The sequence below is a fragment of the Cyrtonyx montezumae genome, unplaced genomic scaffold (assembly GCF_038088225.1).
Source record: "Cyrtonyx montezumae isolate F1298 unplaced genomic scaffold, pur_monq_1.0 scaffold_0, whole genome shotgun sequence".
In the NCBI taxonomy this organism is placed as follows: Eukaryota; Metazoa; Chordata; class Aves; order Galliformes; family Odontophoridae; genus Cyrtonyx; species Cyrtonyx montezumae.
This window is the reverse complement of record NW_027071824.1, coordinates 4,539,626-4,658,032: the sequence shown is the minus strand read 5'-3', so window position 1 is coordinate 4,658,032 and position 118,407 is coordinate 4,539,626. Positions and strand designations below refer to the sequence as shown.

The 118,407-nt window shown below is 41.4% G+C and overlaps 2 protein-coding genes and 1 long non-coding RNA gene across 3 annotated transcripts; all 3 read right to left on the bottom strand.

Moving 5' to 3' along the window:
- Positions 1 to 21,076: 21,076 nt before the first annotated feature.
- Positions 21,077 to 26,810, bottom strand: TLR5 (toll like receptor 5). Its single transcript, XM_065738497.1, has 2 exons — positions 26,710 to 26,810; positions 21,077 to 24,667 (listed from the first exon to the last, which is right to left on the bottom strand). The coding sequence occupies exon 2, from the start codon at positions 24,661 to 24,663 to the stop codon at positions 22,078 to 22,080; it is 2,586 nt and encodes an 861-aa protein (XP_065594569.1). The 5' UTR covers positions 24,664 to 24,667; positions 26,710 to 26,810; the 3' UTR covers positions 21,077 to 22,077.
- An 8,754-nt stretch (positions 26,811 to 35,564) lies between these two features.
- Positions 35,565 to 39,307, bottom strand: LOC136048484 (uncharacterized). Its single transcript, XR_010622183.1, has 3 exons — positions 39,220 to 39,307; positions 37,994 to 38,080; positions 35,565 to 35,946 (listed from the first exon to the last, which is right to left on the bottom strand). It is a non-coding gene; the product is annotated as an uncharacterized LOC136048484 (long non-coding RNA).
- Positions 39,308 to 46,865: 7,558 nt separating this feature from the next.
- Positions 46,866 to 116,118, bottom strand: SUSD4 (sushi domain containing 4). Its single transcript, XM_065732745.1, has 8 exons — positions 115,515 to 116,118; positions 76,991 to 77,203; positions 68,817 to 68,996; positions 65,569 to 65,757; positions 52,067 to 52,258; positions 51,423 to 51,567; positions 48,869 to 49,251; positions 46,866 to 47,985 (listed from the first exon to the last, which is right to left on the bottom strand). Exons 1-8 carry the CDS (start codon positions 116,116 to 116,118, stop codon positions 47,957 to 47,959), a joined length of 1,935 nt encoding a protein of 644 aa, XP_065588817.1. The 3' UTR covers positions 46,866 to 47,956.
- Between the last annotated feature and the right edge of the window lie 2,289 nt (positions 116,119 to 118,407).

The following is a 118,407-nucleotide window of genomic DNA, read 5'->3' as shown; positions in this document are numbered from 1 at the left end:
CTCTGCTGCTTTCTCCATTCTGTAAGGACCTCACTTAATACATCCCATATGAACAGCATGCTGCTGTAGAATGAGAATTCAAGAAACTCTCCTTCAACATCTCTTGATGGTATCGCGTGCCAGAGAAGTTTGATGATCTGTAATAATTTTAACAGCACTGGGGAAAGATACCTTCCCAAAAGAAAATGTCTTAATGGAGACTATCATTCAGATGTTGCTCTATCTGGGATTGTCATCATTTGCAGCTGAAAAGCAACATGGAACTTGAATTAATAGATTTTAAATGAGAGATGCATAAGAATTCGAGACAGCTCAGTAGGTGCACTAAATAACTTAGATCTATAGACTTCAACTAGTCCAGCTAAGGTGAGGCGGGGAAAGATTGATACCCAAATCTTTATTTCCATTGGAATACACAATACAGAGGGACTATGTATCTTGAAAAAGTGTGGAAACCACATTATTTGGAACTAAATACTTATGATCTCAGAGTCATTAGGATTAAACTCAGTAGCAAACAATGGTATGTATAAGGTGGTTGATGTTTATTTAGGGAACTGTAAATTTCTATGCATTTAATATTAGGGCTGTTTTAAAAGAGCAAATTTCAGGAACCTGCAATAAATGTTGATGCTTATTCAAGAAGACTTGTAACTCAGTGCCTCCAGATAGTTTCTAGCGCTATAACTTTGATATAGTCCACTTGGCATCTATTATACAGGTCCACAGGCATCTCAGTGCAGCAGATTCAGCCGTCACTAGTCAGGACCTCGAATGGAGCCTGAACTGCCTCGTGAATGATCACCTCAAAACTGGGACCAACCAAAGAGCAAAATGTGAGTCTGCCTGTCTGTCTTCTGCCAGATGCTAACTTGTTACGAGCAACAGAGGAGGGAGGTTGAAATCTGTACTTGTGTATTTCCCCTGAACTAAGAAGCTGACTAGCGCAGATGTTTCGAAAGTCAGAAGGCAGATAAAGTCATTTTATGAAGTCCTTGTGAGGTTGAGTAGAGTTAACTGAAGCTTTCTGAAGGTGCTTGGATTTTTGGTGTGCCAGATACGTGCGTGGATTTTCATAGCTGTTACTGACTTCCAAACTGATGGTCCAACTTTTCATTTCACCCACATCATATGTAAAAAGGGACCTGATCTGTTTCTGTTTTGGCACTCCCACAGAAATACTATGCTCTTATGTTTAAGTTCATGTTTATTTTATATATCTAAAATCTAGAATAATATTCTCCAGTCTTAAACTTCTGTTATTATAAACTGATGTTTAATGTTGTTGTCATTGCTTTAGCATTTTTATAAATAGTCCAACACTGCGGGGACATATAAACTCTGTTTTCATTTGCCATTTTTAGTACTTCATGATTGTATTTCATGATGCCTTTAAAGTAAAAAAGTGTAAATGCTGGCCCTGCACAGATGATTCAAGGTATCTATAGCTAGCTTTAAAACTGCTCGAAACAACTGGAAGAAGAATAACAACTCGATCTGTAACGATAAAACAAAAGTGTAATATGCTTCATTTCTGGTGTACACAGCCCTGTGCCGAGCTTGCACCTTTCTAGCTCACTTCTCAGGGCTACTTCCACCTTCCTTCTCTTTCAGTTCTTCCCAACTCAGCCCTGTTTCTTGCAAAGTCTGAGCGTCCTAAAGGATGACAGCTGGTTGTCATCCTGCAAGGGACCACCAAGTTTGGAGAGGCTGCAATTATGCTGTTGTGTGCCTGCTTTTTGAGTATAGGTTCCCAGACACAGACCTTGAATGAGACCCGCTATTATATCTCTCTTCATTCTCTGACCATGAGAGTGATTGATCAGCAGCAGAGCAGGTGTGATGGACTACGCAGCAGGGGACCGTGGGCTGTGCAAAATCCTCAAGGATTAGTCCCCAGTCCTGAAAACTCTCAACCATTTATCTTTCTGATATTAGGTCTACATTTGCCTTTTGTGTGTTGTCATTGTGCTGCTCTGCAAGTTACCCCCCCTCCTCTGGGCATCGGAGAGCAGCTCCCTCCTGGTGCTTGCGTCCTGAAATCCTTGTGTGCCCAAAGGCCTTGCTGCAGGAGGAGCCCCCCTTGCTCACATATGACCTTGTTGGAGCCCCTTGTCAGCAGAGGAGAGCTTGAAGGACTCATTTATTTAAGTAGCCTTGCCCCAGAGATAGCCATTGATTGCACTGTAACCTCTGCCACTTGGGGAGTGGGAATGTGGCAGGGCAGCATGAGCTTCTGAGGGGACTGTAAATCTCAAGGCCATGGATTTCAATCTGTTTTGTCTTCTGGCTATGCAAAAGCTCAGGAATTGTCCTGACATCTAACATTTGTTGTCTTGCTCCTGGTTTTCTATACACTTTAGCCTGAAAAGTCTGATTGGTGCAAAGCCCTGCTGGAGTCTTTGGTTTTCACACTTGCTCTGGTTGCACGTTGTGTTTTAAGATAAGAAGAGCGAAGATTTGGGTCAGATGTTGTTGCTGTGTCTTCCCCCTTCCCTCCACCCAAGTCCACACTGTCTGGAAATGGGTCCACCCTTCCTTAGGAAGCGCAGACAGCAAGGAAGCCACAGCCTCTTTGTATTTTTGCATTTAGATGTGCCTGAATGCATGTGGGTTTCCTCAGAGCTATCACAGCTCTCAGATTGGTTTGTTTTCTTCTTTAGAGGATCTGAAGTCTTGCCTACGGTGTATCCAGCTACACACAGATCATTTGTAATCTCTCCTACAGTGGAGGGGAAATGTGGAAGACAAACTGGAGCTGTGCCAAAAGACTACTGTTCTCAACCTCTGACATCCCTTCTCCACAGGATACCAGCTGGTCTGTGATTGATTATCTGAACTGAGATTTGTCTCCCAGCTTGGAAGCTTAGCCATATACTGAAATGGTTCAGGAAGTGAAATCAGAGAGCTCCTGACTGCTTGAGTAGGGGTGCAGGAGACAGTAAGTATGCCAGCATCTAGAGCTCATTGCTGCCACTGAGAAAGTGGTGTGCATCCTGGGCTGTGGGGTCATGTCTGAAATTCTTCTGTTGTCTTTGTTAAAAAAAACCAAAAAACAAAATAAAAAGGAAAGTGGAATAGGAAGCTACTTACTGTAGGAGCAATCTCAGGTGTACTCCCACTGTCTTCTTCAGATGTCTGGGTGCAAACTTCTGGAAGCTCTTTTATCTTTTCCCAGTCACAATCCAAGAAGCCCAGGATCCTAATTTAGGAGCAGTGAATTGTACCTAATATGGAGCATCTCCCTCAGGTTTCCAAGAACAGCAGTGTCTTTCTGGCTAATGGTGCAGTGTAGTGTAGTCTTTTTCTTTCTTGTTAACTAACCCATCAATGGGTTGAACCTGGATGGGAAATAACATGGAAAAAGTGGAAAAGCAGTGGAAGAAGTGAAGTATTTTCTTCCCTCATTGAGGTAGCAGTCTTGGTAAATGGGCTATCTAGTTTCCATAAACGTTTTCACTTGACCAGGCAAAGGAAGGGATAGAGATCCTGTGGTACTCATCCTCTTCCTCCTTGCCACTGTGAGGCATCAAATGTCAATGCTGTATTGTGTTTGAGGCCATTTTATACAATATTATTGAGTAATCACCTTTTAGGGACAGAGGAACGTCTCTTCTTGGTAACTGGTAACCTATATCATGGTAGGGTAGAATCATTGCTTACAGTACTCCCTGGGCACAAGTGCTGTTAGCCCAGCTCTTGTCGTATCTTCCCTGTGCTGATACTTTAAACTCAGTATATGTTGCAGCAGTGTGCTGGCTTGGGAATGTTTAATTCAGTTGACTAATCTATTGTTCCCATTTGTTTGTTTTGCATAGGTTTTAAAAGGAAAAGGTGTGGAGTTTAGTCTATGGCAGCAGACAGCAATCACTCAGTGCACCTGGCAATGCTTCTTTGTGTGCACTATTCATATTAATCAAGAAGTTTTAAATCTTACGTGCTTTTTTTTTCGTTTCATGCTAAAATGATGTATTTCCAATCTAGTACACAAATGTGGAAGCTAGGTAGCTTGCCAGCAAACCTCTGTGCTTACACACAGGAACCGTCATTGAATTTAGGTTTTGAACAAACCTTCCTTTTTTACAGTCATCCTTTCTTTTAACAGAGAATGAAGAGAAGCAAGTAATTTCCACTGGGAAACAATTCTTGAAAAGTTCTGGCTTTGTATATGTAGAATTAGATGTGTGTATAAAAACAGAAAATAAATAAGCGAGCAGAAACTCCACTTTTCTAAAGGTTAGATGTGGTCATAAAGGTGATGCTGTTCCAAAAAAATAATAATAATCCTGTTCTTAGAGTATTTACTTCGTGTTTATGTAGTCAAGCTTTGAAACACATCAGCTTACTTTGCTTGAGGAAGCTTGGGTTTGCATTAGTTTCTAAAAATGTCATCTTTCATATTCAGCTTTCTATGAGAGTTTGGCCTTTCTTCCCATATACAGATCCGTCCACAGTATGCCATTCATTCCTTACGTCCAGAGAGGCTGCCCTTCTTTGTTATACCTAGAGCTGGATTTCAGGCTGATACACAGGTATCAGTGGAGACAGTGCATGGCTGCCTTCCCCACTTCCCCAGGCTTCACCCATTGTGGGAACCTGAAGCCTGTTCTCTGCTTCTTCCCATTGAACTTCAATGCCAATTCAAGGTACTGATCTAGTTAGAGAATCAATAAATGGATCAAGCTTCAGAACAGTAGAATTTGAATATTAATCTGTGTGTGGCTGTAGCTGCTGCACTCTTCTAGGACCATGCCAAGCACACAGCCTTGGCATGCCCATTCTCTTGACGACTGATAAGGAAAGCCTCTTAGAAGTTATCAGATGAATCCAAAATCAGAACACCCTGAGGATACATTTCAGAGCTTCCCTAGAAAGCCATTTCATACTTGAGTACTTCAGTTATGAACTTCATTCGCATATCTCTCAATCTCCCATTTGTCCTTCCTCTACTAACATGTTTACCCCAAGCACTGAAGAATGTTGATGCCCAGAAGGGAAGACTGCCAGGATACCATGGATTCATGGTATCTGCTTGATTTCTGTAATCTTATCGATAGGGCAACAGTGGAAAAAAAAGTGCAAAGTAAGGCAGGTAGTTTTGTTCTCCAGCATTTTCAGTTCTGCATTGCTTCTGCAGCTCTTTGTGGGTGTTCTGGATTTTACACATAAGATCAACTCTGGAAGGCAAGGGTATTAGCAGAGAGGCACAGATACGAGAAGTAAGGAGAGCCAGGTAATTAATGTACGTATCAATGACTCCAGATTCAGAATTTACACAGCTCCAGGGGAAGGCACAGTCTCATAAATTACATCTTCACTGTGTTTTCTTGACTATTCTTATTAAAAATTATGTATGAAATAGAAATATAAGCCCAATTCTTAGATGATGGGTTAAATCTACATTGGTGTCAGCTGAATAAATCTTTCTTCTGAGTGGTAAATAAAGCAAAGACAGAGCTTGCTACTCCAAGTTTTTTTTAATATTGATGGAACTGGAATAAAAGGGATGTATGTAGAGGCAGATGAGCTGAGCCTGAGTCATGTATGTGCCTCTGAGAGAGCATAATACCGTCGTGTTGAGTACTAGACTTCAGTGCTTTAGGAAGTCAGACTAAAAAGGCAGTTTGACCTTACAGGACATGCAATTAGAACAATCAGAATTAAACACAGTACAGAAAATGATTGGAACTCTATTATGGGTCCTTGGTGGATACACAGACAATATACTGGGAAGTAACTAGTACCTTAACAGACAGTCATTAAAGCATTGGTATGAATTATAGAACACATCCATATGTGGCTCATCTACCAGTACTTAAAGAGGAAAGCCATTGTTATTTTTTTTTACTTTGTTTTGGGTTGCTACTCTCTACTCCTTGTACTGCTATAAGAATTTTCCTGCTGTCTTTCCAGTGCACCCAGTTGGGTGCCTCAGAAAAGGTTTAAATCCTCATTGTGTTTCCTCTGTAATTGTGCTGAAGTGTTGAGGGATGAGGGTGGGGAAGCTATGTTTTCTTGATGTCAGCTGGCAGTCGGTTTATCCTCTTGAAGTACAACAGCTGGTATCTTTGATCATTTTTCATTAGCTGGTGTAGTGTCAGATATTATTCATACAAATATCTAATCCAGCTTTTGTTCTCTGAGCTGGTTCTGCTGGAGGATATCCTAGCTGGAGTAAAACAAACAAGGAAAGTGGTGTACTGATGCAGTGTGACTGGTGTTACAGGCAGTACGTAACAGTGATGGCAGGTTTTTTCTGCCCTCATTTCTTCTTTCTGTTGGTCCTAAAGTTAATCGAGATTTGAAAAAATTATTCACTGTTGTCTTTGAATAATAATTATTGATATCATGAACAGTGACATTTTTAAACATGCAACATAATGACATTTCATTGGGAAATTATAAGCACTGTTGCTGTAGGGGATTATATTAAATACAGTGCAAATAGTATTTCTTCAAGTGAGGCAGGAAGTCAAAACCCTCCTCAAGCCTTTATAGTACAAGAATTTCTTCTAAATATTGCCAAGAAAGCAACATGTCTATAAAAACAGTTTCTGGAGTAAATCAAAATCCTTGTTGCCCTTAGGGCCTCACTGAGATGTTCTTCTCAGATATCAGCTGCATGAGAGATGAAAATAAGTGTGTCTTTCTGACTGATTGCTCTTCTGCCTTGTCTTTCCACCAGCCTGGAGAGAATTAGCGGAGTCAGAGTTCTGGAATGCACGTGGAGTTGTCAGGAATCTTGATATTTGGGAGGCCTGAGCCTTAAGTGAAAGAACACTGAAGAACAGTGGCTGTACTAGCAAACTTTTTAAGAAAGCATAAATATAATAAATTTATCCATTTAAAGAAAGAAACTCTATTAATCAGCCCTAGAAATTACCGTCTTTAGCTGTAACTAGCAGTAGATTGACAGTAGCAAGTGCTAGTTTTGTTCTGATTGCCATTCAGCGTGAGATACTGGGCAAGAGTAAGAAGCGCAAGTCCTGTGCTCCTATAAATGCTGTCTTTATAGAAAGAAGCTGGAGAGTGAACAAGAAACTATCAGTCTTACCCACTTGGTCTTCAAACTGAGGGCTGAATGATAGCCAGCTTCAGAAACTCAGACCTCCTGGATTGTTGAAACTGTTATGGCCATAATTTTATTCAAATACAGTTTGGAAAATCTTGGAATGTTTTGTAACACTCTGAGTGTTATTTCAGTGCTTATGAAGCAGGGAAGTAATGATAGGGGAAAAACAAAAAACATGGTTTGGAAGATCTTTGAAAACAGCATAAGCACTTCATTAATGAATTCAAAATATTTCACCAGTGTCTTTACAGAAGATGTCAAGGTTACTTTGTGGCTGTTTGGCATTTTCTTTTTGTCTCTTCCTGAGCCTTTTCTATTTTACCACTGAAAAAGTGAAAGAAGAAAAAAAAAAAAGATTAACAAATACCAACTAGACAAAAAAAACAACCAAACAAACTAACAAAAAAAAAGATGTGAAAGCTAAAGCGTGTTTTGTTTCATAGGAAGATGATCTGATAATCAGAGTTCTGCTGGAAATTAATGTTTTACGAGTTTCCTGAAATGAAAAAAAAAAAAAAAGAAAGAAAGAAAAAAAACCCCAAACACCTCAATCTGATAAGGTTAGCTTGTTCTGCCTAAGAACTTTGATCTCCTTCCTGCCCCTGGCCTTTGTGCAGCTTTGTCTCCCTTTGTATAAATCACAGCCTGGTCTTTTCACTCCAATTTGAGAAGAATGTCAGGTATGTCTGCCTGTGTCAAATTGCCTGCATAGCCTTCACTGCTTTAAGGCACACACTGACAGTAGTCTCTGTGTGACAGAGCCTATGGTATCCGGTTTATCTCTGTCACTTCTAGGTAGAGACACCTTCTACAATGACCTTCTCAGCATACGTGACTGAAATTAGTATCTGCCCGGAATTTCAGTTAAGTTATTTGGGAATTTTTGATTCTCCTCATGATTCAGATGTATTCTTTAACTTCTATTTGCAATTACCTTATTTTCTAATCTCAAGACTATCCAAGTAATATTTGTTTCTACTTTGTTTTTGTTTTTCTTTGCTGACTTCTATTTTTCACACAAAAACAGTTTATGTTATTTTGCTTAGCAAAAACTGTGCTGTGAATGACGACTTCTTTCTAAGCAAACCTCCTTTCTGGTGAAGCAAAAGCTTTTAGAACTTATAAAGAGGCAGGTCACCAAGTCCACGCAGTGAAAATGCTGTCAGAGAAAATTGGATTTCCCACTGATCTGTTTGATGTGTCCACCCAATCCTTGGCAAAAACTGATTTCAATGACTATGTTGTGCAAAATGTAAGCTCGGATTATTCTTTCAGAAGTCTTTTTGTTTAGATGGCCCAAGAGGTGGCTAAAGCAAGAAGCAGAAGGACTGTGATTCTGGCCTTTGCTTCTACAGTGACTCGTACTATTAAGTCTCCCTGCGTGCCTCACCTCTCGAGACTGAGCAGTGGGAGAAACCATGCTGACAGTTCAGAGTACTGAGGAGAGTTTAAACAGTTCTCAGAAACTACAGGATGTCATATAGCACAGATTATCATTCAGATCTCCCAGCCTGCTCCTGAAAGGGGCTAGTTACTGAATGCAACCTCACAAAAATCTCGTTGTCTTATCACTGAGGCAGACTGCAAACGAATGGAGAGGAAACATGGAGATGTGAGCAGGACTTCATCTTGTCATAGCAAAGTTCTGGTTCCAGAGACATCTGGACTAAGCCTGGTTTTTGGATTTGTCTTCCATTCGAGAATAGATTCAAACCAATATCATTTGGTTGATTTAAGTAGTTTGGGTTTTGCTCTGTTGGTTTCCAGTGCAATTTCTTTAATTATTCCCTCAAAAAATATAGTTATTTGCATTTCATACACTGTACCTTGTAGCCACTTATAATCTTCAAGATCTCTATCCAGTGTTGTCATGCTTGGAGGCACAGATTAGCTCAGATTCATCTGGTATTTCAGATATGGCTTGGAAATGAGACAGAAACCACTACGTTAAGAGTCAGCTTCTTCCACGTGATACTAATACTACATAAAAAGAAATTACAGATGCTGAAACACTTCCATGACTTAATTGTTTTCTTCAGATACTTGCACTTAACCATCCTGAATCTACTTTATTCTAGGTCAATTGCATATGTGTTTGGCTATCGGAAATAGTTTAGTCCTGTAGCATGTGCAAATGGAGTGAAAGTCACAGAAATCATTCATGTATAATCCAGAGCTGAATACAGTATTCAAAGCTAAAAGAATTTTACCTTTAAAGTGTTCTTGATGGATTACCTGATTCTTCCTGTTCCAATAGTAGCTTATCTGATCCTTTCTCTGAAAAATGAATTCACATTATTAAAAATGAAATCACGTTATTAAATTACATTAGTGTGCATTGAGAGAGTACCAGTATCTGTTCTGACATTTTATATATTGACTGAAACTCTGAGAGGCAAGAATGTCATGATTAATAACAGTAATGTGGAAACTGAGAAACTGATAAGGTGAGGTTACAAAACATGAACAGTAAATGGCACAGGCCTAACAGAGCTGCTCTGTGATCGTGTGGGATGTGGGAAGGAAGGACATGAGGAGTTATTGTTCCCTGAAGTAAGTTTGGTTCACTTGGCTGTTTAATTTTTCTATCTAGTTTTACCAACCTACGTGGAGCAAAAACTACTGATAGTAAGAATTTATAATAATACCTAACCCAGAATTTCTTATTTATAGGTCTCAAAAATGCTTCAGAAAGGTAAATCAACAAGGATGCCCAAGTGTAGGCAACCCAGCAGGTTGGCAGGGCGGCCAGGATAGCCTGCAGCACTCACAAGGCTCAATCCAGAGGCCTGTCCTTTGGGCTGTGCGGCCTCTAACCACAAGAGCAAGGAAGGGTGATGTCAAGAGCGTGTTCCCGTCCACAGTCTGAAATAGCACGTCAAGTTGCATATAACTTAAACTGTTTTGTGTGGCATGTTTGGTTTTGTCAGCCTGCCAACGTTGGCCACTAAGAAAGAGCACAGAGTATCTTTTAGTGGAGGGTTTTTTAAAACAAGTTTTTTTTGTTTTGTTTTGTTTTAATTGCTATTTACACGTTCCACCCTTTGCCCTTTTTCAGCTGCAGGGAGATCTTGTTCTATTTTAAAAGCTAGGGCAGGAACTTGAGGCTAGAGACTGCGGCCAAATCAAACAGGAATCTCACCAACCTAATAGAAGGCTGGCTGATAATAAAGGCTGTCTTCCTAAGCCTTTAAAGTTCTGTTCTTCCAAATACATTCACTTATCTGAAGCCTCTGGCTTCCCATGAGAGGGTATAAACATCTCCCTATGCAGCAGGGTACCCTTTGACATTAAGAGGAAAATACAACTCATGATAAGTTGAAGAGTCTTTTATGTCTAATCTCAGTAAGCATTCAGAGGCTGTGAATGTGTTTTTATCCTGAGTTGCTGGGGTTTGTTTTGTTGTTGGTTTTGTTTTTTTTTTTTGGCTGGGAACACATTTTGCATGGAGTTTTATTGCATCCCTCTGTCAGTGCAGTACTTGTTTGGTCAGGACTTGTGTGTTTACTTGGCATCTTCAATATGTATGGCTTCAATCATTTTTCATCTTCGATTGTATGGCTTCCATGCAGCCAATTTGCTAATATTTTAAGGCCCTGACTAATGAGGCTTGAGAGTGAATGTTTTCATATTTTAACATTGTACCTTACTCACAAGAGCAAGGTTTGTTGTTTAATTTTTTTCACTGTCAGTAGTTTCAATTTTGTCAATTCACTGCTATTCCTAACTAGAGTGATTTAAATAAGTGGAAAACTTTTAAATCTTTTCATAGGTGTTAAGAGGCTGCCAGTGAGCAGCTCATAGGAAGCCCAGCTCACTCTCATAAAAGTGCACGAGCTCATCCATGTGATTGCTGAGTCCTTGCACTCCTGCTGCAGTAATGATTGACTCCTCCAGGAGTGCTGGGCTTTGGTGTGCACTCCTGGACCTGTTCACAGCTCCTTGCACCTTCCCAGCAGAACCAGAGCTAGTGGGGTGCTGGTTTGGGAGGTAACAAGGACATTTCAGCATCACATTTACTCCTGTGACGGAGCAGAACTGGAAGATTCTTGAAAACTCTCCTTTAGGACAAGGAGTAGTGGCCTCACATTGTGCCAAGGGAGGTTCAGGTTGGATATCTTCTCAGAAGCAGTGATGCACTGGCTCAGGCTGCCCAGGGAGGTGGTGGAGTTACCATCTTTGGAGAGGTTCAAGAAACATGTGAGTGTGGCACTGAGGGACATGGTCAGTGGGGATAGGTTGTTGGTTGAATGTGATGATATTGGAGGTCTTAATGATTCTGATTCTGTCATGAAGTGTAAGAGTCCCCCGCTACCTCCCTTCCACACCAGGCATTCCCCGTGTTCCAGTTACCTTACAGCTACATTTACTTTCTTCAAAAGAAAGAATTCCCTTGAGGCTCGTGACACAAACTTGTTTTTAGATAAAGAGCATGTATTCAACCACTGTAATTAACCTCCAGTTTTAAAACCTCTGTTTTCGGATCAGCTCCCTGCAGGCTCATTTTTCTGTTTGCAGGAATGCAGGAGTGATGCGCAGATGGTCTGTCAGGATACTTCACCTATTCATTAAGTTTGATTAGGTAGCATTTGCACTTTGCCATTTACAAATGTGACACTTTCTGATATAATTAGTGTTACTCCAATCAGAATAAATGGCTATTTCATTACTTTTAAGAGGGTCATTAAAGTGCCATTCCTGTCTTATGCCTCTGAAGCTGACAATGGTACCTGCACTCTCCCTTTTGCAAAGTCAGATCTAGTTTCAGGAGGCAAATGGAGAATGTATTGCATCAGGGCAGATGTTGCTCATGGCTCCTGCTGAGAGTGGTTCCTGGGCAGTTGATTTTCCCATGTGCTTGATGCTCTGGTTTACTGACAGAACTATTTGCTAAGGCACCTTTTGAAGAAATTCCCAAAGGCATTAAAAACCTGGGAAGTATTTAAAATACATATGGATAATCTTCTGTTACTGTATTATCTTCTGTTCCTGTTAGAACTGTGAAAGTGTGTGGTTGTTACAAGGAAAACACACAGACTGTAACTTATCAGGAGCAGTCCTCAGTTCTTTGTTTTCCCCACATTTATCCACAAGGATAAATATCCCTCTCTCCAGGGGTCATGCTGCTTGCTTGTAACCTGGGTGTAGCAGCTTTTTGTATTTCTCAAAAACGCCTTGCAATTCCTGAATGATTTGATAGTGCAATGCTATAAACACCATTTTCTGAGAATAAAGAGCAGATTTCTGGCCCACATCAGAAAAACTGTGATTCTAATTTTGGGAAGGGACAGGGATTTTTTTGAGAGGGAGAGCCCTGAGTCACTGTTGTGGACACTTTCTGGTAAATTCTCCTTTTGGATGTGGAATTCTTGGACAGCTGCATGCTTAAAAAATGCTTAAGGCCACATCTGCAGGAGAGTCATCCTGATAAGTTTGGATATTGTAAGTAAGAAGCAGTACTGAGGTTGAGATCATCTAGTTGTCCTCATGAAGATCTAATGTTATTTTTAAATTTCTCAAGAAGGGCAAAGATTTAAGAAAACAAAGTTCATACTACTTTATATCTTGCTGTGGGATTAATCTACTCAAGATGTAGTAGAAATGGCTTTTCCTGAAACGAAAAGATTAATGGAACTCCCAGGGTAGCTTTCTATTGATGAAAGTATGTCAAATCTTAGATTGCTAAAAATGTGTAAAAACACACATACCCAACAGCAAATAAGCCACTGCCAACAAAAATTCACACATTTATTTCTCTCTACATCTTTTTGTGTTTCACTAGATTTCTTCAATTTTCAAGTTTTTTCTTTTCTTTTTTATCTGCCTTATCGTCTCTGGTTTTCATTTTACCACAACTTCTCCTCCCCACTTCATCCAGGTTATAACCATCAAGATATTTCTCTGGCTCTCATCTCAAATGACTCATCAAAGCCAAAGCAGCCATTAATCAATCACCATCTTACTGATAGCTTTATTTCTAGTAGCATCTTTGTACTGAGGAAAAGTTATCTAAAGATGTTCTTCCCATCCTCTTCAAAGTCAGTGGATAATCGTGGAGGTGAGCTGCAACTGATATCCCCTGCGACCTCTATCCAGTGAGTAGATCAAAATATACAGAATAGTGAAAGAATACAAGTGGGAGACAGATAGGAGGGGTTTGTCCTTTTAGGTACGTTGTGTTAATTCAACAAGTGTTATTAATGCTTGTATATTGGAGCTGTAAAGGTGAGGGTCTGGCCAAAGGTTCACAGGTTCAGACAGGATGTACTGTTTTGTCATGCCATGCCAGTGAAATACAGTCAACAGGATATGGAAGGGACTCCAACCTGAGTGTAAGAGCTACCAAAGGGTCACTGGAAGTTCCTTACATTCACGAAGTACAGATTCCTCTAGAGAAGCACTTCTTCAACTTCTTCCTTCAATCTCAGGCAAAGGGGTAAAGCAAAGGTCAGAGAGCAGTATGTTATTTAATTGAGAAAGTCAGTGTTCTGAGGTCATCTGAGTAGCAACAGAACCTGTAGCATGGCAGAAGGAAGAGGGAGGCTTTGCAAGGAGAGTGACTGCAGTGCTTCTGCAAAATGTAGGGCTTTTTGGTGGCTTTCATCCCTACTATTTTATCTCATGCATGTTAAGTATGGGCCAGTTTCTTGATGAAGAAACTCCCAGTATGGAGAACAGACACAAGGAATACTCCCTTCCTCTGGAAGTTGAGAACAACCCAGCTGTAGTGGGTATCTTCTAATATCAGAACTGTATCACAGATGCTGGCATAGTGGAGCTGTGCAGAGGAAGTGTGAATAGGCTTTGTATCTACGTACTTTATAGAGCTGCCGTGTGAGTGGGACAGTCCCCTGATGTGCCAACAGTGCAGTGTGCACCTCATGGTTGGCTGCTGCAGCCTGGCTCCTGTCTCTCTGCAGGGATGAGCTGGTGGATGACTGGATCAGTCTTCCCAAAATGATTTTCTACAGCCACTCTCAAGCATTTTATAGGCCTTCTTCATCTCATAGCTCACAGGTAGCTCACTCCTCTCCTTCAAAGTCTATGGTACATGTTCAGACTGCACACGTGTCCTGGTGTGGAAAGAGTCACGCTGCCAAATCCTCTAAATGTTGTAAAATTCCAAGACCCAGTCCAAGTCTCTTAAAATAGCACATGTCTGAGCAAACTTCCTGGGGCTTTTTAAACAGCCTTCTGATGTGTGTGTTGGGGTATGAATGGAACTGCGGATTGCTGGAGTGTCAAGGGGGTAAATGTGTATATACCCAAATGGGAATATTATGAATGAGTCTCTTCAGAGAAGAACACTGATGAAAAGGACACTGTTAGCAAAAACGACCACAGAAGTACGAGCAAATACTCGGAAGGAAGAACACCCAGGGGGAAGCGGGTTCCCACTTTCTGGTGAACTACATTATTTTCTTTTCAGCAGTCATACTAAATAGGAGAGATTTTCCAGTTTTAGCAAAAAAAAAAAAAACACCCTGAAATAATGTCTGTCCTCAGTGAAGGGCCTTCAGGGCATGATGGTAAGTGCCAGAGAAATGTACTTCCATGGCAGTAGGACGGCAGAGCTCTCTTAATAGGAAGTAAATTTTTAAAAAGTTATGCTTTCATCTGTCATTATGGGATTGAAAAGCCACACCATTTTAGACGTTTTTACCATTTCAGTCCTCTGAAAATAGGTGGCTGTGCTAGACTCCCCCTGGAAAAGATGAGTAAATATGGCAATGAAGACAGATTCATTCAAAATTTAATTGGTCACCTTCATTTCAGGTTATCAGCTTCTCATACTGTTCCCTACCTTTCATTTAGTCCTTGTATCTGCAGTGTGAACAGATGGGGAGTTGTGCTCTCTGTAGTAACGTAGCTGCCACGAGCTTCAGTTCCAGTTTTCTTGTAGGTGTTGGTAGTTTCTTTGCTTTTACTTAGCTAGCTTCAGCTTTCAGATCAGATCTTTTGCAACCTGTCTTTTCTTTCGTGAGGTATCGTTTCCATTTTCATCCAGGATCCAGGCAAGGAGAACTGCATAAAAATGGGAAACAGGGCAGAAAGCTAACCAGGCTTTTCTAAAGCCTGCATCAGGTTTCAGAAGGGAAAAAAAAAAAAGAATAATAAATTATTTTGCTTTTCACATTCTGTCTTTCCCAGCTAGAATCTGTTCCATCAAGTTAGTGGGCATGGTGATAATGGGTTGACGACTGGAATAGATGATCTTAGTGGTCTCTTCCAACCTTAATGATTCTATGTAATCAGATTCCTTGCTGCTCTTGATAAAGAACTGTAAAGCCAGAAATGAGTGAAATTCAGCTTGCTTTTTTTTTTTTTTAATTTAAACCAACATAATTTGGTTGATTACAGTAGTTTGGTTTTTGTTCTTTTTGTTGGTTTCCAGTGTGATTTCTTTAATTATTCCCCCAAAAAGTGTAGTTATTTACATTTCATACATTGTACCTTGCAGCCACTTATAATTTTCAAGATCTCTATCCAGTGTTGTCATGCTTGGAGGTACAGATTAGCTCAAATTCATCTGGTGTTTCAGATATGGCTTGGAAATGAGTTGCTGCCTACTCCTTGTTCTTGGTGGAGTGTCCTTGAAGAGTACCAAGGGATCTTGGTAAAGGCACCATGTGTTTTGGAGTTCTCTTTACTCCACAGGAGCTTCTATTTCTCCTTGTGGCATGGGTTGTGCTAGAGGCAGCACTGGCTGCTACAGCTACAGCTAGATGTTGGGCTGGCATCTTCTTACCAAGTCAGGCCTCTGGCAGGACAGACATATTCCAGGCTTCAGAGAAAGGGCTTTGATGACTCTGTGAGCTTTCTCAGAACTCTGGGTAATCAGTGTGGCGGATGTATCTGGGTAAATGTTTTGTAGATCTTTTGTAGTTCTTATTCATGGCACACCCATTCCTGCCATGCAGTGTGCGTGACTCGCAGCACAGGATGGTCCTTTCCTGGGTGGGTGCAAATCCATTTGCAACAAAAAATAGTCCAGGAATTCTTGTCAACATAGAACTAGGGAGATAACAAAAAAGAGTCACAAAGCCCTCAAAGTTTGGAATTAAAGAAGCTAATGCTGAGACCTGCTTCCAATAAGAGCAATTGGAATGTGCTCACTGTGCAGTTTGTTGTTTTGTATGAGGATTCTCTGCTTGCTCCACTGCTCTCCACGCAGGCTTGAAGCAGTATGATAACACTGTTATGCTCTGGAAGCTTGCAAAAAGCAAGTATACAGGTGATCGACCAAGTGCAGTGACTGCTCATTAATCTCTTACTGCAAGAGGCTGGTGAACTGGTAAAGATTAAGATACTCTAAACAGCAGTGTAGCATTTGAGGCACATGAAATAGAATTAAGACTTTGTGATAATTACTGATATATACATACTATGTAATTATTATTATCATTGAAAGTCCTGACTTCCTTTCTTTGAACATCATGTCTAAACAGGAAAAAGCTAACCTTCCTGTTTGGAGAATTGTTAGTTTCAGAAGGAATATATTTTTCTCCCTTACTTGCAGTTTTCAAAGATTTTATTTTTAATACAAATGGAAAAGACAAACAATAGGCTATCTGAAAGGAAGGAAAACCGCACGTCTGGAGCAAACATAGTCTGCTATGAATAGATAGTCTTTGCTCTATGAAATAATTCATGACATCTATATTCTGAATTTTGCGTATTGGGAAAGGAAATGTAGACTTATTTTCGGCAGTAGCTGAAATGTATGCACACAGCACAGAAAGCACAAGGGTAAGGTTAGAAAGGAAAGAGATCCCCATTTCAATCTCTGTGCAAGAGAGAATCACTCAGGAGTTGGGTTGGCCCAATTGTAGTGCCTAGATACGATACCAGACTGAATAGGAAGTCTGAATTTAACATTTCTGCTATGTCCTTGGCATGCAGTGTCTCTGTGGTTGGTGTCTGTGTTTGCAGTTGCCTTCTGGGCAAACCTCAGCTCCTAAACTTTGCTCTTCTATGTTCTGTTGAAGGAAATACCAGTGCAGCAGCATCTGCAGTTCTGTTCCACTCTATGGAATCTTGATGGCTGCCAGAAGCAGCACAGTGAAACTGAAGACCAGGATGCTCAGCTCATCTTTACAGAAGATGAAATAGAATACAGATAACTAAAAGCTGTTTATGAAAAAGTACTTGTACCCCAAAGCAGAACATGATCTTTGTCATCACAAAAGTGTCTGTACCTTCCTGGAGACTGCCATGCAGTCTAATGGATGTGTCACCAACAGAGGCTTTGTAAGAACTACTGATGTAAATTAGTCTGTGTGGGAAGTCTTCATATTGTTATTTCTCCTTCAGGTTATTTCATTTCAGTCAGGGCCATATTTTTGTTTAGCTTATTTATCAGTGACAACTACAAAACTTTGAACAGTTGAATTACATATGTGGTGCAAGGCCACCACCCAAATAGGGCTGGAAAGACAGTCTGTGTTGTCTTCACCATCTTACTAAAGTTGTTCCTTCCTTACTCAAGGCCTGACTAATTTACTCACATTTCCTATTTAAGTGGAAGTGTTGAAATACTCGGATTATTTCTTAAAGCATTGGCTCTTGTATCCATGGCTGCATGAATTTCCACCTCATGGTCACAGAGAAAGTGTAAAGATGTGGTCTTACAGTGTCAAATAACAAACACTTATCATTGTTTTGTAATCTGTTTTTTTTTTTGTTTTTTTTTTTTTGTATGTTTGTTTGTTTGTTAATATACCAGTCTTCTGATTTTGAATGACTTACTTAACACAACTGCAGGCTTGCTGTTGGCAACATTATATAGTACAATGAAACTTTACAAGTATTTGCTAGTGCTAGTCCTCCTTAATCTGCTTGATTAATGAGAGAATTCTGTTTGATCTTGTTTGCAGACTCAGACATTAGATCTTGTTCCTTCTCTTGTCTTTGCTTGCTTCCAATTTCCACTTGGAATGGAATGGGAGTCCCCTCTTGAAGACAAGATGCTTAGGCTGCCTTGTTTGCCCTTCCTAACTTTGGTGATCAACCAGAGATCCATATGTGCTGCTCCTGCTTCATTTGCAGTGTTTTCACCACTCATTCCTGCCACTCAGTTGTGTATCATTCTTCATCTGTAAGTACTTTGCCAGGTATGGGTCTTGCTTTGTGATTTAACTGGACTGCTGAAATTCACAGTTCTAGCAAGAAGAGAACACATTAAAAGCCATTGTAAAATAATCAGTACCATATGAAATTGAGAAGGTGGGATACAATAATCTGAAACCCAGATGGTCTCTGGCAGTGAGAAGTAGAAGAGCTGTCATGCTGAGGAAGGCCCAAAGTCGGCAAATGAGCTGGGATAATGATGTAGCATAAGAAAGGCTACGTGATTCTGAGTAACACATGCATAAGTGTCCCACTTGAGAGAGTGAACTCTGTAGTCTTACCTGTGCTACCAGAGAGATTATATAGTTGCTGGATTTAGATCAATGACAGTTAATAAGTGTAAATTAAGAAGGTGATAGCTCTAGCAGCATGATGAACCATCTCCCCTGAGGAGGGTTAGCACAGGGAATAGCAAATGTTAACTGGACAATGCTTTGATGAGCCCACTCCGTGTAGATGGGAAGGGGAGCAGAACCCTGTCTTAACGTATGTGACATAATTATCGTGCAAAATGTGAAATCGTAAGTTGGTCGTGTTATAGGTGGGTTTTGTTATCCTATGTAGAAATATGTTTGTGGAACTTGGGTTCTGGTGCTGAGTGCACGTAGACTTTGGACTCTGGCAGCTTTGCTAGCTGTAGCTCTTGAACCACAGCGGCTGCTTGACCTGTTAATGTTTATAATAGACATTGCAGTGGTGGAAGCAAGGTATTAATATAAAGTATCTCAGCTGATACCATGTGGCACTGAGTCACTGTCCTCTGAATATTTGCCATGGTGCTGCTGCAAATACATTCACCAGCTTCCATCCTAATAGCTTGTTTTAGAGACAGTGTCACACTTCACACCCTATTCTGGACACTCTCCAACAAGTTAATGTCTTCTACTGAGGAAGGTGAGTAAAACTGATGAGAGTATCCTTAACTGAAGAACCATAAAATTCTAATAGAGCAGTAATGTTCCCAGTGAGCCTAAAGGAAATCTGATCAATAGTTACGAGGTTGGGGCTCAATTTATGGCCCTAATTCATCAAGCATAGTCGTTCTCCATTTTTGTACAGGATGCTTTTGCAATTTCTGCTGAGCAGAGCAGTATAAAGTCTGCATAAGCCCTTTCTCAACAGTTCCCCTGGCTTCGTTATTTAGGAAGAGATGACTCCATGGCGGTGGTGATCAGAGTCCTGTGATCTATTTGAAGTCAATTTTTTAGTCTATAGGACAAAAAAATTGGAAGACTGCACTTGTTCTCAGTCTCAGGCTTGGAGTAGTTTCACAATGAATAAAAAAGAAAGTTATTTCAGATTTCCTTGAAGTTTCACAGTGGAGTTATGCCTACAAACCGCTCCACAATCAGGAATGGTTCAGTAACATTTTCTCCAAAAATCCCTCGGCTGCAATTGCCAGCCCCTTGGAGCAGAATTTGCAGAGCAGACAGGGGCTGGGCTACCTCTGTTTTTATGACACCTCTGTGGTATAAGGATGTTTTTTCAGCTGCTCCTTACAGTTGTGATCCCCTTACACTTCCAAAATGGTATATAAGGGTGGAGGCACGCAATGAAATTTCATCCAAAGTCTTCATTACCTTTATGTAAAAAAAAGTCAGACCTGTTCAAAGTCTGAAGCACATGCAAGTTTTATCTAGCTGCCTCCCACCCGTGGCAAAGGCAGTATAGAGGATTTCAAACAGTGGCAAAGTCTTTGATTAAAGCCATCTCAGCAATGTTGATATCTACTTGCATTCGATAGTTCTTGCATATGTTAGCTGAATTAAGTTTTAAGTATCTGAAATTAGAGGAGTGTCTTGTAAGTATAGAGTAAGGACCAAACAGGAGAGGGCTTTCTTTTAGTATGATGAAAAATGTTATGTGACAGCCATTGAGATGTAATTTAAGTATGCTTTCAGAATTGTCATGTCTTACACCATGTGCAGATGCCTCAGCTAACAGCCTAGACCTGCTATGATCTTGATTGTACCCTCATTCCTGCTTTGGCTGCCTGTCAGCAATGCTTCATGATGTTAAATACTCTCTGACATAACCTCTGACTTAAAAGAATGCCTTTAAATATTTGCGCTGGCCGGGGGAAAAAAAATAGTTTGACATTTTTAGAGACCTGAAAGAAAGGCACAGAGATGGCTTCACTAACAGCCTGCAAGGTCTCTGGGAAACGGGGGCTGCCGCTTCTCTTTCTGACCTTCTGCAGCGGCCCTTTGCCCGTAATGTCAGTGGCTGCAGTGGACAGAGGCAGGAAAGCCCTCGCTGTTCCTTGAGCCAACAGCGACACCCAGGGCTTCCTGAGCACAGCCCGGTCCCTCTGTCAATTCCTCTGCCCCATGCAAACTTTACTTTTCTGCTCATTCTGTTCTGAAGTGGATTGTATCTTCTTATTTCTATGAAAATAGTTAAGATTGTTGTTTTTGTTTGCAGCTCAGGTCAAGACAGCCAGTTTATAAACCCATCTGTTCCTGCATTTTCACTACAGAGAAGAACTCACCCAGCCCATCCTGGAATTACTTTGGTAAGCTTTTGTTGAATACATGTATAAAACCACTTCAACAATACACTCAAGGAATACATGGCATTCAAAATAAAGGGTGCAGGTTTTATTACAGTTCATGACTGTCACGATTGAGATAGAGTTAATTTTCTTTGTAGAGGTTCATACATTGTTGTGTTTTGTTGAAAATAGCAGTGATAACACTCTGATGTTTTGCTTTTGCTTAGCAGTGCTTGCATGGAGCCAAGGATGTTTCATTGCCTTGTGTTGTCCTGCCTGCAGAGGACAGCACCAGGACAGCTGAAGGAGTCTGGCCTCAGGGATGTCCCCTACCACATGGCGTCAGGCTCAGCAAGGAAGCCTGAGGTAAAGCAGGGGAAGGAGAGGATGTTCAGAACGTATTTGTCTTCCCAATACATCAGTACATGTGATGAGCCCTTCTTTCCTGGAAGTGGGTGAACATCTGCTTAGCCGACAGGAAGTAGTAAATTCATTTCTTGTTTTGCTTTGCTTGCACATGCGGTTTCTGTTCGACCCAGTAACCTGTCTCTATCTGTCTCAACCCATGAGTTCTCACACGTCTTTTACCTTTGATTCTTTCCCTCATCCTATGTGGTGAGGCTAAGCAAGCAGCTGCACGGTGCTGAATGCAGTAAAGTAATCCGTATGTTCCACCCACAGAATGTGAAAGCTGCCTGGCAGTGCCTTGATGGCTGTGGAGGTAGTTTCTTGTTTGGCTTTCAGGCTTGCTTCAGATCTGAGGGGGATTCCTCTTTCTCTGTGAAGGTTGGAAAGCAGCTCAACTGAGTGACCAACTGAAACAGCAGCAAATGAAGCAGCCCAATGACTGTAGCTTCACCACCAAGCAGGAGAGCTGAAGAGGAGAAAGGAATGAAGTTCAAAGCTTGTGCATTGCAGTTGAGAATGTGAGCCTAGCTGGGTGGAGAACAAATGGAATTTATATAGCACCATTTTAAAGCATAAAGGTATAAGGCACTCCCACACAGTACAATGGACTCTTTCTGAAAAGAATTAAAAAAAAAAAAAAAGGGCATCCTCCTGTCACTGAAACAGAGACCTGAAAGTATGTAGCACTCTAAAAAGCAATAGTAAGTTGTGTGATGCAGAGCATCCAAAACATGATGCATTTGTCATTCATTTAATTCTTCTGAAAATGAGTGCCATTGTCCATAAAATAATTCCACTTTGATTCCAATTCTACTTGCTGCTTGCTTTCAAGTTGTTTCCAAGTTTAGTAGGAGTTAAAGTGAAAGTTATCTCTCTACCTGCTTTTTCAGGGAAAGATGAAGCAAATCTGCTTTGTCCTGCCACGGCACAGTTAAAACAGAAAGTACTGAGAAAGCTGGTGACCCATCAACTGTCAGTGTGAGACTGTTGCTATAGTCTGCAGCTCTATACTGCTGACATTCCTTTGCACTTTTTCTTCCTTCAGAATTTGGCAAGAAAGGTTATCTAAAAACCAGTCAATGTCTTGATAATCTTCAGGCCAACGTAGATACCGACTCCTTTGTAAAAATATTCGAATTGGTTTGTGTTTCATCAGTTGATATAGAGAAAGTGACCCAACTACTACCATAATGAGAACCTCTTTCAAATCACTGAAGTACCTGCTCTGGGCAAAATTAAAGGCTTCTACGCACCACCCGTCTTTGAGAAACTGCCTGGTCACGACACAAATTGTTTTCCTGCTCTTCCAAATAGCATCACGAATATTGTCGATATGTTCTTCCCCAGGCAAGAAATCACGTTCCTCAAAGCACAAGGTAAACCTGTTTTTATCAAAATATTGTGAATCCAGGTGCTTCAGCAAAGAATTCTGGACCCATTCGAAGTCATTCTTGCTGTAGCACAAATACGCATCATACATATATTCGTTTGTAGCTGCTGCTGGTGGACGGCTTCCTATCAAAGTTTTGGTGATGGTCTTATACCATACAAAACAAATGCCACGACAACGAGTAAAAATGATGGCTGACATCAGAAACGTGAGAAAAGTGACAGATGTGAAAATGAATACTGAGAACCTGAGTGTCTGCTGGAGTTCATCTTCATCGCAATCATCATATGTCAGAAGTGACACTGGTACACCTGCTAATGCAGGTGGGTGTACACAGTACCTGTCAGACTCTGAGCCAGCTAGGGTTACATTGGTTTCATTTAGCCACACTAGTAGGCTTTTTAAAGCACAATCACAGACATACTTGTTATGTGTTATATCCAGAATACTCAAAGTCATAAAGACTTCAGGCTCAGGGGAAAAAAGCTGGTTTCCAGACAAATTTAGGTTTATTAGACTTTGTGGAAAAACCCCAGGAGAGAGGTGAGACAACAGGTTGGAAGCTAGATTAAGTACTTTTAGAGAAGTCAGACCACTAAAAATCTCCTGTGGAAGAACACTAAGGTAGTTGTTGTTCAGGAGTAGAACCTGAAGTTTAGACAGTGTCCTGAACACATCCAAGCATAAACCTCTCTCCCATACAAGCTGTAACATGTTTTCTCCTAGATCCATATAAAGCAACTGGTTATTTTCTATAACATTAACATGTTTCACACAGTAAGAGAAACGATTCTGTTTTAAGAAGAGATACTGCATGTCTGGAACTTGGAAAAGAACATACAGGTCACCCAGATTTGCAAGCCAGTTTCTCTCTAAATCAATGTGTGTTGCTGCTATTGCTGTGTGAGCTACAGACATCAGCTTATTGTCAGCTAAAAAGGCAGAAGTCAGGTGTGGAAAGGAAGGGAGTTTCTTAATGGCATTGTCTCTGAGATCAATTATTTTCAGAGTTGCTAAGTTACTGAAAGATTTTTCACCAATCATCCCAATGTGATTTTGCTGTAAATCAATATACAGTACATTGTGTAGCCCCTCAAAAGTATAATCATACAACTCTCCTAAAAGGTTACTGGAGAGATTGAGAAGTTTTAGGTTTTCCAAGCCAAAAAATGCTTGTTTCTGGATTTGATTTACCTTGTTTTTGAAAAGGTTTAGAAATTCCAGATTACCGAGGTTTTTAAAGATTAAAGAATTGAGAGAGAAAATGAATCCTCTGGAAATATCAAGCAAATTAAGATCACTTCTTGCTAGTCCCACAAATGTATCCTTATCTGGATTTTTTAAGTTATCAAAGCCAAATCCTGAGCCCATTGTATGAGAGCGAAACGTTAAATAATTGATTTGAGTCCCCTTAATAGCTGAACAGAAATACTGCACTGTCTCTGTGCTCCAGCCATTCTCACTAACGTCCAGTGTATTAAATGTAATATTTCTGAAAGGATTTGGGCATTTGGCCCAGACCATTTTATCTGTCTTATACAAAGTGTTAGACCTGAGGCTAAAAAATGAAAAGCGTTTTCCTTGGAAACTGGTAAGATTACTTGCACACAGGTTGGATATCTTGTTGAATTTCAGGTCCACAGCTTTCAAGATGGTTAGATTATAAAATAAAGGGTGTGGATTAAGTTTCGTGATTTGATTTCCTGAAAGATCCAATTCTTCTAATGAGCTCAAATCTTGAAAGTAACGCTCCTCCAGAATGGAATCCCCAAGGTTGTTCTGAAACAGACGGAGTACGGTCAAACGTTGCAAACCTACGAAAGAATCCAGATCCAACAGAAGAATGCTATTGAATCCCAGGTCCAAGACACGAAGGTTTGGCAGGTTCCTGAAAGCTTCTTTTCCTATATAAAGAGGAAAGACATGTTGTGTTCCAATCTCCAGCAAGAACAAATCCTCCAGCAGTGGAAATGAAGTTGCAGTCACTTGTCTGATGTAGTTGTAAGTTAGAAAAAGTTTTGCAGTGTCCTTTGGCACAGGTGGAACACCTGTGAGGTTGCAGGAATTATACATGGAGACTTGGGCTTCTGAATAACAGCTTCTAGATGCACATGTATCTCCAGCTAGTGATATTCCAAAGACAATTATCAGCTGGTGATGTAACATCATGGATCTGCATGAAAGAAATTAAAATATTAATTGTTGTAGAATAAAAGACTAATGTCATGCTTAAAATGACATTAGGATAAATCTCCCAAATCCCTTTCTCAGGAGTCTTCAAGGTATCACCTCATTGTCTGACTGCTCAAAATACAGATCTCAAAGAGAGATGAATTCCCAAGACGTGAAAAGTAAGATGTATAGCAGTAGGGTTAAGATCAGCACCAGAACTCTACTGGTTAAGTATGAAAATCATGGTCTAGCTATCCAATCTGCATCACGGAAGTAACAACACTGGTATATTAGCTTTATTCCTTAACTGGTTATCCAAAAAAGTTTAAGCAGTATGGATTACCCAAGTACAACTGCAGTCACCCAGTGATCACAACAGTGCAGGCCAGTGCTGCTCTCTTCAGCTCTCTCCCCACGCTGGCTATGATGCTACTTGGAATTTAGATTGTTGTAGCACAGTAGTGCCTAACAGCCATGGATTTTTAAAAGGGAGACTTGACTGTGACTCTGACATTAGCCCCACAATGTGAAATAGTTCCTGAAAGAGTAGTCAAACCATTTTTATTATAGGCAGCAGCAATGCTAACAGTGAAGGAAAAGAGAAATGTGGTAGCCTGAAACAGTGCTGCAAGATATAAAAAACTACATCTGCTGAACTGGAAATTGCTAAGCTATAAAAAAAAGGTACACAGCATAATTTATGCACCTGACTGATTAATCCAATTTATTCCTACTCTGGATTTTGCATGCATTATGCCATCTGTCTGCCTGTCTCTCTCTCTGGCACAAACCTCTCCAAAACAAGGAAAGTCTTTTTTTACTGAGCACGATGTAGGGTATAGCAAATTATTAGCACCAAAGTAGTTGTTTCTGTACTGTAGGTAGAAAAAACATCACCACCAGAGTTAATTAAGACTGCAACCATCTGTCTCTCCTTTTTAAACAACATTCATTGAAATGATTGACTGACTGACAACTCAGTGTAAGGTTTTTGGTGACCTCCAGCAGTCTGCTTAAAAATTGCTAAGTGTAAATCCTGGTGGAACCAAACCCTCTGATGGCCACCTAACAGCTACAAGGTACATCTGTTTCAGAGAGGAAAAGAGTCGGGCTTTAAGCTGGTAATTAAAAAGAGGTAAATTCCATTAATTATTATGATTTAGGCACATGGCTCCTTTAAAGCACAAGAACAGAATTCTATGCAGAATTTAGGACTTGAACTAAAATCTTTTATGCTTGTTGCTGTCATATAAAGTGCACAGACTCTGGGGAAACTATAAAGTATGTCAGCAGAAAATAGTCTGATATTCACATTTCAAATACCAAACAAAAGACCAAGCATTGTTTTACAGACTGATAAGTAGAAATTACTACGTAGATTATTATAGTACGATCAAGTCTCATTAATTCTGACACAGTCTCACAGAACCTAACACTTCTGTCAAAGTTCTCAAAGTCATTATACTAAAATCCTAGCTTGCAAGCAACTAGTCATTGTGATTACTAAGATGAGTCTGCAAATTTCTACCCTAAGGGCTCAAAGATCAAGTAGGAAAAAAACACTCATTTTTAACCCTCTCACTTTTTATCGTCATTAAGGCACTTAAGAGATTTCATTGTTTGGGACAAGACCTGTGAATGTGACAGAGATTATGACTTCAGGATGGAGTGCTAAATACCAAAGTCCTGGCATTCGAATTTTATTCACATTTTGTCTCAGTAAGGAATTCAGGATTTGCTCCAAAGGAGAAAGGAACTGATAGTACCTGAGAGTAGATATTGCAGTGGTGTCTGTGTCTCAGCTCAGCACAACTTAGGACACCCACATATAATGCCTGAAGTACGGCTGAAGAGGGGTCCTAGACTGTGACCTTTTTATGTATATGAGCCAGGAAAGAAGTTAGGACAACAGCTGTCCCAAGAGAGTCACAAAGAAATTGTCGTTCCCCTTTCTATGCCCCCCCCAAAATGCTCTGCAGTACACAGAAGTAAATAATGGCTTATCTGCTCTATTTTTGCTGATGTCTGAGAATGTTCACTTACTTGCTTTTAAAGAGAGTGATACAAAAGGGAAATTTCCATTTCAGAAGTGGTATTGAGTCACAGTCATTAGCATCCTTACTCTCCTCAGCAGCTTCCTCTGCTTCCACCACACAGTCCTAGGTCAGAAATAAACCAGCACGTGAGTTCACCTGATGTGTACTTAGGAGAATGATCAGCTGACTTCAGTGCAATGGTTCTGAATTGTCAGCTTTGGAGAACGAAACAGCAGAGGTGCTGGCTACCTGGACAGGCTCTACAGGAGACCACTCATACAATTACCACAACATTTAGATAGTTAAAAGATTTTTATCAGTAACATATTGTAGTGACCATGATAGCCTCCTGTGAAGAGTTTCCTGAGATGATGACTCGCTAACTTTACCAAAACATCCAGGCCATTTTCTGTAGGTCAGGGAATCACAGGTGAGCAGTGTGCAATGGTACCAACATCTTTTGATATGTGCCTGAGAATCTCACCTGTGATTGCTGCAAGTCTGCAGAGGGAAAGAGGGAATAAACCTGAATCCTACTTCAACTGGGAAGGTATTTTTTACTTTCACTTCACGTCTAAAGGTCTTGCAATATGGAAAGCAGGATGTAAGATCTCCCTTGCTGTTATCCTGATGTCTTTCTGTGAAACACCACTAGCTGTCATAGACACCACAAAAGCTTGCAAGGGAAAGAGAAGAAAAATATAGGTTCAAACAATGTCAGCATGTATTTCTTGCCTGTAAACTTAATGCATAGAGGCTAGTCCTCTTCTTTCCCTTCCATACCCAAAAGAGACAAAGACTATTTAATCATCTGTTGAGATTTTTTCATCCATAATGAGATGGTTTGTATAAAAAAATTACACTGATTTAGCATAAAATTAATCTGTACACTGATTGCACCATCGGTCTACAGTTTTGCTTATGAATGTCTACAAAATACATTTAATCCAAGTTCTACACATACATATCCAGAGCCAGGCTAACTGAACAGAGACTGCTTTATACTCATTTAACCACAACTACCGAGTTTGCAACACATTCTATGAAGAAGTTTCTAGACAGACTGGAGCCATCCCTCTTCTTTCTGGCAAATTCTAAGACTTGATTTAATTCTCTGGTTTAAAATCTAATCAAGAGATGTTTCTGTGTAGATAATCATATCATTTCAAATGTTACATTTCTGATTTTTAGATACAATACATTCTTTTGAACTTCTGTCCTGCCAATGCTCTTGCATTGTTGTTTGCACAGTAGCCAAGCTTCATCAGGAGAGGTATAATATACTGTTACCTGATATACATACATGTTAATAGCCTTGTGGTTAAAGCAGTTCCTTTAGTAGATACAGCCTGAAGCTTCTCAGACTAAGGAAGGCTAAGAACCCAATTCCTCTGCTTTCTTAATCGTCTGCCTGACTGGGTCACAGTATCAGAGGTCTCTCCTTCCCATGGTCAACTTGAAATAGTCCATGAATAGTGCACACTGCTCTTGATTCATAGCTGCAGCTCTGTCAGAGATGCTCCATGAAGGTTCCCCAGAGGATTCCTACCTGCAGCTCTGATTAAAGCATGGCCTCCTTTTCACGCTGACTTCCAGAAGGTCTGCAATTGCTGTGCAGGGCTCCTCACCCTGGGCTGTTCTTGTGCAGTGGCCTGCACGCACTGGCAGCAGCAGAACGTGGTGGGGCTGTGTAGGTTGATGGCTGAAAGAAGGGCATATGGATCAGATTTTGAGGACTATTTAAATTCTATAGAAATTCACCTGAATAGACTAGTGTGTTTTTCTCAGTCATTCATCAATTCTTGGGTCCCTCACTGCCACAAAATTGAAGAAGCATCCCTTTCCTGTTATCCCTGTATGCCCATAACCACATCATGATTCTGTAGAGAATAGTGAGTCATTTTTACTTTTTGGAGAAAGTGCAGATCAAGGAAAGTACCCTTATCTCAAATGTCACATGTTTTTCTTCACTCATGGAATCACTTACTTATGGACATCCTTCTAAGGGGCTGGTTATACACACTGACTGAAGGGCTATCTGTATTAGGTATTTGGTAAAATTTGGAAAAAAAAAAAACAACAAAGACCTTCACAAAGCACTCTTGCCAGCTGACAAGGAGTGCGTTTATAGCATTTATCTAGGTCATAACAAGGATCTTAAAAGACACAGCACCAACAGTAAGCCTTTGTTCTCAGACTGGCCACATAAAGGGCAGCGAGAATATGCTGTTGTGAGAATATGTATCACTGCTGTTGTCCTATTAGATCAGATCTACTTTCGGAAACAAAAATAAGGCTCCACACTTTTCCCCTGGCTCTAAGCCATCGTAATATATGCACGTGGGCTTGTAAAAAGCTGTGCAGTGTAAACAAACTGCTCACGTGGGGCCCCTCTAGCCAATTACAATCTAAATTTTAAAAATAATAAAAATATCAGATGATTAATGAATGTGCCCTTCCAACCTCCTTAGCTTCTCCCTTAAGCTGCTAGGATGCTTAATCCAAATACAGCATTTTCCCACTTAAAATCAGAGAGAGTGCTATAAGACAAGTGAGTACTGAAGCAGCTCCTTTCATGGATGGGGACCTAAGGCAATAAGGCATTACGTCACCTGACAGAGCACAAGTGCCATGAAAAACAGCCACTGGCTTGGGTAACAAGAAACTACATATTGCATGTAATTATCTAGTTCCTGTTCATCACTTAGATTCATTTTTATATGCCCTTAGATCATACGATGAGATGCAGACATACACACTTCAAAAACCATGATTACTCTTCTGTTATTACAGCTCTTTTAAACAACGTGGGCTCCAGAAGGCTGGGGAAACAAATCTGAATGTATAGACAGAAAAGCAGGCTGGCACTGCTTGGGAGGGAGATACTCAAAGCAGGGCCAGGCACAGAGAAAGTGCTGTAGCCCCAGACTCCAGCCTCTGACACTGCTTGGAGTATGTCTCCAGCAGCAGCTGCAGGAGTGAACCACTCCTATGGTTGTTTCCCAGTGGGGACGCCTATTCAAAGCTGCACAAATCAGCTGCACTCAGGTGTTCTTGCCTCACACCCTGAATCCAGGAATGCTGGCTCCTTTTTCTCTGAAAATTAATACATGATGCCTACCTGGTCTAGGCTAGAAGACGCTCAAGGGAAATCAAGTAGCTTTTGTTTTGGACTGTTTTTTTTTTTATTTTATTTTCACAAAATGAATTTAGCCCAGGGACAAAAGGGCCTTTTTTTTTTCTTTTTGGTGCTTTCACAGCAATTAGAAGCAGACAAGTTTAAAACTCTCACCTGAGAAAGATCAAAGAGATCATAGGAAGTAAATATCAAGAATGATACCTCAGTTGGAGGTTGTTTTCTGACCTGGGAGAGACCAGCTCTCAGATATTTGACAGAAAATCCTGAGGAAGGAGGGGAGAAAGAAAAAACCACAGGGACAGGGGCTGATTGCAGGTAACAAAGAAATATTTGCTTTTGCAAGAATGTTTTCTGCACGTTTTTTAAAATAAGCTGCAAATATAGCAGAGAGACAGGCAACTTCAGTGAAATCAGAAACCTGCTCCACTCTTTCCTTCAAGCATTGAAATGCTACTTCCTGAATTCCTTTGCAACAGGATTAGAATAAACTTTAGGTTAGCTCTAACTTGCCGTTGGAGATGCAAATATGTGGGAACTGTATTTGTGAGCATAGATGAAAGAAGCCTGTACCGTAGAAGCCGTTGTGCACAGGAGGTGTAATCAAGTGATGAAGGCAGAAAAGCAGTTGGCCTGCCTGGAACAGTCACTGCACCAGGTGGCTGGTAAGCCTCCCGTAAATGCAGTGCCAAGCCCTCCTGTGTCTACAGATAGCCACTGAAGCACTGGATCTTTTGCACTCATGAAGCTCCTACAAGTTCTTGCGTGATAACAGTGCTTCAGAAAGAAGATGAAGAGTTGCAAAAAGCTCATCACCAATTAGGAGGAAGACATGTCTAACGTGCCCTCAGGCAGACAGCCGAGCTCTGCCATGACCTGGATGGATGCTCCCTGCAGTAAGTCATGGAATTAAAGGTGCATGGGAACGACAGATGGTTGTGCTTTGAAACAAAGCAGCAGACACTGCTGCATTTGGACACAGTCTTGGACACGGTCTGAGCTAGAAGTATGCTTACACCAAAACAGTCACGTGATGTAGCCACATTTACATGTGGACTAACCGGGCATACACAAAACAGGTACAAAAAAAAAGGAACAGAGAACTCCTCTGATATCCAGACAGGGCCTCATCAAGTCCTGCCTAGGATGCCTGCATATCTCTTAGGAATTTTACACCTTGAATACCTCATTTTTTCCCCCAAAAAATGACTGTAAGCATCACAGAATCATTCATGTTGGAAACGACCGCTAAGACCATCACGTACAACATCCTCCCCGTGTCCACTGACCACGTGCCTCAGTGCCACATCCACACAGTTCTTGAACACCTCCAGGGACAGTGCCTCCACCACCTCCCTGCGCAGCCCGTGCCGCTGCCTCACCTCCTTCTGAGAAGAAACGTTTCCTAATGTCCCACTTGAAGTTCCTCTGGTAGCTTTGTCAGCCGGGGGGGGGGGGGAGAAAAGTGCTTTAAAAACAGGTGAAGCGCAACCCAGGTGACAAAATCTCCCACAGGGTGGATATCAGTTTTCAGCTCAGAGGGGGGGAGGCTGAAGAGGGAAGGAGCAGCTCGGCACCTGAGCAAGCCCAGGCTGCAAAGGACCATGTGATTGCAAGAAAGCAAGCACCTGGGCAGCGGGTCAGGCGCGTGGCACCTGATCCTGATCCGACCGGTCGGACCTGCCCGGCCGCCCGGGAAGCAGAAGTTGAAGGACCACGGGAGCACCCGGCACTTCCACCCCGCATCGCTGCAGAACGAAGCCCACCACCGCGCCCAGAGAAGCGGAGCACAGAGGTAAGCACGCAACACGGGGAACACGCGCGCTCAGTTCCCCGCGGCGCCCGCACTCACCTCCCCGGCCCCGCGGCGGCACGGCCGGCTACGACGGCCCCGAGCGGTCACGGCGGGGGCCGCGCCTCTCGGGAACGCCCGTCGCCCGCCCCGTTTCTCCTCCCACACGCGGCGGAGAGCCGTGCGGGGCTCACGCGGGCTGCGGCTGCCGAGGGCTCTCCGGGGCGATCGGCACGGCAGCGGTTAGGCGGTGCCTCCAGGGGGCGGCCTTCCCGCTGCGCCCGGGATGTGGTGGAGCACCGCGCGGTGGCGGACGCGGCTGCAGTGGTAGTGCAGCCCCGGCGGATAAGCGAGCTCTGGGTGTGAAAATGCGTGGCTGACTTGCTGTTGTCGGCAGCTCGGGGTGCAGAGGGGGGGATCCGGCCGCCTCACAACGAGCAGGGTCATCCGTACGCGGTGACCCCGCCAATTCATCTCGGTCTAAACAATGTAGGAACGGTGTTTGCTGCTCGGTGCTTGAGTTTTCATACTGGTAGGGACGTCTCCGGAGGAGGCTGGGAAGGGGAACTGATAGCAGCCTCCCAGCGCATGCAGAAGGCCCACAGGAAAGCTGGGGAGGGACCTTTTATAGGGGCATGTAGTGACAAGACAAGGGGAAATGGCTTTGAACTGGAAGACGATTAATTTTAGACTAGATATCACTGTGAAAGTGGTGAGACACTGGAACAGGTTGCCCAGAGAGGCTGTGGATATCCCTTCCCTGGAGGCATTCAAGGCCAGGCTGGACAGGGCTGTGAGCAACCTGCTCTAGAGGGAGGTGTCCCTGCCTATAGCAGGGGGCTGGAACTAGGTGATCTTAAAGGTCCCTTCTCTGCCCCCTTCTCACCTTGGCCAGGGCCACACTGCCCTCTCAGTAAATAATTTCTTCCTAACATCTAACCTAAGTCTCCCCTCTGTTAGTTTATAGCCATTTACTCTTGTCCTTTCCCTATCAGATCATACAAAAACTTGATTCTTTTCATGCTCCCTTTAGGGCCACAATGAGGTCTCCTTGGAGCCTTCTCCAGTGTGAACAAGACCCACTCCTTCAGCATTTCTTTGCAAGTGGTGACAGTAACAGTCAGCAGTAGAATGGAGGCATGTTTCACCCCAGTTTGCACATATCTCACCTCGTGTCTTGTGCAGATACTTCACTTTCCGTTCCTTTATTGTAGTTTGTTGATACAAAGGGGTTTTTGTTTCTTTGTTTTTGTACCCTGTTCACACAGACATCTAATTGCTCATCCATGTACATAAAAGGCTGAGATATTTCATTCTAAGGTTACTGAAGCAAGCCTAGAACCCAGAGAGAGCTTAGGTGACGTGTTAGGTGGTATCAAATTGTGAATAAAAACTTTGTAAGCGTCTAAGGTAGCAGGGAAGCATGAATCCTTCCATAGCTTTAGTTTTTGAGCATCTTTCATGTAAAATAATTTGCACTTTTCAGCACAGAAGCTCTCTCAGGGTGACACAGCATTCTTGTTAACCACACCATTACAGGAATGGCTTTTGTGAAAGTTCTTGTCAAGTTCTGGTCAGAAGTTCAACCTATAACTTTCCTAGTTTGGTGCACTGAGTTTGATTTCTCTAAACTATGCTCACACATTGCTATTAAAAGTGAAATCTTGGTTCTGGATTGAATCCTTTCTGTTCAATTATTAAAAACCTCTGAGTTTAAAATGTGTAAATCACAGGGCTGTATCATAGATGCTGATATATTTGGCTCCTGGGCTCTTGTAACTGAAAGAAAAGAAACCACTACTCAGCAGCCTGTTTCTTCCTTATAGTCCCCGACACACGTACACCATATTTTCCACAGCACTGTGCTGACATCTTTAAATGCCTTCTTACACAGAGGAAGCAATACAATTCCAACTGATGCAGAGCATGTTGTGTTTTGATTACAAAAAGAACACCTACACAACCATCTCATGTTGTCTGCCGCTTGCAAGAAATGATGGAAACCAAAACAAAAGTTGTCTTCCTGCCACTGTGTTTATGCAAAGAGGTGAAGTACACATCTTATATGAAAGTTCAGTTCTAAAAGGCCAATATGAGAGTTAGTGGCTTTTGCAACAAACAGTCATTTGTTTCATATTTTGGTAAGGACTTCAACAGGTTAATAGGGTGTTTACTGTCACAGTTTATTACCAGCTATGATGTCTTCTATACTTGTGCTTGTAACGTTTCCAGTGCGTACCGCTCCATTTTCAACGTGCTCATAAAATATATTAATAATCTACAATCTTTATAAGCTCCCTTAAAATGCAACCAGGATATAATCTTCACTGAAATAAGATCCAAACACATGCTTTCCGTTGTATTTAATGGAGTGGATTTAATACTGAAAAAATGTGCTTGCAGCTAAAGAACAGGCCCTTGCGTGTGCTCCCTGCGCAAATGACGTTTGCCAGCCATAATGAACTCAAGCTATGAAATTCTAAGCCACAGAAGGTTATCTATGGCAAATGACTAATGCTTTCTAAATTGAGGCCTATAACTGCACTCTAGTGATTAATGCATTAACTTACTGCTTTCTTGTATGTAAGTCTCAAATCAAATGTATTTCTTATTGCACCTCCGGGCTCTCCAATAACGTACAATAAGCAGGTGAAATACATGATCATTGCTCCCAGTTTTCTGCTAAAGCACGTTTCTACCCACAAAAGATCAACACTATAATGAAGTCATTATTTCTGGAGACATGAGTTTACATGTCTTGCATAGCTAATGAGATCAGGCCTCTTTACCTTGAGTCTCAGTTAGAATTATCATGCTAAATATCAAGAATTATTTGGGATTTGTTTTTCCCACCTGGATTTCACAACAAACAGGCAAATCTGGGATCTTAATAAACAGCGAGCTTTAAAAAAAAATTAAATTAAAAAAAAAGGCCAAGCTCTGGGCTGTTTAGAGGATTCATGTCTTAGAAAGATTTTATCAAAGCAATGAACATAACAGTTTGGCCTCAGAACGGACAGAATAAGAGAAGATACATTTCTACATGTTGAATGATAATTATTCTCCCTTTGTGCATAAGAAGGATCTAAAATGGGCCTCTACAACTGATATTTTTCTGCAGTAGGTAGTGTCAGTTTTGAGCTAGATGTGTGTAGGTGAGCTCCATTCTTCCTGAGCTTGAAGGCTTCGGAGAGGCAGTCTTTGTGCTCCTGCCTTTATAGCCTTGGCTACCATCGAGTTCAATTAGAAGTGGGATTATGTTAATATGAGCAAAGAAAAGACAGATCAGCAAAGTTTGATCAATTTATGAAAGCACTCTACCAGTCTTGACGTTAGAATAACTCAACATACTACAGCTTAAAAAATCCAGTATTTTAACACTCGCTTCAAAATGGAAGATGGTTATCAGACTGAAGTTTCATCTATTGAAATTAGTGTGGTCAGATCTTGTTAAGGCAGCTTAGAGCTATACTTACCATACTTGGAATTCTGAAAGATAAGGCAAAAGTACACCAAAGGACAGAATTTTAGGTACAATTCTGGTACAGTTTAGGTACATATGGTTGGTTGTAACAGAAAAATGTGCTCCCATGCTCAAAGCTGCAGGTGTAGCCTGCAGACTATATAGCCCCAAACTGTCTTAATTCCATACCTATATGGAGCACGCTCCTGTTTTTGGTGTTGCTGCTGGGGCAGACAGAGCTGCAGTTTCCTTCACCTCCATGGCCATGCAGAGCATATCTTCATTCAGTCAACACCCACCAGCCAGGCATTATCCTATCTCCCCTATTCTGCTAAAAAAAGCTGACCTGAGCTTAAAGCTGGACTGTGGTATACTGGTCTGCACTGGCTTCTGTGTTGCTGAATTACCCAGCGTTCATATGTGAGTTTACACATGCACATAACCGTACAAACTCAGGTTTCTGCCCACAGAAATACCTCAGAAATCACACAGCGATATTGGGTAGGACAGCTGCTAAAGAGAGAGAGAGAGAGAGAGAAAGTAATTCCTGCAGCGTTAACAAAAAGGAGACATGAAGGTAAAACAAAATCCACTGGTAACACCAAAAGAAATGTCCCGTGAAATTGAAAACTGAACATGCTGACAATATGCCAAGATTCTGTGTGCAACTGGGATTCAAAAGTCAGCACCTCCAAGACAGCCTTGTGCCTCCTCTTGCATTCAAGACATCTGTCATTTAACGCTAGCATATTCAGTGGGGATGCCTCGTTGCTTCATTCTGACCACTTCTCCAAATGTGAAAATGACAGCGGAATTGCAACATGTCATGTTGTGCCATTCAAAAACACAAAGGCTGAGGAGAGCAAAAGAAAGAAAAAGCACAGCAAATCACTTCTTTGCACTTCCAGGAACGTTATTCTTTCCAGGATCTCCAGAGTGGTTTATTAGCAAAGCACATCATATCCTAGAGGAAAGGTCCAAAATTTTGTGGTTTTTTTTCCACATGGAATGATGTCTGCAAGCATCAGAATAATCATCTGAGGTCTTGATACTAGCTCACATTTCTACCAAGAATCAAGAACAAGTGATCTACCCAGATTCAAGGATGGATTCCTATGTGTTCGAGAATAAAACCCAGCACATGCTTACTTGCACGTGACCTTTCAGCATGTCACTTCACCTGCCTAACCTCGAGTGTGGCAAGACAAGCAATGCTTTTGCAACTGCTTGCTAACAGAGTTCCCTGGATGGGTGACAGTCCCAGTGGATACACAGCTCATAGAGTAGAATTATAGAATCATTTAAACCAAGATCATCATGTTCAACTGTCAACCCGTCCCCACCATGCCCACTAACTCATGTTCCTCAGTGCCACATCTCCATGGCTCTTGAACACCTTCAGGGACAGTGACTCCACCACCTCCCTGGGCATCCTGTGCCACTGCCTCACTAGTCTTTCTGAGAAGAAATGTTTCCTCCTAATGTCCAACCTGACCCTCCTCTGGTGCAACTTGTGGCCATTACCTCTCATCCTATTACTGTTATTTGGGGGAAGAGGCTGACCCCCACCTTGCCACAACCTCCTTTCAGGCAGTTGTAGAGCACAGTAAGGTCTCCCTTGAGCCTCCTCTTCTCCAGACTGAATAGTCCCAGTTCCTTCAGCTGCTCCCCTTAAGACTTGTGCTCCAGACCCCCCACTAGCTTCGTTGCCCTTCTCTGGACACACTCCAGAGCCTCAGTGTCTTTCTTACACTTTGAGGGGCCCAGAACAACACAGTACTTGAGGTGAGGCCTCAGCAGTGCTGGGTACAGGGTGCAGGACCTGCCATGGTGGCACCATAGCCCTCCCTGCAGAGTGACCTGCCACCACTGCCTGCTGTCCCACAACAGCTGATGTCCTTGGCTGGGGTCTTGTTACAGTCCTGTTTGCCCTCATTCCTCCTCACACAGGGCCCATTCTGACCAAGCTGCTTTCATGCTGACAGCAGGTTGTTGTCCAGGAGTATCTGGAGAAAGAGCTTAAAGCAGGAGGTGGCTCAGTAGATGTCCCATCGCTTCTGACTTCATCCACACCTGAGAGTCCAATCAGTCTGATAGGAAGCGTTTTTCACATTTGTATGACCTCTTCTTGGATTTTTCCTATCATCTGCTTTGATGTGACAGCAGTTTCTGCTCATTCTGTGCTATCGTCCAAAGCCCAAAAAGTCTGTTCTTATCTACACCTGTTCCTGCCATGGAAAGTGCTGCCTAAGGGAATGAGGGAACTAAGGAGGCTATGACTCACTGCATGCAAAGCAACCATCACCTCAGAAATCACAAAATGCCATGCCTGCTGTTTTAAGTTACCATAGATTTTGGAGTTTTTTTTCCTTTACTTCGTGTATTTGAGACAAATTTGTGTTTTAGGCTCGCAGTTACTGTTGGATTTCCAGCTGGCTTGCCCACAGTGCTGTCATGCTGTACAAGGCTGCTGCAAGGCCAGGCCAAGTGAGGAGAGGTAGCAGGTGGAAGGCTGGAGAGAATGGGGAGCAAGAAGAGCCTGGTTGTCATCACACTGTCACCTCACACCTCAACCCCATTCATTTTGAACCTGATAAAGATGATCCAAACTTTCCTGCTTTGGGCTCTTTGCACTGATGGAGCTATATGGGTCAAGGTCCAGTATGGATGTGCACAAAATTACTGCCTACAATTCTCCATGACCATGCTGATGGAGAAATCTCAAGTAGAGTATTTCCCAGTTACCACAGATTTGTGCTCTTTGCATTTCCAACTTTCTTCTTGGAATCACAGTTATGTTTGGCATCTCTATCTACATCTAAGTCCATCCACATTTAGAATTTTAAATCTGTCACTCTACTTGGCAGCAGTTCCCCCACACATTTTCAGCATATACTCACTGTTCTTCACAGACTTGTTCGTTGTTTCTTTCTCCATCTTAAGCCTTAGCTCATGCTCCTTTTAAAGTACAAACCACTCTCTTCACCCTGCAAAGCAGAAAAATACCAGTCAAACACCAAAGGTCTTCAAACGTTGTTTGCTTTTCAGTTTGTGTTATCACGTACAACTCTCTGATCAGCACCCTGGGGTGCATGCCTTTCTCATTCAGTAAACAAGTCTTTTCTACTGTGTTTAAATATGTACCTGTATGGCTGAGGCTGTTTCTTTCCAGCAAAAGGACTTCAAGATTTCAACACAATCAGAGGCTGATATGTTGTGGGTTTCTGTGCTGACTTTTCCTCCCAGGTTCCTAATTTTGAACATGAAATTTGGCTGCCATACTGTGGATTCCCTATTTCTCAAGGGCGTGATTAACTGAGGGGAAGAATGCATGTGCAGGGTCAACATGAGAACATGGCTAAACCTAAACTTCATTCTTTTTTGTTTATTTTCTTTTAATTGTTAGATTTGCTCAGTTTTCAGTGGCACTCCCTTTGGAACCAGTGTTGAAAATGCTCACTGCCTCATACAGCTGAGTAATATGTGGATACAGTGAGCTGATGGGCTGCTGCTGATTAAAAAAAATAACACAAGGAAACAGGGAAAAGAAATTGTAAAGCACTGATGCATGGGGAGGCCCATTCTGCCACAAACTGTGGCAGAAACATTTCATTTTTTGAGAAAGGATGGCCAAGACCTTCCCTGCCTAAGATATTTATCCTTTTAAAATCATTTTGTGGAAAAAAAGCAATTATGAGATGGAACAGAGTGTCAGGTTGTTGTTCTTGCCAGAACTGCAAACTGTGGCAATGCCCCTCATGCTGGAAATCAACACGAGGACTGTGAGTATGAAATCCCATTTTAAAACCAGGTCTGGAAGGCAGAAAATCTCAAGAAAAATCTGCCTGTGTTAACAGGTGGATGTCATTTTCTCTCGTTAGCTATTCTAGAGCAGGCAGATCTTTGATTTACAGCTGCTGTGCTGTAGTGACATAAAATATGGTTTGGTGACACAGTCTAAATGAAGAAACTGAAGGTCAGAGAACAATTAATCACCTTCACTCATAACTTCACACAAAGATATTAGGTATATTTGGGATAATTTGACATCTGAAGATGAAGACAATGCTTTGCTGAATTTAAAATGTGCCTCAGAGGGTAGTGGCTTTGTTTTCATTGAAATCACCTGTAGCCTCGGGGTCCTGCACGGTGTAATGAAACTGTCCTTCCCCAGTGAGCAGCTGTCAGCGCCTGGAGCTGCTGAGGACTACTGATGACCTGTTGCACAGCACTGCACTATGAAGGCTTACGTAAATGCAGAGTAGCCTCAGTTCAGCTAAGTGGAGAGGCAGCATCACAGGGGTGGCTTTAGGCTGAGCACTTGGCAAATCCTCCCACTTTTTCCCTAAAACAGAGAGAACATTATCATAGAATGGCTTAGGTTGGAAGGGACTTTACAGATCATCCAGTCCTAACCCCCACCAGTTGGCAGGGCTGCTCCCCACCAGCTCAGGCTGCCCCAGCCCCTGTCCAGCCTGGCTGTGGGCACCCACAGCTTCTCTTGGCAGCTGTGCCAGGACCTCACCGCCCTCTGAGTAAAGAATTTCTGCCTGACATCTAATCAAAATCTCCCATTTATTAGTTTAAAGCCATTCCAGCTTGTCCTATCACTATCAGACCATACAAAAAGTCAGTCCTCCTCCTGCTTGTAAGCTTGTTTCAAGTACTGGAAGGCCACAATGAGGTCTCTCCAGAGCCTTCTGTTCTCCAGGCTGAACAATTCCACTCCTTCAGCCTTAATCACCTAAACCTTTTAGTAGTTATATCTGTCTCCAGTAAGATGCATATGTGACTGATCTGCGCAGCACCATAAGCTCAACTAAAATGCTGGACTTTTTACAACTGCCACAACGTCCTGTTAGTGCCTGGCTGCAATACTGCTGGAGCTGTACTGGAGCTACACCAACTGCAATGCGAATGGATGCATAAGCAAACCCAGTGCAATGGTTGTTGTACAAAACACCAGGGGTATTTGGCTGTGGCACTGGGCTAACCATCCCGTTTGCAGCAGCACTCCAGGAAAAGCCAATGACACCAATCTTCAGTAACATCTATATCAGTGACAGACTGCAGACGTTTATAGTCTTCATCAATGAACAGGCTCAGCTAAGCTAAATTGTTCTGCAGAGCTTTATAGCAAGTAATTAACCCTGAATTATTGACAAGAGGCAGCTATGGTAATGGTTACAAAAGGAAGAACAACTGGTTGTGCAGTCATTAGCTCTAGAGCACCAAATGAGGCAAGCAGACAGCATGGGCTGTGGTGGAATTAACAGGAGGGATGGCAGCAGCAAGTGCCATCTCCCGCAGGGAGGGACAGTGGCAGGGGCTGAGGTCGCTGCTGGAAGACACTTGCTTTGGCAACAGCAGCCTGTACGCAGCAGTGGATAGATGGAAGTCAGATGCTGATGGTAATAAGGCGCATTAAAAATAAATCTAGCCTAATTAGGTATTTAAAAAAAAAAAACACAAAAAAGACGTGAACCTGACAGCTCAGCAACTGGCAGCTGTTTAGCTGTGGCAATTATCCCGAGGATAACAAATCCTTACTGGAGCACCAGGAAAGCGGGAAAATGAAGTGCCCTGCTGTGCACCCTGTGTTCCCTGGGAGACAGTGCCCATTTTCTGAAGGTATGGGCTCACCAGTTTTGGAAAAGGGTATTTTTAACATCCCTAACACTGAAACCCCTCCCCCCCCCCAAAAAAAAAAAAAAAATATATATATATATATATATATTTACTAATTCTTTGAATGTCTTTGGCTGTATGCTTCTGGAGGAGCATTTACCTGCACTTGTGAATTCAGAGCCAATGAAAGTGAGCTGACACACTCAGGACCTCAGCAGACAGATCCATCACACATGTAGTGATGCAGGCTTCTCTCAGCATCCCTCTCTAACGACCTCCACGCACCATTTGTCAGCAGAGTGAGGAGCGCCGTGTCCCTTCTTGTCCTTTCTGCTGAGAGTGTAAATGAGGAAGGCAAATATGAGCAACCTCTTTGGAGGGATCGGATGCTGCCTGCTGGGTACTACACTGCAATTAAGCAACTTGTTTCACATCCCAGCATGACTGAGATGGCAGGGTGAAATGGGAGCAATGCTAGTTAGAAAAAGAGAAGGACAGTCAAAAAATGAGTAGAGGGGAAACAGAAAGCTAACAGTAAAATGAAAAGCGTGGACCAAAACAAAAGAGCATATCATGCATGGGGAGCAGAGGAACATTTTGCAAGCGGAAGCTTGCAAAAGAGGCTGCTGACCCTCCTCAGACAAGGAAGCATGTCTTTCCTCTCTGCTGCTTGACCCTATTTTGAACCAGTTACATTAACCAAACAGCTCCCTCTATTCTTCCCAGAGAACCTGGGGAACTTGTTCACATACCACCTTGGACTTCATTAAAATGCAAGTGGCCTTTCCTCCTCCAAATTTCTGGTTGGGATTTGTTTTTGTTTTTTTTTTTCTGTTTGTTTTGTCTGTGTGTGTGTGTGTCTGCACATCCTAGCATGGGAAAGTGGCAGCAAGGCAGGACTTCTCCCCTCCATAGTGCAACCCCATAGAGAGCTGTAGGGGTTCTCATCAAAGGGATGAGAAAAGCCCTTAACTTGTTGCTGGGTTTGGGGCAGATGTTCACTTACTTTCTAGCTGTTCCTGCCCCCACGAATCCCTGGGAGTCCAAGGACAGGAGCTGGAGATGTGCATCTTTCATCCGTGCTGCTCATCACCTGACAGCCGATATGCTAAGCTGTGCCAACAGCTGCAGCACAGCGCAGACAGGAACAAGCAGCTTTTGTAGCATAGGAAGTTTTGCATAAACATGACAATGGCTTCTGCATTCCAGCACCTGAGCTGCTGTTTTCCCTTGAACTCAATAGCTGTCTTCTGATAATTGCTGAGAGGATTTACTTCACCTGATGCACAGGGAGTATTAAGAGGGGCTGCATTCATTTGGCTGCCTGAGATAGATCCAAAACCCAGAAAATCCCAGATTTGGATTTGTCACAGAACAAAGTTCTGAAATCAATGTCACTGTAATGCAACAGGGCCTTAACTCACAGGACTTCACCAGAGTTCAGCACATGCTACACGAAAGGCTTATTTTGGTGGAACAGGCAATATTTCTGGCTGATAAATGCTGACCGGTTTGCCCAGCACCATCAGTCTGGTATGCAGTCAGCCCCTGTTTATTTGAAATGCTCTTAAAAATCTCTCACAAGTTGCTTTATGGCAACTTTCTCAAACCATCCCTAAGGCTAGGTGTTTTTTCCTAACATATAACCTCAGTTTCTACTGCAACTAAGCCTATTATTTTTGTCTCATTTATGTGGATGCTTCCCTTCTTTGCAAAATATGCTTCTTGCAGAAAAGCCAAATTTCTCTGTCCCCTCTGGTCATCTGTTGTTTACACTCAGCACTACACGATCTCTAACATGACCTGTGAGCACAGGCTTTTCCAATAGTTGTTGATTCTCTGCTTGGCTTCCCTCCAACCACTTCACATTTTCCTAGAAGAAGGGAAAAAAAAAATTGCTCAACATTTGACACAGCAGTCTCGCTGAGGCCTGACTAGTGCCGAGTGGAGCTGAAGGATCTGCTTCACGCATTTTAAAAGTTACAGTTCTGTGTAAACATCCTCATATTGACATTTAACATTTTCACAGCAGCCAGGTCCTGTTGACTCACGCTCAGGTTGTGATTCACTCCCTGCAGAGCTGCTGCTAGACCTTGGATCCCCACCCTTCCCACAGTGCACTGCAGGTCAAGCCCTTGTTTGTAAGCTGGAGTTGAAGGCTGGCACATTGCTCACTTTTTCCTCCTCCCCCTTCTTCATTTTTTTAGAAACAGCATGCCGGAGCCAGTTCTTGTTTTCTTTCCTGGAGTTCTCAGTACATACCCTCTCCTCCCTCTGCTGACAGCACATGGGCTGTCTGTCTTCTCTAACGTTCCGCTTCTCCCCTCACCAACAAAGGTTTTCTCAGGTTTGTTTTTTATTCACATTCAGACAGCTCAAGTGAAAACAGCTCATGATCTGCATGAGATGCACTCCTCCTCCCATCTGGCTTTGTTTGCCCAGGGAACATACTGTCACGATCTTTGCAGCTCTCCAATCCCTACAGGACCCCAAAGCATCCACCTTCCAGAAGCTCTGGCTTGGAGCTCAAGGTGACCCAAGCTCTCTGGCCAGGGCTGGGGGACAGCTGGGGGCAGCCCTCAGCCCAGGGAAACAGCTCACAAGTTGGAGTGTTAGTGCAGATCCAGGGGCCAGCAGAACTTTTCCTGACAATTCCAGCCCAAAGCAAAAGAAGAACAGAAAGTTCTCCCCTGAATATTCAAGCGTGCAAAACCTCTGAACCCAAATCACGTGAGTATTCTCCATGTAATACCCTTTCAGGAAGCTCCTATAAGCAAAGAGTAAAAACCTCTTTTTCACCTTTGTGAGTTATATTTAGTACGTAGCTATCAGAGGTTTGTCAAGCAATATCAGTACATCAACACTTTCTAGTGGAAGTGCAATTCTGCACTTTTAAAAATAACAATGGTCTAATAAGCCATAAACTTAAATTTATTGAGCTACTCTGTGTGACCTCCTTAGCAAAACGACTGCAGTACAATGCACGCAGCAGTGTAATCCGTAGAGCTCCAGAAGCTTTCACAACAGAAATTAATGAATAAAAGTCCAAAAAATTTCATAAGGAATGCAATTTTGCTAACCATTAAAAGCCCAGCCAAGGCAGATTTCATCATATTTTGCAGAGCACCTATAGGAAGTTCAATACTTTTCAGTGACATTATGAAACAAAAATCATTTAACTGACCACGGGCTTGCGAGGTACTTCAAGGTTGGTGTTACAGCACTCTTAGGTTATCTGCTGGTGTGACAATGAGGAACTTCAGCTGATAGTGCAAATACTTCTGGAAAGCACAGGACCTAAAAAAAAAAGGAGGTGGCAAAGAAAGTACTAATACCTGACAGATGTGGTGACAATTGAGAAAATTTCCTCTGAAAAAATTGCAGGTCTTATATAGCAAGAATAGAAGATAACGTGCAATAGCATCTAGGTTAGAAAAGACCTTCAAAGATCACCAAGTCCAAGCACCAATCTGACCACACCCTTAGGTGCTGCAGCCACACATCTCTTAAATGCCTGCAGTGATGAGGACTCCACCACTGCCTGTGGCAGCCCAATCCAATGCTTGACCATCCTCTCCGTGAAGGAATTTTTCCCAGTATACAATCCAAACTCTCCTGGTACAACTTGAGGCCGTTTTCTCACATCCTGTCACTTTTCACCTGAGATCAGTGTCGGACACCCACCTCACGGCAGTCTCCTTTCAGGCAGTTTTAGAGAGCAATGAGTCCTTCCCACAACCTCCTCCTCTCCACTTCTGTCACCTGCTCCTCACGTTTTGTTTCCTCGTCCCTTCACCAGCTTCACTGCTCTTCTCTGTACACACTCGAGTACAGAGAAGAGCTGTACACACTAAATCAATATCCTCCTTGTAGTAAGGGGCCCAAAGCTGAACATAACATTTGAGATGTGGTCTCCCTAGGACTGAGAACAGGGGGAATATTAACTCTTCGCTTCTGCTGGCCACGCTATTTCTGATATGAGCTAGGATAGGATGCCATTGGCTTTCTTGGCCACCTGAGCTCACTGTTACCTTAAGTAGAGCCTGCTGTTAACCAGCACCCTCATGACCTTTTCGACCAGGCAACTTTCCCCAAGCCTGCACCAAGCGCAGCACCCAGCACTTAACTTTGTTCAATGCCGTACAATTGCACGGCTTCTCCATCCAGATCCCACTTCAAAACCTTCCTGCCAACAAGCAGACAAACAGTCCCACCTAACTTGATATCATCAGTGAACTTGCTAGGGAATGCATTCAATCCACATCACTGATAAATATATGAAAGCAGCCCCAGTACCAAGCCTTGGCAAGTGCCCCTGGTCACTGTCTGACAAGCAGACTGATCCCCATTCACAGTGACCCTTTGAGCCCACCCATCCAGCCAGTTCTTCACCCAGTGATCTCCATGCCTACCCAAGCCACAAGCAGCCAGTTTCTCCAGGAGAATACTCTGTGATGGTGCCAAATGCTTTACTAAAATCCAGGGAAACAAAATCCATAGCCTTTCCCCCTCATCAACTAAGGAGATCAGGTTAGTCAGGCAGAACGTGCTTTACATAAACCCATGCTGACTGCTTCTGATCATTTGACTGTCCCAATTGTATGGCATGATGACATTCAGGATGATCTGCTCCGCGACATTCCCTAGTACTGGAGATCAGACTGACCTGTAATACATATTCACTCACCTCCAATCAACGGGGGTCTCCTCAGTCAGCCAGGCCTGCTGGCAAATGTCAGTAAGTGGCTTGGTGTGCATTTTACCAGCTCAATCAGTACCATAAAACGAATCCTATATGTCCCCACAGACTTATGAATGTTCAAATAATGTAGTAGGTCAGTTTCCTGCTGGACTCCAGCTGCTTCATGTAACTCCCTTTCATCATCTTCCAATGCAGAGGGCTGGGTACCCTGAGAACAAGTGGCCTTACTGCTAAAGACCAAGGCAAAAAAGGCACTAAGTACCTCAGCCTTATCCTTACCTTTCATCACTGTGTTTCCTCTCACAACCAATAAAGGATGGAGATTATTCTGAATCCTCCTTTTGCTGTTGCTCTATTCACAAGAGCATTTCTTAAACTGTCTTCTACTGTACTAGCCAAACTGAGTTCCAGTTGGGCTTTGGTCCTTCTATTGTTTTGCCTGCACAGGTTGACAACAGCTCTATAGCCCTCCTGAGTTACCTGCTCCTTTTTCCAGAGTTTATAAACTCTCTTTCTTCCCAAGTTCCAGAATAAGCTCTCTGTTCATCCAGGCTGGTCTTCTCCCCCACCATGCTGGCTTTCAGTGCACTGGAATGTACTACTCCTGTGCCTTCAAGATTTTTTTCTTGATGAAGTTCCAATAAGAGATAAGAAAGTAATATAGCTCAAAATGATCTCATCAATGATACAGTGGAATAATTGAGATTATACTAAAAATTGCCTCTCTACTGCACACTGCTCTGTTGTTTTTGTGGGTGTTTTTTTGTTTGTTTGTTTCTTTTTTAGTTTTGTTTTTGTCTCCATTAGCTTTTTACTGTCATATAGCATTGCTGAGAGGATGCTTATAAAGGCTTTCTTGAATGTTAGCTGCAGGTCTATCATACCACTGCCCCGACTCATCAGTGGGCTCAGTAAATGCCACCACAATGCAAATAAATAATTAAACCATCATGAAAAAACAACAAAGCAACTCATAGTAGTCCTCTACTTAGAGCGATAGAGATATCATAGGCTTACTGTGAATATAAAATCAGAACTTGGTTTAATTTTTTCCTTTGCTTTAGATAAGTCCATGATGGCAGTCTCTGCCATTAACATATGGTGAGTTCTTCCTTTAAACACTGCCAGTTTAACATATGTTTCATTTGCGCAATACCATAAATAAAGTGGGAAATTTGCTTGGCTTTCATGAAGCACATGAAGCAGCCAGGAATTCTCCTGACAAATTACAAATAGCCCGTGATACCACAAGGGTGAACTATTCCTACAGTCTTTAGCACAATGCTCTGGGAGGAAAGCCAACACTAACATCTACATAAGCTGTACCACTACTGCACCCATTTCAGGTGCTCCACCTAAATAAAACCACTCTGTCCAATTGGAGCTAGATAATGGATATAAAATGCTATACAGCAGGGCTCTCCTGTCATGCTGCCTTTCGTGTGGGAACTGGTGAAAGAAGCGAAGGGAAAAAAAAGGCCAACTAGACACAGTCTGATAAGTCAAAATAACTGAAACTGAACTTTATTTTTTTTAAAGTATTCTACAATAATGGCTCAGAATACTACCGCAGCACACAGGGACAAGGCAGTGCTCTGGGCTATGACTGTAGATTACTCTAGTGTATGCATTTGTCACTGCTTAAGAAAGGTTGAAATTTGGCAGTTCAACATTTCTTAAGCAAGTATTTCATAATTTCAACACTTTGTAGGTCTTTCATATGATAGCAGGGTTTATCAAATGCAGTGTAGTCACAGAAGTCTTGCATAAATACAAATACTGATACTTTACCTTGAATATTGTATATTATATAAATTCTGCCTTACCTTAAAAAAAAATCTCCAGGCCATTGTGTGACCTGGAGTCTTTCCTTTTCTTTCTCTGTAAGAGTTTTTAAATATATATATTTATATTTATATATATTTGCTATCATACATCAAAGTACATATGAATCCCATCATTTCTGTTGTATTTTCTGCAGACATGGTATGAAACAAAATAACCAACAACCAAACCATAAGCTTTCTGATTAACATAGGAAAGTTAAAGAGGATCTTTCATTTTCTGTGTGTGTGTTTCAGGAGTATGGTTTTTTTTGTTTGTTTGTTTTAAGTTTGAAAGGACTCTTCATAAACTAGAGGTCCACAGATCATTTAAAGCAGTCTTTATAAGCAAATTTACATACTTAGACATGCTTTTGTGAGGCAGTTAGTATCAAAATCCAGCAGTATTTCTACAGAACCATATGACTTTCTGCGATGCAGATATACATTTCATTTCTAAAAAGCCACAGTTCTTTTTCTACATCTGCTCTCATCAAATCCCCAGGATTCATTCATAAAATTGCCGTTCCGAGTGCTGATGCTGTTATCTCCACTGTGGAATAAGATGTACACACAATCTGGTGACATCATTGTGTGGAAGATTGGTTAAGTACCCTCCCCAGATCCACAGATAGTCTTTTCTATCTCTAAGTGCTCAGGATTCATGTCACCCAACAGTGCAAGGTGATGATGACATGTCTCCATGCAGGCTAAGGGTCTTCTTCCATCAAAGGAATCTCTAGAGGAAAAAGAGAAAGGGTATTGATTACTGACTGGGACTTTCCTTCGGATTTTTTCAGAGTATTAACAACTTGGAAAAAATATAAATGCAAAAATCTGAACCATACATACAGCATCTCCAATTCTGTACCCTCTATGAAAATCACAGAATCATAGAATCACAGAATTGTTTGAGTTAGAAGAGACTCTTATAGGTCATTTGCCCCAAGTCCCCTGCAGCGAACACCCGCAGCTTGATCACGTTGCTCAAATTAACCTACTAAGACTATCCATGTTTTCTAAAACAAGTTAAGCCCACCAAACCTAAGTGCAAACATCCTTTCTACTGCATTTAACATGGAATTGGCATTCAGAGCAGGCAGAGCCTTACTGGCATCATCATCCTTCCTCCCACCTCCTTCCAGCTGTCCTCTCCCACTTGTGATGCCATTAAAAGTCAGACCCAACCCTGTGGTGCAGGAGCCTTTCTCCACCCCAGTCTTCACCCACACTTCTTATAAATGTCTCTAAGGAAAGCTATCTAGATTCTTTAACAAGCTGAGAAGATTCTTTTGGAACTAAATGAAATTGCATCAATGCATGTTCATGGTTTAAATGCAGACAATAATACATGATGATCTCCCTTCTAATACAGGGTCCTGTCCTGTATACTCTTACACTGTGACTCCCATGCCCATAAAGTGTATGTGAACACACATGCCTAACACTGACAAGTATGTCATGCATGCAGACACCGTGAGCTCATCACCACTGAAGGCTACTGACTCTGACTGGATATGAAATATATGGTGAAAGTAAAAAGCAGGTCAGCTGGCTTTATTGTTACTGTCTGTACAAGCAAATGTCTGCAGACTCGCACATGGCACCCACGTGAGACTCACCATCTGTAATATCAATCCGTGGGCTCGTGGACACAGCCTCCCCAGCAGTGCTCCGGGATGCATCAGTTCGATCTGAGCTGGGAAGTGCTGCTGCTTGGCAGGCTGGGGGCGAGTACAAGCTTTGGAGCAGTTCAGAGGAGCCTGATTGACTCTCACAGCTCTCAAATTCACCTGGCAGCATGTCTGTAATCCTGGGGCCAGGATAAGCAGGAGGACTTTGATCTTCTGTCTGCAAAATATGCCCCTGGTCTGCAGTGGCCGAATATCCGGGTGCCAGAGCATTCAGGCTGCTGCTTACAGCTTCATCATAGGAAGGCAGCATGACAGGAACACCGTCCACTACCACGAAGTCAGGGTCACCCACAGAGCCCTCCTGGTTGCCTCTAAGTCAAACACAGGGAAATAATCACAGAGCCAGAGTGTCATAGAATCATTTGAGTTGGAAGGGAACCTTAAAGGCCATCTAGTCCAACGCCCTGCAGTGAACAGGGACACCTGCAGATAGATCAGATTGCTCAGAGCCCCATCCAGCCTGACCTTGAATGTCAAGGGATGGAGCATTCACAAGTTCTGTGGGCAACCCGTGCCAGTGCCTCACCACCCTGACTGTAAAAACCTTCTTCCTTATATCCAGTCTAAATATCCCCTCTTTTAGTTTGAAATTATTTCCCCTTCTCCTGTCACAATAGACCCTGCTGAAGAGTTTGTCCTCTTCTTTCTTTCAGACCCCCTTCAGATACTGGGTTTCTAAAGCACCTTGGAGCAACTGCTGAACGTAAGGAAACACAACACTTCCTAATGGCACAAATTGATGCTACAGGACCATTAACATTTACAGAAATGTTTGCCTCACAGGTCTGCAAAAATCTGTTCAGATTGACAGGTGGAATCCGTTACAATCGGATAAATGAAAGAAGTAATGTGGAGAACAGTTTAGAGATGGGAAGGAAAACAGGTGCTTGGAGGAGATAAGGAGCACCATTTGCTGTGCCACACACAGTAGGTACTATGGATATGAGATCACAGATGTTGCTCAGCAGTCTCAAGTGTCTGAACCCCTGGAAAGATGTGGGCTAGAGCAAAGAAGTGTTTGCAGCATATGTAAACAGGCTGTTACTGGATGACAGGGTTTTGGTTGCCAAATATTGGTCTCCTTCAGTTCTTGCTTTCAAAAGACAAATGCATTTAACCAGCACTAGGATGGTTTCCTTTAAAAACAAAACATTTATAATTACGTTGGGATGGTATGGTAAACCCTGAAATATCTGTTTGCAGTCAATTAAATCACAACAGAGACTCAGCAGGAAGGAGTTAGTCCCAGGTTCCACTGGGACAGGAAAACATCTGGGAAGAAGAGGCTAGAAAGCCACTTCAGTAAGCTACACGAGAACAGGCTGTCAGTGGTGCAACCCTTTATCCTCAATTCTTCCTAGTTATTTAGGTAAGTGTACACTCCCTATATGCTGTACATAGGAATATGTCTGTTAATTTATACATTACTTCTATAGAATCGGTTTCCATTCTTAATGATTCTATAAGATCATTGTGTCCAACTGCCAACCCATCCCCGTCATGCCCACTGACCACGTCCCTCAGTGCCACATCTCCATGTCTCTTGAACTCCTCCAGGGACTGTGATTGCACCACCTCCCTGCACAGCCTCTGCCACTGCATTACTACTACTTCTAAGAAGAACTGTTTTCTGATGTTCAACCTGAACTTCCAGTGGTGAAACTTAAGGCTATTCCCTCTTGTCCTGTTGCTGTTACCTGGCAGAAGAGGACAACCTCCACCTCTCCAAATAAGCTGTATATTTTCATCTACTTAGACTTAATTAACAGCGAGATTGAAAAGTTCATCCTCCTGCATTAGCCTGGGGACATATTTAGTAATATACAGCTTTTTACCTCTCCCCTCTGTACATGGTAGAATAAAGACAGAAGAAAGAGGAGGAGTCACCCCATCAAGGCCCATAGCAAACTAAGCACAGTCTGAAACATCAGAGTGGATCTAAATGCATAGATAAAGCACTAGCTCTGCCACCTCCCTACCTGTCTCTTGATGAGTGCTGTGACAAATGCTTAATGACAAATGCTCATAGCATTTTATGGAAGTAAAGGAAGATGTAGGAGATGTTTATGAGGGGAAGGCAAACTTTAAATTTAATTTTGTCCTTAGGAAAACAAAACAAACAAACCAACCAACCATATTTCATAAAATTTACATTACCGTATCTACAGAACTTAGTCTCTCAGCACCCAAAATTGACTATTTCGAACTATTTTGGCCATTGATGACTTTTACATGACTGTCAACTATTTCTACAAGCAGAATCAGGAATTCTCAGTAGTTAGCAGAGCTATAATTGCTCCCAAAATGGAGTCTGGCAAACTTTGCCTTTTATCTTAGCTACAGAAGTTCTACAGTTCCAGGGGTTCCAGTCTCTGCACGTAGATCAGAGTGTGAAAAATGGAATCAATGGCTTCAATCTTAATAAAACAATACAATACAATAATAATAAAATAATTAGATAAATAAAGAAAACAGTGCAAACCTTGGAAGGAAATGTGTCTTAAATTTGGTCTGGAACATTCTGGCTAAAATGACCAATAGAAGTACTAATAAAACACTGGTAGCAGTAAATGCCACTATTTTCCATGTAGTCAGGAGGGTCTCCTGTGTATTTGGCCAGGTTTGTTCTGAAACAAAAAGACAGTAATACCAAAGTTAGGCTTGATCATTACTGTTGCTAGTTTATATTAATTCAACAATACTCAGAAGGGACAGTTAGGATGAGAGATTTCTTATATGTGTGCTTTATATGCACATACATATACATGAATAAAATTCACACCCATTAATCTAATCCCAGACACCAAAGCAGCCTTAACAGCAAGCTGTCACTGGGGCTGGACCTTGCTTTTTCCCCTTGATGTTATTTTTATGCATGCTATCATAATTTTAGCTTATCTATGTAATAAAATTTCAACATTCAAAAATACATTTGGAAAGCTAAGTATTGGAATGGTTTAGGATCATTCAGGAAATAAAATATGCCGCATTTAATGGCATCTTAAATCAGTGTTTGTCACTTAGGAATGAAACACTGAATTTCACCAGACGTTACCAGCCTCCTGATTTGCTCTGGAGGAGGTGGGCTACAGGAGGAGAGAGGCAATGCCATTACTGCTCCCTTACCTGTTTTGATGCAGTAGACTTGGTAGGAGGGGAACCACTCTCCGTACTGGCAGGTGATGTATTTGTAGTCATTGGTGAGGGTGTAGCCGGGGTCACAGTAGAACTCTACCACTGTCCCGTGGTTGTAGCGCTCGCAAGGCCGCGGGTGGCAGATGTAGTCTCCATGGCTGACCATTGGAGGTAGCGGACATACTTGGGCAAACGAACAGAGAGAAAAGGAGAAGTTAACCACAGCAACCGACCAGTGTGACTCAAAACCCTCTCCAGGTTCCCTGCTCTTGGGATGGGTACGTCTGCATGGTACCAATGGACAGAGGCACACACCTCCTGCAGCGACATGGGAGCTTTTGGCTTACGCTTACACCAGGAAGCTCTGCTGTTGCTTTGCTTAAAGACATGAAAGATGGCATTGGTGAAGCCCTCCAGCCTCTGAGTCAGGGGAAGAATAGAGAAAAGGACATGCATGCCTGTAGAACAGCTACATAGAGATGAGGGGGGATGGTCTGATTAAAGACAACCCCCTATCTTTATGAAGCATCTCAGATTCCACTATAAGATTTTGATTTTTGTTTTTTTTTTTCCATTAGCACAAATGACTGACTGCATGCACTAATTAAATTTTGAAATATTCACTGTTATAAAGACATTTGCCATCAGAAGTGCTGGAAGAGATGCTCAGGACATGATGCTGCTTAAGCAATTACAGTTGTGCCGCTGCAATTTTGTTTCACTGGGCTAAGCCCGCACTGGTGCTGTTTGTGTTTTGTTATTTCTGAGTGGCCCCAGTGATTCCAGCGGGATTGCTGCTGGGCTGAGGCACTGAATAGAATAGAGGCTGAGCCTGTGTTAATTAAGTACAGCGGTGTACATGAGGTTATGTAAATAAGACCAAATTACAACATAAATGTGTGAACTTTTAGTGCAGATCCTGAACCAAGAAGAAATGCTCTCTCACATTGCTGGGAGATTAATTCAACAGAGCTGAAGGAGAAGCTTCTAAGATGCTGCAGCTGTAAAGCAGCTGGCAGGCAGTGCTTTCATGAGAGAGGAAACTTATTTACTGAAAAAGTATTAGTTGATTATTATTTTCTTAAGTATTGTTCCTAACACAAAGGAAAGTAGGTGTAATGATGTCTAAAATGGGCACACGCTGATCGGAGAGGGCTTAATTCAGCTAACTGGATTGTTTTATTTCCCTTCTGAGGCACTAATGAATGGGATCGGGGCCCCATTTGCAGGCTGCCCACCCCTCTGCCTCATGCCTCCCTCACACAGCCCAGCCCTAATGCATTGATTTAAAGAATGAAAATGCCATCTCTCCGAAGAAGAATCTTCCCAGAAATTACAGTGCAGCTGCTTCTCTCCGTGAGCCCTGTTACATGAATAATGTATTTCATAAAAAAAATACACAAGATATTAAATGAATCTTCAAGAGAAGCTGATTACAATATGCAGCAGTGTCTGTTACCCATCCCCTGGAGACATGGTTTTGTTTGCATTTTCACTGGCAAGGCTCAGTAATAACTTGAAATCAGAGCAAGTAATTCACATAAAAATTCACATCCTCCATACTCTGCATACTTTTCAAAGTCTCCAGGTCCATGAGAAATAGGAAGGGTTTACAGAGAGGTCAACCTGAGACTGAAAACAATTTTCTTAAGAACAGGGCAAAGGTACATGTCTGAAATAGCAGAAAGGCACCTTTGCCCGTATCAGTGATCATTCCTTTATTACAAAGAAAGCAATCAATGAAAGCAACAATTTTGGCCTACTGTGAGGAAACCTCATATATTTTTATTATCTACATTTATAGCATGAGAACAAAGATGGTAATTTAAACTTCTTTGCAACTGGGTTTTAGTGAACTGTGACAGGCAGCAGGAGACATGTGGATGCACACAACGCTCTGAGCTACAGGGAAAGTAGAGCACGTCTTATCACAGGGGGCAACCACTCTGATAAACAAATTTCTGCTCTCCAGCCATGCACCTGCTGCCTTTCCTGACACACCAAACCCCCAAACCTATTAATGTCATTGAGGCCCAAAGCAGCCCTCTGAGTAAAATAAATAAATAAAAGCCTCAGTGCTGGTCTCCCAGCTCAGGAGTGACACATATTTTCCAGTCAGATTAAAAACAATGCACTGTGGGTACAGCCCATATGTGGAGCTGTCAGTCTGTTTACAAATGGAGTCATGCTTCAGAAAACCTGAGAATAAGAGCTTTGCTCTTAGTGTAGGATATGTCCCCAGTGCTAAAAATGGGTGCCACCCCTCCCACTCACACCCCCTCCATTTCAAGGGAAATGATCGTGTACTGACGCTGCCCAAAAATGTCTGTAAACATTTCTGTAAAGTGCTGTACTATTTTCGTTGTGAGTTGGAGTAAGGTTTTAAACAATTGTACATCCCAACAGCTCTTATGTTAAACACTCTTACAACTGGTTGCAATGGAACAGGTTTCAAAAAACCATAGCATAGAATCATTAAGGTTGGGAAAGACCACTAAAACCATCTAGTCCATCCACTGAAGAATTTAAGCTCAATGGAAGCAAGGCTTTGTTCTTATGACAGCTGGGATGTCAGAATCTGGCTTTTTCCCAGGTTGACTTTCCCACACAAGTTCTTCCTCATCACCTCCTGTGAATGTTATGTTCATCCAGCAGTTGCATGGGCACACCAGCCCCCACATGCATTTGCAATCAGGGTGATTAATAATTAGCAACGCTCAGGTTCAAAGTCTCTTTTTTCCAAATTAAATCAAACAAAATGAGTTAGATCACCAGCAACCAAAGATTATCTCATTTCTGTCTCTAGGCAGTCAGTCACACATCCAGTTCCTTTCTCAGCTCACTCCATTTTCATCATCATCCTGGCCCATGAACCTTTAGAGTCAATGGAAGGACACCATGAAGTGGCCTTAGCTCATTCTCTTACAGGGCCAGTTCCTCACTGCTGATATTTACATAGCATCATGCTAGATATCGGTGTATGGTACCAGTGACACAGATTAAAGTGGAGTACCAAATCAAATGTGAACTAAAACTCAGGTGGCAAACCTCAGCCCACTGAGGTTTTCTAGGAAAGTTAAAATTCTTACAACCTCAATGATCATTCCTTGGTTTATTTGGCAACTAAGAGGCCATAGATGTCAGGCAAATACATCTTCTGGGCACTGGATCCAGGATTTCTGGATCTGTCTTTATAGAGTAGTTGGCCATAAGTTATAAGGGACTCACAGAGAATTTACAGCAGTATTCTCAGTCAAAATGTGAAATCATTAAGTAAAAAGAAAGAATGAATGTGTTTATACTACAAACAAATCCCTTCTGGGAAGCTCAGGACTGCTGACGCTCAGAGAAGCTGTAGGGAGGAATTCTTGACTGGATCTGACAGCCAACCCCTCCTGCTCTGAGGAGCAGCTGGAGCTAAGGACTCTCCAGCTATGGGCTTTCTGCTCTGACCGGTTTTACTGAAAGATTTGCACTCTGATGAAGAGCTTAAAACCTGGGTTCCGAGCCTTACATTCCAAACACAGTCACATACTGCATCAGAGAAAGGGACCTCCTTCAGGCTTACAGGAGATAGTTATTAACGAAAGACAAGAATATGTCCTAGTGCTGATGTCCTGAAGGCAGAGGAAATATCTGTGTTGTTCTCTGCAAGGGGCAGCCCAACACGAGGCGAGGGTGACTCTGCTCCCCACCCACTGCCAGTGGGCACTGATGCATCAGAACAATGAATGGATCTCTCCTCATTTTTTCTACCCATCATGGTCAAGAAGCTTTTTAGGCTCTGCCCAGAGGATGCTGCAGTAAATCTGCACTGCTGACCCTGGGACCGTAGGAGGGAGAGAAAACGTTTGGCATTAGCAGTCTCAATTAACACTATTGGCACAGAATACAGGTGTCACATCACTTTCTCTACCACTGGCTTTGAAAAATGACAGTGAAGCTGCAGATACTTAAAGTGCTCAAAATCTATTTTTAGCCAATCAGCTCACTGGCGTTCTGGTTAGTAGTTTAGTTTTTGCTCAGTGTAAGCAGGATGCAAATTTTTCAGGTTTTGCCTAGTTTTTGTACAGGAGCCAAACAACAAATGCAACAATGTCTTGAAATACAGGCCACTAAAATGCCAGGAAGAAGCAAGAAGCCTGTTCTCCAGCTTTGATTTTTTGGTATAGTAGGGATTTTTCTCCTCCAGCCTTTCATGTATCATATTGGTTCCTACATTAGCTAGGTTAACAGAAAAACTCAGTGTAAGGCAAGCTGTTCTCTGCTTCACACAGGGATGGACAGTGCTAGAGGCATTTGCACCAAATCAAAAATAAAACTTCTTCCGAACACACCATGAATCCCTTCTTATTATGCAAAGAGTGAGAAAAGATTAAGATGAAACTGCCTGACGAAGAAGGCACTCGGGAACCCTCAGTCACCACTGCTGCTCTCCTGCCTTGCCAACTTAGCTCCGTGTGCCTGGCTGCATTTTACACAGTTGATGTAGATGTTGCCCACTGCAGCACACAGGGTATCCTCGGCTCCTCATACTTGTTAAGCAAGAGCAGGACACTCAGTAAAAACTCTCTATTCTCCCACAATCCATAATTCAGTTCCAGCATATTGAACATGTATAGTCAGCTCCATCTAAATCACTTCTTATGGCAAGAGAATGCAGCAGCAAACCCCATCTCCCATCTAAGCCTAGTAAGGGGCCTTTTCCCTATAATACCTTTGAACAACCACATCCTTGAGTATGTCAAATTTGAATTTTATTTTATTTTATTTTTTACAGTAACATACAAGATGAAGCCTGTTTGTTTCATACCTAGCCAAGAGGCCTTTCTCATAACTCAATAATTCCTGTCCTGTGAAGGGAGTTAGTGCTCATTATAGCTGTGGTGGAATAAGTGAGAAAAACTTTGTGACCACTAAATTGCATCTTGAAATTGTAAATACATGCTTTGAGGAATTTTCCTGATTATTCCCACTGTGAAACAACAACAGCACCAACATTGCTACCAGAATAGAAATAACAGTGGAAAAAACGAAGTGACCACCAGTATATGAAGAAACTCCTGCTACACCCAACAGCAGACACGACTTAAAGAAGCAAAGATACAGGATGATTGCTTTGAATTCTGAAGTTGCCAGCCAACTTATTTAATTATTCTACAGCAAGAATTATTAAAAATATCTTATTCTTATCCAATAATTTCCAAATTCTTCTCAGTCTCCAAGTACTTAACCTTCACAGTGCCACCCACATTATTTCCCTCTGAAAAGACAGTTCAGCAACTCCTCCTTGACCATTCAGCAAGTCAGTAGCAGTTGTACACTGAGTCTCGTGACTCCAGGCTACTTGCTCTCACCCCTGAACAACAACTTAGTACTCACTAAAATGACAAGGGAAATCTTTCAATGTGAGCACAGTGAGAAGCACTTTTCACCTTCCACAAAGCATGAAATGAATTGAATAATTAAGCTATTAATGAAAACCTACTTCTCTGGTCTAGCTCTGACCAATACCATCTTGTTGAAAATCACTATCTGATTTCAGCTGTATGAGCCTAAGTGAGACATTATAAAGCTGGCTTCAGGACAGTTTTAATGATAGTTTAACATTAACTGATTCCCAGAGGGAATAACAAGGTGGTTTACAACCACTTAGTGTACACAGAGTTTCCTTGGTCCTTGGAGTTACAGATTACAGAGCCTGTTTTGCAGTTCCAGTCAGTCAAGATCCTACAAGGAGCATAAGACCAACACCACAGTCACCCTCAACAATCCTTCCATCCACAGCACACAGCTGATGAAACACTGAGCTTAATGCCAAAACCTTCAGTTTCAAGTGCATTGCACAATATATATGAGCAGAAACACACTCCAAGTGAACTTTCACCAATAAATTATATGTTTAAAAGTGCAATTTTTATTTTTTTTAAACTACAAAAATTGATTATGAGTTTGTAGCAATGGAGAGCTAAGGGTTCTTTTAGCAAGATACCCACAGTTACCTTCAAGGAAATATTTATACTAATTACTCCCAGAGGAGTGCTTGAAGCATCGTGTTCTCGTTTGCAGCAGATCATTTTAGCTTCCTTCATCACTCAGTTCCAGTTTTGCTTCTTCCCATTCTCAAGAATGGCTGACTTTATGATCAGTAATGGTCTTTTTAAGACTTTGAGAAGCAGATACTGAATACTTGGCCTCATTTCTGAATGTGGAGCCAATTGCTTGCAATTATTTTCCTATAAAATCTATGCCATTATAGGATCTGATTGCCTGAGCTCCAGCTGCCATCAGGTACCATGCTCCAGTGACCAACTGCTAACAACTACTCTCAAAAAGAAATAGAGATAAATACTGAAGCTGGATGGCTGTTAAAGAAGTCATCAACAAGAAAAAAATTTGCTTGGGTAGTAGAAAGACCACTCCAGGATGCCTCTTCTTCCCAGTTAAGTGACATTTGCTATGAGCAATGGATATAATAAACTACACCTGTTCTATATTGACTTGTGATTGGGATGCTTATGGGCTGATTGCACTCATTTAGCTTATCTGGGGACTGCACCAATGCATAACAGGAAGGAATCAGAGAGATGCAAAGGAACCCAAAGCTTGGGCATAGGAAAGTGTTAAGAGGATAAACCTGAACCTGGAAACGGTTGGAGAGAAAAGTTCAGTGTGCTTAGAAGTAGAATGTAGGTGGAAGTGGGAGACAGTGCTGCTGGGAAGCTTTCTAAGAAGCCAAGACAGGTAAAAGCACTCAACAGGAATGTCTGAAGAAACCAGAGTTCAGCATGAGCTGGATGAACTAGAGTTATTACATTGTTACAGCCCTCTTTAATTGCTATTCCGCTCTATTGGTGAGAATCCCTTGAGCCTGTTTGGTGTTACCTACACCTGTCAGCAGAGCCTGATGGGGGAAAGAAATACCAAATCCAGCTGCACCTGCTAGGATAGAAGAGCTCTACCCCAGGGCCTAGCTGAAGGCTGAGGAAATCAGAATGTATCTTCTGGGAAAAGGAAAAACGCAGATCTACTCCCCGCAGAGTGATAGTAGGAAAAACAAAAAGGTAACGGTAGGGGAACAGGACTTGGTAATACCTCAAAACCTGCCTACAAAACTAGGAAGATGCAAAAGAGTATTTCTGTTCTTTGTGCATTGTTACCAAGAGCATGCCTATGATGTTTGGTGAAATTATCTCTATTTAAATGGTAGTTTTTATCTCTGAATGTGAACAAACCTTTACAACAGGTAGACCTTCTACTGTATAGAATCTGTAGCTACACTTCTTATCATCGATTGTGGAAAATGTCCTGTGACTGCACTGGGTAGCCAAATTTAATGAACCTGTCCATAAAGCGCAGACAAATTTGATTTCAAGCTAGACAATGTAGTATGCTTTTCCCTTCTGAGGAGCCCTGCCAGATTTAACTTAAAGATTAATACTATGAAACAGCCCTTAGGGAGAAATTCTGTCTGCTTTTCCCCACCTAATCCTCAGCATATTTAAAGCACTATGTATAAAATACTACATGCATCTGGCAGCTAACACAGAACCACAGGGCAGAAATTATGGCTCTATAAAAGAGTTTGGATGTCTGGCTGATTCAGGAAATGCTAAGGAGTTTCTGAAAGGTACACAGGTGACAGAGCAGGTGTAAAACAATGATTTACTTTGACAATCCCGTGCATCAGGCAGAAACAGAAGACATAAAAGAAACAGATTACACGTTGTTCTGCTTCTTTCTTGAAAAACTAGGAACAGTGCAGAATGTATCTACTTCAATCACAGCAAAGATCAAAGAAGATTTCTGCAATGCAAAAAGTGGAGTCACTTAGAAATATAATTGCATTTAGCATCTTCAAACAATGTATTCAACTTGGAGACCGTTCCCTTAAATCTCCATCTCTTCATCCCACCCCCGATGAGAGCTGTAAAATGTCCACTTTTGTCTGTCATCCTGTCCTGAGAGGTGTTCTGGTTTTCTTTCTACTTTACTTTGAAATACACCTGCTGCAATTGAGTGATCTGAGGATTATTAAGCAGTACATCCACAGAACAATATTTTGTGTCACTGTGCTCTCTCTGAATTCAATTCTTCCCCACACCTCTTCAGCTGTGGATAAAGGTCTACAGATGAAAGGCAGAATCCTCTGAGAGCCCAAAAAATTCAGACATTTCAAGTCATCTATGAGCAGCTCTGTAACATGTTCAGCCTCCACATTCGTATAAGGTGGCCAAACGCGTGCACCATTTCTACAGCTTTGGGTGATGAACAGGTAACTACTACGTGTGATCCAGAAACCCTGAGTAATATTGAAATACTTTTTTTTTTAAAAGAAAACTTTCACTGTAAATTCATCACATCTGTTTACTATGACTCAAACATCCTGAGGGCGAAAGACTATCAGCCCATTTTGTCCTTCAGTTATTGGTTTAAAAGAGTCACCAATGTAAAGGTGTTCCCCAACTGAAGGAGCTTACAGATGTTTATGGTTGCTGCTACTTGAGCATTTACTGTTAATTGTCAGTTCTAAGAAGTATCTCTCTAGGCACTGAGTACATTCTGAAATTTCACTGCAGTCAGTGCAGTTAAAACCAAGGCTGTTATGCGTTGTATGTTAATATTAATTCAGCTAACTTGGATAATCTGTATGGCAATGTTGACTGACTGCATTGCCCAAGTACCTCTTGAACGTTGACAGGGATGGGGCATCCACCACTTCACAAGGAAGCCAGTTCACTTCTCCCTAATTTTTCCAGGCACTGAGGTTAGACAGACAAGTCTGTAGTTGTTTGGGTCTTCTCTTGTGCTCTTTCTGTAGATGGCTGGCTAGCTCCACTCAGCAGGAACCTCTCCAGAATCCCACAAATTCGGTCAGTATTGAAAGTGGTCCAGCTGCAATATCTGCTAATTCCTTCAGTACTCTAGGGTGAATTCCCTCAGGCCACACGGACTTAGGAAAGCTGAGCTGATACCACAGCATTTCACAGCTTGCTCATATTGCCTACCTCTTCTCCCCCTGCAGGACTTTTATCTCTTGCAGATCTGCTGCACCAACATTATGATCCCTGAGAACATGCATCAGTATGTCATGTTGGAATTTATCTAAAGCCTTCTCAAAGTCAGCAAAGAAATGCAGACAGAAATCCTTTTGTGTTAATGTATAATATATCTTAGGCTTAGGATTGCTTACTTTATTCTGACTCTTGAATGTAAACTGATTATAGACTGACTTTTCTTCCCCCCCACAATGTATTGCTGTATGGTCCATGGAGATTTGAAAACGTTTTTAAGGATAAAGCTTATAAACATACAGCTCAGTCTTGATTATGGTACTTGGCATCAGTAATTGTTACGTAAGAATGAAGATTTTGAAGCTTTCTCTTAGAATATCCTATGTGCAATTGGTTATGGAGTTTAAGCTACTGTTTTGAACTGTTAAGTGGCTATGGTATTTCACCTGCAGTAACACTTTCCTCCAGTACACCTTTATGCTCCTTTTTGCCTAGGTTCCATGTCACAGCCATCAGATTCTCTCTGTTAGGATCTGTCTCATTGTATTATCTTCAGAATCTTCATGAGAAGTGTCATTTTAAAACTCAATCCTGTTTTCTTGCCTGTCTTGCCAGAATTATATAACTGCAAGCTTCATCACTCATATACCAACTCTCTTTTGTTCTTCAGCAATTTCCTCATGCTCATGTTTTTTGGGTTCCCTTCTTACTTTGCTGTTCAATTTCCTAATTCATTCTCCCATTTTTCTCTCTCAGTTTCTGTTAATTTCTGTAATCAGCAGTTGCACAGTGTTATAATTCTGCACTTCCACTCACAATGAAGTGGTTTTATGTACCAGTTTTGAATTTCCTTCAGTTTTCCTAGTCATTTGATCCTCCCTTTGAAGTCTGTTACTCACGTTTGTTTCATTTTTAGCCGAACCTACCTACAGGAACTTGTAATACTTTGTTTTACATACTTTCAAGCTTAACCTCAGCTCGAGAATCTGTTGGTTCTAGCATGCAGAATTAGCTTTAGAACTGTTCTGATCTCTCAGTGTATCTGATTTCTGGTTTTTGTGCTCAGTTCGACTCATGTTGAAACCATTTATTCCAGATAATAGAATCACATCTGCTGTTTGCTATCTCAATCAACTTGGTTTCCCTCATATTCTTAAATACAAAGCCAGGATTACTCGATTACACTATGCATACACTACTTTATATTCCAGCATCAGAATTACAAGCAAATTCCCTCTGCTTTTTCTTTCCTTGCCTGATTCCCTCCTCATTCTTTGTAACAGCTTTTCCTTACATCTCCTTGGAATTCTTCCAAAGGGAATAAGATTAAAATGAAGAGTCCAGATGGCAAGGTGTGTAATCATATGCAGATCATGTTCTCCCAGTACTAATGGCTAGACTTTTTTTTTTAATTTCTCCAAATCCTTTGTGATGTCTTTATTCACATCACAAACATTTTATATTTCTATTTAGCAGTTGGCTGTCCATTTCTTTTCACGGAGTTTCCCTACGCTTTCAAGTGTTTGCTCTCCTCCAGCATTTTGGAAACCATCTCATTTTACAGGAAATTTGAATACCACATATGGTAAAATCTTCAATTTATGTTTTCCTTTCCCCCATCTCTTGCATAATTGATTTTACAGAAGGCAATTGCTAACTCGTATTAATTTCCACAGATGGATAATTAACCCTGAACTGGTAATTTAAAAATCATATTAATAACTAAATTAACACTTTTCTTTGATTTTCATACATCTTTAGAACTGTCTAGGAAGTTTCAGTACAAAAGAAAGTTTCACAAACTTCTGTATAGTTATGGAGTACAAAAAAAAAAAAAGATATAAAGAAAGTTAGAGATGTAAATCAAGGAATAAAAGAAGAAAATTGAGTGTTAAGATGCTTCAGCTTACCCTCTAAATGACTGTAACAATTTTGAACACCGCCAAAACAACACAATTTCCTCTAGCACCATTTTCTCATATAGCTGAACCATTTCAACTGAAGCTTCCCAAACGATTCAGCTTGAGGCAGACACTCGAAAATCAATGTGAATGTTTTAAATTTGGCAGAGCTACAAGCATTTAAGAAGAGGATCTCATAACAGTAAATACTTGGCAATCTGTGCTAGCGGCGTCCTCATTTGCCTGAGCTATAACAACTTCCCAATCAGACCCAGCAGCTGCTTCTGAGAACCCACCACACACCACCACAGTCTTGACTGCACATCCCAGGTAACACAACCTTCAAGCAGAAAATATCTTTTTTCATAACCAGAAGATGTCCTAAGCATAATAAAGCCTTTCACGAGTTTGTGAAAGCTCTTCTCTTGCCATGTTGAGAACAAGACTGGGCTGAGCATAAGAAAGTATGAGGTAGGGTGGGACCGAGGGGTGGATTACACGAACTGATTGTTCCTTCCTATCTTCAGCTATTGTGATGCTATTGTGAAGTGCATAAATGCTACCAGATTGCAATGTACATTCGAAGCTCCAAATCCAATGCTGGAAAGTTAGCCAAGCGGTGCCTAGCAGAACCATGTAGTTAAACAGATCTGCAAACCCTTAGACTAGAATCATTCAGGCCTAAAAAGAGGCAAAATTTCACAAGATTGATAGATAGCATTTGTGAGATTGCACATGGATTTAAAACATTCTTTCCATAAAGGTTTCATGAATATACAACAAAATGAGAAGGAAAATTCTGCTTACAGCACAATGAAAGGTTCAAAATGGTTTACTACAGCTTTATAACTACCATTTGCTTTTAATCATTGCCATATTGAATTACTCAGTGGGAAATATTATTGGGATGAATTTTGAATTGATCATGGAAAGAAATAAATGGAAATAATTTGTTATTTGCAGATTTCCTCTGTGAAGAGCCCCTCTTGGTGAGATTATACATCATGCCTAAAAGGAATGCCAAGGAATGAGCTTGACCTTGGTATGCAAGGTGCAGAATAAAAAATAAGCAGGGAGGCAGTTCAGTTCACTGGAGTTGTAGATTGCAGCAAGATTCCTGGGGTCTGGCACTCCTTGCACGAAGCACTTAAACAAACACTTTCCAGTGAGAGCATCTAATGTTGATTTAATCTGTTTGGTTGGAGTTAACGTCCAGATTTGCTGAAGTGTTCCTACATCGCTCCCAGTTGGAGCTGTCCCTAGTGGCCTACAGTGATGGAAAGGACACTGGCACAGCATTCTCTGTTTCATTCATGGGGGGTATCTATATTTTCATTATCTTCCCAACTGAAGAATTCTCATTATTAAAACAGTTTGATTTCTTTGTTTAGGGCTAACAGGGCCCTTCTAATTTTTTCAAATTATTTATTTTCTGTGATGTAAAAAGCAACAACAAGCAAACCTCCCAAAAGATTTTACCTAGATCTAGTCTCCAATTAATTTTTTATGGTGTGCTGAATCAATATAAAAACAAGCAAACAAATAAAAAACAAAATTCACAAAATCCCACAAAAGACTCATGTCATCTCAAAACTACAAGGGGATTTTAAATTTTGGAAAAGAATCAATTCATTACTTTTGTGCATTATACCTCTTTGTTGACGCTGTTGGCAAATTTTTGTACTCCCAGAATGTTTAGTGCTTAGCTCTGTGACATAAGCATCACTCATAGATTCCTGTAACTGCTTTAAACTAAATTCTAAATAAAGGTATCTACCTTTAAACAGCAAAAATGCACTCCTTTTAGAGGATGTGTTTCAATTCTGGTAACTTCCTGGGATGCTTTTTATTTAGGATGCAATATGAAGATGACAGAAGGTGGTTCACAAGGTTTTGGTGGAGTATGGAGTATTCCATTCAGTGTCTTTGCCTTAAATGTATGGGATGCAAAAAGAAATACCCTAAAATATCCTCCATTCCAGCATTGCAGCTGCAGCCACAGACTATTCCTTTTGGATGGGTAAGATCCATCACACTCTGACCATAATTTTGTTCCTAATCAAGAAAGTCATTCACTTTGTTTGCAAATCTTTCCTTAAAAGTAACTACTATGAGAGACAACCAGTGTTGAAGTGTGCAGAAGCACGTGGCACTGAATAATGCTGGCAGCTGACACAGCCCAATCTAAGAGTTCGCATGGAGCATTTTTTGTTTAACGTGGAGATTGCATCAGTATCTATAGAAACACTGACCATCTGTATGTGAATGTGAGCTCCATAATTCCCTCCATCAGAAAAGCTGCAAATATTTACATTTTCAAGGCAAAGCAATCGTCCCTGTTAAGAACTTTCTCGCTTGCACTGAGGACAGCAGAGAGAAGCCATGAGCTGGATAACCCCAGCAGCTGACTGCAGTGAACTGGAGCTGGCTGCGTGCAATACAGACTGGGTACATGCTGCATGGCCTGCAGGAACATTACACATAGTAGAACTACAGATATAGCCCTGGGTTAAAATCATATTGAGCATGCCAATTTTGCAAAATTAAAAGCACGATAAATAAATAATAAGACATTTACCTTCCACATCAAGGCACCTAGGTGGGCTATCTGACCAGATAAGGTTATACATGCACTCAAGGAACTCTGCCCCTTCTAGTTTATATCCAGGAAAGCATTGATAATACACCACTGTTCCTACTGGGAAGGAGGACTCGAACTCAGATAAGTTAATGTAACTATGAGGAAGAACCAATGGCCTCAGGCAACCTGCAAATTAAGAAGAGGGAGGTATCTTATTACAAGGAGCTTATCTTAGTCATCTTAACATATCCCAATAAGAATTGCTAGATTGAAGATTGCAATATTTTTCACCTTCTCTACCGTGAAAGGCATGACTATATGTTCTCCCTCAGATATGTATGCATTGTTATTCTGTTTGAAACTCTTCTATTGTTTATCCCACATGCTTTGCTAGTATGAGATTCAGTCTCAGCAAACCCAAAGAAGGTTTACTAAAAATTCCAGTATTTTGTTGCACAGACATTCACTGCTTTAGCAGATGGCAATTCCTTTTTGAGGTAGAATCTTCAATAAAATAAGGACTGTCATGTATATAAACCACGAGTTTTACTTCTCCTCTGTCCTACAGCCAGGTAGACCTTCTTTAATATTCAAACTGCTCTTGTGATAAAGTGCACACGACTGTAAAAGATCTGCAGACAGAATTAATGATTTTGAGGTTCCAAACTGAGAAAGTCTAAAGGGATGTCATTTCCTATGAGCAGTCATGTGATAAACACTGAGCAAGGTCCCAGATCAGACTATCAAAGGTTTAAAATACCTGTTCTCGACAGAAACGTTAAATGTAGTCAGCAGCTCCATTCTACCTCTAGAATTACTCTCGAGGGATTTGTGACATGGGTGGTACTCAGCTGTGATGGTTAAGTGGTCACCAGCGGTGTCTGGTGCAGCAAAGAAGAGTAAACAGCAGTGAACTGAATAGATGGCATGACTTTCTGACAGGTTATTCACATATATTCAAGGCTTACTTTGAGATGGCATTTAGAGAAGATATTGTACTAGAGAAAAATATACAGAAAAAAATAAAGGCCTCGTGGCCTTAAAAATGACCCACTGGATAATAATTAATAGTGTTGATTCTTAAATTCACAATAATTTCAAGGAAAAATGATTACTAATCAGGGAATGACAAATATTACAAGGTTAGGAGACAAGCAGGAGTTTCATTATGGCAACCCAGAAACAGGTCTTTTGCTACTATGAGGAATTTGTGAAGGGTATTCATAAAGGCTTACATAATGTGTTAAGCTCGATGGAGAAACTAGATCCACTCTGAGAGCACCTCTTGTAAGGTGCTAGCACTGCTGTGGATGCCCTGCTACTATCTATAAAGGAAAAGACTCCTCCGCACTTGAAGTGATTATTTCCTTCCAATGGCCACTTGAGGAAGAGGGATGAAAACAAACACAAATAGAAAAAAGTTTGAAAGCTTTTTCCAGCATGCTTTACTACCACAGCAATGACTTTGACAGCTGCTTTACTAGTGGGTTATCTCCCTGCACAAATAAACCACAGGCATCCTTTCTCCTACTTACTGCTTGTGCCCCAATCAGTTATGCCCCTCACTTTAACAGCTCCTGCAAACCAGGCAGCCTGCAGAACAGGATGACATGTGCAGCCTCCAATGGTACAGAAGGAGGGCCAAGCAAGACCAAGCTTGCCAAGGTTTTGCCTTTCTGACTCAGAACTTTAATGCTCACCAAAGTCTTTGCAGTGCAGGATCAAGATTTAGTGGAATCTGTAAGAGTTGTAAGGGTTTGTGAAAGTCCCCAGTCTCCAAACACCTCCAGCTGCCTGGAAACTTCCTTTTGACATTTTTTGCCAAATAATTCACATCATTCCAGATCAGTAATTATCATGACTATTTCATGTCAAAAATAGTTTGAGTCTTGATTTTTATCTGCTCTACAATCCTTTCCCATTGCTCTGTCAGAAAAAGAAAAAAGACATCTCTGTGTCATGAGACTCCTGCCTGTTGTAATCAAAGGACCATATAAACGTAATTGACAGGCTCCCTACTGCAAGTATTTGGGGGCCTTTGACAGTATTAGTGCCTAACATGGTAAAAGCAAAATTCTGGATTTAATTCTATAGAAGCATTATAGAAATTGGCAAAATATGGAAGATACTGGAATCTGAGTTATCTATTCTGTCCATGTCTTGTTGTTACAGCACTTTGCTCTTGTGCAACTGACTTCATAACTTTGAATAAAATGGCCATTGAGTATTGAGTAGCAGCAACTTTTGGCCATTCATAGTATAAATACAGCAACTGAAGAAAGTAACAACCCAGGGGGTATTTTTACTTTCCCATTTAATACTGGCTGTCACAAAATCACAAAATTTCCACCAGGATCTTTAGTAAATACAGTACCTACAAATTCACCTTGTGAGAGTTCACCTCACCTATCAGCATATCCTAATATTCTGGTTTTAGATCTCTTTCTTAGGGATGGTGAGTAGGCATGGGTTAAACCATTCTTCTCCTAAGCACAGACAGATAAAATCTTTTGATGCTCTTGAGCTGGCCAAGTTTGAATTGGTTAAAAGGCAATGGTACTAACACATGCAAGTAAGAAAGGTGAAATAATAGCAGGCTGATAGTTAACTCCTATTAAATAAAGCTGACTTACCCCCAGCCACTTCTCACAGTTGAAGCAAAGCTGGGTTCTCAAACTACCAATACTGCAAGTTCTACTGACAATGGCTTTTCTGGCCAAAATCCAATCTTGAGTTTTCTGTCATTACCAGTCAGTTTAATGGACTGTGAACATGACTATCAATTCTGCTGGAAACTCAGAGAGGTGAACAGGTTCCAGCATCTTCTCTCCTCTACCTGTGCCCACGGCACGTGGCAAACAAAGGTAAATTGCTGTGAGAAGCTTAAACCTTTCCACACATTGGCACAAAAATGTAATTTGCCCATCAAATCTTTTGCTGTTATTTTGATTTAACCTTGACTTCTTTTAAAAATGTGATACATCTCTGTAAGATTATAAATTGTCAAATAAAAAGGAATACTTAAATTAATAATTCAAGTGTGGCTGTGTTCAGAAACTGGCATCATTTTTTTCTGCAGCAAGCAGTGGGGTGGAGAAATCAAAGTATCTCAGAAGAAGAGCTATTCAAATACTGTACAGTGGGACAGAGGAGACCACTGACAACCTTACAACTGCAGGAAGAAATATTGGCAGGCTATCACAAGGTGCATGAGCTATAAAACAGGATGTTCTGGTGTACTAAACCTTGACAAATGGGCAGATTATCCCAAGTTCCATCGTCTTGACAAATTGAAACCATGTTGTCTAAGTCAGGGTAACGGATCTGGAATCCTTCATGACAGCTGATTATTAACTTATCTCCAGTCCTGTAAGTCTTGTTATGAATCTCTGCATCTTCAACATGTGGAACAAGGCAATCTGTGACTTCATAAAGAAAAAAATTGACTTAATTAAAAATAGCACAGCTAGCTATTCAATAATCAAGCTCTTAAGCAAAAATTGTCAGTTCATGTAAGCGCCCTGCTTAAACCATTTGGACAAAATGCTGTTCAGCAAATAAATACTTTCCCTAATTAACCATAAGTTACAAAGTCTACAGCGTGCTACTACAATCTGATGTGTTACAGTAATGGATCGTTCCCCAAGACGTTTTTAAACAAACACAATTAAGAGAGCTTAGGAAGACTCTTTAATTTTCTCCTTCAATTCATCAAGTGCAAATTACACCACACAGTGAGACTACACGACGGCCCATGCGACGGCAGACTCTTTGACATCACCAAGGACAGGATGAAAGAGGAGATCAAGTACGGATATGAATGAGGAACAAAGAGAAACTGCAGTGTTAGCAGAGAGACAGAATGAAAATCAGGTGCAGCTACAAGGGCTTATCCAGCTTCATTACACAGAGTTCATTTTGAGAATATATTAATGCTAATCTCATTGATTCTGTTTTAAATCAGGTCATTTTATGTGCCTGAATTCATATGTCTTTAGAGAGAGTGAGATTTTAAGCAACTAAGTGCCACCTCAAGTAAAGACTCTCAAAAAGGGGAATGGCTATAAACCTCCAGTGATCTACAGGCATGGGCTCTCTTACCTGTCCGAGATGAATGTATCAGACACTATAATCATTAAAGGTATATGCTGGTGCCAAAAACACCAAATATAAAATAAAACCACATGACTATAAAATGAAAGATGTTTTGGATGGTGGAAGAAAAGTGTGAGGCACAGTTAAAAACATTCTACTAATACTGAACAATTAAGAGAGATGCCAAGAGGATATGAAGGAATAGTCCAGGTTACTCAAAGTTCATCCTCCACATAAATGCAAAGTGAGATTAAGCAGAAGAGAGGAAAATATCACATACTGGGAAAATATAATCAAAATTATCTGGTTTTCTGCCAGCAGTCAATGCATGACACAGATGGGGATAAAAAATTCCAGGCAGCAAAACCCACAAAGTGGTTCAAATAACAGCAAGCAAATAAAAATATTGTAAGCCTGTTTTATGCTGTTTTGTTTTTGTTTTTTTTTTTCAGACATTTCTAGCGAGGTAATTACCTTCATTTAGGAATGTGATATTTACTAAAAAAGAAGTTTCAGAAGTTCTCCTTTGAGACTTGCATAAAAAATGAAAGTTTCTGCCATTTTCAGCAGTAATTCTTGCTAAAGAGGTGGAGGAAATTCCAAGTTTGTCCTTAGCAGGTTACAGTGAGCGTGCACAAAGTAAAGCAACAACGTGTTTCTTTGTTTAGAAACACAGCTTTCAGCAAAATAAATTGTAGTTCAGCATAGCACATGCAAACTACTAAGAGCAAACATATTTCATGATGTCTTCTTAGAAGCACAGAATCATTAAAGTTGGGAAGGTCATCTAGACCAACCACCAGCCCATCCTCACCATGCCCACTGACCCATGACCCTCAGGGCCACATCTCCACACTTCATGAACAGTTTCAGGGAAACCTCATTTGTTTAGGCAAAGTAAGTCACTATTACTCTGAAACTCAACCACTAAATTTTATTAATATGAAGTGGAAGGGTGTTGCTTCCTCATTTAAAATATACTTTCCAGTGTACCTTTATGTTATAGGGATGGTTTCTAAAATCCACTGTGCGTGGCTAAATTTTGGTTTTGGGCTGGACGTATTATTATTATTAGTCCAGAATTTCCCAATTTCTCCTGTTGCTTTATGAAGTGTTCACTTATAGATGTCAAAGTCTGGGGTGATGCAGTCCTTGCTAGATAGCTACAAAATGCTCTGGGCAGAGGATGCAGGCATCCCTTTCCAAGACTGAGCATATTTTTCACTTGCTGGCAAGTTAATCAGTGGAGCAGACAGCAGAGGTTGCCCCATAAGAAATGCCTGATGTGAACCTCATCTGCTGTCACGCAGAGGCTGCCCCAGGCACTTCCACAGCTGGGATAAGATGGATGGGGATCCTACTCTGCAGCCCTGCAGGACGAAGGCTGAGACGGATAATGGAAGATAATGTCAATGAGCAGCTCACTCTCTTGGCACAACAGCTTACTGTTGCTACACAAATAAAGAAGATGTATATATACACAGCAGTAACATGTGAGATTTCACATTCAAAGCGGGGGAAATTGATTCTGTAACAATGATCTATAACAGTGACTTCATTCTCATTATTCCAAATAACAGCTATAGATCGAATCACTTTAATCGGATAGATGCTGGTGGAGGACAGTGCGAAGTTGCTCACTGTACCATTATGTGCTTGCTGAATCCTGGCTGGCTTTGATAACGGCCCTATTACAAGCTCCAGCTAAGCACGGGACTTTCACACTACAATATTACAGTGCTTTTTCCTGATGCCTTCTGAGCAAATGGTTTCCCACTGGCTGAGTTGGTATTGTTTAGCCCTTAGCCAGGAATAAATTGCAGATGCCCTCTCTCTGCAAACAACTGGATTAGCTAGCACAAACTCTGTTTGGAAAAGCTGAGAAGTGACTGAAATTTAAAATGTCCTGCCCTAGAAAATAAACTGCTTCATTCCAAGTACTTTTCCACAAATCCGTGGAAGCCACTAAACCATTTAACAGCGTACAGTCTTTAACCAGCATCAAACAGTAGAGGCTATGACTTACATTCTTTTCTGCCACTTTTACATGATCTGCTTATATTGAATGTGTGAATATTAAAATGGGTCAGCCAAGAGATGCCCTAGTTAGGAACACATTCCTTTTCTTTCAGAGGCACAAAGGCAGTGATCCCCATGCAGGTGGGGCCAGGTGGCAGGTCATGCACTTATGTTGTCCTAGCCTACCCGTGTTGAAGATGCACCTGTACATTAGGAGCCTTGGCTTCAGCAAACCATGCTCTCACGTGTCAAAGGAAGATATTTTTCAGCATGTAAAATGTTAAACACTACAGTCAAAGCACTTTAGTTTATATGCAAACCATACAGCAGATCACAGAATCATAGAATGATAGAATAGTTTGGGCTGGAAGGAACCTTAAAGCACACCAAATTCCCTGTCGTGGGCAGGGCTGCCCCCACCAGCTCAGGCTGCCCAGGGCCCCATCCAGCCTGGCCCTAAGCATCACTCAGAGATGCTTCTTCCAGCCCATGGGGAAGGAGGGCCACCTTCTCACCTTGCAGCATCTACAGCATTAAGGCAACTCAGCAGGAGAGCTATGGAGGTAGTCATGGAGAATGCAATGAATGCAGGAACAACTCATCTGCACACTATCCTCTTAAAAATAAACATTTAAGATCCAAACTGTCTCTTTCAATAGTATTGATTCTATAGTAGTGTGCTAACAGAATCATTCTGCAGATGTAAAACATGAGATTTCAGAGCATATTAAATGCCTTCTCTTTGCTGCCTTTGCTTGTATTCCAACAGCACGCAGCAACTATTCCCAAGTCTAGTGGCCATCACACCAAGCACAGGTTACATACATCATGGGGTGTGTGTGACCAGGCTTAAGTTAACACTGGGCAGGAGTGTTAAAAGATGGAGATTTAAAAAAATCTTCTGTCATCTTACAGATCAGGGACAAAGGCAAAGAGAAATGAGCGCTAAATGTCATACATGGAAACTGTGGCCAAACTGCTCTAGCCCACTACTTCTACTGCCAGTTTATCATCCCTGCCACTGGGAGAACGAGGCACTGAGCACATCTCAAAGGCATCTGCCTGCAGGAGCACAGGGAGAGCAGGGCACAGTTCTTAGCTTAGTTACTATCCCCACACAGACTGTAAATTTAGATTCAATCTCATAGGAAAGAGGCAGCATTTGTTACAAGTAGGGCAACAGTCTCAGCAGCCACATTATCACAGTGGGAGAAGATTAGATTAAAGTGTGAACAACATGACATATTGCTCTTAAACAGTAAATACAAAATTCCTACCTCAGAGCTTTGGCATTTATGTGCATAACTGCATTAGAATTGATGGAAGTTACACTCGCAGCAGGCCATAGATCAACTCAAGAGCATAACTCCAAGCATGCCGATTCCTGACAGTGCCTTCACCGGCACCTAGTCATGCAACTTTATTCTTGCACTGACACTTAAAATCTCCTGCCACTTAACAAAAAATGGCAGAGTTATAGAATCCAATTAACTGGATGAAGAGCAGTTTTGAGATTGATTACTTTCCAAAACAAGTTGCTTTTCTTCCTTTTGTAAATACCATTAACTTGTGATTAGAGTTCAGTCTAGCCAATAGTAAAGACAATTCCACATGCATAACATATAAAATTAAAGATATAAAATTATATGTAACTACACGTAGCTGAATCCAAACTCCTGAAATTAACTTGAAATCAACTGCCAAGCACTGAGTGTTCTTACTGCTCTGGCTCAGATGGCAGTGTCTGACTTTTACTTGTGCTCTACGGCATCAGAGGCATGGAGTGCATACCCCAGCAGCCATGGCAACGAGCCTCTGCCTTAACTGGGTAAATACATCATATAAAGTTTTTCTCACCTTCTGATAGGCTAATGACAAATGTTAAAACATTAAAATCCTACTGCAGCAGTAATTGTTACATATTCTGAATTTTTCTTTATATATCATTACAAAATTTCTGCAATGAAGATTTCTGCCTATGTCATAGATACATCATAGATAAATCACAGGTAAATCACAGAATGGCTTAGGTTGGAGAGGACCCTAAAGCCCACCCAGCCCCAACCCCAGCCATGGGCAGGGCTCTCCCACCAGCTCAGGGTGCTCAGGGCCCCATCCAACTTGTCCTGGAGCTCCTTCAGGGATGAGGCACCACAGCTCTCTGGAAAATCTGTTTCCACAAACACTGTTCTAATTTCTCCTTGACTGCTCTGCTCCTATGCCACATTCCTGTGCTCCCCACCTCTCTACTGCGCTCCTTTCACATGATTTTGGTCCCGGTACACACAAGAACCACTGAACCTTTGTTTAGTGTTTCTTCTGAATCAGTGGTTATATTGTGCATTGGAAAGAAGAATTAATTTTGTCATTATCTTTTTTTTCTAGAGCTAAATCCTAAGATTGTTTTAACAATACCTGTGGGAAGCACTGTTAATCAGGAAAGAGCTTATGCGCTTGCCTCACTAAAACCTATATCAGGGTCCTAGTCTTCAGTCTAAGTAATAAAAAGTATTTTTCTGTATGCCTAATTTTGGGAACAGAACTTTAACAGGGCTAATCACATAATTACAGCTATGCTCAAGCTTAAGTGCTTTGCTTGATCAGAGCACTGGCTTGCAATCGTTTTTAAGTGTTCTGTGCTGAAAAGTAATGATTATCTCCTAAGCACCTGTTGTCACATCATCCATCACATTTTTATCTTCCAATTTTTCTTTTTTAAAAACACTTGGAGGAAATTTTGATCACACTGATATTAGTGGCAGCTCTGCTGTTGATGGCATTGTGATCTGAAACTTCTTTCACAGATTTCCGTTGATTTGGACTGTTAGGGCTGGGAAGAGGTCTCAGTACTCAGTAAAGCATTTAATATTCAATACAACAGGTCAATGCTTATTTTAACAATGTGGATGACACCAGTACTATTTCAAAATTACTATTATGGTAACTCCATCACTATTTTTTTGTGGTCAGTTAAAAGATTGTACTGTGTGACACAGTACTGAGCACCAATATTGAAACACAACAGTGCCTTGATATTCTTTTCCTTCTTTCAACAACCTGAAAGGCTGAGTCTGAGGCTACACAGCTTGAGGACACAGTTTTCAATGTGGATGTGTATTATTAGTGAGCTGATAACTTATGTCCATGCTTTGGTTGGGTGCTGCACTAATTTTGACACTGGACATAGTACAGTTCCAAATAATTCTGTGACTTGTGCTCAACTGCCACAGTTTGATCCTACCTACATATGTGCTTGAGGTCTAGGTATCAAGGTTCCTCAGACAGCATCACCTGACAAAATGACCACCACTCCCTCTTTTCCTATCAAGTTAATTTCTCTCAGCTATTATCTATGAATTTCTTCAAACTTCAAACAAATAATTTCAACACTGAAAATCAAGTGAAATCTGTTCAGTGCTGTGGGTGGAGTGATTTAACCACAGGACGTGTTTGCACTGCACAACCAACTCCGTCTTGATATCAGCAGTCATAGTTGTTTGGACTTCCTCCTATAATTTACCCCTAACCTCTTTAATTCTCACTCCGAGCACCTTCTCCAATCTGTTCGTCTATATGTTAAATCTCATTTAAAAGTAGATCTGAATCTTTAACTGGTGTCACAATCTCCACGTCAATTATCTCTCTTAGAAGAGTTTGGATGGGTCATACTTCTGCTAAATTTTTCAGAAGTTTCTGGGATCATTCCTGCTAAGATCACTGCATTGTAGCTCCACAAAGCCACTGATGAGTTGTCCTGCCTGAAAGATAGGCTGATGTGTGTGTCCCATTTCTGGTTCCATCTGTGGCTGCTCCACCAGTTAAGATCTGTGCTGTTCAGTCTCTCCTAGGTTCATTTTCCTAAAATGGTCCCCCAAACTGACAGCACATTCCTATGTAATTTATGAGCTGGTGTTACTAGTTTGATTGCCTTTACATTCTACATATTAGTTGTAATCTTAGTGCATACCAAAAGAGAACTCAAGACTGTGACCCTCATGGCTCTGTTGCCTGTGGCTTATTTTACTAAGACCTCTCCTTGGCCAACAGGACAGCAACCTAAGAGACCATGGACTATTTGCCAACTACTTCTGGCTACTCTCCCAAATACTTACTGTGTCACATTGACATAGACCACTGTACAGGGCTGTTCCCTTCATGGGTATCCCTCAGCCTGGTCCTCCTAGGCCTTGCTCACTCCTATCATGGTACATGTCTTCATGTGCCCCTGTCCTGCAGTGGGGGTCTTGTACTTACCCATCTATCACAACAAAGCACTTGCAGTTTTTGTTCAAGCTGAGTGATGCTGGATTCCACATAATAAGTGTGTTTATGACACATACAAATAACTACTTTTGAATGAAGGGTGTGCATTTATCTTATTTTTAATGACAGAAGGCCTTCTGAAATAGAATTTATCTTTCACCACCTTGAAATCAGTGAGGCAATTGCTGATGTCTTCAGTGGAGAAGACATAACGCTAAAATGTGCACACCTGATTTAACTAACACTTTTCAAGTCTGTTGATTTTAATAGGTCTGTTGACAAAATAATTCAACATAAAGAACAAGTTATAGCTTCAATATACTTTGTGAAATAAATACTTCATGCTGCTTGGGAGTATTTTTGGCCAAAATTTATATTTATGATATTCATACTAATCCTGCTTCTAAAATTCCTGGAGGAAGAAGAAAGTAATTTAATGCCCTAATTAGTTAAAACCAAATACAAATTCAAAAATGCACTACAATAAAAATAAGTTGTTTTATGCATAATTGTCTGATTTATCTCAAAGTAAACTTCTACAGTGACTTTGAATTTCTTCATTTCATGCATATTTGATTTTCTTACTTGAATCATGCACATGCCATAAAATACAATTGTTTAAAACTCCTGATTAGCAGGAACAGTGGCAACAAAGTTAATTATATTTTCCTAGTAAGATATTATAGAAAGAAGTATTAAGTGGGCAGTTATAACAAATAGTTATAAACAGTTTGCTGATAGCAGAGGATTTTTTGTTCTTTCTCTCTGCATCAGTTTGTAAGTAGGTAAAAGGAGAACATTGCTTTTTTTCTTAAGATTCCCTTATGTCCCTTTCAGTGCATGGGCACGCACACAGAACCTCTCACATTACAAACTTAATGGAGGAATGGAGATTATGGATGGGGAACTCCAGTATGTACCAAATAAGATCCAGTAAAATGGACTCCAGCCTGCTGTGGTTTGTGCTGGGACACAAGGACAAGGTACACATACAAACGAGAAGCACGGACACTGGCAAACTGCTTTAAGAAAACTGACTTACCTTCTTGTAGGCACACAGGTTTATCACTTGGTTTCCAGCTCAGGGAGCCATTAAAGTGTCTCACACAAAGTTTTTTTGAAGTACCATTAAGCCTGTATCCTTCTTGGCAATGAAACCGGACTACCACGCTTTCAAAGAAAACACCTGCACTGGGTGTCTTGTATCCATGTTCAGGAGCTCCAGGATCCGCACAAGCATGTAGGTCATCAAACCCTATGTCAGACAAAGGTACAGTCAAACTCCGTTCATTCAGTCCTCATGCAGCCATAATCACACCTTGTCTAGGTTTCCCCATTGATTAATCTCCATAGCGGCCTTACATCTTCCACTAATTACCATTATCAACCCTATGAGGGCACTGGATGCTCCAGACTTGAGAGAGGACCAGCCTCCAGCCACGGGACAAATACACAGGGGACAGAAATATTTCTGCCCTATTAGGAAACTGTGGAGGAAGCAAGAGCGAGCACATTCCTCAATAGCTGACCTATACAAAAATTAAGTACTGACTCAGTCTGTCTGTAGGGATTGCACAATAATATATTTGTAATTGCTCTTGAGGACTATTGGGTTCTAGAGGTCTTGTACCATTACTGGAAAGAATAATAATGTGCCAGAAGCAGAGTGGAAGAGGGAAAAAAGAAAAGGGCACAAAGCCTAATCGCTTCATGCATTTAAACAGAAGATAAGCTGCTAGGTACAGGGAGATTTTGAGCTGTACCGACGATCCACCAAAGGGATAAAAGACACCATAGTGCTGGAGATATGTGTTTTCCCTATGAAGCTGGCTTGGTGGCCCTACCAAACTCTTAAAACACTTTTATGAGAGTGCTGTATTACAGCATTCATGCCAGAAGGGATTTTGTAAAGCCATATATATCCATAAAACTAACTGTAAAATAACAAACAAAAAGCCAACAGTTGCAGTCATGAAATGTGACTGTTTATCACTTAATCAAACCCATTTCAACATCATTTGCATAAATGGAGGCTTTTTTATTGCAAACTAACAACAGTTCAGCACAGTACTGAACAAGTACTCCATGCTGAAAAAGCAAAAGAGTTTTGCAGGAGAAACAGCAGGGGGGAAATTAATGCTGGTAGGAGAGGTGCTTGGAAAACTCATAAATGGTCACATTTTGTCCTTAAGTTTTGATTTTAAAATAATAGTATTGGAAAGCCTCAGCTACTTCCTATGTGATAAGCATGAAGTGCCTCTGTCATACAGTCAGGGAAAGTTAAGGTATTATAGTAGAAGAATTTTCAAAACAAATCTGTTTCCCAAACCACTGAAAGGCTCAGGAAAGCCACCAGACAGCCTGGCATTTTCCTGACTCCATCCCATGGGTTAAGGTCACTGCACTGAACTCTCCCAGCAGGCTACCATTTTCTAAAGCTTAACATCAGGATAGCCAGAGCCCAGCACGAACGCCCTCATCCATGAAGCCATCCCTTACCTCCAGCCTCTGCAGTGCTCACGAATCAGCATCACTTTACCTAAGGTGATGCCATTGGTGTCCTCTCTTTACACTGCTGAGGCAACACAAGAGCAGCAGAGAACCATTCAATGGCTTGAGTTGGAGAGGATCCCAAAGCCCACCCAGCATCAACCTCCAGCTGTGGGCAGGACTGTATCTCTCCTAGCTCAGGCTGCCCGGGCCCCATCCAACCTGTCCTGGAGCTGCTCCAGGGATGGGGCATCACAGCTTTTCTGGGCAGCTGTGCTACAGTCTCATCACCCTCTGAATAAAGAAGTTATTGAGTATCTATTCTTATCCACTTTTACTCGTCCATCCAGTGAAATTTACTGCAAGGAAAGAAGAAATTTCTGAACTTCACATCTGTTCATCTGCCGCATGGCTTAAAATCTCCAGTGCAAATCACCTAAGACTCTGTAATTTGCTAACACGATGAGCAAGGAGAAACACAGTCATTATGTTCGTGGGATTATATACTGTAGACAATACTTAATAATAGGAGGGGGTTGTGCACTTTTACTGGAAATAAAGAAAAAAAAGCCTCCTATTCTTCAGGCACCAAACTCACATCATTCAGTAAAGTCAATGATGATCCTGATTAATTTTCCATGAAGCCAAAGGCTAACGTGACATACAGTTCAATTTTGTTAGTTTGGACACCTCCAAGATTGTGGTCAGGCAAAGAATATTATAATCTGCCTTGAAATGCACATAATTTCTTACTAACTGCATCAAAGTACACAAGTTATTGATGGTTAATTCTCAGAAAAAAGGAAGGAATTGGAAAAGAATAGACAGAAGAAGTGAGAGAGAGGTACAAATCTGCACTGTATAAAGATGAATCAAGCTTATTCCTCAGTTTTCATTAAGTCAAATATGCAAAGTTAGAGATGGTGGGACTGTCAGCACAAAACCCAACAAAGATAGCAAGAACATTTTTCTCCCATGGTGCAGCTTAATTCAGTGACCCTATTGTCACTTTTCTGGTGACCTTTAACAAGCAAAGATTTTCATTCATTTTGCACTAACTTGAGCAGTCTGTGAACAGAAAATGCAACATGCAAAGAAAATTCCCAGGATGGAACTGGAACATGAACAGAATAATTAAATTCTGTACCCCTAGTTTCTACAAATCCAGCTTGAGCTTATTCAGCCACTGTAAGAAATATGACACATGGAGTCAGTGCAAGATCACTGCTTCCATGCAGTATTTCCAGTGCTTGTTCCTGAAGAAAGGAAGAAGTTTCAAGGAATAGCCACATAGGTTGACTGCACATACAATGTGGCATAGTATCTTAGCAATAGTTAGCAATGTGGCTAAGTATTTCAACAGCTCATTTAGCTGAGAGTTAAGTCTCCGTGTTTTTTATTTAGGTCCGAAGCTTCCAGTACAATATTCAAGAACACCAATGCTAAAACATTCCTGAGAACTGCAGTCTTTCAGTTGACCTCAGTGACACCAGAGCTAGACCCTTTACACGACAGTAATTTCTATATAGCATAACCTTATTTTGTTAAGATCAATCATATGCTGTCAAAAATGAGTGAACACACACATCTGATAAAATACAGCTTGGTACAGTAAGTATTTTCGTCTTGTCACCTTTGGTTTCTTTCTCTTATGAAAGTTATTTTTCTACAAGCAGCTACTCAAAATTTTGATACAGTATTTTATTTAACAGAAGGAGCAATATCATGTTGTAGACTGGACATCTTTTGCTTTGGTCATTTTAGAACTCAAATAAACCAGACAAAAAATGTTTTCAGCCAGAGCCGTAAGATAAATCTCAGAAAAGAACTATAAAAATCTCATAAATGGGAAAGCCATGGTTACAGAAGAAAAGTGTTATCTAGCAGGAAAGAGTGTATCAAATAAGTTCTAAAATAAGTTAGAATGACAAGGAATTCTATTTCTTTACAACCTTTTCAATGAGTCATTGGGGATGAAAAGAATGAAATTTTACTTTGTCTCCTGAACTGTTTTCATGGTTAAGAAAGAGGGAGGAAGGGATTATCAGCATCTGCTAGTAAAAACTATAGAGCTATCTATTAAAGCAGTTGATTTTCACGTTATCTAAAACAGCAAAAATGTAGTATGGTCAGCAGCCATCTTCATAATAAGTGGTGCATCACCAGCACCGATTTTATGGGATGCTACTGTGTGGTGTTAAATCCTCTAGTTAGATTAAACATTTAATCTAATCAGAAGACTTTCTGTATCATGACACCTTTAAGGGATAGTGCTTAAAATACAGCAAGCAATGACACTTTCTGATGAAGTATGCAAATTAATCATTACCAGTACAACATGTAGTTGGTACAGAATGTACTTTGGTTGTGGTATTGTATTTCTACCGCTGGACCATCAAGAGGCCATCAGAAAGTAATAATGCTTTTAACCTGGACAGAGTGGAGGTATTTTATGTGGATTTTTATTTTACCTTACATATTTGCTGTTGTTGGTCAGATAAAAGTTATGACAAATGAATCAGAAGACCAAAAAAATAAGCAGAATTTCCTTGGGATGCATAAGAGTTACAGACCATCTGAGCGGGGTGTATTACTGGGATCTTGCACTGTATGTTCTCTCACATGCAATAGTTCATCTCGACTGGATAAAAATCCTGAAATATCAGAAGGCAGTTATCTGAAAAATGCCAGAAGTTTCCAAATTCTGTTCAGTTCTGAGTTAAAATAATAGCTCTCCATACTACTGGATAGATTGCTCAATCAATCTGCAAATTCGTACAGCGTGCTCTCACATCAGCTTGGAGTCTCAATAAAATATTCTGATCAGAGGTTCAATGTAAGTATCTCCATTAAAAGACTATTCCTTTGGAAAACAGACTTTTATGAAGTCTGTAAACTGGCAAATTGCTCATTGACAAATATAGCTATTCCTATTCCTTGTGCTAGAGTAATACAGACACACTTCACCACATTTGTATGTCTGAGAGCAGCTTGCTCTGTCTGAAGTGAGCTGCAAAGACAGCCATCCTCCACTGCTAGAGGAGTGCTCCCAGCAGAAGTCAAGAGGACAGAAAAGCAAGGGGGAAATTATGCATTCTGAGATCATGTGGGATCATCACAGCCACAGCTGAATTTCAGATATGCCTGAAATAAAGCAGGAGGAAGAATCCTGACATTCTTCTGCATTTCCCAGCATCTTTTTTTCTCAATTTCCACATTTGTTGTCTTTCTTTCCCTCTCCCCTCATTGCCGTATCTTACTGCATCCTGTAAATTCATGCTGTTGCTGAGACGATTTCCAGTCGAGTTTTGATGCATTTCTGTGCCTCCAAAGACGTTGTATGGCAATTCACTGACAAACTGCTGATGTTGTTACCTCAGAAACAGCTGCACTTGCTCTTGAGAGACATCACTCTCATTTCAGTTTGTTACATATATACAATGAAGGAAAAGTGATATATAACACGTAGTAATACTTAAGATATATCCTGCTTTCTATATTTGTTTTCAGCTGTGACAGAATGATGGAGACAGGCTTCTCATGCACCAACACCTGGACCTGGGTTCCCTCTGTCACCGAATTCTGTCTATTTCAGAGGCAGAAGAGGGACTCTGAGGCTTTGTGGTCTGTGGCAGGACCAGATTGCCTGTATGCACATTTTATAAGGAGCCTGCAAACATGGCAAAAGCAGGTTATCTTAGGCCAGCTCTCAGTGAAAAGCCTTATTAGGAGTAAAGCAGAAAGGCCATAAGTGCAAACGCGCCAAGGGCTTCCTCGTCTCATAGAAAGGAAAAGTCATTTTCATCCCTTTAACAGTTTCTGCCTGATGCTGTGAAAGCCACACAGGCACAGCGTTTTGTGCCTTTGGCTGTTTATGCTTCCTTGTGGATGGTGACATTAATTGAGCTATCCACATACCGCTGTAACCAGGAAAGATGTTTTCAGAGTAGTATATAGCCTTGCAAGTGAAATGAAACTAAAAACGTGTAATTTCATTAGTGAAATGCCTGCAAAAATCTAAACTCTCTTTAATCCCTTAAGGGTCACTAATGCTTAAGCTTCCTTGAGGCTTCAGCTGCCTCAGAGAATACTGCCCTGTTTAAGATGTGAATCACAGCCTCACTGGCTGTCCTTGCAGAACATTCCCAACCTCAGCATGTTTGGATATCCCTTCTCACTTGGCTGAGCCTTATCCAAGCTGCTGGAAGAAAGGGATATGTTCAAATTACCAAGGAGAAACAGAGCAGCAAATAAGAGTTCCAGGGATGAGTACTTTGCATAAGTTTTATCTATAGAAACATGAAAACCATTAAGCTTCGTTCTCCTTCAAATAAACCAAGAGCATGAGCAGAAAAATAAGCAAATCACTGTGTAATGCACTTCACGGGCACCAAAACACCTATGTGCAACAACAACAAAAAAGAATGTGCATGCCATGCAAATGTCAACAAGTTCTAAGAGAGGCAACCTTCCATTGAAAGGCTGCCTCATTCACAATGCTCCACTATTCTTATTATTCCACTTACTGTCATCTCCTCCAGCCCTGTGTTCTCCAACCAACCATAAACCAACTCATCACCTAACCCTTGCACCTTCCAACTAAGTCCAGAGGAGATCCTGGTGCCCTCACATGCACCTCACATGTCATTCTGGTATCTGTGTCCCCACTTAGTAAGGCTTGCTTTGTGCCAAGGGGACACAGTAGATTCTTCCTCCTAGTAAGGATGCCAGCCCACAGTCACTCCTGCACAATCCTATTGGAAGAACAGCTGAAAAAGAGCAGCTGCTCAGAGATGCTCCCAAGAGCCATGGTCAACCTCCTCCTCATGCATGACATGTCCTAGGACACTTCTGTGTTAAATCAAACTGACATATCCCTGGAAAGCCTCAGGATTGCTGCGCTCTCCACAGAAGGCACAGCAAAAGAAAGGCGAGGAGATGGAGCCAAGACAAACTGACCACAGGGGATTGGAAGGGCTTTCCAGGAGTCACACCAGAGCTGCTTCTGGTCAGTACACCCACCAGGAGGAAAGGGGAAGGATCTGCATCCATGTGGCAGGTTCAAGCCACTGCATCAATGACAGCGGATGCAATAACAGCATCTTTATTTCAGGGGCCATGCCTCCAATTAGATACTCCAATTAGACTACAGAGCTCAGAGATGACAGCACACCCTAGCTGCTGCCTACCAGTGTAGGGCAGCAGGGAACAAGCTGAATTTTCCATTGATAGAAATGATGACAATTAATAGTTCTGTATCTGAACCTTGATACAGGATTTGTCCCTTTGTTACTTGCACATGAAGCTAAAACATATGAAAAAAAAAACACTTAAAATTGCTGGAAAAGGAAGAAGATGTAGAATCTTGAAAATGAGTTTCTTCTTATTAATGTCTTAAACAGCATAGGACTGTTCCTTTACTCATATATACTCCTTAAAATTAATATAGCTATGTCATCTTTGTAAAAAAGCATTTCATTTATAATGCAGGAAGCACTTGTTGTTTCCAGCCCTTTGTAATCTCACAACTCTGCCTGCATAATTTATGAATCCTTACAAAATGTCACATGCAACTCTGTGATCCTCTGAACCCAGCATCTCTTAAATAAAACAGAATAAAGCAGAAATTAAATTAGCCTGTGGTTCTACTGACAGAGCCAAGCTCTTCCCATCGTAGTTTGTTTTGGTTACAGAAAGTTATCATTGCTCTCCTGGTATGTGTCAGGGTAAATAAAAGCCAACTTATCACAGAAAGAGTACATCCTAAACTTCTATATTGGCATTTAGCTCTGTCCAGAATAATTTAATGGTGGCGCACACACTGAGGCCCAACCTGAGGCTTGTTCCATTCAAGCATTAGGAAGAAATAACTAACAATCCGAAACCAGGACCTACTCAAGTTTCTGCAGATGTAAAGTAAATTAACTTCTTCGTTTCCATTCATCCAGTTAGCTCAGTTTAATGATTGCTTCTATTCAAGCTGCAATCTCTAGCAGGACTTCAAAAAGTATGAAACTGGATTTTTCTTTTCTGTGCTGTGAAAAAGAACCAGCTGAAAATGAGTGTCTCCTTCCAGTTCAATTCCTTTTTTCACAGATAATACTTCAGGTTTCTAACTGAATTTTAAATATAAGATGTGCTTACATAAATATATTTACCACACTGATTAATTTTAACTCTTTCAAAATGGTTCTTCTTCAAAATGCTATTTCCGCACTCTTTATCCGAATTCTGAACATCTCCGAATCGCAGCTTCAGACAAACATGCTTTGGCATGGATGATGAGTTTTCTAAACAATCTGATTAAAAAATCAATCAAAATTGTCCACCATAATAAAATCAAGGATGCGGTAAATGCATATTAAGTTCTACCTCTCCTTCAACAAACAAGCACATTCCTAACACATTCTCCTAGTCAGCTTAAGGAACTGTAATAAAGGTAACACATGCCAACACGTGCCTGCTTCCTAGTGACCCAGAAGAATCATCATAAGGAATTAACTATGTAAAAACTAAGAATATGAAACACCAATATAGGTTCATAGGTTCATTAGGTTGGAAAGGACCTACAAGATCATCTAGTCCATATTGCTTAGGCCAAGATTTCCTTTTTACCAATTTAAATGTATAGGTGAGCTCATTATTTTTGTTTAAATCAACCAACCCCACTTGTACATTCTTCCTCACACACAAGGCTTTATAAATTATATGTCTAACGATTTCATTAGAGTTGCAATATTGTCAATGTGGGAATCCAGCCTTAGGTCACTAAGCAGGATTAATAACAGCACAGAAAGCAACTAATAAAAAGTGCCAAATAAAATAAAGCTATGCTCCCATAATTCTGTTATTGGCCAGAGGTGTTTTTCAGTATCTAGGAGCTGTTGTTTATCAGTTCTCTATATTTTGTACTCTGGGAAAAATTAATTACCTTTACTAAGAGTTGGTTTAAACATTTTTAGTCTAGACAGGCATCCCTTAGGAAACAAAGCAAAACAAACGAACAAAAAAAAACAAACCCCAACAACATAACAAATGAATCATGAGCTAGTTAGTAATATTTCTCCTAGGCCAAAGGCATATAAAATTATTCATCATTGCAAATCTGAAGTAATGAAATGTCACTTACAACATTCAGTAGAGAACCTTAACTCTGTAAGATGCAAGAATCAAATACCTTGTGATTTTGGGGTTTGGTATTTATTTTCTAATCGGTTACAGACTGCCCTATGTAGCATCATATGTTTATTGCGTGCACTAGTATGGTAATTCAACAATTTTTGCATTTCAATTGTGTAATAGAAAATGATTTTATACTTTCTCAAGAACAGACAAGGTGTATAGGGGCAATCAAGATTAATGTGTGAATGCTATAGTTATTATAACTTTTTAATAAAGAGCACACTATAGATGACTGAGAGACGTGGGATTTAAAAAGCTGGTACACACTTAATGCAGAAGAGCAGGCAGACAGTAATTCCAGCTTCTGAACTTGATTCCTTATCAGAAGTCCTGTGATGCTTCTGTATACTCTGACAACTCTTATACCTCACAGTGTTTTATTTTATACGCACATATCCATGAAACAGTGACCTTTCCTCTTAGATGTGAACTGCATCACAGTCATCCATTCTTTATTTGCATTTTCCTCTGGGTTTTTGAATGTGCCCTATTTGAGAAATACCTGGAAGTCTGCAACACTGCAGAGCTCATCTGTTTGCCTTCTGAAAAGGGTTGAACAATGAATCAACAGGCAAAAAGCAGATGCATTGCTTGCTGGCTAGTGATTTGGTAAGCTGCAGTTTTGCTGGTTCACTAGGTATCTTACCAGTGAGGACTGCCATGTTGCCTTTCGACTTTGTACCAGATCACACAGTAAAACACTTGTACTCAAATAAGGCTTCTAGCAACAGAGCAAGAAATATCAATGGGGAAGAACAGACTGACTGATTTTGGCACCAATATGGACTCAAGGATAGCGCCTGATTTCTTCCTTTGTTGAAAAGTGACTTTATGCACCTATGTTTTGCTAGCACTGCTAGCATTAGGCACAGGTTTTAGTTTGTTGTTATTCATTCTTGTGAAGGGAAACAAAATTGCTTGTTATTTTGACAGAACAAGACAAACTCATCAGATTGTATAGAAAGGAAGAAGCACAGGTAATGAAGCACTGTCATACTGAAACAGTTGTTACTTAGAATTATTCATTTTAAATGCCTTCTCCTGTGAGTTATTCTGTCCTTAATGCAAAGACTGGGAAAATCAGAGGCAGCCTAAGGTGATGCAGAAGCATATTTATTCCTTTCCTTTTGACTCCGAATTGTGTTCAATTCAATCCCTCAGTAAAGCGGAAAAACAACTCTAAAATTTGTTCCAGATACTGTTTAAACAGCTGGTTGGGAATGGGACTGTAGCAGCAGGTGCAGGGCTATCTCTACTAAAATCCCCTGTGTGCATAATCATACTGCAGACACACATACGGGCATACTCATATCATCCCAGTTGGGTGTTTTCCATTCCTTTGCTAGTACCAGTGGGCTGAACTGGCTAGAAATGAGCCCTGCAATGTCAGTTGCTGACTTTGCTCATCCTGCTGGCCATCTGAGCACTGTCAGCACGTTGGCACGGGCAGGAATAAAAACGTGTAGTAAGGGGCAAACAATAAGAAGTACTTTTCTAGGATGTTCACTGCTTAGACTGACTCAGGCCAACCAACAAAACTGTACCTTCATGATGTTACTTTGCATGCTGCTATAATGAAGGTTATAGTTAAAAGAATTATTACAGTTGAAAAAGACCACTAGGATCATCAAGTTGAACCACTCACCCATCCACACCATGCCCACTAACCACATCCCTCAGAGCCACATCTCCACAGTTCTTGAATGCCTCCAGGGATGGTGACTCCATCATCTCCCTGGGCAGCTTGTGCCAATACATTACCCGTCCTCATGAGAAGAAATGTTTATTAACACTCCACCTGAACTTCCACTGGTGCAACTTAAGGTCATTCCCTCTCGTCTGTCTCTGATACCCAGGAGAAGAAGCTGATCCCCATCTCACCATAACCTCCTATCAGACAGCTGTAGAGAGAGATAAGGTCTCCTATGAGCCTTCTCTTCTCCAGACTGAATAATCCCAGTTTCCTCAGCTGCTCCCATAGCACTTGCACTCCAGACCCTTCACTGCTTTGTTGCCCTACATTGGAAATTCAGTTATTAATAATAATTACTTACTAGTAATTAGTAATAATTATTCATCTTTATTATTATTATTGTTGTGAACAATAATAATCTCTAGATCCCTCTTTTCCATGTACAGTTTTCCAGGCCTTCTCCACAGGGGGCCTCCTAAATTGTTTCAATGACAAATGTCACAGGGATGCTCTCAACATTTGTGGCAAGGTTTTTAAGATGAAAATCTTATAAATCTTTGGTGTGTAAAGAACTCTCTGGTCCAATATTTGCCCTTTTCACACAATCTGCTTCCTCTCTTGCCATTTTCTTATCGGTTTTGCAGTTCTTCTACTAATCCAGATCTTCGTGCAGTGTCTCCCTGGTGGCAGTTTACTAAAGTCAAGACAGACACTATCTGCTCCATTTTCCTTGACTGAGAAACCAGCTGTTGTCTCAAGAGATTAACAGATTAATCTGACACAACCTTTCTTTAACACATCTATGCTTTATTTTGTTCTTAATGTACCTGCAAGATTTTTACTTTCTATAACTTAGAAAAATTCTAAAATGTGGTGAATTACTTATGTGAGAGAACTGAGTTCTCTTTTCACCATCTCCCAGATTACAGAGATTTCCAATTTTGTTTTCATCTGTGGGTATTACAGACACTATCTTAGGTCACTGCTGGAAGTTGCCCACTTTCAGCTATGCATATGACAATGAACTCATGCAGAACAGGAGGAAATTGAGGGCTGAAGAGAAACTGGAGGAGGAACAGCAGGAGTGACTTGGTAAAGGCACAGTGATGAGATGTAGTGACATGCAAAAATATGTTCGCCTGGAAACCGGCTGACAGTTGTTTGGATGGTGCTACCACTAAGAGAGAAGAGAGAAGGAGATGTGAAAAGAGGAAACCTTAGTAGGGTTCCCAGTAGGCTAAATAGGGAGCTGGAGTGGAACAGGAGGGGAAAGAAACCTCAGCCACAGGCATGGAACAAAGAGGAAGAGCAGCACACCCAAACAGGGACTTCAATGCCAGGAAGAGCCTGAGGTGAGGCCCAACTGTTTTGGAGGCTGTTAATATACCAGGAGAGCCCTCTCAAGAGTTAATGGCCTATTCTTTTGGAAGATAAGGACCTGATGTGTTCTTTTGTTGTGCTATTTTTCTGTTTTGTTTATTTGTTTGCTCTTCTGCTGACACCTCCAAAAGCTACAATGTACTCTACACTGACAACAGTGAAGTTGAGGCTGTCAGATGAAATCTAATGCCCTTTATATAACATATACAATCTGCTGGCAGGCACTTGAAAGATTGGAACTTCCAGCATTCCTGTGCACACAAAATAGGTAAAGCTGAGATACCCAATGTTCAAAATATTTACATAAAAGCCAATCTGAAAATCACATACACTGGTTAAATTTAAAGAATACAGGCATCTGTTCTTCAGAAAGTAATCACATCCCTCCCAATCACGAAAATAGACTCTCATCATTTTGAAGGACTAGAGGAAGAGGAAGCTGTTATTTAATTTTTTATGGTGCTATAAATTGACTAGCTGGGAGCTAGAAAGGTCTGGAACTAGCAAAGAGATTGCTCTTTGTTCTTATTCAAGAGATAAGAATTTTAACCACATAAACAATGAATTTATTTAAAAGTTATTTTCCTTAATAGATATTAATTTGAGGATTTCTACAGTTCCTCTTCCCCCTGAGGGTTAAATGGCTCTTTGCAGAGCAACAGCTGCAGCAAACCTAGTTAAAATAACAAGTATGCAGTACACAGATCCATACCTAGATGCTTTGCTTGAAACAGGCACCATACACAGATTTATAAGTGTGCCAGTCCCCTAGGATGTCATAATTGTGTTTGTTCTTTTAATAACTTTAGGCTCCACTGATCAGAATAAAAATTCCATGCTGAAGTTAATGCTTCATCCTCAGTTCACCCCACTGCCCTGAATTATGTAGTAAGCAGACTTAAATAAATGCAGGAGTCTGGTTCCCTCCTTACACCATAGACTCAAGCCACGCACATGATGGGTTGCCTGATTTTATTCTGGGATTTTCTTTTCAAAGCTTACGTTGTTCTTGCAAAATATTTGGCTCAGTCATTTCTTTTTATAATACCACAGATTTTCATGTCTGCCTTCCAGCATCAGATGAATTGCAATCTAATAAAACTAGCACAGGCAACATACCAAGATTCTGGACTTGCAAAAACAGTTGAATTATTTGGACATTTATGTTCTTCCTAATTATTACATGTGCAGATCTCCAACCTTTTTCTATAGCCCAAAAATTACTGAGTTAGTTAAGCAGCTTATTAAGTAGGCATAGTCTTTCAGTACCTATTCTGGCTCCAGCATGCCAATACTAATCCCATGATTACAAATGATTTTTTACTCCTCTTATGAGACTTCAAATCACTGTATAACTAAGACAGACATGTATATTACCAGTTTACATGAGGGGCACTGAGTAAAACAGAAGCAGGTCAAAAACAGTGCAGGCAATGACATGGTGGTAAACAGGAAGCTGAGCTTCCAGCCAGTCAGTACCCTGTCCAACATGGATACCATGTTAAGGTTAAATGAGCAGAGCTTGTCTATAAATACTGTTATCTTCACAATCTGGCCACCTTAGAAAGATGTTTAGCTCTGTGGTTCTGCCTCCCTGGAGCCGTTATCCTCACTAGTAAAGGAACAGTTATGGTGGGGTCACCCTCAGCTCCCAGGTCCTCCTCTGTGGAGCCCCACTCCCTCTGCTCCCTGCCACTGGCCAGGACACACACGGCATCAGTTCCCTTTCACTGCTTTCTCTTCCTTTTTTTGTGAAGTCCAAGTTCTTCATCCTGCGCCGTACCTTTCTTCCGCATTCTCCACAGGATATACTTCAAACTGCTTTGCCTTTTTTCAGGCTTGAATTTACCTTTTTATGCCACCTCCCCATCCTCCATTTCTCCCCACACGTCATGTTGTCTTTTAAATCCCCCCTCAGAGCCCCAGTTACATAATTTATTCTTTCCGGGTGCCAGATCCAGCTGCTTTCCTTTTGAGGGCTTTTTCTCTACAAGGCCTTTGAGTTTAGGTTGTAAAATCCAAAGACAAGAAAACATCTTTCCACACTTGGTGGTCTCTTACATCATCTGCCCTATCTGTGGCCTGAAATTTTTCAGCTTTTAATTAATTTTCTGTGCTTCTCCACAGGCACTTTCTGGAATTTCTTCACTTGCTATTAATTTTCCATGAACGCACTGCCATACCTACAAACAGAGAGGCTGCCATTGATCTGTTCTGCCTTACTGTCGAGATTAGAAATACCTGTTCCCGCTATGAAAAGAAGTACCACTGCTCCCGATTTCTGACTCGAGCCATTTTGCAGCCCACATGCTGCTCACCAAAGGCGCATCAATCACCACACATCAGGCAGCACTGACCTCCACAACCACCCACAGCAGTTACAAGTTCCCACACTGAGATGGTGCCACATGGTGTGAAGTGTACACCTTGACCTAATGCTCTTTCCCTCTCACAAGGCATACCTGCCTTCCATGCATTTAGACCTACTGCTCTCTTAAAACACAGCATCTTGTGTGCTGTCTGCATTGTGAAGAAACTTGCTGCTGGACAAAGTTATAGGGAAAGAGAACATCACATTGTTCCCTTAAAGCTAAGATTAAAAGAAAGATTAAAGGATAGCCCAGATATTCCTCAGCTACAAGAATATGGACAACTGATATCTACAGTCCCTTGTTAAAATAGCCTTAGGAGCAACCTGAATGCTTTGCTGTGTTAGGATTAGGCCTGACTCTGTGAGCACAACTGTGTATACCAACATGCCACTCAGAAAGGAACTGTTGGTAGAGCCTGCACACCATGCACACACATACATGTTCACATTCATAAATGTGTATTCTGTGCTATAGCTTCAACATATATCTTAAAATGTAGCACGTCTCCCATTTCAGGGATATGATTATCCATACCTTACACAACATGTAAAATACAAAAGCCTAATTGAAAATGGAGTGAAGACAGAGGTCAAAGGATTGTATCCCATGGAAAAACTAAGGGAACTCTGATATACCTTAAAACTTATATAAGCAATGCTTGCTTGAAACACTACAGCTTTCCCTTAGATAGCAAGGGCTGCTGTCTCAACTCTTACCAGCTGCTCTGCAATGTGTGGAGGAATTACAAGTATAGATACTCCAAGTTGGGATGAACGCATCATACATTTGGAACTCATCTAAACAGTAAGCAGGGAAACTCAGTCTAATAGGCAAAAATCCCATCTTGTTACACTTACTTTTGAAAAACAGCATACTCAAATGAGGGAGGAAATTGTTTTAATGGGATTTATAACAGTAATGAAGAGTTACATTCTTTTTGTAATGACATTGTGTGAAACATTTTCTCTTTTGGGAGTCAGCTTCTGAAGTATTTTAATCTGTCTCACCATTCAGCAAAACTGAAATCCTCATGAGTATCAGGCCTGTACATAACTCAGGTAATAACCTTCAATTACCTCTCCATTTTTGTTTTCTTTACACAGTAGATATAATGCTTGTTCAAACTTGCACCAACCAGCAGTCCATCAAAAGAAATTTTTCCCTAATTCACAACTGTGTTGTTTGAGGACAGATGAGGGTGGAGGGGGGATCACAGTATTACCAAGGTAGGAAAAGACCTCAAAGATCATCTATCCCAACCATCCACCTACCACCAATATTGCCCACTAACCATGTACCTCAGCACCGCATCTCCACAGTTCAAACATCTCTGGGGACAGTGACTCTATCACCTCCTGGGTAACCTGAGCCAGTGCCTCACCACTCCTTTGGAGAAGAGATTTCTCCTAACATCCAACCTGAATCTTCCCTGGTGCAACTTGAGGCCATTACCTCTCTTATCATGGAGCAGCAGACTGTGAAGACCCAGAGGAGTATAAACTAAAACCTTCTGAGTATCTATTCATGGCCTACAAAAAAAAAAAAACAAAACAGATGGACAACACAAGTACAGACAGCAATGGCACTGCTTAAAACCAGCCCCTGCTTTGGCACACGGCAAAGGTGCCAGGCCTGCCTCTCATATCACCACGGGGTCCCTGAAATCCCCTTATAGCTGGTGCCCCCAGAGCCAAACCGGAGCTTCCCAAGCTCAGCTGTGACAACAGACTATGCAAGCTCTTCACTCAGGAGATGAAATACATTAGGTTTAACTTCTTTCATCAAGACTATTTGCCAGATGGATTCCTAACAAACAACAGAATTGAGCTGTTGAATTATTTTACATATGCTCTGAAAGCTTGGGGGGAAAAAATACAACAGATGAAGCTAATGGGAACTGAGAGATGTATTTTTGAAAACAACATCATTACTTCAAAAAATGTCTGCGCATTACACTAATATATATATATATTTTTTAAGTAAAGTCAAAGCTTACCAAGTTTTCCACACCAGGTGACATAACATCATATTTTTAAAAAAGTCAAAAAGAGGCTATGTTTTCAAACTGTAGATCTCATGTTCTGTTCCTATGTGAAAGTACTGCTCAATAGCAGTGGTGAATGAAATATTTTAAAAGTAAAGCTTATATTATTGCTTCTGTAGTTTTGGAATGCCAGACCTATTTAAGTTAATGTAACCACCAGAGGGAGCCTCTGATAACTTTATAAATAATAAAGAGCTATTGGAAGTGACAGAGAAATTAACAAAAATAATTATAGTTGAGAAATTGAGTTCTAAGAAGCAGCAGTCTTGCCTCAAGACTAAATTCTATTTCAGTGAAAGGTTTTGTAAAAAGATGAAATTTATAGTATAACTTGCTCACTTTTTCATACTTCATGGAAAGTATGCAAAGAAAGGACAAGAACAAGACTGTGATAGGAGCACCTTTGATTAACAGTTGCCTCATCTAAAAATGCAGTAACTCTTTCATCTTGGTGAGTAGCTAGAAGCAATGCAGATTGCTCAAGTGAGCCAGCTTTTTACCACCGGATATTAGTACAGAAATACACTGAGGTAGTAAAAACACTATCCATTTTTCAATATCTAGCTACAAACCTTTTAGCAGATTTTGCAGAAGAAAACATAAAGCTTGTTTCCTATGCATGCAGTGTATGTATACAGTTTTCATATGCATCACGACTGCCTTGCCAAGCAGATGGATGAAAGCAGAGTTCTTCAAAGAACAGAGTGGAGCTTTCTCAGACCTCTCAACATATTGCACAATCTCCCTCAAGTTCCCTCGACAGCTGACCTTCAAAATGTCATTAAAAATATGAAATATTAAAAGTACACTACTACGAAGAAGCATCTGTGTTTTATACCCTAGTTCTTCCACGGCTCTTCAGAAGAAATCTGCCTTAAAGCACATATTGCTTAGAGGATGAAAGAGGATATAGTGTGTTTGTGTCTGGTAACTTCCACAGTACATTTATTGAAATATTCATCACTTGTTCTAGTCTCTGAACTACTTCTGAATTGCTTATGCTGTTTTTCAGAAGATCCTTGCCATATAAAGACTTTGAATGTCATTATTCTTAACTATCACCCTTCTAACCAAGAAATCTTGCCAGAGGGGCTTTACTTCACAATCACAAGAACTTGGGTTTTAGCTTACTTAGGGTGGAACTGGGATGTTTTCTTTTCTCTTCCTACTAAAGATGGAAAATGTTGTCAAGCAAATACCAGACTGTTTTGCTAGATGACGTGTGGTACTTACCATACTCTCTCAAGATGCTTCTCTTGTATGCTAGGGGACTTCAGTTCTTTCCCACATTCCAGGTAAATATCCTACTGTAACACTGATCATTTGTGTTATCATTTTTCTTTCCCATATCTGAAGTAGCTCTGCATAGACAACCTGGGTTAAAATAGGTGATTGCTCTGAGAAAGAACACAAGTGTCAATAATGGGCTTAGACATAAAAAGGCTGAAAGAATGGCGAGATGAGCAATGCTGACTTTAGGTTTTTGTAACCTAAGGGTCCGTGCAATCCAATGTCCTTTCAACCTCTTCCAGCATGTCATTTACTTTAAGAAAGCAAACTGATGTTTTCCTTCGTGTAGCTCAGTTCTGACCAACAATCCTCTGGGCAAAAAGCCAAGTATTAAGTATCTGCAAACGCTGATACAATGAACACTGGTGTTTGATCAAATCTTGGCAGACTTATCTGCCAATAAAACACACCTGTAGTACTCAAGCCTCACACCTGGACAAATTATGTTCCTGCACCAAAAACTGATAACGCAGGAACACTTCAAATTACTTACTGTGAAAAGTAACTTAATTGGGCACAATTATGTATTTTGTAAATCTTGTTCTAACATTTCCTAGAATCCTAAGCTATGAAGGCAGAGAGAAACCAAGCATGGAAAATTTCATCCGAACAGTCGTCATGTTACCGGGCACTGAAAACAAGGATTCCTAATGAGGCAGCTTTAGCTACAGGTGCCAACAACTCCAGCTTCCTTAACACATCACAGCCCCTCTCATCTACACAGCTGCTCATCACACCTAATATAATCATCGTTACATAACCAGCCCTAGCACACAGCACTTGATATAAATGTTGATGTCATGGTGATTTTGACAAACAACATTTCTATTAACATGCTACCTCCAGCTCTCCCAGCTCACTGACTGCAGACTGTCTCCCAAGATGTTCCAATTCCTCCCTGTGGAGGTTTTTCATGTATCTTAATAATAATTCATAACATTTCTATTGCACCTTTTACTTTTACTCCCACTGACACATTCAGCTGTGACTTTCAGAGCAGCAGTAATATTGTTGAAGCTGTGATTGCCTTCAGTATGCACCAAGGCAATATTTGCAGGGAAAAGAAATACATTTTGTTGGAGCAATTAAGATCATTATTAAAAATGAACCATCTCACAGGCATGAAAGGCCCTCCTCATGAACTCTGTTTTATTGTTCTTACTACAGTTATGAACTAAAAAATACTCATGTAATGGCAGGCTGGACAAAGATTCGACTGATCGTGAATACAACCTAACAAGGTTTCTGGAGTTTAAAGTTTGGAAAGATTTTAGAACCAGAAGCAAAATCTAACCAAAGTAGAAATGTATTTCCAAAAGCCCTTCTTTCCCTCTTTGCACTTCTATCTTTACTGATCTCTTTCCTCTTTCAATATTTATAAAAATAAGTGTGTAACTATTTAAGTTTTATGCAGAAAATTAAAAGATGAATAAATACATGCCAGAACAAAGAAGACACTGTAGATCAATCTAATGCAACAGCAATAAAGAAGAAAATAAGATAAAGTCACTTTGCAGACCTTTTCTTAGCATTTATTTTTCCTAGTTTCAGCAATCATATGCTCAACATACAATAGCCTACTCCTAGTCACATACCTAAAGGCCAAAATACAGTAAACAAACATAAGTTAATATGGTCTAAAAAGCATAAATAGAATTTTCCTTTTTACATGAATATAAAGTGCTAGAAATGAAAATATCAGTATGCTTAGTGAGGGGGACAGATTTCTTCCACGGGCTCAGCACCTCCCCAGCTCCACATAGCTAACTTCTACAGCCAAACATAGTGCAGAGTTGGCATCTCTGCTGGCTCTGGGAAAGGTCATGAGGACAGCAAGCCTGATGCAGGCACCTGAGCAAATGAAAAATCCATTTCACATTTGTGAGGTCCTTTAATACCTATTTAGATAGCAGAAATCTTTTATCACTGTTGAACTAAGGTCACTGAATCAGAAGCTTAAAATATAACTGTTTCTTTATCTCTCTGTCCAGACTCAAGGTCTCAAGGCCATCATGGCTTTTATGTAAGCAACCATGAGATGCCGCCAACAGAGCAGTCATTTTATTGCTATACAATCAAAACATGGTTGCTTGGTGTTCAGAATCAGAAATAAGCAAAAATGTCTCAAAAATGTATATATGTCTATGAAATTGGTGATGTTGCATTTTAATTCTTAAAACCATCTACTCCATTTCCCTGTTACGTTTTCTGCACTTGAAAGACTTTTGATCCTACATGTGTAATGGGGATGTACGTCTAGGACTGACTGTGAGACAATTAACTATAATAGCCAGCATATTCCAATAAAAGCCAGTTGATATGACCTTCTGCATCTTTGTTTTACCAAAGCCAGAAACACTCCTGCTAAGCCATCTGTTTCTATTACAAAAGCAACAACACAAGGACACTGAAGAACGTGAGCTGTGCCCTAACAGTTTGGTCCTGTGTACACCAAGACAGCATGCAGTCACATTGTGTTTCATAAAGAAAATAATGCAACAAACCATTCCTGAGGATAGTAGCCAGGCTATGTTAAAAACACCTATATCAGTCATAATACCAATAACAGTGACGATAAGAGTAAAAACAGACCACAGCATCAGGCCATACTAACATTGCCATAGCTTTTTATTTTCTAACAGTCACTCCCTTACATTGCACTATAGACCTTTAACTCTGCACTGAAAGCATTGCTAAATTGATTCACCTTGATCAAGCACTACATATTTGTTCTGGAATAAAGTTATATGAAAAAGGGAAGGAAAGGTAGATTACATGCTGCCAAAAATAAGTATTTCCTAGGAGATATTTTCAGGCTGGCATCATTCAGGTTTTTGAGTATGAGCAAAAATGTCCACATGTGGACTATACATACAAATCCTGTTGTATACACCTGAAAAATGTAAATAGCAGGCCTTAGATCTTCAGTTGCTTCTTTTTATTAGAAACACACTGCACTTCACATCCATCTTCCCTTGAGACCATATCCTTTGGACATGAGCTGCACATCACAGTCCCCAGGACCCAGCAGTGTACCCGTGTGGCCAAGAAGGCCAATAGAATCCTGGGGTGCATTATAATGCAATGTGCACAAAATGGCACATAGGAAGTCCCATCCAAACACAAAGAAAAACTACTTCACTGTGAGGGTGATGGAGCATTGGAACAGGCTGCCCAGAGAGGCTGTGGAGTCTCCTTCTCTGGAGACAGTTAAAACCCACCTGGATGCCTACCTGTGAGACCTGCTGTGGGGAACTGCTATAGCAGGGGGTTAAGACCAGGTGATCTCCAGAGGTCTCTTACAATCTCTACAGAACAATCCCCACAACTACATAAAATCTATATAATGGATCGAGAGTCTTTTTTCTTTGACCAAGATGAAAGACAGGTCAGATAAGGAAGCCTTTTCTGTTGATTTGTGCCATATGACAGAATAACAGGACCATACAGATTGGAAAAGACCTTCTGATCATCTTGTCCATTGCTCCAGCTCAATCAGAGTAAGCTACAGTGAGTTGGTCAAGACTATGTTCAGTCAGGTTTTGAGTATCTCCACAAATGGACAGCCACAACCTTGCTGAGCAACATGTTCCAGTACTGACAATTCTCATGGTCCTGCTCTGCAGAGCTGCTTTAATCAGTCAATCCCAAGCTGATCTGTAAGCTTCTGTCTGAAAATGATCTCCTTTAAAACGTGTGCCTGCCTAACCTTGGACTTGGGTGTGGATGCACAAGTAGCACTTTAGAGCAGGACAGGCAGTGGAATTTTTTACAACTGACTATGAAGTATTGATTCCTCTCAGACATTCATATACTATCAGAAGAGATAACTGGTCTCTCTGGTAAAGATAGCTTGGTAGGACTCAAGTCTCCGCTGTACATGAGAAGATTAACTCCCAGTGAACGCCAGGAGATTCTATTTCTGCTATGAAAGAAAACAGATTCTCTACTTCATACAACCGTAAGTCCAAAACACAGATGAAACTCTTAGTGAGCTCTCTTGATTCCCAGCTCCAGCCAAAGGATCAGTCAGCCTTTGAAAAGGTAAATATTTTAAAGAATTGGCTACCTTCAGATGCAGGTGGCAACTTCAACTCACAGATCCCACACATATACGATATGGTTGTGATCTCAAAAATTATTGTTATCAAAACAAAATGGAAAACTCATGTCGTGGTCTAGGTTTCTCCGTAGTGATTTTCTCATGAGAAAATGCACAAGAAAAAAATATTACCATGTTGCACTCTTTTTTAATGCACTGCAGAAGAAAGGGTAGATTTATATTGTCAGGCATATAGCTTTTTTTCACTTTTCTTTTGCATATTCAGCTCTAATAGTGTACATGTTGTTTACAGATTAGAAAGATGTGCATAGTTCACATTAGTTCTGCAGTTCCCTCCAAGAGCAAAATCTGACTGTGATTAGCTCCACCTCCAGAAGATTTAGAAGAAAGGGTTAGTCTTTAAGAATTGCTTGAATCTCAACTTTTGAGGATGTTTCTAAAGAACTATGTGCCTTGTTTCAGGTATCTAACTAACCATTAGCATTAATATCTTCTGAACTCCAGAAGTTCTGCCAGACTAGGCAGAACTTTCAAGTGTAAAAAAATATAACAGAAAGGAATTGAATGTCTGATCAGTTGTTTGTAAGACCAAACTGTTGTATAAAATACAGGACATTAAGGAAATTCTGGAAGAAGACCAGCTCCATTGCTTTCTTCAGCCTACAATAGATACACACTCAAAGGATGAGATTATCATTTTCAACACGTTGTATGTAATATCTTTTGCCTAAGGAGCCTTCCAGTCTGGCAACGCAAATAAATCATTAAAAATAATCTCAAATAATCTCAAAACTGAATAAAAGTACAATTTTGTTACAACTATTTCAGTTACTTGCTCTTTCACATTCCAAATAAGAAATCACAGGCCTCCACCCTTGAAAGAAACACACAGTGCAGGTGGGATGTAAGTGGGACTCTCACCACTGTGTCCTAGTCATCCCAGCTGCACAGAAACATTTCAGAGACATCTGCTGAGAGGTGTTCATCATTCATAATCACTTAGGAACTGTCACTTGCTCTGGTGGAGTGGTTAGAAGATCCATGCTTAAATAAACACAGTTTCTTGTTTTAAGAAGTCACTGCCTCCAGCAAACACTTGAGTATACATTGGTAAGAAGAACTGAAGAATAAGCAGGTAGAATACAATATTTCACTCCATTTCACAAGTATGTTGCACAGAAACCCCACAAGCCTAAACCTGGAGCAACACTATTTAACCAACTACTAAACAACAGCAGTTTGGCTGTTAAACTCAACATCTGGGGCATGATCCATTAATGACCTAACAAGAGGTAGAGCCATGTATATTCATCTATTTAGAAAGCTTTTTGCCTTGGTTCACCCACCTTGTAGCACATATGGCATTATCTATTGATAAATAACTTGTAAAATATACAGGCATAGGAGAACATTTACTGACAAACTGTCATATTAAGTAATTCTCTAGTTGTAGTTGACTCATTATGGAAGTTGAACTTTAAACACAGTGTGTGTGCACAGTATGTGTCATGGCATTTACTTTGCTTTTGGTTTGTTGTTTTTTTTTTTTAAATATGTTGTTAAGGAAAAAGCATTCTGCCATACACACCAAAGATACTAAACACAGTAAGCTACTGTCAGTCTTAAAACACGAACTAATTTTTTATAACTGCTGTGTTGCACAAATAGATATTTGGAGTCTGTTTAGAAGTCGATTATTTATGTAGCACTTTATAATACACCAGCAGTACTATTTTCATGCAAATTTGTACTGAACATATTTCTAAAATGCACGCTTTTTGTCTAATACTCTTATTCAGAGGCGAATGGTTCAGAAGTGCTACTCTGATCAACATCAGTTTTGTAAATATAATGGGCCCCATTCATCTGTGTTACAAATCCAGAGCTGTCAGAATATTCTGTAATTAATATTTCCTGTCTTTGCAGATCGACGAACGGATGATAAGTTGGCGAAGATTATTCAGTACAGTGGCCAGAAGTCAATCCCCACTAATGGTGCTGTAAGTTGTTCTGGGGTCAGATCCAGTTTTCTAAGATGGCGTGAAATCACAGATTTAATCTATGTTTACTAGAAACTTAGGGAGATCGTCTGTGAAAATGAAGTCCTTTGGTTAAACCTGTGGTCTCCAGCACTTCTTTTTATGTTAATAACATTTGGTAGGTGGATAATTGGACTAGATGATCTGAGAAGTCTTTTCCAACCTTAATGATTTGATGATCACAGGATGCCACCTCATCTGTTAGGGCTCAGCCTTAGGCAAACATTTTACATTGAATGGGAAAATTAATGCTTCTGGGAGAAACTCTGGGACCTAAAACAAACCCAAGTCATCAGTTTCCAAAGAAACAGCAAACATGGTGTAGCTTTCAGAGAGACCAAGAGTCTCCTCTGCTCAGTTTTATAAATTGCAATGTGACGTACGGCAGAAGAAATTTTTCTCATGTTAGGCATCAGTCTTCTACAATTACTAAAATTGGCACTGAGGCAAAGAAACCTGAATAATGTACTAGATTATATATTTTAAAATATTTCCAATGCCAGTATCATGTAGCTGGAAGTATATACCCAAAAGAAAGAACTGAAAATTGAGTTCTTCTGTTTACTCAATTGTGACATTTTGCTTTTGATGCAGCCAAAAGCATAACTTTTGCAGTCTTTACATTCAGAAAGTACATAGGAGGGGCCTCAACAGCAGTCCTGTGTGACAACTGGCTGTCAGCATAAAACTATCAGGGACAGGAGAGCAGCTCAGACTCTTGGCCCATTTGGTCCTGGCTTTCCATTCAAAATTGACAATAATTACTGGTAACTGTTGTCAGAGACTTGGGGCTATGGGACAGATAGGTATCCCATGATAGTACAGAAAAAGAAAGCATTCAGAGGAAAGCAGCTGTAGGTTTGGAGCTAACAAGTGGTGACCTGCTGAAGGGATGGATGCACATACGTATCCCAGTGGCACTCAGCCTTCTTTTAAATATACACCAATTTGATATTCATTTTGGATTTTATTACAAGTGAACTTCTCAAACTCCAGCTCCTATTTCTGGCTGCATAACTTTGCATTCTGTATTACACATGTATAAAGAGCAAGATAATCATGTATATTTTCTGCTCAAGAAATTGAGTGAGCAGTGGGAGTTCACATATGTGTAAATGCATATGTGCGAGCCCTCATCCATACTAACATTTTGGTTTGTCAGTGGTTAGTTCTGTGGGCAAGTCATCAGAAGACAGGTTGAGGTACAGTAAGGAAACCTGTCCCTATCTGCAAAAGGAAATCAATTATGAGCTGTCAACAGAGATTGAGCTCACAAGGAACTTGAATCTCACAATGTGATAGTGCCTTATAGGCCATGCTGTTAAAGAAAATCCTATAAATGAGGCCATTTCTCATCACAGTATTACATCCTCTATGCAAATGTCTAACACAGAAACAAGCAAGCGAAAAATGCAGCTGTCCAAAATCTTTACTGTCTGACCCTAACTCAATGACCACTATTAAAATCCAGGAGTCTTTCTGCAACCAGCCTTACGCATCAGTAATGCTATCTGCTTTTTCCTGCCAGCTCAGGTTTTTGTGTCCAAGTCAAGAATTGCAGCTGACACTATTTCTTTTCTCTGACGAGCAGAGAGAGCAGAAGTCCTCTGAGCTTTGCCTTCCTGACTGCTCAGATGATCAGAGAAAGCAAGGAGAGCAGGTGGGCAAGGCAGCATGTACAAACATACCTCTGACCCCAGCAAGTCACCCAATAAAAGATGTAAAAGGGACACTTCAGCTGTCAGATTCCCTGAAGTATCAGATAATAACATACTTTTTTTTTTTCTTCCTCAGGCATCTTAGTTTTCACATATTAAGCCTAAAATGAGAACGTCTGTGGGGCTTTTGGCGTTGACAGCAGGCTCTGCCCACTGGATCACAGCTGATGACCCTCCAGACATGGGCTTGGATTACTGTGTGACTCTAGAGTTGCCCTGTTCAGCAACTAGAAAATGCTGCAGTTTGCATGGGGAGGGTACAAATGAGCTCTGTTTCATTGTGGCACTTTATTTTCTGAGCCTGGATAGTTCCTGACAAGAAAAAGGATTTGCATCCCAGCAGCATTCAACACCCACAGACCCTGACATATTTAGCAAGAGGTGCAGTGATTCAGCACACAGAAGAAGGATTAAAAATAGTGTAGTTGTGGCTAACTTGCCTCCACTGTGTCTCTAAACACTGACAACCTTGAAGCAGCCACTTACAATACCTGAAAACTCTCTCTGCAATTGCAATTGCATGTCCACAAGCAAAGGTCACGAGACATCCTCCAGGCACGAATGCAACAAACAAAAAGCCAACAATACTCAGACAAAAGAGCCTGATGGTAGTTACTAAGCAAAACCATGCTTCCTATTCTATGCACTGCAGCTTTGAAGAGGAATGAGTAAAAAAAAAAACAACAAAGGAGATTGAAGCGCAGTGTAAGCTTAGCAGCATCACCATGCCCCAGGATATCACAGAATGGAGACAGAAGAGCTCAGATATACACAGAGACCGAATCTGATACCAGTATCTGTAATCAATGTGTTTGCTTTGGGATAAAACATCCATAATCAATACTGAAGGAAAGCCAGGTGGTACCACTCATATCTGAGCAACTGATCAAGAAATAATTCATCCCCATGCAAAGCTTACCCTTGTGCATCTGCCAAGGTCAGTGCCACTCTGGGTTATCAGCTGCTCTAAGTGCTGGCTGAGTAAAAACTGCCTAGAGCAAGCTTTAAACTTACATACCCTACTTCTTTGACAAAATGTCTGTGTCTTGTTTTATCTAAGTTTGCAGTCCTCTGATAATGCAAGGCACATTCTTCCCCTGTATTCCATATTCTCCATCCTTTATCAGAGCCCTCTTTGGCTCAGATAAGTCTCCCATATGTAGCAGAATGAGGCTTGCTTATGGAGAACATTTGAGTATCACTCAACAGACATTCATCACTGTGGGTCTTTCTTAAGAAATCATTCAAATTAGATTTAAAAATTGTTAAGATGTTTTTTTATTGCTTTTTATTTTTTATTTTACTTTGTCACCACGAAGAGGTTTCTGTATGTGCCACTTCCCACTGTGATTTAAAAGGAAAGTAAATCTTTTCTTCACTTTCATGTACGTGCATGCAGTAATCTCCTTATCAAATATGCTGCATAGCCACAATGAGCTCCTATCTAAGACCTAAAGCTCATGTAATCTGAATGAAGCTTTTTGCTTTGGTCATCCTATTAGCATGTATCCAAAAAGCAGCAGCACCTCACCAGTCTGCCCTATACCTCAGAGCAGCTCAGGATTTGAGTTCTCCTCCACATGCAATAAAATCAGCTACCTTTTCTACTTTGACTGCTTCCAGCAACAGTTCAAGTCTCCAAGCATCCATTCCTAGGAACACTAAGCAAAGACCCCTGCCACAGAAGAACTCAAGGAATGAGGCTGCTAAGAAAAGTAACCAAAGAGATGTGTAGCACCTCGCACAAATCTGACTGAAAACAGAAACCCAAAGTTAAACCTCTCAGTAAGACCAGACTGTTCAACAAAAGACACACTGGTATGGAAAGATGAACCTTTGCTCTGCTGCCTTCCCTTCAGAGCTAAAAATAATAGTGAGTCATGCCAGCAGCAATGTTGCTGTTTAGCTTCACAAATTCGGGTCATTAGGCTTATATGTACAGAATGATTCTCTTCCTGCCACACATGAAATGATAGTAAGAACATCACCACACAGTACATGGGCTCCAAGGTTTCAAAATTCAATATGTACTTCTGAAATAAACAAAATTAACACAGTCAAATCCAATACGGTAGTCAAGACTGAAATTACTAATACCACTGGGAAAGAAAGGGAAGCTACACCCTTGATCTCTCTTTTCCCCCATTTACTACAGATAGCCTTTTTTTTTTTTTCATTAGAGAGCAAGTAAAATGATTGTAGGCTGATCTAGACAGACAGATCAGATGATCTGTAGAAGGCTGCATGGGAGCCAAGATACAAAAGAACCATATTAAACACTTTTAAAGTGCCTCATAACTTCCAAGTGAATCTCCAAAAAAGGCACCCATCCAAATGTTCATTTTATTTTCAGGTAAGTACTTCTGAAAATGGGTCAAGGGAAGAAATAACTCCGGACTGACAAGGCTGTATGGGAAAAGGACAAGAGTGAGTGGCCTTCAGATGCTGCAAGCCTATAAAAATAGTAGAGAAGGTACTACAGAATTTCTGAAGCCTGCTTCTTCAGTTGAGCATAATGAAGAAGCCTTGGGGGGGAGTACCTGAAAGAATTCTTGACCCCAGTGCTGGGAGATATCTGGACAAACAGGAAGTGCCAGATTTTAAGGCATCCCTTTTACCAGTATATACAAAGAGCTGGATGAAGTAGAAGTCAACATCCTCCTCCCTGCTTGAGGTCATTTCACAGTTAGGTCCACTCAGAGAGAATGAAATCAAGCAACATAGAGAACAGATGGGTAGATTTCACCCACCTGCCCAGCAACAGAAAGAATTTATCAGATGGGAGCATGAACACAGACCCAATGTGTTGCCAAGACAGACAGCCTCCCAAGGAGCACACCAGAGAGTGGAGTACCTGAACCGCTTAGTTGGGCTGGCAGAACTGCCCATCTACATCAGACAGATGCTTCTAAGCCACATCTGGACAATTAGAAAAATTTCATAAAGTCAGATCTCTTCACCTCATACAACCTCAAGTCATCCCCCACTCCTTCAACTGCCAAGTGTAAGGGACAAAATCAAAGAGCCAAAGATCCCTTGTGGGTACTAGCAGTGATGCTGGCTGATCAGAGCCTGAAGGACTGCTTCTGAGGGAAACAGAAATTCACAGAAGAAATAGAAACAAGATAAATAGGAAAACCTCCATATCATCCTATTTCCACAGAAGTTCAGATCAGGAAGAAACAGCAAATGTTATTTCCAAGGTAGCGAATAGCAGCATCATGTTAATAACCTCAGTATGCTGCCATTCTTGTTGGCTCCTGAAACTGCTGCAGCTCCTCGTGCTGCTTTAGTTCTGTAGATTTTATGATAACAGAATCACCTGACTGCAGAGACAAGGGAAAAAAAAGTAAAAATCACCATACAGAGATTTTCCTCTAACTATATCTGTGTATACAGTATCAAAGGACTTTTTTCTCTATTAAAACAGCCAAAGAATTAAACCCATTCAACTATGTCAAAAATTGACCTTAAACCTCAAGTGTCAAGGTGAATACATAGTTGCAACTTGAGGCTCTCACACTGTTTTCTTGGAAGAAATAATTATCAGACTTCAGATCATACAAACAGTCTCCTCTGAAAGTCTGCATTTTCAAATCAGTTTCAGACAAGCCAGGAAGGCGAATGAAATGAATCATTTACCTGAGGTACTAATGCACTGCAGTGAAATCTTTTTTGCTGACATAATTCTGAGCTCCTATACATGAACACTCCCTTATATTTTTATAATCTTATAATGCTGACATTCTAAAAAACAAAACAAAACTTTTACATATAATTTTTCACCCTGTTTTATCAAGTAAGATTCCCTTCAAGTGATAAACTTGCCCTAGCAGACATACTAGCTTTCTGAACTGCACAGACCTACTTGATCTAAGGACAGGCTTTTGAAGACTCTGGAGGTTGAAGAGGTCTTCTCGGTTGGAAAAAAAAAAAGAAAACTTCTACACATGCAGAACCAGAGCTGAGAAATTTGCCTTTTAGTTGCATGCAAGAAAGACGCCTCCCAAGACATCAAGGCCACTGCAAAAAGACACTTTTCATCCTGGTTTTGACAAAGTCCATCACCTCACAACGAATGTAATTTATTTGATGGATTTATTTTTAAAATGGAATATATTTGAGGAATGAAGTCCTCCTCTTTACCGATACTGTATATATATGAAATAAAAAATGAAATAGAATCTAAAGAGGCTCAACGGTATTCTGCTTTTCATCCCTCACATGAATCCAATATCATCATTTCTCCTAAAGGGAAGCATTAAAGGCAACAGTCATCCATTCTGCAGCGTGAAAAGAAACCGTGTTGTAAGAAGCAGCATAAAAATCCCAAAATAACTGTCCATGAGAGTATTATATGTTTTTACAGTTTCTTTGCTGGGTTTGGGTTTGTTTGGTTTGTTGATTTTTATTATTTTTTAAGATTCTTATTCATCTCCAACATATATGCATGCATCTACCTAGCCATCTGCACATAAGATTAATGTGGGCACACTCAAATGCATTAATGCATGGCTGTATATAAAGACAATTACGTGCCCCTCTTCTACAACAAGGTCATCCCATGAGCCTGCGTGCCCCTTCCTGCGATTGCTTCCACTACACATTTTACAGCCAGCTTGCAGACTGGTGTGTCCCATGATGACCCCATTTCGAGAAGTTAATCAGTATAATGGGGCTGGGCTTCACATATGCTTATCTTGGTTGGTGAACACTTGCACTGGGATTTTCACTTCGGACTTAGGTATCCAAGCCTCTACAAATCACCTTGGTCTTGACAAAATAAGTACTAGAGAGCATCCCTCTTGTACTGGTCTCCAAGATACACATGCTGGATGAGGGCATCTGTAGCAGATAAACAACAGGCTATGAGCAGGGAATGTCTCTGCTGCAACTGAAAGATGGTCTCTGCCATCTGAGCAACGATTCTTCAAAAAGAGAAGAGGCCTGAAAAGACCTCACTCCTTGGAATGTGAATCATACAGAGCAAGGAAGAGTTTTAAACTGTGGGTACTACACTGGGATAGGATCTGAATGCCGTCAGAAGGCCACACTACAGTGGAATACCATAATTTTTATCACTACTCATAAGAGCACCATTTTATTTTAATTCCTTCAAGACTGCTGCTAAGCTAGTAATTGCAATCAAGCTATTTTACAAGTCCAATTTACAAAAGACCAAATTATTTATTATTTATTTTGAATTCTAAGTGGATCATTTGTGTTTTCTCTGAGTAAAATGATGTGTAGAAGATATCTCTAAAAATGTCAACTGTTTGTCTAAGTAGGGTGATACAGAAAAATGTCTCTGCCTCACAAGTACCCATGATTTTCAGAATACAAATCATTACTACACAAACACAGTAATAGCACGTAGGCTTATACACGGCATTAGAAACAGATGAAAGACATACTCCTCGCTGTGAAGTTCTTACAGCTAAAAGATCCAATTTCCTCAAGCAAGAAGTCTTCTCAGTTTCAATCCCCACATCATCACGGTCTTTTCTTATTAATTCAGCTCTGAGTGTTGTTTTAAATGGCTCAGATTTATCTTTCAGCCTAAGAAAGACATGATTTCCAACACATCATCTAATATTCTCCACCCACCTGTGCCTCCCAGAGTGCTGAAGGATGCAATCTTCCTGGATAGCCACCACCAGTTCCCCATTTACTGGGACAAGGAACTCAGGCACTGATGCAGGTCAGCTGTAAGTAGCTGATCCTTAAACCTCTCATTAAAATTGTTTATTTGCAAATACAGATGGAAGTCTTAAACCACTGACTTGCTTTTGTGTGGATCTCATCTACCACCATTGTCCAGTCAGTACATACAAATTCACACAAGCCTACAGAAGTAAAATGCAAATTCACTCTGGCACAATTTAGTGCAGGGTTAACCATAACTGTGTTATGTGTTAACCATAACCATAACCATAACATTGTGATCACGTAAAATAATTGGTCTAATACCCACAAAGATAACAAACAGACTACATAAACAGTCATTGTTTATAGGAGGCTCCCAGATTTATTCCTGATTCTTACCAGTTGTTCCTCCAGAAAGCCCTTAACTCCTTCCAAACTAGGAAGGTAAACCTGACCTTTTTGGTGGCTGCTGGTAAGATATCTGATCTAGATTGAACCATGTCAGCTCTTTCTGCATCAGCAGCAATATATGAACACAGGGTACAAACTAAGCCTTAGCTCTCAGACTGTTAACTAACAGCTAGTTTTTCAGAGACACTTGACTGAGTAAGGGCAGTCAGGGCTCTTCCAGTCCTGATCAAGGGAAGCAGCACTCAGGACAGCCAGAGATGCAGTATGCCAGCAGAGGGTATCAGAAAAAAGGTGGTATCAGAAAAATCCTCTTGGTGATTAAGAAAGTGAGGCACTGGAAGAGATAATCAAGGAAACTGTAGAGTTTCCAACAGAAAATCTTGAGTTACTTCACTGACATACATGCAAGAGTCCTATCCAGGGGCTGAAGGATGAGCCTCAAGTACTTCTGAGGTCTTTTCCAGTACTATTTCTGTAACTCTATTACCTCCAGAAACACAGAAATGACTTTTTAGTGCCTTTTTTTTTTTTTAAAACTGTGTGCATTCACAAATGCTAATGACAGAAGTGAGAACAGAACACCTACATTACAGGCTTCTACTTCTGGGCATCTTCTCCTCTCTCCCAGCATGTACAGGGGCTTTTTCCTTGAACCTGTGTGGTGTTCTTCAGTCTTCTGGCAGATCAACAACTATGTGTGTTGGCATTCCACATTACCAAAAAAGATCTGAAGGCTTTGTACTTTTAACCTCTTCTTTTTAGTTTGTTCTCCAGGACTGAGAGTCCAGCACAACAGCAATTCTCTGGATTGGCTGTATTGTATTCTGCTTTTTTTCTTTGTCAGTCTACAAAGGTGTATTTTTAGGACACCATCTCACAATCCCCTTGATAACCCAACTTTCAAACAATCTAATCCTTAGCAACCTAACCTATTTTCTTCTTCAGTCCATTGTAAGCCTTGTCTCCTCTTTTCAGTTTCCAAGCACACCCAACATTTTTAAAGATTTTGTACATTTTTACTGAGTACAGAATTGAACTTCACATGAAGTTCTGTTGCACCCTTGTCCCTGGCATGCTTCTCATTCCCACATTTCACACAACTTCACCACCTGCAGTCAGAGATTCCTCACTGCAGTCAGCAAGGAATCAGTCACTGTATCTACTTTATCCTTCTATGTACTCTACATTATAACTCATGTTTTCACAAGCAAACAGAGTTTTGTGGCCATGCAGTGCTCTTCTCCTCTCTAACAGCAGAAGTATGGTACAACTATCTTTAAAAGCACACATAATGCTTTTCTAATGTCCTTCCACCTAAACTATCATCATGAACCACATGATCCAGCAAGGCAGAAATAGCATTCAATTAATGTGTGCTTTTCACTATGAGAAACTGCATGATACCGTTTTTCAGTGCTTGACCCTAACTTACAATTTTTTATTATTTTTTTTTAAATTATTATTCAGGAGGAGATTCTTTCAGGGTCTGGAAAAATGTCTTGTCTCTGGAAAAATGCTAACTCAGACATAAAGGAATGAGGCAAATAAACCAACACTGGAAAAAAAGCCTCTGTGATTTGCTTAAGTAGCAGTTTACAAGCAATTTCAGTTAGAAGAGTCACAACCAAAAATTCCTACTATAAAGGCTGTGCCATACAAATGTGGATTAATAATTTCCCCAAGTTCTATTTACAGAAGAAAGTGCTAAAGTAAGATCCAGAGGATCTCTTTTCAGTCTATAGAAGGATTTGTTTCTTAAGTGAAACGTGTCTTTAAGTCACTGAATCTTTCCAGTGAGCAGAAGATCAACCCAATATAGGCACCACACAGTATGGAAGTTGATCTGAGCAGCTAAAAGGCTGTGTGAGTCAAGGGCTACCCACGGGGAGCATGAAGGCACGAGTTGTGCCAGCAGGTGCTCAGGACATGCAGATGGCATCAAGCCCTTCCACTGGCCTCAATACATAGAGAAAAGAGCACCTCAGTTTGGGCAAATCCCACAGACAACCCAGATGCTGAGAGTGTAAGACAGTCAGAAGGTGCAAATGTGAATGTTGACAATTGCTAAGATGCACGGCTCTGCTATGAAAACTAGTAGATATATCACTTGGAATTTACTCCATTATGCTCTGCTTGTGCCAAGCCAAAGAAAGTGGCTGAGAGGAAAAAGCCACGTGAGGAGATGTTTGCTTTACAGTTGAATTGCTGAATTTGGTAAGATACGTATACCTTCAGCCCCCTTAATGGATAAGCAAAGCTAATTTTTACACTTGATGAATCAAATTGTACACACTACACCACTTAATCCCTCAAGCTCATTTTCTGACCAATTTATGTTAACCACTTGATGCAGCTCAGTTTTTCTTTCATATTGGCACTCACATATAGCAAATATGAACTTGGGCAATGATTGATTATCTTTTTCATGCCTAAAACTTCATAGAAATGCATAGCACAAGTGCAGTGCTTTCTACTTTTTAAGAAAAATATACTTCCTCAAGAAATCATTTCAAACAGAAGTAGGTACTTGGATAAAAACTGAAGTATATGATTCATACTGTATAAAAATAAATAAATCCAAAAGAGCCTATATAACAACAACAAAGATAACTTCTTCCTAATCTTCATATATTCATAAAACTATTTAATTAATAATCAACGTGACAAAAAATGAAAAGTGTTAAAGAACCATTCACTATGGTAAACTTCAGTTTATACTTAGTCAAAATTCATATTTCTCACTGCTACATTTTCTTTGTGTGGTTCTTCAACCATCTCATAACATGTCTGTGAAATAAATCACTTATCTACTTCATAGATGAGAAAATCAAACGGAGAGTAAATAACTCATTTTTCTAAAGCTGTAATCATCCATAATACAGAGATCATAATGCAGATTGCAATTCTAGAAGCAAGAAAGCAAATGGAGAAGCTAACTTCGGTCTTCAAATCCCAGGGTAAATCAGGGATATACCTCCATACTGCAGGGTGTTAATACCCACATCTTGCAGGGCTGCAGGTGGGAGGATGTACCACTACAACAGATGATGAGCTCTCATCCATGGATGTCAGTAGCCTTGCCACTTGAATACAAAATGGACATAAAATGGAACTGAAATGTCAACTTCAGTCTCAAAGAAGGAATGGGGAGCTGCATGGGGCAGGTCTAGGACCAGAATTGAGACTGCATGAGAACGTGAGAAATCTGCTCCTTGCAAAATATCCAGAGCCTCCAGTGAGCTGGAGGTTAAGACCAACACTGCAACCTGTCTGGTGGTTTTGCAAAATGTGCAGACAATTCCAGGCTAAAATGTCTATTTTGCTTGACAGGTGATGCAGACACTGAAAGGGAGTGAGGAAAACGCATTAATTACCGACTTCTAGAGTTTATCAGGAAACATTCTGACTTTTCAGAAAACAGTTTATATAAATAATGTCAAAAGTTTATGTAAAGCAGTTACAGGAATCTTTGGCTGCTTTCTCTTGCTGAAAGCAATTGCATGTAGACAAAAAGTCAGCTCTAGTGCGGGTCTGTATCACTCTCACACAGAAAATGTGTCTTATCGCAAGGAAACAAGTATAATGCTCTTAGAAAGCTAACAGATCTGGTTACAGTAGCCACTACATCCAAAAACAAGCATAACCAAGGCTTCAAGGCAAAGCATAAAAACCTCAAAGCTATCAAAATTCAGCTTTGGTCTGGGAAAAAAAAAAAAACAAAACGAAACAACACACTAGTCTGCACTATATCACCAGAATTCAATGTAATGTTTAAAGGCTATGCAACACACTGGCTTTATTTGCCACCCTGCATGATGCCACGTGCTTCCATCTTAAAAGCACACAGTGATGTGAAGGGATGCTGCCTGCAGAGCACACATCCAGGGGAACTCAGCAAGTGGATTATGACACCCAAAAAGCAGCAGTCTAGGATGGAAACAAGATGCATCCCTGCAGGATTAGGGATTTGATTTAGTAGTTGGGTAGGGATAAAGATAGGAGGATGGTTGGACTAGATGATCTTGTAGGTCCTTTCCAACCTTATGAACCTATGAACCTAGGAATGGGAGCTACAGGGAACCAGAAGCTGGATAAAAAACAGTGGCCTCACATAATCACAGAATGGCTTGGGTTGGAGGACACCATAAAGATCACCCAGTTCCAACCCCCAGCTGTGGGCTGCACCACCCCCCCCCAGCTCAGGCTGCCCAGGGCCCCATCCTGGAGCTCTCTGAGCAGTAGTGCCAGTGTCTCACTGACCCCTGAATTAAGAACTTCTTCCTAATTTCTTCATAATGGCAGCAAGGGTACCCTGGAGAGTGCTTCAAAGAGAGGCAGAGATGCTTTAAGAATGAGATCAAACAAGCATCTGCCCAGAAGGGAACTATCATGCCCTGAGACAAGGCCCAGTGACAGCCCATGGTCTGCTACATGCCAATGGAGGTGTAGCCCCTTGGGCGATGCAGCCCTGATCATCCCATGGGCCCCACAGGGGAACGGTGCTGCAGGACAGCACCAATCTACAAAAATAAAGTCTACAGTTACTAGCCCTCTCAACCTGTTCCTACTTTCTTCTTTTCTTTCTTTTTTCCTTCACTATAGAATTATGGCAAAAAGCAAGATAAACAAAGATGATGAGATGAAAGCCACAAGCCGGAGTATGAGATTTACTTTATCCTCGGTGTCAGCAAACTTAAATACATCTGGGAGGAATCAAGTGTATTGACACCTGAAAGGTTTGTTCATCTGAGTTCACTTCTACAGCAAATTTTCTGCTAGATCCTCTTGGAGAAAGTCAGAAAGTAATAAACACAGTTATTCTCTGTAGGGTTATTGACAAGAGAAAAAAAGAGTCATAAGTAGTATTGATTTGGGGTGAAATGGTAGAACGCGACAATCAATAGGGCTTAGTCAGACAGAAAATAGACAGTGTCATGTAAGTCATGACAGCGTTGTTACAGGAGCCAAATTCTCCTATCAGATAAAGAAGGGAGGAAGCTATAACTGGGATCCAAACGTAAACAGTGGATGGATTTATAGGAAAAGAAATCCAAACCATTCATTTGCATTATTAATATGCAAGATGCTTTTTATTTTAGCATATTGTCAATGCTGTTTTCCTAAAGCTTTTGAAACAAATTCTTTTGAAACACCTCCATAGTATTTTCATTAAATGTCATTGCAGCTCTTTTCAAATCTCTCAGGGAAGTATGATTATCCTTATTTAAGAGATAATGAGAAGATATAAAGAGATTGGAGTTACATTTTCCAAAGCAGTCAGTCGTTCCGTGAGCCTTCCATCTAGATACCACAAACCCAGTGAACACAAGTCCTGAAGAAACAACAGATGCAAAGGTCCAAAGAAGCTAGAGTTTTGCTTGGTGACAGCGCATACTTGGAAGTTCTCAAACTCTGGGTCACAGATCAAGGAGCCAGAGCTGAGCCTTCACAGGGAGCTGTGTGAGCAAAGCGAGCTCGCTCACAGGTAGAACAGAGCCTAAAACAGGAGGAATCCTAATGTGCAGTTCTCTGTTCTAATTACTAAAGTCATTCTTTTACCACTCAGATGATTCAGGGTGAAAAATCACTGGCCATCATATATTCTACCACATGAAAGATCTGTGCACTTACAGGTATTTACATTGTGCATAACTTCCCAGTACAACCCCACTGCAAAATAACAGCAGTAATAACTTAGGAGAAGTAATGAATCTTTCTGACTGGTTATTTCAGCCATGCACAAGTATTCAGTGTATAAACTTTCCCTAGATTCTGGGCAAGATTTTTGCCTCGAAAGATGCTAAAATGCCTTACAAATGTAATTGGATACAGAATCAGCCATATCCCCAAGGTGAACGGCAGCAGCGTTAATAACAATCAGCAGCACAGAAGAATTTATAGCAGGCTGTGATGAAAACTACTACATCCAAGGGAGACATAAACTGCATCTTGAGGAACCTCTTGCACTGCTCAGCCAACTAAATGCTGACAAGCAAACTGCGGTATGCGCACGGCTCTGGGGAGAACGGGGTCCTTGGGCCACTCTCTGTTTTATGAATGAAGCCATAAAAAGCAAGTCAGGGAAAAACAGGAGCTCACCCAACTGCAACTGCGAGGAATGCACGAGAATGGCATCACCACGCTGAAAGGCGAGCTGGCCGGGAAACCACGGGAAACGCAGGAGCAGAAAATGCCACCGATTTCTAAAGAGGGATTCTCAGAGACTGCAACAGTTTAAAAGCTTGTTTAGCTGGAATCACATTTGCAGTCATGGTATTTCTACTGGAAAATGGCATTACAGTCCTGAGAGAAAATTACGACCGAATCGCATCAGGAGGAGGATGGATAGAGCGACTTCCCGAGGTCCTCACCAGCCGTATTTTGGCAGTTACATTCTGGGGCATTCAGGGGCATACCCACAGGGGCAGTGGCAGAAAATGCTTCAGGATGGAGCTGCTGGGGCTCAGGCACTCGAAGTATTTTGGCATGACTCTCTGGCACGACAAAAAGCCCGTGCAATTTTTGTATCAAACCCTGCCTATCATTAGCGACGCGATTCAATCATGAGCTGGCTTATTCCCCCAGTACAAAAATATATCACCATGCCGGAGTGGAAATGGGAAGCTGCTCTCGTTATCACAGCTAAGTTCGTTTTGCAGCAAAGCAGTTTACTTCAAGACTTTTCCCGCAATCCAAGTCTAATTATGGAATCAGTTACAAGCAATTTTGTAATTAAACGTACCTGCTCAAAATATCTCAGAGGCTCAACAGTTTAAAACGATAGAGTAAAAATGTAATTAAAATGAAAAAGGCCAACTGCGACTCGGTCCTTCCTCCAGGAGGAGAGCGCTGAAGGACGTTCCAAGCGTTCCTTTTTAGACCCAAATCACCTTCTCCCACCCCACGTTTCCGCTTGGGGACCGGCACCGAGAGCGATCAGAGGGATGTCCGAGCGGGGCTGGGGGAAGGCTATTTCAAATCATCGTGCTAAACCGTATTAAGACCGCGCCGTACTCACGCGCGGCTCCACTCCCCAGCGGGGACCCGGCTGAGGCTGCCTCCTCCCGGTGGGCGCACGCGGGGTGACCCGGAGCGGGGGGGGGGGGGGGGGATTCCCCGCTCCCCTCGGGGCCGCACAGGGAGGAAGTTTCCCCGCTCCTCGTTCCCCCCATCCCCGGGGCCGGGGCTCGCTCAGCCCGGCTGCCGGGCAGAGCGGGGGGCCGCCGCCGCTCACTCACCGCCCGCCGCCGGCCCCGGGCCGAGGCTCAGCGCCAGCCGCAGCCAGAGCGCGGCGGCCAGCGCCCGCCGCCTCGCCGCCGGGAGGGCACCGCCGCCGCTCGCCTGCTTGCCATGACACATCTTCTGCCCGCCGCGGGCATCCGGGGCGCCGCCGCCGCCGCCGCCTGCAACGAGAGAGCCGCTCCGCGCCGCCGCCTCGCCGCTGCCCGGGGCTGCGCGCCGGCTCCGCGGGGCGCCCCCGCCGCCGCCTCCGCTCCCCGCGGCTCCGTCAGCGGCCCCGCGCCGCCCCCCGGGGCCCCTCCGCCGCTGCGGCTCGGCGGCACGCAGGCGGGCGGCCCCGCGGACGCGCGCAGGCACACGCGCGCGCGGCTCTGCCCTACCTGCGCGGGGGGCGGCGGGCAGACGCAGCGCGCACCTGCCCGGCCCCCGGGAGCCCGGCGCTGCGGGACCGGGCGGCGCAGCCGCCGCGCACACGCATGGCTGCCGCGGGGCTCTGACCCCGAGGGGGTCGCGGAGCGGGCGGCCGTTAGGAAGCGGCACCCGGGAGGATCGAGTCGGTCTGAAATCCGCTGCCACGCAGCAGTGAGTCAAACGCTGTCTCATGGCTACGGCGGCCGCTTCCTGCTGCCACCTACGGCGTGCCAACTCGGGGCATCTCCCCGCCGGCAGTAACCACGGCGTATTCTGGGCAGGGAAGGGACGGGACAGCGAGCGAGCGACGCGAGATCCCAATGAAATTCTGTCCCGAATGGAAGTCCGCTTAAACCGGCTTAAAGGTCACGACGAGAACGACAGAGAACACGCTAGCGACAAAACTTCCCAAACCAAGGCCGCATTCACAGATGTGCATGCTCCTGCCAACAGCCCTATTGTGAAAATAGCACACCCTGATGCTCTGGTGTAACTCTTCTGTGCCATTAGAAGCATGAGTGCCTTTCGAGTTTCAGCTACCCGATGCTGGCCACTTCAAGCTCAAAGCAATTTGAGAGGGATTTAAACTCAAGTCGGCACATTGTGCATCAGTTCAAAGAGCAGTGTAAGAAGCGTAGTTCTTTATACTCTCCCCTGCAGAGAACAGGCATCTCATAGGGAAACAAGTCTTCCTTCCATTAAGAAAAGGAAAGTATGTTGCCAATTTTCAGCCTAGTGACTGTTTTACCACTTTGCTGCCCTTTTTAAACAGGAAAACGTGGAAGCTGCAGAGCCTTCTTACCCTAACATGACTGGTGATGTTCACCCCCTCAGCCACCCCAGTGAGGTTACTGACAGGTCTCATTACCTGAGCAAATAGGGCATAGGTGCAATTATGTGACAGATGCTTCCGAGGCAGTAAGCTGTCGGCTACTACAGGTGGCAGGACTGAGCAATAAAACCACAATTTCTGTTATCTGTAATAGGAGATCCTTCTCTTTACGTCACTGGTTTGACTTCAAAAATCAAAGCTAACAGAAGGTAATGTCCTTAGCAAGGTAGCACCACTCTTGTTTCACACAGATTAAAATGCAAAGATTGCAGCATGGATGGGGGCACTACACCTAGATACAGACTGGAAGAAGAAGAAGTGGGTGAAATAACATCTATGCTGATAGATCCTCCTTAACCCCTGATTCTGCAGTCAGCTCCATCTGGGTGCGTGTTTCTGCTGGATCAAAACATGCAGCCAAACATCCAATCACAAAAGTGATCCCTCTCTCCAGGCCAAGTAACAGAAGCTCTGCATAGAACTGAACACCAATCCCATTCCACAACACTTCACATAGAGTCTGCTCACAGGCCATTATATCATGACAGATAGGTGACTTGGCCTTGTGGTGTAATGTAAGATCATATTTGGCAGGCCTGAGCCTGCCCAGAACCAGGGAACACACACAGGGCCGTGTGTGACTGGCACCAGCAGAGCACTCTGAGTGCCAGCCAGCTCAGGATTTCCGCAGAGCAAACTGTGCAAACTAGGTCAGGCTCTGCTCAGAATAATGTGGTCCTGCCCGTGTTTGTTGAATAACTTCAGAGCTCTCATCAAGAAACTGGGAAATTCTGTGGTCTGAAGGATTCCAAACCTCTCCCTCCTAGCTTTTGTCAGTGCATACTGCAACTATATGAGTTGTATATTGTAACATCAGACAGTTCTAGGATACTAAAACTCATTTTTTTCTGTATTAAATTATCACAGTATTAGCTTGAGCTACCTAAAATTTCCAAGCTTGGTTTGGGAGAGAATTTGGCCAGAGATCATTTCCTGGTGGTAGCCTGCCTACAGCTTCTCAGTTTTGGAAAGTAAATAACGTTAATGATATGGACATCAGCCCTCCTGTGGCAATTGTACCCACTGCCTAGGAGTGTTGTGAGCACCTTCAATTTCCTAGCAAACACAGCCCAAAAAGTTACGTATTGGAAGATGAAGCTGGATTTTACCTGCTCATGATCAAAGTCAGAAGGAATTGCCCCAGTGATGCAGCTGTTGGGAAGGTTCTTTGGCTGGATTCCAGTATGGATGAAGAGGATGCAGTGGTGACTGGACCTAAGAAGAATGGGACAATTTATTTGTGGCAGGGTGAGACAGTAAAAAAGACAGCAAGACAGGTTACTTGCAATTGAATGAGTATAGGGGTGCTCAGTCCATGAGGAAAAGCGCAGTTTAACTCAGAAGCCTGCAATGAATTATTTTAAAATCTAAAATGGCAGTGACTGGCACTGAGCTTTGGCAGGCAGGGCACCACTCCAGGCTGTGAGTCCATATTGTTGCCATATGTCCTCCAGACCTCCTGGCCACAACCCAACGTCCTTTTTCATGGGCCACAGGAAAGAGCAATTGCTTCCCAGCCCCCTGGCCCATTTAATCACACTGTTAAACAAAATTCCACAGATAAAAATAAGGAGAATTGTGCCAGTGGC

Coding starts and splice junctions, on each gene's coding strand:
- TLR5 (XM_065738497.1), bottom strand. CDS start 24,663: ATGATGTTACATCACCAGCTGATAATTGTCTTTGGAATATCACTAGCT.
- SUSD4 (XM_065732745.1), bottom strand. CDS start 116,118: ATGAGACAGCGTTTGACTCACTGCTGCGTGGCAGCGGATTTCAGACCG. Junction 65,758..68,816: donor TAATCTGCCCATTTGTCAAG/GTTTAGTACACC, acceptor CTTAATTTGCAG/GTTGCCTGAGGCCATTGGTT. Junction 49,252..51,422: donor AAGACACATTTCCTTCCAAG/GTTTGCACTGTT, acceptor TGTTTGACTTAG/AGGCAACCAGGAGGGCTCTG.